Source organism: Dendrobates tinctorius, unplaced genomic scaffold (genome assembly GCF_039654945.1).
Source record: "Dendrobates tinctorius isolate UK_male_01 unplaced genomic scaffold, ASM3965494v1 ptg000113l, whole genome shotgun sequence".
Classification (NCBI taxonomy): Eukaryota; Metazoa; Chordata; class Amphibia; order Anura; family Dendrobatidae; genus Dendrobates; species Dendrobates tinctorius.
In genome coordinates this window covers 16,524,070-16,668,248 of record NW_027361781.1, presented here as the reverse complement: position 1 = coordinate 16,668,248, position 144,179 = coordinate 16,524,070, and the positions used below count along the sequence as shown (strand labels likewise).

Genomic DNA, 144,179 nt, shown 5'->3' with positions numbered 1-144,179 from the left:
GGGTGAGCCCGATGAAAGGCACGCACCAATCTTTTGGCATGAATATCAGAGGCAGAGACCCAGGAATTATCCTCCTGACCATAACCCTTCCACTTAACCAAATACTGGAGTCTCCAGTATTTTCTCTACCTCATATTCCATGTTACCTTCAACCAATACAGGGTCCGGAGGTGCCACCCCAGGAACAACTGGTTCAACAAAACAAAACTCTTCAACAAGGACTTATGGAACACATTATGGATTTTAAATGTGACAGGAAGAGCCAAACGGAAAGAGACCGGATTAATAATCTCCAAAATCTTGTAAGGTCCAATAAATTTAGGCTTAAACTTAGGAGAAGCCACCTTCATAGCAATATTTTTTGATGATAACCACACCATATCACCAATCTTAAACTGGGGACCAATGGTCCTATGTCGATTGGAAAACCGCTGGGCCTTTTCCTGGGAGAGAGATAACTTATCCACCACTTGGTCCCAGATCTGGTGCATTCTCTCCACCACAGTGTCAACACCTGGGCAGGCAGAAGGCTCCACCTGCCCTGAAGAAAATCGAGGATGAAACCCAAAGTTACAAAAAAAAGGTGACATCAAAGTGGCAGAACTAGCTCTATTATTTAAAGCAAATTCGGCCAAGGGCAAAAATGAAACCCAATCATCCTGATCAGCGGAAATAAAACATTTCAAATACGACTCCAAGGTCTGGTTTGTTCTCTTTGTCTGCCCATGGGTCTGAGGGTGAAAAGCAGAGGAGAAGGACAACTGAATTCCCAGCTTGGAACAGAAAGTCCTCCAAAATCTAGACACAAACTGAACTCCTCTGTCAGATACAATGTTCTCAGGAATCCCGTGTAAGCGAACCACCTGTTGCAAAAACAGGGGCACCAACTCAGAGAAAGATGGCAACTTAGGGAGTGGTACAAGATGAACCATCTTAGAGAACCTATCACAAATCACCCAAATAACAGTCATTCTTTGAGAGACCGGCATATCAGAGATGAAATCCATTGAAATATGGGTCCATGGCCTCCTGGGGACAGGCAAAGGCATCAACAACCCACTAGAACGAGAACAAGATTTAGTCCGGGAGCAAGTCCCACAGGACTGCACAAAATTCCTGACATCATGAGACAAGGTGGGCCACCAAAAAGAACGACTCACCAGATCTCTAGTACCAAAAATACCTGGATGACCAGCCAATGCAGAGCAATGAACTTCAGACATCACTCTCTTCTTCCACTGGTCAGGAACATACAACTTTCCACTGGGACAACGCTCAGGTTTGTCCTCCTGGAACTCTTGCAGAGCAAGTCTCAAATCGGGCGAGATGGCAGAAAGAACTACCCCTTCGCCTAAGATGGTAGCAGGCTTAGTCACCACAGGAGAATCAGCAAAGAAACTCCTAGAGAGGGCGTCTGCCTTGACATTCTTAGTTCCAGGAAGAAAAGAGACTACAAAATCAAAACGTGTAAAAAACAAGGCCCACCTAGCTTGTCTAGGGTTCAAGCGTTTAGCCGACTCTAGATAAATCAAATTCTTGTGGTCAGTGAGGACCACAACTTGATGTTTAGCTCCCTCCAACCAATGTCTCCACTCCTCAAATGCCCATTTCATGGCCAACAGTTCCCGATTCCCCACATCATAGTTACGTTCAGATGGAGAGAACTTTCGGGAAAAGAAAGCACAGGGATTCATTTTAGCTGTTACAGGATCCTTTTGGGACAAAACAGCTCCTGCACCAATCTCAGAAGCATCCACCTCTACCTGGAACGGGAGTGAGACATCAGGTTGCAGCAAAACCGGGGCGGAGGTAAATCTTCGCTTCAGCTCCTGAAAGGAAGCAACAGCCTCCGGAGACCAGTTCAACACATCAGCACCCTTCTTAGTCAGATCAGTCAATGGCTTGGCAATACTAGAAAATTTTGCTATAAATTTCCGATAAAAATTAGCAAAACCCAAAAACTTCTGGAGGGCCTTCAAAGAAGTGGGCTGAACCCAATCATAAATGGCCTGTACCTTGGCCGGGTCCATTTCAATAGTTGACGGAGACAAAATAAATCCCAAAAATGAAATCCTCTGTACTCCAAAAAGGCATTTCGATCCTTTGACATACAGGGAATTCTCCCTCAAGATCCGGAACACAGTCCGAATATGTTCCACATGAGAATCCCAATCCTTGGAGAAGATCAAAATATCATCCAGATAGATAATCAAAAATTTATCGACAAAGTCTCGGAAAATATCGTTCATGAAGCACTGGAAGACAGAAGGGGCATTAGTGAGCCCAAAAGGCATCACCAGGTACTCAAAATGTCCCTCCGGAGTATTAAACGCCATCTTCCATTCATCCCCCTGCTTAATGCGGATAAGATTATACGCCCCCCTGAGGTCATGCTTGGTAAACCAGCAAGCACCTCTAACTCTAGAGAATAGATCCGAAATCAGGGGTAACGGATACTGATATTTAATAGTAATTTTATTGAGGGCACGATAATCAATACAAGGCCTTAAAGAACCATCCTTTTTGGCCACAAAAAAAAAAACCGGCACCTAAGGGTGAAGAGGATGGTCTAATATGACCCTTCTCCAATGCCTCCTTAATATAGGACCGCATAGCCTCGTGCTCGGGTACAGATAAATTGAAGAGCCGACCCTTGGGAAATTTACACCCCGGGCTTAGTTCAATTGCACAGTCATAACTCCTATGAGGAGGCAAGGACGCAGACTCATTCTCACTAAATACATCAAGTCCGCCAAATAGTCAGGAACATCATGCGACTGAGGAGAGGTGGAAAAAACCGGAGCCTCACTAAAGGTACACCGACAACCCCAACTCACCACAGACACAGATTTCCAATCCAAAACTGGATTATGAATTTGCAACCAGGGAAACCCCAGAACAACGGCATCATGCAGACCATGCAACACCAAAAATCTGCAATTTTCTTGATGGTCTGGGGCGACCCGCATGACCACCTGGGTTCAAAACTGAGGTTTATTTTTAGCCAAAGGAGTAGCATCAATCCCCCTCAAAGGGATAGGTGTCTGCAGAGGTGTCATCGGAAATCCACAACGTTTAGCAAAATCCAAGTCCATTAGGTTTAGCGCTGCTCCCGAATCCACAAAAGCCTTGGCGGAAAATGTGGACAGGGAGCAGATCAGAGTAATTGCCAGAAGAAACTTAGGTTGAACACCACCAACAGAAAACGTGTGTGCAAAGCGTTTCTCTCGTTTAGGACAAACAGAAATAATATGTGAGGCATCTCCACAGAAAAAACACAGCTTATTACGCCTTCTGAACTCCTGACGTTGCGCCTTAGGCAAAACTCTATCACATTGCATAGGTTCAGACGTCTGTTCAACCGGCGGCAACACCTCTCGTGCAATCCTGCGTTCACGTAAACGCCGATCAACCTGAATGGCTAATGACATAGAATCGTCCAGACCAGAGGGAACAGGAAATCCCACCATAGTATCTTTTACGGCTTCTGACAAACCCTTCCGAAAGAGAGCAGCCAAGGCATTATCATTCCAGGTAGTAAGGACCGCCCACTTTCGGAACTTTTGACAGTACAACTCTGCAGAATCTCGACCCTGGTTCAATGCCAACTGGGTCTTTTCAGCCTGATCAATAGCATTAGGTTCGTCATACAACAACCCCAAAGCTTGAAAGAATGCGTTCACATTAGTCAGAATAGGATCATCTGGTTTCAAAGAAAACGCCCAATCCTGGGGATCGCCACGCAGCAAAGAGATGACAATTTTAACCTGCTGCGCGGAGCTCCCTGACGAGTTAGGCTTCAAGGCAAAAAATAATTTACAATTATTTTTGAAACTCAAAAATTTAGATCGATCCCCAAAAAATACATCAGGTGTAGGGATCTTTGGTTCAACAGCATGCGAACGAGCAAGGTAGGCGGAAATCCCCCGCACTTCCGCAGCGAGCTGCTCCACACGATCAGACAATTGCTTTATCTCCATTGAGAGAAAAAAAAAAATTCCCCCTACGGCCTCAGAGATATAGAGGAAAGAATATATACACACCTTTTTTTTTTTTTTTTTCTAAACACAATTCCTCCTGCTATTGAGTACCCTAGGATCTGCGGTATGGCGGGTGATTCTGTTATGATTGAGTCACCGTAGGAGGCAAAAACAGAAATGCTAGCTAAGTCCAGAAAACCAGAGAAGTTGGCAGCTATCGGATTGCAGACCCCTGAACCTATCAACACAACTAGCAGTAGCCGTGGGGGGTTCCTACGATGCCCTAGACCCCTCAATCACAGCCGGAGAAATAGCTAGGCCTAAAGAAAGAATGGGGAAAACTAAACTGCCCCAGAGCAGACCCCAAAGCAATAGGCAGCCCCCAACATATAATGACGGTGAAGCAAGATGAAAACACTAACACAGGCAGAAAGATAGACTGAGCTAAGACGGGGCCCAATCTAGCTAGATAGAAAAGGACAGGAAGACTGCTGTCTGCAATCCGTGAAAAAACCCTATGAAAATAAGAGCCAACAGACTGACAGTAAAAAAGGACCTGAAGACGCTAGGCTTCAAAAAAGCTATGTCAGTACTCAGGAATATTCTGAAGACAGAGCTACAGGCAAAAGGAGATTCAGCTCACCCCAGCAGGGAATGGCAGAATCCAGAAAAGCAAGGAAAACAAAAACAAAACACTAATGCAAACAGGCAAAGCAGAAAAACTTAGCTTAGAGGAGCAGGAATCAGACTGGTGTCCTAGAAGTCCACAGAGAAATCACCCGCAGGGCAGAAGGGCATCGGCAGCCTTATATCCAGTCCGTGACTCCACTCAGCCAGTCATCCTCATCAGGTTCAGGTGCCTGATAATCAGGCTCATTACCTTCCTTCACCAGAATAGGGAGTTCACCAGACCTCAGTGACGAAGGGGAAAATGAACTCACAACAGATTAGCACGGAACGAGAGGAGAATAAGAGAACAAGGACCAGGGTTAGAGGAGAACCCTTTTCAAGTTCTAAGCGCAAGACCGGGGTCCGATCCCCGAGGTTGTACGGATACTAATGGTCCTGCAGCAGACACTGGAGGAATAGAAGTAGTGACCACTTTATTCCCACTCAAGACTTGGGGGCACAACAGCAACATATTAGTGAGCCACAACTTAGTAGCAAGGAGTCCCCGAAGCAGGCTACATCTGTCTGCCGTACAAGTAGAGTTCATAGGAACATCTGACAGGAGGAACTCCAGTGTAACTCAGTACTAGGAGTACTTCATTCAAAGGCGCTATAAGAGGAGACGTTCAGAAAAGGCACATATGTTGGCGGAGTGTTGGAAAGGAGTACTTCATCTTGCCTGGAAGTTGGCTGAGCTCCTGACCCGGAGGACACGGCACGGATGCGGGCACCTGTACCTGCAACAGACTGTGAGTAAAGCTTTGGAACTACATGCCCTGGTGTCCTCCATTCCTTCCTGCGTCCGTCCGACTGGCTTATTCCTGCGCCAACCTGCCCAGAACTGCTACATCCCTTGCGCCTGACACTACACCATCTACGTGTCACTTCACCTACACTGCCCTGGGACTACAGTCCTGCCTGTGGAGGGCTATAACATCACTGCTGCACCACACCATCAGTCCCAGAGGATCTGTCTACAGCGTCAGCTTACATCTCTATTGCCGAACACCACAGGTGGCGTCACGAATCACTTATAAACTTTCACCACCATAAGCACACTGAAACAATCCCCCTTTTTTGTAATGGAGCCCCAGGGCCACGGACCGGGTCACTGCTGCCGTGACAACCCCCGTTGAGAAGATCAACCGGCCCGGTACCAAGTACCCCACGGCCCTGATGAGAGAGGGCACTCCAAAAACTTAGGCAGAGACACAGAGTCAGATCAGAGCGAGAACAGAGCTAGCAGCGGAGTGTAGGCCGAAGCCCAGAGCCGGACCAAGGCAGAGCCTTGGAACTAGTCAGGGAGTGTGCTAGAGAGCACCAGAGGACAGAGTCTAGCAGCGGAGCGGAGGCCAAAGCCCAGAGCCGGGTCAAGGGAGCACCTTGAGACTAGACATGGAAATGTGCAAGAGAGTACCATAGGGCAGAGTACGGAAAACCAGGCAGAGACAAGAAACATGAGAAGTACTACAAGACTCAGAGTAGCAAAGGCCAGACATGGCGAAACTAGCTAAGGCAGAGAACAGCGGAAGTACTACAAGGCAAAGCAAGGCAAGGACAAACATGGCACGAGAGACAACACAAGACATGGCACAAGACAGGAGGCAGAGTACAAGCACAGAGCATGTGCAGAGAGGCACGACAGGGCAGAGTGCAGGGGTACAGAATACAGGGAGCGACCGAGCAGACCAAGCAGCCATGCAGGGAAGCAACACGATACTCAGGCCCTGACCATAGAGAGGGGCAGTCTGATATAGCACCATAGCACCAGTACTTCCGGGTCAGGACCAGGGAGGGACTTTGGGTTCAGATCCTCCAGGATCATAGAGAGCATCGCTAGAACAGCCTGAGTAGAACCATAGAGGAGGTCACATGATCAGGGGTTTCCAGGAATACAGCGGATTGCAGAATCAGAGCAGGGCTGGAACATAGGAAAGGTCACATGATCAGGGGTTTCCAGGAATACAGCGGATTGCAGAATCAGAGTAGAACTGGAGCATAGGAAGGGTCACATGATCAGGGGTTTCCAGGAATACAGCGGATTGCAGAGTCAGACAGAGACGGATGGTTACCCAGCAACAGCGTGCAGCCATGAGGTAAGGCGCGCGTGCACACTGCTCCAGACATCTTGCGGCAGACAGACATGGTGGACATGACAGACATGTCGGACATGACACTCACCGTCAGCCAACGCCCTGCACGGGTCCAAATGAGCTTAGGAAAACATCAGAACAAAAAAGGAAGGATCCAGCGATGTCAGGTGATGGTTAAAAAAATAATATTTATTTTCAAAATGGCATTAAAATATTCTCAGGCACATAATGTCTGGCAATACTGCATGGGAACACAGATTTATGCATTTCGACGCACGGTCTTTCTCAAGATCTGGACAGATCTTGACAGTAAAGGAAACTCCACTTTGTTGTGTCCTCTAATTATTCCTGCATCAACTATCCAGCTCTGCTATATCTATCATCATCAAATACAACATCTTTTCTATCACCACTGCCCTGGGACAAAGCTCTGCCTGTGGAGAGCTGTACCAACTCTGTTGCATTACCATCAGTCCCAGAGGATCTGCCCTGCAGCGCTGGTCACCTCTGACCAGAAACCACAGGCGGCGTCACAAACACTTTATCACAAACTTCATTATAAACTTTATTGGGTCGCCCTCCCAGGGCTGTGGGGTACTCGGTACTGGGCCGGTGTCAGTGAGATGTGTCACAGCGGCGGTGACCCGGTCCGTGGCCCTGGGCGCCCAAGTAATCAAAGGGAGTTTATAATGTAGTTTAAGTGGAATGGAATATTTCGTGACGCCACCTGTGGTGCTCGGCAAGGGATCTGTTAAGCCGACGCTGCAGACAGATCCTCTGGAACAGATGGTATGATGCAGCAGTGATGGTATAGCCCTCCACAGGCAGGGCTGATGTCCCAGGGCAGTGTAGTTGTAATGTTTGTGGAAAGTCGCAGGCAGTGTATAGGATGGTACCCAGATGTAGCGGTGCAGAGCGGGTTGGCGCAAGAAAGAATGGAGGACACTGAGGCTTGCAGTTCCAAAGCTTAACTCACAGTCTGCGGTACACAAGGGTGCCTGCCTCCAGGTCAGAGACTCAGCCAACCTCCAGGCCAGATGGAAAGCTCTTCTCCAACACTCCGCCAACATGTACCTTTCCTGAATGACTCCTCTATTGCACCTTAAAGTGTGAAGAGCTCCAGTACCATGGTACTCTGGAGTTCCTCTTGTCAGATGTTCCCAAGAACTCTACTCGTATGGCAGACAGCTGTAGCCTCCTTCGGGGACTCCCTTCTTCCTGAGTCCTGGCTCTCTAATCAGTTGCTGTTGTGCCCCAAGTCTTAGATGGGAGTAGTGCATTTACAGCCTACTACTCCACCGGTGTCTGCTGCAGAACCATAAGTGTCCATACAACCTCGAGGACCGGGCCCTGGCCTTGCGCTGAGAACGTATAGGCAGGGTTCCTATTCCAACCCACGTCCTCTATGTTCTCCTTACTCCTTTGTTCTGTACTGATCTTTCTCTCTCTTATGGAAGCTTAGGTTGCAGTTCTACGTCTTTCTCCTTCTTTGCCTTTCCCGTGCCAGCTGGCTCAGATCACTGAGGCAGCTGCAGCACTCCTTCCTCCATCCCTTCTTCCAGGGATCCTCACTCCTGTCTGAGTGACTTCTTACCCGCCTGACCTTCTGCCAGACTGAACCTATAATCCTATACTTTCCCACTCTTTTATGTATCTGAACTCCACCCACCTCCCCGCACATCCAGTGTTCCAAGCAGGGAACCACCAGAGGTGCTCTGCTACTCTCTAAGCACTGAGCCACAATGTGGTTGTGCAGAACTACCCTGTTGTGTGGGGTGTGAGTGTTGGAGTGTGGAAAGGAGTTCCCACCTTACCTGGATGATGGGGAACTACACCTTAGGAGAAGGTGCAGTTCCTCTGTGGCGACTGAGCCTCAGGGGTGCCTCATAATCATCCCTTGTAAATATTCCCCTTTTATTGGACACTCAGGGCCATGGACCAGGTCACTGCTGCCGTGACACATCCCATTTAAGACCCGACCCAGTACCGAGTACCCCACGGCCCTAGCGGGCGATCGAACTTGGCGTCACGAACAGGATCCGTACCCCAATTTTGCCGGGTACTGTGTGCCATAGACTGTGTTGAACTGTGTGATCACCGCCATTACAGTGCCACACGGCGCACGGGAAGCAGAAGGGGTGTGCCGTCATGGGTGGAGCAAGAGAGAGAGCGCAAAAAGAGAAGTAATGCGCGTGGAGACAGCAGCTGGCAGAGAAAAGGGAGCTGAGGCCTGGAATCCCAGCGCGCACAGTTCAGCCCGCCTTGTGCCTTACCACAATTCTGTCTCTGAGGTCCTTGGCCAGTTCCTTTGTAGATTGTAAGCTCTCACGAGCAGGGTCATTTTATTTTGCTTTAATTATTGTATTGTTAATATTGTTACTTATGACTTATGTTTGGAACTGTTAAACTGTAAAGCGCTGCGGAATATGTTGGCGCTATATAAATAAAGATTATTATTATTATTATTATTCCTTTGACCTCATGATTCTCATTTGGTCTAACAAGCACTGTGAGCTGTGAGGCCTTATATAGACAGGTGTGTACCTTTACAAATCAAGTCCTATCAGTTTAGTTAAACATAGCTGGACTCCAATGAAGGAATAGAACCATCTCAGGTAGGATCACAAGGAAATGGACAGCATGTGACTTAAATATTGTTACCGCCGCGGCTGTCCGCTCTGCTGCCGCTCCCCGGGTCTCCCATGCTGGTGATGTGGGGTTGCGTCGGGTGTCTCCAGGCTTATGTATCTCCCGGGGTGTCTGCGGTCCGCGCCTGCGCCGAGTGCCTCCTTAGGTTGCGGGCTCACACTTTCCTAGTTCCTTTGTTTAGTTTCCAGGTGACCCACCCGGAAGTGCTCTCCTCCTCTGTGTCTGGCGTCAGTATTTTTGGCGCGCTCTCTCTCTCACATCGGCGCCTGGTGATTCACTCGGGTGCATACCCTGTACTGACGTGTCTCAGGTCCCAGCGCTCTCCCCAGGGTGCATTCTTTGCTTTCTCTCATATCTCGTGTACTGTACCCTGTGCACGCTCTGCTCTGTCCTGGTCTCCCGTACGTTACTCGGAACACGCTCAGCTCTGCCCTGATCTCCGTCACATTTCCCTGTGCGCAACCTGCGCCACCGTGGTCTCTGTCTCCTACGAGCCGGTCCCTGGTACTAGCCATTGCGGTGTGCCTACCCCCCGGGCCTGCTCCTAACGCTCCCTGTATAGGGGGCGGTTCCACCTGGTCAGCTCGCCCGGGACCGGTCGATCCTGTGATCCAGTGGGTCCACTCTAGGAACCGTGACAGAATCACCATGGCCATGGATCCCACTAGAGCCTCTGTGGCTGCTCAAAAAGAGTTGCTAATTTTGCGGTAGAATCAGAGTCGAATCATGTCCTTATTAAAGTCCTTGGAATCTCAGTTGTCTACCTTACAAGCTACTGACCCAAGTAATGCTACCCAGCTTGCAGGCATTCAGCAGAAGCTTGTTCTGCAGTGTGATACTCAGACCCACATATTGGGTTATATGGCCTCGGCCTCGTTGGATGTGTGGTGCCCGTGAGGCTCAGTTGCCACAGAGGTACTGCACCTTCTCCTAAGGTGTGGTGCCCCACCATCCAGGTAAGTTGGAGGCTCCTGACCACGCTGCAACACTCGCACCCCACACAATAGAGTAGTTCAGCAAAACCACATTGCGGCTCCTTGCTTAGAGAGAAGCAGAGCACCTTTGGTGGTTCCCTGCTTGGAACACTAAACGTGCTGGGAGGTGGGTGGAGTTGAGAATACACATAAAAGAGCGGGGAGGTTTTAGGATTGAGGTCAGTCGGTCAGTCAGTCAGACGGGGAGTCTGAGAGAGGAAGCCACTCGGAGAGGAGTGGGGATCCCTGGAAGAGGGATGGAGGAAGGAGTGCTGCAGCTGCCTCAGTGATCTGAGCCAGCTGGCACGGGAAAGGAAAGAAGGAGAAAGACACTGAACAGAAGCCTGAGCTTCCATAGGAGGGAAAGACAAGTACGGAACGTAGGAGTGAAAGGGAACACAGAGGACGTGGGTTAGAGGAAGAACCCTGCCTAGAAGTTCTAAGCGCAAGGCCGGGGCCCGGTCCCCGAGGTTGTATGGACACTAATGGTTCTGAAGCAGACACCGGTGGAGTAGTGGGCTGTAAATGCACTTCTCCCATCTAAGACTTGAGGGCACAACAGCAACACAGATAGAGAGCCGGGACGCAGGAGTAGAGAGTCCCCGAAGCAGGCTACAGCTGTCTGCCGTACAAGTAGAGTTCTTGGGAACATCTGTCAGGAGGAACTCCAGTGTAACTCAGTACTAGGAGATCTTCACACTTAAAGGCGCTATAGAGGAGACGTTCAGAAAAGGCACATAAGTTGGCGGAGTGTTGGAAGGGAGCATTCCATCTTGCCTGGAGGTTGACTGAGTCCCTGACCTGGAGGACACGGCACAGAAGCGGGCACTACAGACTGAGAGTAAAGCTTTGGAACTACATGCCCTGGTGTCCTCCATTCCTTCCTGCGTCCGTCCGCCTGGCACTGCTACATCCCCTGCGCCAAACACTACACCATCTAAGTGTCTCCACATCTACACTGCCCTGGGACAACAGCCCTGCCTGTGGAGGGCTATAACATCATTGCTGCACCATGCCATCTGTCCCAGAGGATCTGTCTGCAGCGTCGGCTTAACACCACCCTTGCCAAACACCACAGGTGGCATCACGAACTATTCATCTAACTACATTCCACCATTCACATCTTCCTATTACTTGGGCGCCCAAGGCCACGGTACGGGTCACCGCTGCTGTGACACATCCCACCAATACCGGCCCGGTACCAAGTACCCCACAGCCCTGGGTGGGCGACCCAACTTGGCATCACGAACAGGATGACGAGACCCGATGCCATCGGGTTCTGTGTTCCTAAGATTTGTTGGACTTGGAACTTTTGAGAATGTGCAGAAGACCCAATTTAATAGACTGTAAAATTAACATTAAAAATGGCCGTTGGCGTGGAGAAGAAGGGCGTGACGAGATGGGAGGTCCTAGGAAAAGACCGCGAACAGTCTTGGGCCTCCCCTGCCTGAATTACTATGTTACAGCAACATGGCCCACCCCCCGAGGGGTTCATATACTGGCTTGGTATGGAGGCGCTGGAAGAAGACACCGCCCCAAGAAGGAGGGGCAGAAGCCAGTGGTGGGAAAGGGGCCGAGAGAGGAGGGAGAAGAACGCCAGAGCGCCATCTTGGAGAGAGATGGGAGGAGGCCTGCGGAGCGCGGGGAAGTGGATATCCAAGGCGCCATGGCTGAAGGTTCCAACCCAGTGTCCGACATGAATCGCCAGCAGCTGGAGGAAGAAATTGCCCAGCTGACGTGCTGCCTGCAACTGAGGCAGGAAGCGCTATGGACATTGAATCTGCAGTGCGCCCAGGAGGGGCCTACACCTGAGGTACCTGCGACACTGGTACCCACCGCTGCTGCACCTGACCTCTTCCAGGCAGACCCTGTGGAGCCTGAAACCGCTGCCATGCCACCGGCAGCGTACCTCGTTCCCTCCCTGCCGCTACTACCGGAGGAGTTGTACACAGCACAGGGAGCTGAAGCGGAGGGAGAGGAGCCCCCGTCCGGACCTGACACGGTCCGCGGGGGTCCCTACAGAGACCCCCAAGGACCCGGAGCCGCCGTTAGCTCCACCGCCGTCCCCGGTGTCCCACCGGGCAGCGCCCACTGCCACTACACCTGCACCGGAGCAGAGACCGCACCGCCGGGAGGCACCAGGTATACATCCCGGCCCTAATGGGTTGCCCCCCGAATTCACGTTGTCAGAGGCTGGCTTGTGGTAACTCGAATTGGGGCAGTTGGAAGAGTCAGCTGGGGGCACTAGACTGTCGGAAATGGGGAGGTTCAATATGTACAGACTATAGGAAAGAGAGAGCGCAATAGGGTCTTATCTGGGTAATTATTGGAAGAAATAAATGAAATCTACTCACCCTTTCCAGGAGAGATTAAGGCATATAGATCAATTGTCAGCTTGCTGCATGTCCAAAGGTCCACTCCGTGACCGCCCGTAAAAATCCTTAATGGAATAAAATTCTTGGACTTGTGTGCGCTGCTTAACAAAGTATCACATCCAGGTTGTATGAACAGTTTAACCATTTATTTTCCAATGCGTTTCGAAGTGCATTACACTTCTTCCTCAGGGGATGACATGAATCATGTCATCCCCTGAGGAAGAAGTGTAATGTACTTCGAAACGCGTTGGGATACTTTGTTAAGCAGCGCACACAAGTCCAAGAATTTTATTCCATTAAGGAAATGGGGAGATGGAAGAGGTCCCTACTGAGAAGGGTGCAGCTGAAACAGGCATGCACAATTCGGCATCTTCGGGGATTGGAGGAGTCTAGGTCGCTTTGGGATAGTGACCTCGGGAACCCTTGGCTGCCGAGTCCCCATGTAGTCGCCTATCAGCGCCAAAAAGCTGCGGCATCCCTCGGTGCTAGGCCACGCACCAGAGCACTGGAACTAGCAAGCAACCAGCAACAGGATGAAGACACCCAAAGCATCACATCTGGTAGCAGTTCCCAGTCATCAGCTTCCAGAACCCCAGGAGGAGACCATCACTAGTAACCTGCAGTAAACTAACTCTCGTTACCCAGGAGGGTATTTGCACAGTTGTGCTTTGTTTTTCCATTATGTTTTAGTTTTGTTTTTCCAGTGTTGCCCTGTTTTGTTGGCAGCCTTTTCCATTTGAACTAAGGAGATCATGAACGCTGAATGGTCCAGAACTGCAATTGTAAATAGTTTGCACCTCTTTAGGTGCCTTCTCTCGGTTTTACATAGGACACTTTGCGAAGATAACGTCTACCTCATTTGGAGCGTGACTCCAATCAAAGGACACTGCAAGAGACCCCGGCTGGGAGCGGTGTCCAGCACTTACAAGAATTATTGAAAAGTTTAATGTGAAGTATTTGATAATGATGTGTCTTATGAGAGTAAATGGCTTTTATATACTTTATAGAATGTTTAAATAAAGAGACAAGAGATTTGGATAGAGAATAATAAAGAACTGAAAAAGTAGATGATGAACCAGGCACCACAGTTGTCACTCAGAGTTAAGAGAAAAGAAATGTGTTGATGAAGAATACTGAAGTGGTAGTGAGTAACAGACAATAGCACTTTGAATTAAGTATTGTACAGAAAATTACACTTTTTACTTAGGATTTTAGATAGTTAATTAAGAATTGTTTGCAACGTTCAAGAATGAGTGCCTCTCACATTGGGAAGTTTAGTATAAGAAATGTTTATTCAGCATTACAAAAATTTGTAAGTTCCTGTATTGTCAACTTTGTTTACCTTGCAGCCCGCGGACGTGCTGTGTTTAACGGGGGGTATGTGGTGCCCCTGAGGCTCAGTCGCCACAGAGGTACTGCACCTTCTCCTAAGGTGTGGTGCCCCACCATCCAGGTAAGTTGGAGGCTCCTGACCACGCTCCAAAACTCGCACCCCACACAAAAGAGTAGTTCAGCAAAACCACATTGCGGCTCCTTGCTTAGAGAGAAGCAGAGCACCTTTGGTGGTTCCCTGATTGGAACACTAAACATGCTGGGAGGTGGGTGGAGTTGAGAATACACATAAAAGAGTGGTGAGGTTTTAGGATTGAGGTCAGTCGGTCAGTCAGTCAGACAGGGAGTCTGAGAGAGGAAGCCACTCGGAGAGGAGTGGGGATCCCTGGAAGAGGGATGGAGGAAGGAGTGCTGCAGCTGCCTCAGTGATCTGAGCCAGCTGGCACGGGAGAGGAAAGAAGGAGAAAGACATTGAACCGAAGCCTGAGCTTCCATACGAGGGAAAGACAAGTACGGAACGTAGGAGTGAAAGGGAACACAGAGGACATGGGTTAGAGGAAGAACCATGCCTAGACGTTCTAAGCGCAAGGCCGGGGCCCGGTCCCCGAGGTTGTATGGACACTAATGGTTCTGCAGCAGACACCGGTGGAGTAGTGGGCTGTAAATGCACTACTCCCATCTAAGACTTGAGGGCACAACAGCAACACAGATAGAGAGCCAGGACGCAGGAGTAGAGGCAAAGCAGAAAAACTTAGCTTAGAGGAGCAGGAATCAGACTGGTGTCCTAGAAGTCCACAGTCCGCAGCCTTATATCCAGTCCGTGACTCCACTCAGCCAGTCATCCTCATCAGGTTCAGGTGCCTGATAATCAGGCTCATTACCTTCCTTCACCAGAATAGGGAGTTCACCAGACCTCAGTGACGAAGGGGAAAATGAACTCACAACAGATTAGCACGGAACGAGAGGAGAATAAGAGAACAAGGACCAGGGTTAGAGGAGAACCCTTTTCAAGTTCTAAGCGCAAGACCGGGGTCCGATCCCCGAGGTTGTACGGATACTAATGGTCCTGCAGCAGACACTGGAGGAATAGAAGTAGTGACCACTTTATTCCCACTCAAGACTTGGGGGCACAACAGCAACATATTAGTGAGCCAGAACTTAGTAGCAAGGAGTCCCCGAAGCAGGCTACAGCTGTCTGCCGTACAGTAGAGTTCTTGGGAACATCTGTCAGGAGGAACTCCAGTGTAACTCAGTACTAGGAGATCTTCACACTTAAATTCGCTATAGAGGAGACGTTCAGAAAAGGCACATAAGTTGGCGGAGTGTTGGAAGGGAGCATTCCATCTTGCCTGGAGGTTGACTGAGTCCCTGACCCGGAGGACATGGCACAGAAGCGGGCACTACAGACTGAGAGTAAAGCTTTGGAACTACATGCCCTGGTGTCCTCCATTCCTTCCTGCGTCCGTCCGCCTGGCACTGCTACATCCCCTGCACCAAACACTACACCATCTAAGTGTCTCCACATCTACACTGCCCTGGGACAACAGCCCTGCCTGTGGAGGGCTATAACATCATTGCTGCACCATGCCATCTGTCCCGGAGGATCTGTCTGCAGCGTCGGCTTAACACCTCCCTTGCCGAACACCACAGGTGGTGTCACGAACTATTCATCTAACTACATTCCACCATTCACATCTTCCTATTACTTGGGCGCTCAGGCCCACGGTCCGGGACACCGCTGCTGTGACACATCCCACCGATACCGGCCCGGTACTGAGTACCCCACAGCCCTGAGAGGGCGACCCAACTGACCATCTGCTCTCCCTGCAGTCTACCGCCACGGCTTCTGTGCAGGTTCTGTCCTGTGACTCAGGAGCTTCTCATCCTCCTCCTCGTCTGGGTAAACCACCTCGGTATAGTGGTGACCCCAAGCTATGTCGGGGATTTTTGAACCAGTGCTGTCTTCACTTTGAATTATTACCCCAGCAGTATCCTTCTGATTGGTCTAAGCTGGCATTTGTGGTATCACATTTAGAGGGAGAAGCTTTGGCTTGAGTAAATCTTGCCATGAAGTAGGTTCGAGGGAGAACTTTCTTTCTAATTGATTGGAAGTGTTTTGGTCCTGAGGAGAGGTCTTGGGAGCCCAAAAAGAACATTCATGCTCCGCGTATCCTCGGAAAGTTCCTCACCGGTTTTAAGGAGCAGGGGCGTAAGGGAGGGTGTACTGTTACCACCGTGGCCGGCCACCCTGCCGCCGCTCTCTTGGTCTCCCGTGCTGGTGATGTGGGGTCACATCGGGTGCCTCTGGGCTTGTGGACCTCCAGGTATGTCTGCAGTCCACCCTGCGCCATGTGCTTCCTTAGGCTGCGGGCGTGCGCTTGCCTAGTTCCTTTGTTTAGTTTCCAGGTGACCCGACCCGGAAGTGCTCTCCTCCTCTGTGTCTGGCGTCAGTATTTCTGGCGCTCTCTCCCACAACGGCGCCTGGTGATTCACTGGGGTGCATACCCTGTATTGGTTTTTCTCAGGTCTCAGCGCTCTCCCCAGGGTGCATGCTTTGCTTTCTCTCATATCTTCTGTACTTTACCCAGTGCACGCTCTGCTCTGTCCAGGTCACACATACATTACCCGGTACGCGCTCTGCTCTGTCCTGGTCTCCTGCACTTTATCCTGTATGCACTCTGCTCTGTCCTGGTCTCCTGTACTTTACCCTTTGCGCGCTCTGCTCTGTCCTGGTCTCCCGTACGTTACCCGGAACGCACTCAGCTCTGCCCTGATCTTCGTCACATTTCCCTGTGCGCAACCTGCGCCGCCGTGGTCTCTGTCTCCTACGAGCCAGTCCCTGGTACTAGCCATTGCGGTGTGCCTACACTCCGGGCCTGCTCCTAACGTTCTCTGTATAGGGGGTGGTTCCACCTGGTCAGCTTGCCCAGAAATGGTCGGACCCGTGATCCAGTGGGTCCACTCTAGGAATCGTGACAAATATGAGTGTCTGAGCAAAGGGTCTGAATACTTATGACCATGTGATATTTCAGTTTTCTTTTTTAATAAATTTGCAAAAACTTCTACATTTCAGGGTTTTTTTCAGTCAAGATGGGGTGCAGAGTGTACATTAATGAGAAAAAAAGAATGTTTTTTTAATTTACCAAATGGCTGCAGTAAAACAAAGAGTGAAAAATTTAAAGGGGTCTGAATACTTTCCGTACCCTCTGTATGTTGGCCAAATTGCCAATGTTTTGTGCTATTTAGACCTTTATGAAGGCCTGTGTCTTGTTTAACTTGTATGGAGACATCTGCATGACACAGATCTTGCTAATGGTCCAGGTAGACCGAAACATTGACCGACATAAACTTTTTGAATTGTCCCAATAAAAAATGAAATCTTAATAGGGTTTGGAGTGGCGTGGTTTATTACTTCTCATTGCACGGATTTAAGTCCTACCACTGAGCACCGGAATTATTTCACATGTGTCAAACATTCATTTACCAAATGCATAATCAATATAACACAGAGCCTCCATACTGCCCCCCATGAGTTGTTGCTGATATTTACAGATGACATGTTGGCGGCATCTAACATATACAGGAACTTTTACAGCAAATTCATCCGAGCCAGCGTTAGAAAACAGTTGTGTCATTTCTAATGTGCCGCGTTCCATAATTACTAATGGCAGGCAATGACATCCAGCAGCAGCTCTATGAGAAAGCTGTCATGTATAATTCAGCGGGCTCCCAGGCTGCGCTTTCCTGGCAGAGAAGGTAAATGTCCCTTATGAAATATTTATCCGGCAGCGTTTGTCAGCAGTTTATTGTGACCAATAATTAGGATATGGAGTCATTGGTCACTGATCGTTCTCCTGCTTCATTTCGCCCTGACTACAAAGGTTCAGGTTTATAGAATCTAGACCATATCACAAAATAGTCACATTTCAATTTGTCGATCATTCTGAGTTCGTGATCACTCATCCCCCACCATTGCCAATGTAACAGAGATGCCAAGTGATACGGCTCTGGAGTACAGACCGGTGTTGTTGGTCTACTATACGGTTACCTATGAAAATGTAACATAGTCTAGGGCAATGTGCTCATTTTTCACACCAGCATGCGACATGAAGATTGGGGTCTATTCCATTTGCACAACAGCATGTGAAATTGATTGTCAATCAGTGTGGCTTCCTAAGTGGACAGTTTGATTTCACAGAAGTTTGATTTACTTGGAGTTATATCCTGTTGTTTAAGTGTTTTTGAGCAGTGTATATAAGAAAAAGTTTAGTCCAAGCAAAAAAAAAACAGAAAGTATCAAAAACAAAGTAGCTTTATTTAAAGAATGACACACCAGCAAGAGACAAAAATGCACACAAAAACACAATGAAAAAAGCACAAGTAATCTAATTTAAATAATAGGTGCAGAAATGGTGCAGAAATTCTGCAACATCAAAAACGCACCAAAAGGTCTTCTCCAAGATCCTATCCCAATATTTAGTAGGTATAATAATAACAATAATAATAATAATAATAATGATACCTTCAATTAGAAATATAGTATAGTTATTCTGAATTGCTATGTCTCTTTCATCGTGTGCAGATGTAATGCGGGTGTCTGGATGCAACCCACAGAGGCAGGAGGAGGAAACAGTCAGGGATGATTATAGTTCTATTTATATACAGTGGGTATGGAAAGTATTCAGACCCCTTTAAATATCTCACTCTTTGTTTCATTGCAGCCATTTGGTAAATTCAAAAAAGTTAATTTTTTTTTCTCGTTAATGTACACTGCACCCCATCTTGACTGAAAAAAAACACATCTTTGCAAATTTATTAAAAAAGAAAAACTGAAATATCACATGGTCATAAGTATTCAGACCCTTTGCTCGGTATTGAGCAGAAGCACCTTTTTGAGCTAATACAGCCATGATTCTTCTTGGGAATGATGCAACAAGTTTTTCACACCTGGATTTGGGGATCCTCTGCCATTCGTCCTTGCAGATCTTCTCGAGTTCCGTCAGGCTGGATGGTGAACATTGGTGGACAGCCATTTTCAGGTCTCTCCAGAGATGCTCAGTTGGGTTTAGGTCAGGGCTCTGGCTGGGCCAGTCAAGAATGGTCACAGAGTTGTTCTGAAGCCACCCCTTTGTTATTTTAGCTGTGTGCTTAGGTTCATTGTCTTGTTGGAAGGTGAACCTTCGGCCAAGTCTAAAGTCCAGACCACTCTGGAAGAGGTTTTCATTCAGGATATCTCTGTACTTGGCCTCATTCATATTTCCTTCAATGGCAACCAGTCGTCCTGTCCCTGCAGCTGAAAAACACCCCCATAGCATGATGCTGCCACCACCATGTTTCACTGTTGGGATTGTATTGGGCAGGTGATGAGCAGTGCCTGATTTTCTCCACACATACCGCTTAGAATTATCACCAAAAAGTTCTATCTACGTCTCATGAGACCAGAGAATCTTATTTCTCATAGGCTGGGAGTCCTTCATGTGTTTTTTAGCAAACTCAATGCTGGCTTTTATATGTCTTGCACTGAGGAGAGGATTCCGTTGGGCCACTCTGCCATAATGGCCCGACTGTTGGAGGGCTGCAGTAATAGTTGACTTTGTGGAACTTTCTCCCATCTCCCTACTGCATCTGTGGAGCTCAGCCACAGTGATCTTGGGGTTCTGCTTATCTTTCTCACCAAGGCTCTTCTCCCACAATTGCTCACTTTGGCTGGACGGCCAGGTCTAGGAAAACTTCTGGTGGTCACAAACTTCTTCCATTTGAGGATTATGGCGGCCACCGTGCTCTTAGGAACCTTCAGTACTGCAGAAATTCTTTTGTTACCTTGGCCAAATGTGTGCCTTGCCACAATTCTGTCTCTGAGCTCCTTGGCCAGTTCCTTTGACCTCATGATTCTCATTTGGTCTGACATGCAGTGTGAGCTGTAAGGTCCTATATAGACAGTTGTGTGCCTTTACAAATCAAGTCTTATCAGTTTAAGACTGTGGCGACCTAAAGGCTAAACCCCCTGGTGCATTTCCCACCCACCAAGTTTAACAAAACAGACTCGGATACCAAATTGATGGGTGAAGGTCAGTCACAGCTTTTATTAAATGTTTTGTTATATTAACAACCATTTGAATGGCACTTAACTTTCTTAAAACGCGCTCGCCGCCTAATGCCCTGCTACATATTCACAGGCAAGTCAGCCAGCGAGCCGTAACCTTGTGCCTTTCATCCTTTCACCGCCACGGAGGATCCTGTTCTCAAACAGGACTCCGACCCCCACCCATCAACAGTAATGCTTGCTCAACCCCATCTTGAAGCCCAGATAAGAAGATATCGAGCCCGATATTCAAATGCACCCCATCTGGCCTTAATAGAGCACTGTTCTCCCCTTCCAATTGCCTGTGTCTGATGACAACTCCAAATCTCTCCCGCATGAACTTGGAAATGCGAGTATTAATTGTCCTCCTAGTGCGTTCGACGGCCATCCCGTCTCTGGCTCCTTGCCACACTGCCCTCGGCACGATTTCGGACCAGACTAAAACCAATTCCGGAAAAAACTATGGAAACGTTCAATATCCGCCAGCATCATGGTTATGAGCTCCGCCACCTTGTATGAACACAGGTCATTTCCCCCCGCATGTAGGACCAATATTACCAGCCCCCGGGCTCCTCTTGCGATGGTCACCACCTCTGGTAAGACTTGCGGCCATTGCAACCCCTGATGCCCCGCCACATCAAGGTCACATCGCGAAAGCCCAGGTGCCTCCCACCTGGACGGCACTCGGCACGTTGCGCTGCCCAAAACATATACGAGTGTCCAAGCAACCAGACAGTCGGTCTTACAGCATCTGTGGGTAAAATAAAACGTTAGTATAACAAATACGGACGAATATATCGAGCAAAGCACGCTGAACGCCACCTCCCTATCCTCTGTACTTCAGCATCAGGCAAACCTGCCTTAGCAGCCTCGTTGGCAGCTCCAATGCGGAATGAATGAGTACCATAGTCACCAGCCGGAACTCCCACACCCGCTAAGCATTTGTTAAATAAGGCCTGAAACTGGTACCTAGTTAAAGGTGAAAAATCTGCATGAGTTAAGAAAAAACTGCCCCCTTGCCTAATAGCCACATATGCCGTAAGTAACGAAACCGGACACGTCGGGGGGTTCGAAGCATGCAACAAGACCCATGTACCCCGACCCAATGGGTCAGTCTTCGATTTTCAATTCCGAACACGAACCGCTGCATCCAGAAAAACCACATCCTCAAGTAACAAACCACACCCCAAGCTAAACTTCGACTGCGGAACCAACTCACTAATTCTTAAAGCCCTGAAAAATGCCAAACCAAAAGCCGTGGATATGAGGGTCGACTCAAAAGAACTACACACATTTTCCGTACAAGCTGTGATGCGCCCAATTAAAACCAGAGAAAAAGGGCGCCTGCACTCATTGCTTGGCTGAGTCCTCCTCCATCCTCTAACAGCTTGCCTAATAATGAAGGATTTAGTAACATCAGCCCAACCTACCAGCTGAAAATGAAAAGCCAAACTCGACAAACGTTCCTTATTGTGCAGTTAACATAGATATTCAATCGTAACTTGTAACCGTGAATGTTCGCAAAGCTGAACCAGTCTGTGACCCGCCAATAAACACAATTCTTCCCAAGCCTTACCGTAAGCTTGCCAAGTTGATGAAGACACTGAAGAACGGACGAGTGACATCAGCTGCTCGCAACCACATCCCACAGGAGCGACGGGCAAAGGAACCCCACTGGGGGGGCATTGGGCAAAATCTCTGCGAAAACCTGTGAATCAGAATCCAGGAAGGAATTAAGCAACGAGACATCGCGCTCCTGAACCAAATGGGCCCGAAGCCAAATAATAAACTTCAGACATAGCAATGTCAGTCTCCGAAGCAGGCTCAACATCGGTAAAGATTTAGACGACATGTGGTTGATATAACGCGACACACCCAAGTTATCCGTCTGCAAGTGAATTTCACGGTTGCACAACAATTCACCACACAATTCAAATGAGATGACAATAGGGAAAATCTCACACAGGATCATATCGTGACACCAACCCGATCGACGCCAAGACTCCGGCCAAGAATCCCGGCACACGCGATTTCCAAGAACTGCAAGAAAACCAGCGACCGGATCCCCTGCCGTAAACAATCCCAAATCCTTTGCCGTACGATGCGGCAACATGAAACAAGTGTGACCATTAAACGATCGCAAAAAGGACAACCATACCTCCAAATCCGCCTTGATGTCCCTTGTAATCTGCACCCTGTGGTGTGAACTAGACATGCCTTTGGTAGCCAACGACAACCGCCGAGAAAAAACCCTGCCCGCCGGCTTGACCCTACTCGCAAAAACCAACAGGCCCAACAAAGATTGCATCTGTAAAAGCGTAACCTTCCGAACCGACATGAACCCTTCAATCAATTACACTAACTTCTGCATCTTATCACTGGGTAATCGATAAACCATTTCTACTGTACGATCTCAATGCCTAAAAACGACAAATTCTGCTCCGGCCTGATGGTCTTCTCCGGTGACAAGGTATGCCAAATTCCTGTGCTATTGATGTGAACGTTGTAAGCAATCTGAAACATAAATCTGAATTCTGAGGACCAAGAAACAGGAAGTCGTCTAGGTAATGGGTAATGGATAAGCTACCAGATTCCCATCTCACTACCCACTCTAAGAAAGAGCTGAAAAGTTCAAAATAATGACAGGAGATAGAACAACCCATAGGGAGGCACATATCGTAGAAGGTTTCACCCTCCACCTGACAGCCTAAAAGATGAAAGCAATCTGGATGCACCTGCAACAATCGAAAAGCAGAATCAATGTCTGATTTCGCCAACCAGGCCCCTTCACCCGCCTCTCTGACCAATGCAACCGCCCTATCAAAAGATGCATAGGACACTGACGCATCCTCAGATGAAATCCCATCATTGACCGAACACCCCTTAGGATGCGATAAATGGTGAATACGGCGAAACGAACCCTGATCTTTTTTTTGGAACGACGCCCAAAGGTGACACTCTGAAATTCTGGAATGGCGGAATTAAAAAGGGGCCGGCCATCCTGCCAAGAGCTGCTTCCTTTTGAATTTTACCAACGACGACCTCAGGGTGCTCGCGAGCAGATTTTAAATTAACCAGAAAACTAGGGGAGCTTTGTAATGTAAACGGGAGGAAAAACCCATCTGAAAACCCAAAACGCAATTGACCAGCTGCCTCCTTGTTAGGATACAGGTCTAGCCATGGTCCCATCGTGTCCATGTTCACCGGTGTCCTTGCGTTCAGTTTGCTGCGGATTACTTGGCAGCTTTCCAACTGGACGGGGACACTATGCTGCTGGGTGAGAACCTCCGCATGCGGAACATTCATGTTTGAATTTGCAGAGGCCGTAAAATCAACAATGTCCCTCATTAAACAACCAACAGGCGCCGGGTCTACGTGCGACCACTGAATTCGGGCCTGTCGAGCTTTGTCCAGTAGTCGCAGCTGGAAAGGGGTATTGTTTTTGAGTCAACATAAGGCACAGCCAAACCTCAGTTGCTTTCACACCCCAACCTATTTCCAGGTGCAAAGCCAACCGTCTCCTGAATTCTTCGTCGTACTGCCACCAAGCGGACCCCCCGTGCGCCTTGTATGAATTGTAAATCATATCCTGGTATATAAACAATACCGAACAACGGTTTGGATGCCTCTGCCCCATAATGCAACCCAAAACAGCAAATGCCTGTAGCCAGTTATTCATGGTTTTTGCCACTTTTTGGCGTACCCAGTCCGAAAACCATTCAGCCGGTCTCCTTTCCTTATCAACCGTGTGTTGATCCACTGAAATCAAAGCCCAAATATCAATATAATCATTGTTCCAAATTTTATTTTTCGTCTCGTCATCTACGTGTGACCCAAGAGCACTCAACCCGCAAAACATGGTGTCCTTATGTACTCCCGCTAGCGAGGAATCAGCTCTAGTACTTTCCTTCCCTGAACCGATTTGAATAGGCAACTGCCCGACTAACGCCCTCAGCGTCGAAACAATAGCACCATCCACATTTTGCAAACCAGACAAGGAACGCTCACCCCAATCTGCTGCCGGAGGAGGGACTCCCAATGATGGAGGAACTCCAGCTCCCGGATAAGCCGCCTGGAAATTGCCATGGCTTGTAGCCTCAGGAGGTGCGCTTGGCTCGACCCGACTGAAAGTCCTTGAGTGAGCCCTCAACTCCCTGCGTTCAGGAGGAGGATGATAAAGACGCTCGGGCTCTCAGACGCGCTGGACACCTCCAACACTGAAGATGGAGAGCCACACCTCGAGGACCGAGATTGGTCACGTCTATGTGATGAGGCCCTATGGCCAGAGTGTTTTGACCTCTTATGACACCAATCTGGCGCATGATGACCGCGGCGAGACTGAGGGGATGAAGAGTAGGAGGAAGAGGAGGATCTCTGGTGTCTACGCCTGTCCCGTCCCCTCCCGTGGGAATGAACACTCAGGGCAGGAGTCACTCATGCTTCCCTGCTCGTGGCCGCCCCGCAGTAGCAGGAGCCAAGTAAAGGTCAGCGCGCCCGTGTGCCTGTGCCGTGCTACCTACATGCGGTGATGGGGCAATCCCCGCACTATGCGGAGCAACACCCTCAGCAGAGGGCAGTGGAGGCTGGTTGACACCAGCAGGAGTTATCTGCACCGGTATAGAGGGAACAGCACCCTGAACCCCCCTTGCGCCACACCTGGCTGTGGGGTGCCCGACTACTCCACTGACCCAGCCGAAGGTGAGCTCTGCCTACCCCCCATGGTGATCCCCCCGAGACGCTAGGCTCGTTTAAAAGCAAAGGCGGGTGGTCGTGGGTAACCACGTGGGTGCTGGGCACTAGCGGTGGCTGACTGTGTGTCCTGGGGAGCTGAAGCGGGGCTGCAACTGACCAGAGCGAACTGCTCCTCTGTGCAGCTGCCGCCTCATGCGTCCGACCGCGAGACCGGAAGTTAGGGGGCGGGGACTTTGTCCTCGCCGAGCGCCGACAAGCGACTCTGACGGCTGACGGCGAAGCCTCGCGGAGCCGCGTAGGAGGGCGGGATCACCGCGCGGACCGCCTGCCTCCTTGCTGACCCACCACCGCCGGCTGGACCTGATGCAGCGACGCGACGGGCAGCTCAACCAATGAATGACACGCGACGGAGCCGGGCAGGATCAGGGAGAACAGCTGACTGGGAAATGGTAAGGTGAACGCTAAGCCCCTTAACTAACGCATGCAACCATGGCTCGCCTTCCTGCTCCACCCGCAAACGCAGGGCCTCCATGAGAGGGTCTGCCATCTCTACCTCCAGACAGCGCTTGGCACAAGCACCTCCAGGACCCTAGATATCCGGGGGAAGAGGAAGGGGCTAGCAGAGTACGTGTATTTTATACCCACAGGAAGGGGATGTGCTATCCCCTTCCTGATCCTATTGGCCGCCCAACCATAAAATTCACACCCCCACTACTCCCAAAAAGAGTGGGCAGGCAGCAGCACGCCATAACCATGGGGGAAAAGGGGAAGGGGCGGTGCTGCAGTCAGAGGCACCCTCCTTAACTAGTGCAGTGCCTGCCATTAAACACAGCTGGACTCCAATGAAGGAGTAGAACCATCTCAAGGAGGCTCACAAGGAAATGGACAGCATGTAACTTAAATATGAGTGTCTGAGTAAAGGGTCGGAATACTTATGACCATGTGATATTTAGATTTTTCTTTTTTAATAAATTTGCAAAAATTTCTACATTTCTTTTTTTCTGTCAATATGGGGTGCAGAGTGTACATTAATGAGAAAAAAAATTAACTTTTTTGAATTTACCAAATGGCTACAATGAAACAAAGAGTGAAAAATTTAAATGGGTCTGAATACTTTCCGTACGCACTGTACAGTGATTTAATGTAACTCTGAACAGTTAGGGTATGTGCACACATAGTAAATTCTCCTGCGGATTTGGATTTGCAAAAACCGCACCTCTTGCCAGAAACTGCAGGTGCTGTTTTGCTGTGGAATTGCATGACTCAATGGAAGTCAATGGGTGCAGAAACGCAGCAGAACCGCACATAGAATTGACATGCTGCGGATTGTAAACCGCAGCAAAACCGCGCGGAAAAATCCGCAGCATGTGCACAGCTTTTTTTTCCCATAGGAAATAAAGGTACTGTACAACGCAGCAGAATCTGCTGCGAACCCGCAGAGCCAAAACCGCTGCGGATCCACAACAGAATCCGCAACGCGTGCACATACCCTTAGCGTTTTTAACTTGACAGATTACCATTCAAACGGACATAACAACAAACTTAGAAAAGCAAAGGAAGTCTTTCTCTATCTAATGTCAATGTTCTGTTCACAACAGTGGTGTGCCCAGTCATGGGAGCCACCACGTAAGTTCTCTCGCTGCAATTCCGGTCCTAGTGGGGGTCACTGGGTTTTCCCGCTAGGCTGCAAGTCTCTCTCTGACCTAGTATATCAAAGCCCTTTGAGCCTCCCCTGTACCAACTGGCCCCCTCCCAACCTGAGACCCTAGTCCTAGCCGACCCCAGTACCGTAGGGGATAGCTAGAAGTGACGGCCATGCTCACACGCACTGTCCTCCTGCGTGTCCCGCTTGTTGCAGTCTCCTCACGGATCTTCTTGGCTTGACCGTCAACAGAAGTCTTTTAGGTTTCGACCAGGCCTCGGCTCTTGACGGGCGATGTCTGGTCTCTTGAATTTCACTGACATGGGGCACGGATCCTAGTCCCGACTAGTGCAGGCGGAACTTGGACTCCTCCTGTGTGGTATCCTGACTTTGTCAGGAGAAGGGCGACACCTTGATGGCGCAGACTTTCCGCTGAGGCCTGTTACACTGGTCTCAGCGACACTCTCTTCTCTGGCGCCAAATCTGCCTGCGGTTTGGCACGCAGGGCTTTTATATCAAGGAAGTCCTTCCTGTGGGTCACCTGATCAAGTTCTGGACACAAAGATGCCCACCCCCAACAAATATTCCAGCACAATTTGGGGCTGCTTAATGGCAGTCTCTCCTCATTATTGACACATCCTGCAAGGGCTCTTTAGGGACTTCGCTGCTTCTTATAACACAGGAATTGCAGGACCTTTGGCATCCATGTTATGACCACAGAGGTAGTGAGAGATAGATAGTTGTTAATGGTCGTAACCATGGATAGCTAAAGTCCTGCAATGCCTGCACATGAGGAAAGAGACCTAGCGAATCACAAAAACTATACTACATTTCTAATTGGAGGTATTTGCTAATATTATTATTATTATACCTACTACATATTGGGATAGGATCTTGGAAATGGGAATACCACTTTAAGGGTACGTGCATACAGCAGGAAACACTCAGCATTATGAACACAGGCTTTTTAATGTATTTTGACCGCTTCAGGTTTCTAAAAATGGCTAAAAGAAGTGTCGTCCATTCTTCTTGTGTTTTCTTCCATTCTGAAGACACTCTGTACTTCACCAAATAAGTCAATGGATAAACTCAAAAGACGCCCAGAAGTTGCCCAGACGTTTTTTGGAGTGCTTTGCCATTGTTTTTGCTGCAAAAAATAAGTAAAAAAACAACAGCAATTTTTTCATTTTTCAATAGAGTAAAAAAAAAAAAAAAAAAAAAGATGTCACAATGATTGTGGGAAAACCTTCCAAAAAAAACCCTCTTGAAAAAACAACCAAAAAAGCAACACAAAAAAATGCTTCAGGGGAAAAAAATGCCAGAACTTTCTGAAGCGTCTTCTGCTTGAAAAACTCATAGCTTTATTTTGTGTTTGTGCATTTTTAGCTATTTTTGATTTTTTTTTCCCACACTCAGCATGCTCAAAGTTTGACATTTTGTTTATGTGGTATCCAATATGTTTCATTACAGGAAAAAAATGCATGTGGGAAGAAAAATAAATTAAAAAAAAAACTCAAAAACTGAAAAAAAAAATTTTTTTTTGCAAAGTAAAATTACAGGGTGAAAAACAACTCTATAATAAAAGAACAAGCGTGAGTGCTCGGTGTTGGATGAGATCAGCAGCTAACCTATGGCTGGAGAGCACCGCGTCCTACTCTGTCCTGAGATAACTGGAGAATTAACCGTTTCCATGTTTGTATTACTTGGAGTGAGACCAATATTTATCTCCTTGGAGAGAGACAAAGTTAAAACAATTTTCTGTGTTGCAGAACTTCGGGGAGAGCTGGTTTATATCTGAGCTGTTATGTTCCTGGATGGAAATATATAAACTGCACCGTATCCTGCAGAGAAAATACATTTATATTTCTGAAACTCTGGAGGTTACACAACTGGTACAAAGTCTGCAATTTACAGCAACATCCTGCTGACGCTGAGAGGTAACCACCAAGCTGGGAGACTCCAGTCATAGTTAAAGGGAACCTGTCATCTAAACAAAATGCTGTTTCGCTGCAGTGTTTGTGTGCAGAGCGAGCTGTCAGTGTGCCGGGGAGTGATTATAGCTGGGTAGTGATCGGTGCTTGTAACTGCACCCTGCATGGTCCCCATGGCTGCAAGCGAATGGCTACAGGGAGGATATACGGTAAGTTCATTTTCTCCCTGTAGCCACTATTTCAGTTATCTAGCAGAACATGTTTAAAATGCAATTTACATGTTTATTACCATATTATTTTTATCTGGCACATTCCCGTCAATAGTGCAATGTTGGCGAACGTACGGATGTGATTTTCATTGGCCAGCAGGCAGATTCCCAGGGACCACAGTGCTTCCGTCGCCCATCCCATCTGGCTGGCCACCAGCCCTTTCATTCCGCTCTACACTGCGACCACTTGAATGCAGGATTTACTACTGAACGCTGACACATATGCAAAGAATCCTTTGCGTGTGAAGTTAGAATACCCTGCGCTCCCAACCCTCTGATGGTGAAGCCAGCAGCTGCAGGGTCTCCTTTGTGATGCATGCACCAGTCCTACTGTCTCCAGGGGAAGAGGCTTGAGGAGATCATCTGCATATTCCCAGTGCCTTCTGGGATAAGTGAAGAGTCTCCGCGAGCTCAACGATCACTGGGTTTTGGCTGTTGCAGCTGAAAAGAGGAAATCGGAAAGCCGCGCGCCGAATTTTGGCTCATCTTTCATCGTTTTTAAGAAATCTCAATATGGAAGAGGCCAGGAGCCATTTGGTGAGCTGCATTTCTTGCTACATGTTCACAGACTTACCAGTGGAAAAGCCAAACTTCACATGCCACAAATGCAAGCTTGTGTCCCTGTTGGAGGAAAAGTTGCAAAGTCTCGAAGAGAGGTTAGCTACGTTGAAGATCATTAAGGAAGGCGAAGAGTTCTTGGACAGAGCAGAATTATCTCTTCATGTTACAGAAAGAGAAGAAATTCGAAGTGCACCTGAAGAAACAGAGGAATGGAGACATGTGACCCAGAGAAGCAGAAGGATCAGGAGGCAGTCAGCACCCATACTCCTCAGGAACCAGTACCAGGCTCTCACGCAGGAAAACGATGAAGAAATACATCAGGATAAGACTTTGCTCACAAACAGCAACCTTGTACGCCTTCAGAGTCCTCCTGGATGGAGAAAGAAAAATGTTGTGAAGAAGAAACGGAGAGTGGTGGTCATGGGGGATTCCCTGCTGAGAGGAACAGAGGCCGCTATCTGCAGACCGGATATAACTTCAAGAGAAATGTGCTGTCTTCCAGGTGCAAAAATTAAAGATGTGTCTGACAGGATATCAGGACTCTTCAGATCTACAGATGACTACCCATTCCTGCTACTACATGTGGGGACAAATGACACCGCAAGAAACGACCTGGAAACCATCTGCAGAGACTTTGAAGACTTAGGCAAGAAAGTGAAAGAACTGGGAGCGCAGGTGGTCTTCTCTTCCATCCTCCCAGTGGATGGCCATGGAACAAGGAGGTGGAATAAGATTCTGCAGGTGAACAACTGGCTACGTCGATGGTGCCGTCAGCAACGATTTGGATTTCTGGATCACGGAGTGAGGTACCTTTACGATGGACTACTTGCTAGAGATGGGGTGCACCTTACGAAGACTGGAAAGCATGTATTTGGAAGTCGTCTTGCTACACTTGTAAGGAGAGCTTTAAACTAGAACAACATGGGAAGGGAAGCAAAAGACCAGAAAAAGCCATACAACTGACAAATGCTATTGAGAACTCTGCTATTAGAAGTGGAAAGGAAGAACAGGAAGAACAAAGACAAAAGAATCTAATTAATAAAAATATTGGAGATAGAGAAACCAATCACAAACTAAAATGTTTCTATACTAATGCACAAAGCATGGGCAACAAACAAGGAGAATTGGAACTACTAACGCAGGAAAAGAAATATGATGTCATTGGAATCACTGAAACTTGGTGGGACAATACACATGATTGGAATACAAGACTAGAAGGATACAACTTATTTGCAAGAAACAGACTTGATAAACGAGGAGGAGGTGTCGCATTGTATGTTAGAAACGCGTATATCTGCACAGAGATTGAAGCTTCAGAGACTGGGAGTTCTGTGGAAACTGTTTGGGTAAGAATACAAGGACAGAACAATGGAAAGGACACCATTGTAGGCATTTACTACAGGCCACCTGTGCAAGCTGAAGATATGGATGAACTCTTTATGCATCAAATGGCCAAGTTCTCCCAAAAATATGACATAGTTGTCATGGGAGATTTCAACTATCCAGACATTTGTTGGGAATCTCTCTCAGGCAAAACTAACAGGTCAAGGAAATTCTTATCCTCTCTTGCTGACAACTTTATCTTCCAAAAGGTAGGGGAGAAAACAAGGGGAACTGACACCTTGGATCTAATCCTTATAAACAGGGAGGAAATGGTTGAGGAGGTAAAAGTGGCTGGGACCCTAGGAGGTAGCGACCATGCTATTTTAGAATTTTGGATAACTAGAGGAGGAAGACCTGTGAAGACTCAGACGTCAAGGTTAGATTTCAGAAAGGCAGATTTTAAGGGATTCAGAAAGAGAATTGGAGGGATCCAATGGCTGGATATCCTTAAAGACAAAAATGTCCAGGAAGGATGGGAAATCTTGAAAAATGAAATTCTCAAAGCACAATTGTTAACAATTCCGAAAAGAGGGAAGAATAGGAAGCATTTAAGGAAGCCAGGATGGATGAACACAGAACTTAAGCACATGCTAAAAAGGAAGAAAAAAATGTTTATAAAATGGAAAGAGGGAGGCATATCTAAAGAAGAATATAATGCTGTCTGTAGAACCTGCAGGGCACAAATCAGATTATCTAAAGCTGACAATGAATTGAGGCTTGCAAGAGATGTCAAAAGCAATAATAAAGGATTTTGGGGATATGTCAAAAGTAAAAGAAAAGTCAAAGATGCTATAGGATTTTTACAGGATGAAAATGATGAAATGGTAAGACAGGATGTTGAGAAGGCCGAACTTTTAAATTCCTATTTTGCATCTGTTTTCTCTCAGAAAGGAAATGTGACATCAACTGTTCTTCACTGTCCTATTAAGGGTATAGAAGAATCCAGGATATCTATAAACAGAAAGATAGTGAGGAAACACTTAGCTAACCTAAATGAATTCAAGTCTCCAGGTCCAGATGAATTACACCCCAGAGTACTGAAGGAGATAGCAGAAGAAATTTTTGAACCCCCTCTCCATAATATTTGAAAATTCTTGGAGAACAGGAGAAGTCCCAGAAGACTGGAGAAGAGCAAATGTTGTTCCTATCTTCAAAAAGGGGAAGAAGGTGGACCCAGGCAACTATAGGCCGGTGAGTCTGACTTCTATACCAGGAAAGATCTTTGAACAAATTATTAAACAACATGTATGTCAGTACCTGGATAAGAATGAAGTGATTAAACAGAGTCAGCATGGGTTTGTAACTAATAAGTCATGTCAGACTAACTTAATTTCCTTCTATGACGGAATCACTGATTGGGTGGATCAAGGAAATGCTGTAGATATAGTATATCTTGACTTCAGCAAAGCATTTGACAAAGTATCTCATACAATCCTTATTGAAAAAATGACTAAGTATGGAATGGACAAGGCAACTGTTAGGTGGATTCATAACTGGTTTAGTGATCGGACCCAAAGAGTGGTCGTAAATGGCTGCACATCCAGTTGGAAGAATGTCTCAAGTGGGGTACCACAGGGCTCTGTCCTGGGCCCTGTATTGTTCAACATCTTTATCAACGATTTAGATGAAGGAATTGAGGGTAAACTGATTAAATTCGCTGATGACATAAAGCTAGGAGGGATAGCTAATACTAGAGAAGAGAGAGAGGATTCAAAAAGATATAAATAAACTGGAGAACTGGGCAGCAACTAACAGAATGGTTTTTAACAGGGACAAATGCAAAGTACTACATCTGGGCAATAAAAATGAAAAAAGCATATACAGAATGGGAGGAATAGGCCTAAGCAACAGCACATGTGAAAAAGACTTGGGTATACTAATAGATCACAAACTGAATATGAGTCAACAGTGTGATGCAGCAGCAAAAAAAGCAAATGCAATTCTAGGATGTATTAACAGAAGCATACAGTCTAGATCACGTGAAGTCATTATTTCCCTCTACTCCTCTTTGGTCAGACCTCATCTGGAATATTGTGTCCAGTTTTGGGCACCACATTTTAAAAAAGACATCAACAAACTGGAGCAAGTTCAGAAAAGAGCAACCAGAATGGTGACCGGTCTGCAAACCCTGTCTTATGAGGAAAGGTTGCAGGATTTGGGATTGTTTAGTTTGCAAAAGAGAAGACTGAGAGGAGACTTAATAGCTGTCTACAAATATCTCAAGGGCTGTCACATTGTAGAAGGATCATCTTTATTCTCATTTGCACAAGGAAAGACTAGAAGCAATGGGATGAAACTGAATGGGAGGAGACACAGATTAGATATTAGAAAAACTTTTTGACAGTTAGAGTGATCAATGAGTGGAACAAGCTGCCACGAGAAGTGGTGAGTTCTCCTTCAATGGATGTCTTCAAACAGAGGCTGGACAGACATCTGACTGGGATGATTTAGCGAATCCTGCTTTGAGCAGGGGGTTGGACCAGATGGCCCAGGAGGTCCCTTCCAACTCTACGATTCTATGATTCTATGATTCTATGATTCTATGTGATGCATACACCAGCTCCATTGTCTCCTATGTGATACATGCACCAGCACCATTGTCTCCCATGTAATGTATATACACCAGCTGCACTGTCTCCTATGTGACATAAACAGTGGGGAAAATAAGTATTTGATATTCTGTTGATTTTGCAAGTTGGTGGGGGAAACATCATACTTTGGAGGTGCTTTTCGGCAAAGGGCACAGGCCGACTGCACAGTATTGAAGGGTGGGGTGAGGGGATGGATGGGGTCATGTATCGCAAGATCTTGGCTAAAAACCTCCTTCCCTCAGTAAGAGCGTTGAAGTTGGGTTGTGGCTGGATATTCCAACATGACAATGGCACGAAACACACAGCCAGAGCAACTAAGAAGTGGCTACTTAAGAAGCATTTCAGGGTCCTGGAGAGGCCTAGCCAGTCTCCAGCCCTGAACCCAATAGGAAATCTTTGGAGGGAGCTGAAACTCAATGTTGCCCAGCGACAGCCCCGAAACTGAAAGATCTGGAGAAGATCTGTATGGAGGAGTGGGCCAAAATCCCTGCTGCAGTGTGTGCAAACTTGGTCAAGAACTGCAGGAAACGTCTGACCTCTAATTGCAAACAAAGGTTTCTGCAAATATTAAGTTCTGTTTTTCTGTTGTATCAAATACTGATTTCATGCAATAAAATGCAAATTAATTATGTAAAAATCATACATTGTGATTGGATGTTATTTTTAGATTCTGTCTCTCACAGTTGAAGTGTACATAATTTTACCTCTATATAAGTCACTAGTGCGACCGCACTTAGAATACTGCGCACAGTTCTGGTCTCCGGTGTATAAGAAAGACATAGCTGAACTGGAGCGGGTGCAGAGAAGAGCGACCAAGGTTATTAGGGAACTAGGGGGTCTGCAATACCAAGACAGGTTATTACACTTGGGGTTATTTAGTTTGGAGAATCGAAGGCTTAGGGGTGATCTTATTACAATGTATAAATATATGCGGGGACAGTACCAAGACCTTTCTAATGATCTTTTTACTCTTAGACCTGTGACGGGGACAAGGGGGCATCCTCTACGTCTGGAGGAAAGAAGGTTTAAGCATACTCACAAACGCGGATTCTTTACTGTAAGAGCAGTGAGACTATGGAACTCTCTGCCATATGATGTTGTAATGTGTGATTCCCTACTAAAATTTAAGAGGGGACTGGATGCCTTTCTTGAAAAGTATAATATTACAGGGTATATACACTAGTTTCCTTAATATTGCGTTGATCCAGGGAGCTAGTCTGATTGCCGTATGTGGAGTCGGGAAGGAATTTTTTTCCCCAATGTGAAGCTTACTGTTGCCACATGGGATTTTTTGCCTTCCTCTGGATCAACATGTTAGGGCAAGTTAGGATAGGATATGGGTTGAACTAGATGGACTTAAAGTCTTCATTCAACCTTAATAACTATGTTACTATGTTACCTACGATAAAAATTACAGACCTCTCCATTTTTTGTAAGTGGGAAAACTTGCAAAATCGGCAGTGTATCAAATACTTATATTCCTCACTATATATACACCAGCCCTACTGTCTCCTATGTGATGTATGCATCAGCCCCACTGTCTGCTATATAACGTATACACCATCCGCACTACTTTCTGTTTGATGTATATATAACAGTCCTACAATCTCTTACAGTTGTGGCCAAAAGTATTGACACCCCTGCAATTCTGTCAGATAATACTCAGTTTCTTCCTGAAAATGATTGCAAACACAAATTCTTTGGTATTATCTTCATTTAATTTGTCTTAAATGAAAAAACACAAAAGAGAATGAAGCAAAACTTTGATCATTTTACACAAAACTCCAAAAATTGGCCAGACAAAAGTATTGGCACCGTCAGCCTAATACTTGGTTGCACAACCTTTAGCCAAAATAACTGCGACCAACCGCTTCCGGTCAATGAGTTTCTTACAATGCTCTGCTGGAATTTTAGACCATTCTTCTTTGGCAAACTACTCCAGGTCCCTGATATTTGAAGGGTGCCTTCTCCAAACTGCCATTTTTAGATCTCTCCACAGGTGTTCTATGGGATTCAGGTCTGGACTCATTGCTGGCCACCTTAGAAGTCTCCAGTGCTTTCTCTCAAACCATTTTCTAGTGCTTTTTGAAGTGTGTTTTGGGTCATTGTCCTGCTGGAAGACCCATGACCTCTGAGGGAGACCCAACTTTCTCACACTGGGCCCTACATTATGCTGCAAAATTTGTTGGTAGTCTTCAGACTTCATAATGCCATGCACACGGTCAAGCAGTCTAGTGCCAGAGGCAGCAAAGCAACCCCAAAACATCAGGGAACCTTCGCCATGTTTGACTGTAGGGACCGTGTTCTTTTCTTTGAATGCCTCTTTTTTTCTCCTGTAAACTCTATGTTGATGCCTTTGCCCAAAAACCTCTACTTTTGTCTCATCTGACCAGAGAACATTCTTCCAAAACGTTTTAGGCTTTCTCAGGTAAGTTTTGGCAAACTCCAGCCTGGCTTTTTTATGTCTCGGGGTAAGAAGTGGGGTCTTCCTGGGTCTCCTACCATACAGTCCCTTTTCATTCAGACGCTGACGGATAGTACGGGTTGACACTGTTGTACCCTCGGACTGCAGGGCAGCTTGAACTTGTTTGGATGTTAGTCGAGGTTCTTTATCCAACATCCGCACAATCTTGTGTTGAAATCTCTTGTCAATTTTTTTTTTCCGTCCATATCTAGGGAAGTTAGCCACAGTGCCATGGGCTTTAAACTTCTTGATGACACTGCGCACGGTAGACACAGGAACATTCAGGTCTTTTGAGATGGACTTGTAGCCTTGAGATTGCTCATGCTTCCTCACAATTTGGTTTCTCAAGTCCTCAGACAGTTCTTTGGTCTTCTTTCTTTTCTCCATGCTCAATGTGGTACACACAAGGACACAGGACAGAGGTTGAGTCAACTTTAATCCATGTCAACTGGCTGAAAGTGTGATTTAGTTATTGCCAACACCTGTTAGGTGCCACAGGTAAGTTACAGGTGCTGTTAATTACACAAATTAGAGAAGCATCACAGGATTTTTCGAACAGTGCCAATACTTTTGTCCACCCTCTTTTTTATGTTTGGTGTGGAATTATATCCAATTTGGCTTTAGGACAATTCTTTTTGTGTTTTTTTCATTTAAGACAAATTAAATGAAGATAATAATACCAAAGAATTTGTGTTTGCAATCATTTTCAGGAAGAAACTGAGTATTATCTGACAGAATTGCAGAGGTGTCAATACTTTTGGCCACAACTGTATGTAATGCATACACAAGTTTTAGTGTCCTTCATGTGTTGTATATACAGCAGTGCCAATGTCTACTATGCTATGAAAATACACCACCTACTATGTAAATATATATGTAGCAGTTTCGGTGTCTTCTATGTGACGTGCATACAGCAGTCTCGGTGTTTCCTGCGTGATGTACATACAATAGTCTTGGTGTCTCATATATGATGTATACAGCAGTCTCGGCGTCTTCTATGTGATGTACGTACAGCAGACTCAATGTCTCCTATGTTATGTATACAGCAGTCTTGGTGTGTCCTATGGAGGGCCAGCTTTAGGCAAAGTGGGGAACTGTACAAAAAATTAAAGTGGGGCCCAAACTGCTAACACATTGCACCATTACACAGCAAAATTGACATGCACTGATGTTGTGAGTTCATTTTCCCCTTCACTACTGAGGCCCGAGGAACTCCCTCTTCCGGTAAAGAAAGGTAGTGAGCCTGATTATCAAACACCTGAGGCTGATGATGATGACTGGCTGAGTGGAGTTACTGACTGGACATAAGGCTGCCGACGCCCTTCTGCCCTGCGGGTGATTTCTCTGTGGGATCCTTGGAGACCAGTCTGAATTCCTGCTCCTCTAAAGCTAAGTTTGCTGCTCGGCTTTTTGTATTGGTGCTTTGACTTTGTTTTGCTTTGTTTTTCTGGATTTCTGCCATTCCCTGCTGGGGTGTGCTGAAATCCTTTAGCTCTGTCTTCTGAAAATACCTGAGTGCTGATTTAGTTTTTGAAGCCTAGCTGCTTCAGGGCCTTTTTCATATCAGCTTGTTGGCTTTTGTCTTTGATTGGGTTTTGGCAGATTGCAGACAGCAGCCTTCCTGTCCTTTCCTACCTAGGTAGTTTTGGGCCCCATCTTTGCTCAGTCTATCTTTCTGTCTGTGTTAGTGTTTTCATCTTGCTTCACCGTCATTATATGTTGGGGGCTGCCTATTGTTTTGGGGTCTGCTCTGGGGCAGTTTAGATTTCCCCTTTCTTTCTTTAGGCCTATGTAATTCTCCGGCTGTGATCGAGGGGTCTAGGGCATCGTAGGAACCCCCCACGGCTACTGCTAGTTGTGTTGATAGGTTCAGGGGTCTGCAATCTGATAGTTGCCAACTTCTCTGGTTTTCTGGACTTAGCTTGTATTTCTGCTTTTGCCTCCTACGGTGACTCATTCATAACAGAATCACCCGCCATACCGCAGATCCTAGGGTACTCAATAGCAGGAAAGAATTGTAAAAAAAAAAAAAAAAAAAGTGTGTATTTTTTCCTCTATATCTCTGAGGCCGTAGGGGGAATTTTTTTTTTTCTCTCAATGGAGATAAAGCAATTGTCTGATCGTGTGGAGCAGCTCGCTGCGGAAGTGTGGGGAATTTCCGCCTACCTTGCTCATTCACATGCTGCTGAACCAAAGATTCCCACACCTGATGTATTTTTTGGGGATCGGTCTAAATTTTTGAATTTCAAAAATAATTGTAAATTATTTTTTGCCTTGAAGCCTAACTCGTCAGGGAGCTCCGCGCAGCAGGTTAAAATTGTCATCTCTTTGCTGCGTGGCGATCCCCAGGATTGGGCGTTTTCTTTGAAACCAGATGATCCTATTCTGACTAATGTGAACGCATTTTTTCAGGCCTTGTGGTTGTTGTATGACGAACCTAATGCCTTTGATCAGGCTGAAAAGACCCTGCTGGCATTGAACCAGGGTCGTGATTCTGCAGAATTGTACTGTCAAAAATTCCAAAAGTGGGCAGTACTTACTACCTGGAATGATAATGCCTTGGCTGCTCTCTTTCGGAAGGGGTTGTCAGAAGCCGTAAAAGATACTATGGTGGGATTTCCTGTTCCCTCTGGTCTTGACGATTCTATGTCATTAGCCATTCAGGTTGATCGGCGTTTGCGCGAACGCAAAGCTGCACGAGAGATGTTGCCACCTGTTGAACAAATGTCTGAACCTATGCAATGTGATAGAGTTTTTTCCAGAGAGCAGCGTCAGGAGTTCAGAAGGTGTAATAAGTTGTGTTTTTTCTGTGGAGATGCCTCGCATATTATTTCTGTCTGTCCTAAACGAGAGAAACGCTTTGCACACACGTTTTCTGTTGGGGGTGTTCAACCTAAGTTTCTTCTGGCTATTACTCTGATCTGCTCCCTGTCCACATTTTCCGCCAAGGCTTTTGTGGATTCTGGAGCAGCCCTAAACCTAATGGACTTGGATTTTGCTAAACGTTGTGGATTTCCGATGACACCTCTGCAGGGGGATTGATGCTACTCCTTTGGCTAAAAATAAACCTCAGTTTTGGACCCAGGTGGTAATGCGGGTCGCCCCAGACCATCAAGAAAATTGCAGATTTTTGGTGTTGCATAATCTGCATGATACTATTGTTCTGGGGTTTCCCTGGTTACAAATTCATAATCCAGTTTTGGATTGGAAATCTGTGTCTGTGGTGAGTTGGGGTTGTCGGTGTGCCTTTAGTGAGGCTCTGGTGTTTTCCACCTCTCCTCAGTCGCATGATGTTCCTGATTATTTGGCGGACTTTTATGATGTATTTAGTGAGAATGAGTCTGCGTCTCTGCCTCCTCATAGGAGTTATGACTGTGCAATTGAACTGAGCCTGGGGTGTAAATTTCCCAAGGGTCGGCTCTTCAATCTATCTGTACCCGAGCACGAGGCTATGCGATCCTATATTAAGGAGTCATTGGAGAAGGGTCATATTAGACCATCCTCGTCACCCTTAGGTGCCGGGTTTTTTTTTGTAGCCAAAAAGGATGGATCATTAAGACCTTGTATTGATTATCGTGCCCTCAACAAAATTACTGTTAAATATCAGTATCCGTTACCCCTGATTTCTGATCTATTCTCCAGAGTTAAAGGTGCTTGCTGGTTTACCAAGCTTGACCTCAGGGGGGCGTATAATCTTATTCGCATTAAGCATGGGGATGAATGGAAGACGGCGTTTAATACTCCGGAGGGACATTTTGAGTACCTGGTGATGCCTTTTGGGCTCACTAATGCCCCTTCTGTCTTCCAGTGCTTCATGAACGATATTTTCCGAGATTTTGTCGATAAATTTTTGATTATCTATCTGGATGATATTTTGATCTTCTCCAAGGATTGGGATTCTGATGTGGAACATATTCGGACTGTGTTCCGGATCTTGACGGAGAATTCCCTGTATGTCAAAGGATCTAAATGCCTTTTTGGAGTACAGAGGATTTCTTTTTTGGGATTTATTTTGTCCCCGTCAACTATTGAAATGGACCCGGCCAAGGTACAGGCCATTTACGATTGGGTTCAGCCCACTTCTTTGAAGGCCCTCCAGAAGTTTTTGGGTTTTGCTAATTTTTATCGGAAATTTATAGCAAAATTTTCTAGTATTGCCAAGACTGATTTGACTAAGAAGGGTGCTGATGTGTTAAATTGGTCTCCGGAGGCTGTTTCTTCCTTTCAGGAGCTGAAGCGAAGATTCACCTCCGCCCCGGTTTTGCGGCAACCTGATGTCTCACTTCCATTCCAGGTAGAGGTGGATGCTTCTGAGATTGGTGCAGGAGCTGTTTTGTCCCAAAAGGATCCTGTAACATCTAAAATGAATCCCTGTGCTTTCTTTTCCCGAAAGTTCTCTCCATCTGAACGTAACTATGATGTGGGGAATAGGGAACTGTTGGCCATGAAATGGGCATTTGAGGAGTGGAGACATTGGTTGGAGGGAGCTAAGCATCAAGTCGTGGTCCTCACTGACCACAAGAATTTGATTTACCTAGAGTCGGCTAGGCGCTTGAACCCTAGACAGGCTAGGTGGGCCTTGTTTTTTACACGTTTTGATTTTGTGGTTTCTTTTCTTCCTGGAACGAAGAATGTCAAGGCAGACGCCCTCTCTAGGAGCTTCTTTGCTGATTCTCCTGTGGTGACCAAGCCTGCTACCATCTTAGGCGAAGGGGTAGTTCTTTCTGCCATCTCGCCCGATTTGAGACGTGCTCTGGAAGAGTTCCAGGAGGACAAACCTGAGCGTTGTCCCAGTGGAAAGTAGTATGTTCCTGACCAGTGGAAGAAGAGAGTGATGTCTGAAGTTCATTGCTCTGCTTTGGCTGGTCATCCAGGTATTTTTGGTTCTAGAGATCTGGTGAGTCGGTTTTTTTGGTGGCCCTCCTTGTCTCGTGATGTCAGGAATTTTGTGCAGTCCTGTGGGACGTGCTCCCGGTCTAAATCGTGTTCTCGCTCTAGTGGGTTGTTGATGCCTTTGCCTGTCCCCAAGAGGCCATGGACCCATATTTCAATGGATTTCATCTCTGATATGCCTGTCTCTCAAAGGATGACTGTTATTTGGGTGATTTGTGATAGGTTCTCTAAGATGGTTCATCTTGTACCACTCCCTAAGTTGCCGTCTTCCTCTGAGTTGGTGCCCCTGTTTTTACAACAGGTGGTTCGTTTGCACGGGATTCCTGAGAACATTGTGTCTGACAGAGGAGTCCAGTTTGTGTCTAGATTTTGGAGAACTTTCTGTTCCAGGCTGGGAATTCAGTTGTCCTTCTCCTCTGCTTTTTACCTCAGACCAATGGGCAGACAGAGAGAACAAACCAGACCTTGGAGTCATATTTGAGATGTTTTATTTCTGCTGATCAGGATGATTGGGTTTCATTTTTGCCCTTGGCCGAATTTGCTTTAAATAATAGAGCTAGTTCTGCCACTTTGATGTCACCTTTTTTTTGTAACTTTGGGTTTCATCCTCGATTTTCTTCAGGGCAGGTGGAGCCCTCTGCCTGCCCAGGTGTTGACACTGTGGTGGAGAGAATGCACCAGATCTGGGACCAAGTGGTGGATAAGTTATCTCTCTCCCAGGAAAAGGCCCAGCGATTTTCCAACCGACATAGGACCATTGGTCCCCAGTTTAAGGTTGGTGATATGGTGTGGTTATCATCAAAAAATATTGCTATGAAGGTGGCTTCTCCTATGTTTAAGCCTAGATTTATTGGACCTTACAAGATTGTGGAGATTACTAATCCGGTCTCTTTTCGTTTGGCTCTTCCTGTCACATTTAAAATCCATAATGTGTTCCATAAATCTTTGTTGAAGAGGTTTGTTGAACCTGTTGTTCCGGGGGTGGCACCTCCAGACCCTGTATTGGTTGAAGGTAACTTGGAATATGAGGTAGAGAAAGTACTGGATTCCCGTCTGGCTAGACGGAGACTCCAGTATTTGGTTAAGTGGAAGGGTTATGGTCAGGAGGATAATTCCTGGGTCCCTGCCTCTGATATTCATGCCAAAAGATTGGTGCATGCCTTTCATCGGGCTCACCCTGATCGCCCTGGTGGCGTAGTTGAGGGTTCGGTGACCCTTCCTCAAGGGGGAGGTACTGTTGTGAGTTCATTTTCCCTTTCATTACTGAAGCCCGAGGAACTCCCTCTTCTGGTAAAGAAAGGTAGTGAGCCTGATTATCAATCACCTGAGGCTGATGATGATGAATGGCTGAGTGGAGTTACTGACTGGATATAAGGCTGCCGACGCCCTTCTGCCCTGCGGGTGATTTCTCTGTGGGATCCTTGGAGACCAGTCTGAATTCCTGCTCCTCTAAAGCTAAGTTTGCTGCTCGGCTTTTTGTATTGGTGCTTTGACTTTGTTTTGCTTTGTTTTTCTGGATTTCTGCCATTCCCTGCTGGGGGGTGCTGAAATCCTTTAGCTCTGTCTTCTGAAAATACCTGAGTGCTGATTTAGTTTTTGAAGCCTAGCTGCTTCAGGGCCTTTTTCACATCAGCTTGTTGGCTTATGTCTTTGATAGGGTTTTGGCAGATTGCAGACAGCAGCCTTCCTGTCCTTTCCTATCTAGGTAGTTTTGGGCCCCGTCTTTGCTCAGTCTATCTTTCTGTCTGTGTTAGTGTTTTCATCTTGCTTCACCGTCATTATATGTTGGGGGCTGCCTATTGCTTTGGGGTCTGCTCTGGGGCAGTTTAGATTTCCTCTTTCTTTCTTTAGGCCTATGTAATTCTCCGGCTGTGATCAAGGGGTCTAGGGCATCGTAGGAACCCCCCACGGCTACTGCTAGTTGTGTTGATAGGTTCAGGGGTCTGCAATCTGATAGTTGCCAACTTCTCTGGTTTTCTGGACTTAGCTTGTATTTCTGCTTTTGCCTCCTACGGTGACTCATTCATAACACACTGAGTTCAGGCCGTTAACCCCTTCAAGATACATGACGTACATATACGTAATATATTTTGTCTCCCCCTTTGATGCAAGCTCCGACTCTGAGCCTGGATCTTTTACAGCACATGACAGCTGATTTAATCAGCTGTCACATTATTATGGAGCGCCGATGAGCTGGCATGACAACCCGGGGTCGTCAGGAGACCCCTGTGGTTGTCATTGCCGATCTGGTATGAGCGTCGTTTCGTGGCCAGTGTTCATAGCAGATCATCAATTCTGCTACGCATAGCAGGGCTGAAGCCATTGTAAAATAGGAATTAAAGAGAATGAGTCATCAGAAAATGACCTGTTGAATAATTTAGGTGTTAGTGTTAATTTATTATTTATTTTTAATTTTTGGCAATAGTTTCTTTTTTTATGTCACAATTTGTGTATAAAACATAAATCTTGCAGTATTCACACTGGCCACTGCAGCCTTTTTAGACCTATTTGTTTAAGGAAACAACATATGTACACAGCCACAATGGTTGTATCCTGACCCTGAACCTATCTTTTGAATTGAAGCATCTAATGAGAGGTCATTGTGAAGCCTCACTGGCCAGTTTGAGAGATGCAAGAATAGGAATTTTTTCTTTTTTTTGTAATAAAGATCGTGATATGAGAAAAAAAAAATGATTTGCCTCTGAGCAAAAAAAAAGAAAAAATTGCCTAAGTAAACCCGGTTTAAGACCCAGTAACTTTACGTTATTGAGGGGATTAGAAGAAAAATGTTGTTCTCAGATGAATTGGAGTCTATGTCCTCAATAGAAAACATAACAAAAATTCATGTGAAATCTCAAGCAACAAGGGGGCATTTCCCAGCCCCAGTGAGACACTGGATTATTGGATGCTGTGCCCGGCACTGACCCATCGCAGGGGTCAAGTAAATATTTATATATCTACTTGTGAAGAGTAGAGGTGTCAAACCTGCAGAGGTTCAATAATTAACAGAGGAGATAGTAACGAAGTGTCATGTGTCCTACCCGTGATAACGCCAGTCACAACACTAAACCCAGGGACCTGAGTCATCATTGCTTTTGCATTTTTTTCCCGTAAAAGTAGTTATTGTGCCGGTTGCACAAGTCTGTATTTTGGAACCTCTTCTATCCATTAGATCATGGGTCCATGATGTATCTGGATAGATCATGGACCCATTCCCATTACAAATAATGTTATTTTTCGCCTTTCCTATAATTTTTTTTTTTCATTTGAAAATCGATTGTCAGCGAAAAAAAAAAATCAAAGAAACCGCACCCGACGCGCGTTTCGCATCAAGCTATGTCAGGGGGTGTGAAACTGATGTGTGAAATCGGTCATAGACTGATTATTTTATTTGCGTTTTATTCAGTATTATTATTTATTTATATAGCACCATTGATTCCATGGTGCTGTACATGAGAAGGGGTTACATATAAATTACAGATATCACTTACAGTAAACAAATTAACAATGACAGACTGATACAGAGGAGAGAGAGGACCCTGCCCTTTCGGGCTTACATGCTACAGGATGGTGGGGAAGGAGACAGTAGGTTGGTGGGTTGCAGCAGTTCCGGTGTTGGTTGAGGTGATATCACCGGTAGTGGTGAGAGAGAAGGAGGTAGCGGGGTCATTGCAGGCTGTAGGCTTTCTTGAAGAGGTGAGTTTTCAGGTTCCGTCTGAAGGATCCAAATGTGGTTGATAGTCGGACTTGTTGGGGCAAAGAATTCCAGAGAATAGGGGCTATTTGGGAGAAGTCTTGGAGGCGGTTGGGTGAGGAGCGAATAAGTGTGGAGGAGAGAAGGAGGTCTTGGGAGGACCGGAGATTACGTGAGGGAAGGTATCGGGAGATTAGATCAGAGACATATGGGGGAGACAAGTTATAGATGGCCTTGTAGGTCAGTATTAGTAATTTGAACTGGATACGCTGAAGGAATGGGAGCCTGCAGAGGGGAGAAGCGGAGGAGTAGCGAGGAGAGAGATTAATTAGTCGGGCGGCAGAGTTAAGGATGGACTGGAGAGGTGCGAGGGTGTTAGCAGGGAGACCACAGAAAAGGATGTTGCAGTAGTCGAGGCGGGAGATGATGAGGGCATGCACAAGCATTTTAGTAGATTGAGGGTTGAGGAAAGGATGGATTCTGGAAATATTTTTGAGCTGGAGGCGACAGGAGGTAGAAAGAGCTTGGATGTGCAGTTTGAAGGACAGGGCAGAGTCAAAGGTTACTCCGAGGCAGAGGACTTCTGGTACTGGGGAAAGTGTGATGTCATTAATTGTTATAGCTAGGTCGGGTAAGGAAGATCTGTGAGATGGAGGAAAGATGATGAGTCTGGAGGATATGGCTGATAGACACTGGGATTCTGGACAGCAGAGAGGTGACGTCTCGGCCAGAGAGGTAGATCGGAGTGTCATCAGCATAAAGGCGGTAGTGGAATCTGTGGGACTTTATGAGTTGCCCCAGACCAAGTGTATAGATTGAGAAGAGTAGGGGTCCTAAAACAGAGCCTTGGGGGACTCCAACAGAGAGAGGGTGGGATGAGGAGGTGGTGCGGAAGTGGGAGGCACTGAATGTGCGGTTGGAAAGGTATGAGGAGATCCAGGATAGGGCAAGGCCTTTGATGCCGAAGGAGGAGAGGATCTGTAGTAGGAGGCAGTGGTCAACTGTGTCAAATGCAGAGGACAGGTCTAGAAGCAGGAGTATAGAGTATTGTCCATTTGATTTGGCTGTAAGTAGGTCGTTTATAATTTTGTTCAGGGCTGTCTGTCAGTGATGGGGGCGGAAACCAGATTGAGCCCTGAGCATAACCAATCAAATCAGGAGCAGGACCTGAGCACCTGACTCCTGAACTCCAATGAGAGCTAGTCCCATGAGCATGCTCAGAAGCAGGGAAAAAGGACAGCCTCTGGAGACAAATGTAAGAATCTGGGTTGCTGCATATGCATAGAATGACCAAGGCTCCTAACATTACCCCCCTCCTAGGGCCCCCTCGTCCCTGAACCCTCCGATCCACCAGCCTGTGCCCGACAGCAGCACAGGTCTCAGACTCGTCAAAAGGCGAGCCTGATCTCTCGGTAGGTGAAACCGAAAACCGGGAGATGCGGACGGTATCGGGGGAGACCAGATCACCAGGTCTCAGGAGGGACACCCGGGAAACAATGGGAGTTTTAGGAGAAGGCCGCCGTGTATCGGTGGGCGTAGCCGCTCTCCGTTCGGGAAGGCTATCCTGAGCACATAGGGTGCATGCCCGAATTAATTTCTTTACATCCCGAGCCCTGTGCGGCCACCAATACGAACTGGCCAGTGACTTCGTGGTCTGCATATAGCCACGATGGCCATCCGCATTGGGCGCGTGTGCCCACGCGAGAACTTTAGGTCGCTGGTGAGGAGGGACAAAAGTCTCGCCAACTGATTCGCAATCAGACCATTGCAGGGCGCTGTCTTCCTGGGAAGCAGCAGGCAGATGGTGACAACCGCACATGGTCTCTTGCGCCGGACATGTCTCCGAAATGGTGCGAGACACCTCCATGGGCTCGGGGGGTAGAACCTCTGGCTCGGGCAGATCCAAAGGCTCAAAAAATTTGGGAGCCGGAGTACCTCTACGTTTGGTGTGAGCACGCTCCAAACCACGCTCCGATAAACGGAGGTAAATACGGGAGGAGATGGAGATTAGCTCCTCCAGAGTGATAGGGATCTCTTTAGTAGAGAAAGCATCCTTCACGTGCTCGGCAAGTCCTCTACAAAAAACTGGGATGAGAGCCTTGTCAGACCACTCTAACTCAGATGCCAGTGTCCGAAAACGGACGGCGTATTGGCTTACTGAGAGTGATCCTTGAGACAAGGCAAGCAATTGGAGAGAGGTATCGTGGGTAACCCGTGGACCAAGAAACACCTGCTTGATAGCGGTAAGCAGATTAGCCGCGGTCCGAACATCCGGGTCACCACGCTCCCATAGTGGCGTTGCCCATTCCAGCGCCTTGCCCGACAGTAGGGAGATAATAAAGGCCACCTTGGCCCGTTCTGTAGGGAATTGCGCAGCCAGCAGCTCCAGATGGATCGAGCACTGGATGATAAAACCCCTGCAGGAGGCGCCATCCCCAGAATATTTCTCAGGTAACGGGAGGTGGGTTATTGTCGGCGCAAGGGCGGACATGGACATTCGTCCCACTGCGTCCGTAAGTGCCTGGACAGCAGCATCCGTTGCCTGCGAAGCTGCGAGGGCCCTCTCAAGGGTGGTCAAGCGAGCCTCGAGCTGTCACATGCATTGCAACAGTTGCTGCTGATCTGCCATTTTTAGCCAGACCCTGGCGCTAGTATTATGTTACGGCGGCGGAACACGCTTAAAAAAATATAAATAAAGCGTGTTCGCCACCCGGGGTCCACCATGCGGCAGATGTAATAACCGCTGCTGAAAAGGCAGAGCACCAGGACGGTAATGTGCACAGGGAAGGACTGCACCTGATGCACAAAAGCAAGCTCTGTTGGAACTCACAGAGCTGCACACAAGAACACAAACACAAAATCGCTGAGTGTGTATATACTGCACAGATAATCAGAGGCACACGTGCGGTAGCCAGAGAAAGGGGTAGTTAGAGATGTCACTACCACCAAACGGACTTACCGTGACTGGACGTGTGCACGGCGTCGCAACTGCGGACGCCCAAAACGGCTGCAAGCGCAATTAGCAGGCGCAATGCAAGACGCTGGCTGCTGTAAAAGGTGGAGCTTGAGCGTGCTGGCGCTAGCGCGCACACTGGCTGTATCCCAATCACTCACACATTCGTATTATCAGAGGGAAGGGGTTTCTTAAGTCATTCACCAGGCCAAGCATCCATCACCAAACACACAGCAGCAAGTATGGAAAATACTATCGCATGGCATAGCGGCCATGCGCACTTTTAATAGCGTACGGGACCTGCCGGAAATCTCCAGAGCCCCGAGCATAACCAATCAAATCAGGAGCAGGACCTGAGCACCTGACTCCTGAACTCCAATGAGAGCTAGTCCAGTGAGCATGCTCAGAAGCAGGGAAAAAGGACAGCCTCTCTGGAGACAAATGTGAGAATCTGGGTTGCTGCATATGCATAGAATGACCCAGATTCCTAACAGTCGGAAGCACTCTTACTTCTTCTATTCCAAGACCTTTTCACCGGCGGAGCGGAACTATCCCATCGGGGACAGGCAGTTGCTAGCAATGAAATTGGCCTTCTCTGAGTGGAGACACCTCCTGGAAGGGGCTCGGTTCCCTTTCCAGGTGTTCACAGACCATAAGAACTTGGTATACCTACAGACAGCCCAGCGGCTGAATTCTTCCCACGCCAGATGGTCCCTTTTCTTCTCCTGGTTCCACTTCACCCTTCATTTCCATTCCGGTGAGAAGAAAGTCCAGGCTGATGCCCTCTCTCGCTCCGTGGTGTCAGCGGAGGAGGAGAATGAGGAGCCTCGGCTAATTGTCCCTTCTGAGAGTCTGAGGACTGGCTCCAGTTGCCCTTGAGTCGGTGTCTCCGGGCAACACATTTGTCCCTGCCCGTTTGCGACCAGAGGTCCTCTCTTGGACTCACGCATCCAGGGTGGGTGGACACTTTGGGACACCTCTGAGCTACTGGCAAGGACATATTGGTGGCCGCATATGCCCCGGGATGTTGGAGACTACATTCGGGCATGCGTCTCCTGTGCCCAGAACAGGTCTTCTCAGCAAAGGCCCGCTGGGTTACTTTACTCCCTGCCGGTGGCAAACAGGCCCTGGGAAATGATCTGCCTGGACTTCGTGGTGGGTCTGCCCAAGTCCAGTGGCAGCACGGTTATCTGGGTTGTCACCGACCATTTCTCCAAGATGGTGAACCTGGTGCCACTCTCGCGACTACCTTCTGCACGGGGCCTGGCGGCATTGTTCGTTAAGCATGTCTTTCGCTTGCATGGCATGCCAGACAAGATAGTCAGTGACCGGGGTCCCCAGTTTGCGTCTCGGTACTGGAGAGAGCTTTGTAATTTGCTCAGTGTAGAGCTAAATCTCTCCACGGCCTATCATCCCGAGACGAACGGGTTGGTATAGAGGGTCAACCAGACCCTGGTCACATACCTACGACATTTTGCCTCGGACAGGCAGGATGACTGGGCATCCTTGCTACCGTGGGCGGAGTTTGTTTTGAACAACGCTGTGGCCGATTCCACCGTTCAGACCCCAATCCTCCTTAATTACGGCCAACATCCGTGCGTCCCTGTCCCTATGCCTGTGTCATCCACAGATTCCAGGGTGGCAGACTGGGTGGTGGAGGCACGTGACATTTGGGATCGCACTCATGATGCCATCCGGGCCTCCAAGGAGAGAATGAGATGACACGCACTGGCGCCCCGGTCTGACCTTTGCTCCTGGCGACTTAGTGTGGCTCTCCGCCCGTAACATCAGGCTGCGGGTCAAGTTCACCAAAGTCGCACCTCGCTACATTGGCCCCTTCAAGGTCCTTGAGCAGATCAACCCTGTGGTCTACTGTCTGGCCCTTCCACCACACTTGGCTATCACTGACACCTTCCACGTATCCCTCCTTAAGCCTGTCCACATGTCCCGATTCTCCGAGTCATCTGCTGGGACATCAGACCAGTCCTTGGAAGAGTTTCAAGTTAATGTCATTGTGTGATGCAGGCTGGTACGTGGAAAAAATTTTTATTTGGTGGACTGGAAGGGTCATGGTCCAGAGGCACAGACCTGGGAGCCAGTGGAGAACATCCGTGCTCTGCTTTTTGTTGCGGCATTTGAGCGTAGCGAGGCTCAGAGAGGAGGGGGCCCTATGAGGGGGGGTAATGTTAGGTGTTGGGTTCCTATCGCTGCACAGCAGGAATCCCGAGCCTTGCCTTCGGTGGTCTCCCATTCCTCTCCGGCCGCAGAGGAGGCTGCGCGGCAGACTCGTCGATCTCAGCACTCTGCTCAGACTAGCACTGTGGGTTTGGTTGCTGCTGCCACCTCTGGTCCAGCTATAGCAACGCATGCTGGTCAGCAGTGAGCTACTCCAGGGACTAAGTCCTCCTTTCGGTCCACTAAGCATGCCCGTGGGACGATCTCTCATTGGAGATCAGAGGTCACATGCTCAGGTCCTTCTCCAGCTCGGATTGGACCATCAGGAAGGTCCTATAAAAGGTTCCAAGCGGCCATGCGCTAGTATAGACTCTTGTGGCTTATGGTGTGTATGATGACGGATGCTTGATACTGCGACTGACTCATTATGATCCCCTCCCTCTGGTTGTGCTTGGGTTTAGGGAATAGGAGTTAGAGCCTGCGCCCACCATTGCATTCGCCACCGTGCTCCCAGTCATTAGCACATGCTAGCGTCCGATGGTACCAATCTGTCCAGGGCACTATCGTACCGCATAGAGTGTTAGCAAACATTGCGCTTTCCAGCCATAAGGTTAGGCTGGTTAGTGGCGTCTGCCAGTGCGGCGCTGTATGCACCTAGTGTGCTTTATCTTTAATTTGTGTATGTCCAGGCACCGCAGTTGCGGCGCTGAACACTAGTGGGTCTAGAGGGACTCTAACCCCGTGTCCTTGGAGCAGGGTCCTGTGACCACAACACCTGCGCTCACTCAGCGGTATCGCGGTCCTGTGAAGCAACAGAGTCCGCTTCATATTAACCGGTGAAGTTAACCCGTGTGTACTAGTTATACTGCCAGATATTGTCCGCCATTACCGAGCAGCAGTTGTCATCTCTGCAAGGTGGACCCCAGGCTGCGAACGCACCGCTTACCATCTCTTTATTATTTGGTGCGTTCCGCCAGCCCTAACACACACGTCGGCAGACTTCAGACAGCATTCGCGCTGTGAATCAGAAGAGGGGAAAGGCCGCGTCAAATTCCCTTTAGGGTATGTGCACACGTTGCGGATTAGTCTGTGCATTTTTCTGCAGAGACTCCGCAGCTCTTGGCAGGTAAAACGCATGCTGTTTTCCAGTGGAATTGATGCGGATTACTTGCGGTTTTCCTGCGGATTTGATGCGGATTCTAGTGCGTTTTGTCTGTGCTTTGTCCCTTGTGACTCTGGGAGAGAGAGAATTTGTATGTGCCAAAATGGAAACCGCAGCAGCTGCGGATCCGCAAAAACAACTGACGTGCTGCGGAAAATAAAACGCAGGAAATCTGAGTGGAATTTTCCGCAGCATGTGCACAGCGGATTTGGTTTTCCATAGGTTTACATGGTACTGTAAATCGCATGGAAAGCTGCTGCGAATCCGCAGCCAAATCCGCAACGTGTGCACATACCCTTATATGCATACTGATCACAAACTATTTTCTCAGTCCATGAACCAGTAACGGATACAGGGTTAGTATCATCACAGCGGTATGAGTTTTTTTTTGTAAGATGAATTTACGGACATATAAATGTCACCTAAAGAACTTTTCTATGGGAACCATTTTCCGTCCATACAGATTGTGTTACATTTATTCTATAAGTCAGTGTTACTATGGCAACGCTCAATATGTCTAGTTCTTAACCCCGTCCCGCTGCTGACGATTTTTGTTTTCGTGCTTTGATTTTTTTTCCTCTTTCAAGGGCATAACTTTTAATCCCCTTCCCAACACGGCTGTATGAAGACTTGAGTTGTAGTTTTGAACCCCACCATTCATTTTACCCTATAATGTACTGGAATACTGGAAAAAAAATCCAAGTGCGGAGAGATGGTGAAAAAACAAACAAAAAAAAACGCAATTCCTACATTTTTTTTGTATTTTATTTTACGACGTTTTGTTCTGCGGTAAGAGTGACTGGCAATGTGACTCTCTGGGACCATACAATCGCGGCCATATTAAATCTGCATTCTTTTTTAATATATTTTAGTGCTTAAAAATTATCAGAATTTTATTAAAAAAAAATTGGTTTGTGTTGACACTTTCTCAGTTAAATAGCTTTTTATTATTTTTCTGTCAATGAAACTGAGTGAAGGCATCAGCACTGAAAATATTTTTATTATTTATATTTTTTTGTGGGGAAAAAAGGGATAGGATTCAGATTTTTATTTTTTTTGTATATATATTTTTAAAACCTTTTTTTTTACTTTATTTTTTCAGATTCCTCACAAGATGTAAACCTGCAATTCTTTATGATACTAAAGCATTGCAGTATATAAAGAATTTAATAATCTCCTATGAAGCCCAGGCAGGGAGTGTTGTCATGGGAACACCTCAAAACTGATATACATATATTTTTATCATGTTTTTGACAACGTGGGCCACTACATTACAGCTCCTGGAAGGGTTTTTCACCCCCAAGTCCTGTGAGGAAACTTTTTAATTCTACGGTGTAATTCTGCACCCACTTATTGCAGGCTCCAGTAGGAAATATATAATATTCATGTAAATCATGGCTTTTCTTCTCCATCCACTACTACAAACTATGGGCAAAATTTCCCGTAATAGTCATGGCCGCTCTATAGTAGCTGTGTACGTAACTTCCCGAGCGCCTGAGCGGGACGTCCTAAGTGCGACGAAAGTCTTATCCAATGAGAAGCTTCGATGGGCGTGGTCTGAGAATCGGTGACCCACGTGTTCTGGCGGAGAGGAGATGAAGGGGAAACGGAGCAAAGTGCCGGTAAAATGCTTTATTTGGAGGCGTGTCAGCACATGAGTATTCATGTTGTGGCCTCTTGGATGTTATTATATATTCTGTGCAGGGCTGTGATACAGGGATGTGTGTGTTTCCCCATGTAATGGCTGTACTCGGGCACAGTGCATTGCCTGTGGTGCTGCCATAGTCACCACTAGTGCCCCTATAATGGCCCCAGCACCTTGCATTTCCAATTTCACCCCCCATCTTGGGCCACACAGAGATTTTGCCCCCTTTTTGGGCACTTCCTAGTGCACTTGGCTTCCCGGGCACAAAGCTCGTCAGCCCCGTCCTCCGGCCAGACCTCCACTTACCCCCCCCGTCCTCCAGCCAGACCTCCACTTACCCCCCCGTCCTCCAGCCAGACCTCCACTTACCCCCCCGTCCTCCGGCCAGACCTCCACTTACCCCCCCCGTCCTCCAGCCAGACCTCCACTTACCCCCCCGTCCTCCAGCCAGACCTCCGCTTACCCCCCCCGTCCTCCAGCCAGACCTCCGCTTACCCCCCCGTCCTCCAACCAGACCTCCACTTACCCCCCCCGTCCTCCAGCCAGACCTCCACTTACCCCCCCGTCCTCCAGCCAGACCTCCGCTTACCCCCCCGTCCTCCAGCCAGACCTCCACTTACCCCCCCCGTCCTCCAGCCAGACCTCCACTTACCCCCCCGTCCTCCAGCCAGACCTCCGCTTACCCCCCCGTCCTCCAGCCAGACCTCCGCTTACCCCCCCGTCCTCCAGCCAGACCTCCGCTTACCCCCCCGTCCTCCAGCCAGACCTCCACTTACCCCCCCGTCCTTCAGCCAGACCTCCGCTTACCCCCCCGTCCTCCAGCCAGACCTCCGCTTACCCCCCCGTCCTCCAGCCAGACCTCCGCTTACCCCCCCGTCCTTCAGCCAGACCTCCGCTTACCCCCCCGTCCTTCAGCCAGACCTCCGCTTACCCCCCCGTCCTCCAGCCAGACCTCCGCTTACCCCCCCGTCCTCCAGCCAGACCTCCGCTTACCCCCCCGTCCTCCAGCCAGACCTCCGCTTACCCCCCCGTCCTCCAGCCAGACCTCCGCTTACCCCCCCGTCCTTCAGCCAGACCTCCGCTTACCCCCCCGTCCTTCAGCCAGACCTCCGCTTACCCCCCCGTCCTCCAGCCAGACCTCCGCTTACCCCCCCGTCCTCCAGCCAGACCTCCGCTTACCCCCCCGTCCTCCAGCCAGACCTCCGCTTACCCCCCCGTCCTCCAGCCAGACCTCCGCTTACCCCCCCGTCCTCCAGCCAGACCTCCGCTTACCCCCCCGTCCTCCAGCCAGACCTCCGCTTACCCCCCCGTCCTCCAGCCAGACCTCCGCTTACCCCCCCGTCCTCCAGCCAGACCTCCGCTTACCCCCCCGTCCTCCAGCCAGACCTCCGCTTACCCCCCCGTCCTCCAGCCAGACCTCCGCTTACCCCCCGTCCTCCGGCCAGACCTCCACTTACCCCTCCGGCCAGACCTCCTCTTACCCCCCCGTCCTCCGGCCAGACCTCCACTTACCCCCCCCGTCCTCCGGCCAGACCTCCTCTTACCCCCCCGTCCTCCGGCCAGACCTCCTCTTACCCCCCCGTCCTCCGGCCAGACCTCCTCTTACCCCCCGTCCTCCGGCCAGACCTCCACTTACCCCCCGTCCTCCGGCCAGACCTCCGCTTACCTCCTGCCGTCCTCCGGCCAGACTCCGCTTACCCCCCCGTCCTCCAGCCAGACCTCCGCTTACCCCCTGCCGTCCTCAGGCCAGACCTCCATTTACCACCCGCCGTCCTCCGGCCAGACCCCCACTTAACCCCGCCGTCCTCCGGCCAGACCCCCGCTTACCCGCCGTCCTTCTGCCTGGTCTCCGCTTACCCGCCATCCTTCAGCCATGTCTCCGCTTACCTGCCGTCCTCCGGCCAGACCTCCACTTACCCCCTGCCGTCCGCCGGCCAGACCTCCACTTGAGACCTGTAACATTTTTTATTTTCCCATCTCCAGTGCTGTGTGAGATCTTGTGTTTCTGCGCGCTGAGCTGACTTGTTTTAACGATAAAGTTTTTAGGTGCATGCGATCCCTTGATCGCTTTTTGTTGCGTTTTTGGGGATGTGCCCCACCAAAATACTGCACTTTTGGCGTTTCCCTTTTTTTTTTTCAGCATTGAATATATTTTCAATAATTTTATAGTTTGATTGGACTTTTTATTATTATTATTATTATTATTATTATTATTATTATTATTGCTGCGCCATTTATTCCATGGCGCTTTACATGTTTTTGAGACAATACTTTATTTTTTTTTTATCCCTTTAGGAGATTTGAGCGATCAGATGCAGATGATCATAGGTTCATGTACCACATGTTTTGTGTCTGCAGCTCTTATGCAAAACTATCTGCCTGTGTGGTGACCGCTCATAGAACGCCATTACGTATAAATGGCACCCCCCTTCATGGACTTTTTGTAGCTGGTCCCGCCGTACGATCCTCTTTCCCCCCATTGTTTTCGCAAGAGTCTGGCAACAGTTGGGTCACAACCCCCCCCCCGTGGCCCTGTGTAAAAAAAAAAAAAAAGGTTAGCCCTACTGGGGAGACCATGTGAAGGGTGGTAGTATATCATGGTCTTGATATGGTGGCGGGTGCTGGTTGAGCTCAACATTAGAGATGAGCGAATAGCGCTTACCGAAGAAGCTGCAGCGAGAACCCGGATTCCTGGAGCTCTCCAATAATCAGATATCCAGCGCCGCAGCTGCATGTGCTGCGGCTGTGTGATATTCACAGGACATGCATGGAGAGCCTGTTTGTTTGTGACTGTCACACAGCCGCTACACATGCAGCTACGGCGCCGGACACCCGATTATCGGGAGTGCACCAGGTATCCGGGATCTCGCTGCAGCTTCTTTGGTAAGCACTATAGCTTGCCGAATAAGGAGGGAGCCCGAGATATTTGCTCATCTCCACTCAACCTCTGTGGCTTTATGCATTCATCCCATTGTTGTGGATTACAGGATGGCGACCATGGTAAGGACGGTGTCCCATCAGAGGCTGTCGAGCAGTCCGCTGACCCTCCGGCTACCAAGAAGAAAGCTAAAAAAGCGGTAAAAAGACCTTTAAAGTCTAAACCCCCAAAACCTTCAAAGAAAAAGAAGTCTGATGAGAGCAAACCCCTGAGCACTGAGGAGCTGATCCAACTGAAAGAGACGGAGCAGCTGTACCACACTAACCTACTGCACATGCAGGTACCTCCCTCCGTCCGTCCATCCGTTACTAGCACTGCTACCTGGAAGGGATGCAATGATTAAAGGGGCTCTCTCCAGTTATTATGACATTACAGATTCGCATTAATTAAATAATTTCTATTAATTATTTTGGGGTCCATCTACAGATTGAAGAGCTGCTCAAAGAAGTTAAACTGAAGGATAAGAGGAGGAAAAGCATTGATGAATTCTTGCAGAAAATCAGTGACCTCATTGAGAAAATCCCACAGACTCCGCGGACAGATGTAAGGCCTGGTGACTACCCCTCTGTTCTCCTGCATCATTTAATGTGTCCTATGATTTATGATGCTCGCTTCTCCACAGATCACAGACCAGTCCTGGCTCCCCAAATCTGTGAAGGTTCCCTTCCTGCAGATTCCTTTCCAAGTCAAAGGCTCGTTTCATTTCCTGACCCCGTCCTCCATCAAGGTGGTGGGGAGTTACCTGCTGGGAACGTGTATTAAGCCTGAGATCAATGTGGACGTCGCAGTCACCATGCCACAGGTAGGGGTCCATGGTGCATCTACTGCTCTGGTCTGAGTTAAAGGGGTTGCCTTGACAGGTCATAAAAGCATCATTCTGCCATACTGTAAGGGTTTTCTCACCAAGACAGGGGAAGAATCGTCTGTGTGTGGGTCCTGCGATCACTACAAACGTCTCTAACCCCCGATGATCAGTCTTTAAAGCTGGAGGAAGCTAAGCCTTTCCTCTGTAGGGAAAATGTAGCACTGTTTCATATAATGGGGTCTATGCAATGTATTAGACAAAGCCTGCTAGACCAGAACTGTGTTGCTCTATTCTGGCTCATAAAGGAGGTTGGTTGGCCCCAGGTGGGCACTTGGACAGGGGTAGCTGTCATTGCCCCTGTCCACATTGTGAGTCACTTTGAGAAAGGCTGAATATGGCCGGCATGAAGCTACATTATTGTAATCTGTTATCTGACAGGTTGTGAGACTTTTTATAACTTTGGATGCGTTTAGTAATAGTTATTCATGTCTGGCAGGAAATCCTGGAAGCAAAAGATCACCTGAACCAGCGGTACCTGAGGAAGAGGGCCCTGTACCTCGCATACATTGCTGCTCGGCTGGCACCCAACAAAATCTTCAGCAGCGTCAAGTTTGCATATATGAACAGTAATCACTTGAAGCCGATGCTGCTTCTGAGGCCGGAGGGTGAGTATTACACCTGGCTCTTCAGTTGATAGACCCTCACCCCTACCTAATACCATTTCTCATTATGTGTAACTTTTATGCATCATTCCCATCATCCATACTAACGGCATGTTGCTGGGGATTGTGTGATTGGTGGTCAGATCACTGATTTTGAGGGTGCAAAGTCCTAAATGGTGGTTTAGCACTGTGGCCCCTTCACTGTCCTCAGCAACGCACCACCCTGGTCACCTGCTGTGCAGGAAGCTGCAGCACTGCCTCCTTGAAGTCAGCGGGGTGGGCTGCTGGTCCCTGCAGAACCAGGCAGTCAGGAGCAACTTTGTGCAAGGAAAACTTAAGAGACCCGACCGATGCCGAGTCTAAAGTTACATGACGACTGTGGCGTTGAGAAAACGAGGTAGCAGCATTGTACAGTCCCCCGTGACTGCTGTGCTCTGCGGATGCTCCATGCTCTGCATCAGTGATGGGAAAATCACTTTATAGGATTGAAATAAGCCTTTAAGAGGCAAAACAATACTTCTTACGTTCCCTGATAGCAAGCAGAGATCTTGTGGTGACAAAATCAAAAACTATGGAAAGCTGCAGAACGTACTTCCTACAACTCATGAATGACGCCTTTTTAAGGGATTTTACTGTAGTTGTGCCGGTTTTTTTTGTAAGGGTGCTTTCACATTCAGTACACACTTGGTGGACCCGGCAGGGTATATGTTTGAACCCCTCCTCCTCCACCCCCGTGTAATACGGGATTCAGGGGTATGCTCCGACGGGGCCACGGACTATAATGGTGCCGGCAGAGCGAACGTGCCCTCTGACATGTATTATTTTCTGGCGTTTACGGCTACTGGAGACGGACACTGGTGATGTAGTAGATTGCGTCCGGCTGTACGCCTGCAGTAGCCATAGACTACAGAAAATGATGCACCGCAAAGCGCACGTTCGCTCTGACGGGGCCAGTGAGCGTGTGCTGAACGCAATGTGAAATCGCCCGACATGTTTAATCCTCTTGTCTTGACAGGTGAGGATGAAAAGAAGGTGACCGTCCGCATTCACGTTTGTCTGCCTCCTGGGATGTTTAAGTGCAGCCGATTCTTCCCCGGCATGAACAACGTGCGGACTACCTGGTACCTGGGAGATAAAAATGTCCCCGAAGGTAAGAATCACACGCTGATGTATGAAGGAGATGATAACTTGCATAGCAGTGATGGAGGCTGGGGGGAGTTATAGTTTTGAGTTATTTGCAGTCTACAGATACTGTCACACGTCTCAGGTTGTGTTCCTCATTCTTCCAGCAGAGGGAGCCAGTTTACCACCCACCCCGCACTATAACAATGCCGTCCTGTCTGACCTGGCAATGGAGCAGCATTTTCATCACCTGTCGAGCTGCGTGTCCGACTTCCCTGGCATGAAAGATGGTATCTCTATTCTGAAAGTCTGGTTACGCCAGCGGAAGCTTGACAAGGTGATGGATGGGTTACAGTCTGTGATTCCTAGAGACTGTCATCCCAGATTTTTTATTGCATGAATAATTTATTTTTTTTAATTTCTTCAGGGTTACGGAAGCTTTAATGGCTTTGTGGTTTCCATGCTTGTGGCTTATCTGCTCTCCAGGAAAAAAATCAACAAAGTCATGAATGGACATCAGGTTCTGAGGAACACTCTGCAGTTCTTGGGTATGACGGACTCTATGCGATGCTCTGCCGACAATGTGATTGCATGTCGTACTTAAAGGGGCTATTTGGGACTATTTTATTATTATTTGCCAAGAACTAACAGGCAGGTACTTACTACCTATCTATCCCGCCCGCCACCGATTTCTGCTGGCACTGAGTGGTCACAGACTGCAATTCTGCAGCTTCCGCTGACGTCACATCGACAGAGCAGCTTCTCTTCCATTCTGCTTTGTTGACTGGTCGTATCTGCTGATTGACTGCTGGCTCCCGGCCGCCTAACTGCGGGAAGCTATTAGCATGACGTCGGCTGTCACGTCTCATCGACAGAGCAGCCGGGAAGAAGAGCAGCTGCTCTATTGGCGTGAAGCAGCAGAATCAGGTCAGGGTTCTGTGACTGATGGACGGCAGCCCCGAGAAATCGCCTCCAACCTGCCAGCACTCGCTGCTGCTCTTTTTAATAAGGAGCCTGGCACGACGATGTGTCTGCATCACGTCAGAGTGAAGAGGTGGCACCAGACTAGCTTATTGAAAGAGGAGACGGATGCTGTCAAATAGGAGGTTTGCAGGGCCCCCATACTTACTGACCCGGCCACTGGACCAGACAAGACCTCTGCTCTTCCCTACTTAGAAGACGTGCATACTGACCACTGTGCTCCTTAGTGGCATCCTTGTGCTCACAAACACTCATACTTGCACTCATTCACACTTACCTCTGCACTCATCCATCGTGACATACATTCATGTCTCAATTAAAGCATAAATGATTGTATCACACTTTGTTGTGGAAATTGTATTAATTTCCGTGGTATAATCTACACGTTCATGCAGATTTTGCTACAGATTTGCAGTACATTTTACTCTCCGCACCATGCAGACTGATATCCGTTTTAAAAATTCAAAGTATAACTTGGAATGCTGCATATTTTAGGGTAAATGCAGATACAAAGGATTTGCCGCAGCAATTCTGCTTTAAATTACAATCTAAAATCCACGTCGGTCTATGAGTGCACAGAGTTTTTTAGGCAGAATCTGAGCTATGACTTCTTTTTCAGGCGATTTCCACCCCTAAAAACCTTTAAAAAAACTTTCAAAAGAATGAACATATACTTGTCTAAGGAAAATGACTTTTCTCTGCATGTGTTCAGTCTTTTGTTACTTCTTTTAAAATGAATCTGTCAGTAGGATTCACCCTCCTAAGCCGTCTATATGGGCATGCAGGTCATAAGAAGCGGAGTAATGTGATGCCTTAGAATCATAGAATCGTAGAGTTGGAAGGGACCTCCTGGGCCATCTGGTCCAACCCCCTGCTCAAAGCAGGATTCCCTAAATCATCCCAGACAGATGTCTGTCCAGCCTCTGTTTGAAGACTTCTATTGTAGGAGAACTCACCACTTCTCGTGGCAGCCTGTTCCACTCATTGATCACTCTAACTGTCAAAAAGTTTACTCTTATATCTAATCTGTATCTTCTCTCTTTCAGTTTCATCCCATTGCTTCTAGTCTTTCCTTGTGCAAATGAGAATAAAGTTGATCATTCTGCAATGTGACAGCCCTTTAGATATTTGTAGACAGCTATTAAGTCTCCTCTCAGTCTTCTCTTTTGCAAACTAAACATTCCCAAATCCTGCAACCTTTCCTCATAAGACAGGGTTTGCAGACCGGTCACCATTCTGGTCGCTCTTTTCTGAACTTGCTCCAGTTTGTTGATGTCTTTTTTAAAATGTGGCGCCCAAAACTGGATACAGTATTCCAGATGAGGTCTGACCAAAGAGGAGTAGAGGGAAATAATGACTTCACGTGATCTAGACTGTATGCTTCTGTTAATACATCCCAGAACGGCATTTGCCTTTTTTGCTGCTGCATCACACTGTTGACTCATATTCAGTCTGTGATCTATTAGTATACCCAAGTCTTTTTCACATGTGCTGTGGCTTAGCCCTGTACCTCCCATTCTGTATATGCTTTTTTCATTTTTATTGCCCAGATGTAGTACTTTGCATTTTTCCCTGTTAAAAACCATTCTGTTAGTTGCTGCCCACTGCTCCAGTTTATTTATATCTTTTTGAATCCTCTCTCTCTTCTCTAGTATTAGCTATCCCTCCTAGCTTTGTGTCATCAGCAAATTTAATCAGTTTACCCTCAATTCCTTCATCTAAATCATTGGTAAAGATGTTGAACAATACAGGGCCCAGGACAGAGCCCTGTGGTACCCCACTTGAGACATTCTACCAACTGGATGTGCAGCCATTTACGACCACTCTTTGGGTCCGATCACTAAGCCAGTTATGAATCCACCTAACAGTTGCCTTGTCCATTCCATACTTAGTCATTTTTTCTATAAGGATTGTATGAGAGACTTTGTCAAATGCTTTGCTGAAGTCAAGATATACTATATCTACAGCATTTCCCTGATCCACCCGATCAGTGATTCCGTCATAGAAGGAAATTAAATTAGTCTGACATGACTTATTAGTTACAAACCCATGCTGACTCTGTTTAATCACTTCATTCTTATCCAGGTACTGACATACATGTTGTTTAATAATCTGTTAATAATCTTATCCACATGAAACGTGGAGTTTCTGCACTGAAGACTCTCCAGTAAAGCTCCGTGTACAATCACTACGGATGCGTCTGGGAGCCGAGTGTAAAACTAAAAAAATAACTTTTAATCAATATTTCTAAAAATCACATACCACAAATGTTATTAAAAAACGGCGTCTGTACAGGGTCTTATATTGATAATCTCATATAAATTATACACTGGGTTGAAAAAATAATGATTAATGAATAAGTAAGTAACACAATAGGAAGAGTCTAGGGAAGATAGATTGTGCCCCACCCTACATACACCCCTTCCTGGCAGCGGAGGTTGGCACCCAGGGTAACGAATCGGCGCCCCCGCTCCATGTCGACTGACCCTTACCAGGAATCCTTAACAAAGCCACCACCAAAATAAAGTGCTTAGTAGTGGGAAAACGGTCGGGTCCTTGGGGCCTGGTCTGTGCAGAGCCGTGCAAGGAATAAGGCTCAATATTTTACAGCAGTGATAGTGCTCATACAGGTATGTCATTCATAAACCTCTTTACATACTTATGTCTCAGTGTAATGAAAGAAAGGGGCTGGCCAGAATCTTATCCCAAATCACAGGGAATTTTTTTTGTCCAATAGAGACCTCTCAAAAGAGACCCAAGTTTGTCTTTCCCTCTCCTGTTGGGGGAGAGTCGGAGACCCCCGTGCACATTAGACTGTCGGCCGATATTGACTTCAGTTTGTGTGGGGGCCGTAACGCGCCATCTCCGGTCACGTGCACGTCTACACTTTGCGGTTGGTGTGTTTGGGGTTACAGAATACTGAAAAGGAGCATTCTTTCTCTCTGAGTAGCCATTGGTATATGCAGGAATTCTTTACTGCATCCTTTCTATTGCCCCTAATTTTTCTGAAACCTTTTTTGTCTGTTTCCGCAGCAAGCACCGATCTGACAGCCGACGGAATTACAATGTCCTCGTCCGCGGACTCGGCCTCGGTAGGTGTCGCTGGTTGTCTGGCACCATTTACATGAAACTTTTTTTTTTTTTTTCTTTTCCATTTGCTGGTTTTTAGCCATTTCATGTATTGGTAAGAACTGGTAACTAACATTGGATCAAGTTGTGGGTGGCAATGGAGCAGAAATTGATATTTTTATTTCCCGCTGATTTTGGTACCGACAGTCTTTGTACTGCGCGGCGGTGAATGGCAGCACTACATGTGCAACTGGAAGTATGTTACGGTATGTGATTCCTATAGAAAGCCTTTACAACAGTGACATCTAGTGGAGGAAAACATAGATTGCAATGACTTTCCCGAATTCTTGCTGTGAGATTTTAAGCCATTACAACAGTGACATCAAGTGGAGAAAAGCAGACATTGCAATGAATTTTACAAATCGTGGCTCTGACATTTCAGGGGCTAAAACGAAGCGAGCATAACTTTGTAATTACATTGTAATCCTTATCTTTGATTTTAAATTACAGTCTGTTATGTTGCAGAGCAGCAGGTACATTTCTGTTGGTTCTTACTGGAAATGATTAACTGGTCAATGAAGGGTTATTCTGTAAGTAAGTTATCTCCAATCCTGTCCGCCCCCAGTGATTTTGAGAACAAGGCTCCTGAACCCTGTAAATCTGCCTATGCAGCACTGTCTTTAGTGAAGCTGAGGTGCACATGCTCGTCCTCTTCATTCATTGTCTATGGGACTGCTGAAAGTAGTGGAGTGATGTTATCTGCTTCCTCTGGCAGTACCATAAGCAGTGAATAGAGCAAAGGCCGCACATGTGCATCTCCGCTCCATTCTCAGGATCACTGGGGATACAGTGGGTTGCACCCCGAGGGATCAGCAAGTTATTTTGAGAATAAATCCTTAAAAACTTCTGTATCTGAGCACTTACAGGCTATGGTTTTTTTCTTACATTTCTGAAGGGATTGTTTTTTTAAGCACAAACTCTCCAAAATCATCCTTTAAAAAAAACTCTTGGAAACTCATTCCAATTAATTTCTATGGCAAATCCACTTAAAGCTGATTCTGAATGAAATTTCTCTAAACTAGGCATTTTCCAATCTAAAAGATAGAAAAAAAAACCTTCAGGGGAAAAAAAACTCTTCTGGAAGGCTTCAAAACAACTTCAGAAGAAGAGAAATGCTTCCAAAACCTCTCCGAGAAAAGGAGAATTTCCTGAAGAGGTTTCGGTTTGAAAACTCATGTTTTTTTTGAACACTTGAAAAAAAAATATTAAAATCCGCAGTGTGAACATTGCCCAAGGGTGTTTGCAGATGGAGTCATTGTGCTGAGTTTTTGGAGCTGATGTTGAGCGGACATTGTTTGTTTTTGGATGGTTTAGGCTTAAAAAAGATGACAGTTTCCAGTGCAAGCTTTGTGCAGACACTGATCAAGCAGGGAATACTGTGAGGTGTCAGCTAGATGACGTGTTCTGCCCCATCCTGGATTCTGCATATACAAGGCGTGTGTATTTGATGGCTCCTGTCTTGTCCCGTTTGCAGCCCTCCGTAGCGGATTTCCATCAGGCATTTGAAGTGGTGTTTGTGGACCCCCTGGGACTTGTGAATCTCTGCGCTGAGATGACGGCTGCCAAATACAAACAGGTGAGAGATGATGAAACTGCTTGATAGTCTTAGTCCTATATGCCAACCCTGTGCCATTTCTTCCAGCCTTAGAAGTTCCCTCTCGATCCTTTTTTCTGGCTCAGGCCACTTGCTCCATCTGTTCTGTTTTTCCTCTCTGTCTATAAGATGGAGGGATCCGTATAGAAAAACGTGAAGTTTTGCTCAGACTTGCAGTTACATGACAGCCAAGGGGGACTGTAATGATGATAAAATGTCTAATTAGCCACTTTTCCATCCATATAGATCCAGTTTGAGGCCAAGGAGTCTCTCAGGGTCCTAGATGACGCCAACACCACTGGCTTTCTTCAGGTCCTCATGGTGCCCAAGCCTTTTGTGAGAAGCTTTGATCATGTTTTCCAGTAAGTATAGCCGGGACCTTGTTTTATGGTGGTAACAGTGCAGCGCCCCCTAGGGATGAAGACGTGGCTCTCGCACATCTCCTGGTGCGTGTCCTCTCTGACTGTCCCTCTGCCTTGTTTCAGCATCACACAAGTGGCCCATCTGCAGAAAACGTGCCAGAGGATGAAGCTGTTGACTGAGCTCGTAGACCGAGGCGGCGACTACGTGGCAGCCACTCTCCCCTTCATCTTGTCTGTGCTCGAGAAAGGTCTGGACCAGCGTGTGGTCCTCGTGTCGCATGCACCGATGCAGAAGCCCGAGGTAAGCCCACCGGAAGTAATGACCATGGGGGATGCGGAGGGCCAAGCACTTTTACAGATCTGGTTGACGACTTTGCAAAACGGCGGCTTTGATTGTGTTAAGACAAGTGATCTTTGACATTTTAAAAGGGTTTTCCCAGTGTAATGTAAATAAAGGTTAGGGTACTATAATTGATGGCCGATCCTAAACATGTCTGTCCCCTCTGTGCAGTGGGATATAAGAGAGGAACCAGCGCAGCACAAGGACATCGGCGCCCTGACCGTGGGACTAATGCTCACTGCAGATTTTTTTTCCAGCGTTTTGGAGAAGGGACCGGCTGCAGATAACCCAGAGGTGGGTATAATAATAATAGATCTTTTACAAAGAGCACTATAACAGAGAATCCATTAAAAGCTTATCCAAATAGCAAGGCAAAACTGCTTCTTTTAATGCACATAGCAGTCTTCCTCCATCTCATACTTTGCCACTTGCACTCCACTCTCCATCAGCATTCTGCCAGCACTAAATGTGCTAGAACTTCATTTTCTCCACTGAAACATGCTATTGTCCTGCCCCAAATCTATTTGACAGATAGCAGAGAGACAAAAACCTGACCCACGTTCTGTAATGTGCTTCATGTTTCCTGTAGCTACACTTGACTACAAGCAACGGACAGTTAGATAGAAGGGAAACCCGTAGCCGTCGATATATACTACATTTATCCTCCTGAATTTGTTGCGAAGGATTATGCACAGTTTTCTTCATCACAAAAGCATTTATAAAGTCACATTATCTGCAGATTTTTTCAGGGAAAAAAAAACCAAATTCATAAAGCCATAAATAATATTTCTCCGCTCATGCATAACTCTGTCTGTCGTTACCAGGCTGCAGAATTCAAAAGTTTCTGGGGAGAAAAGTCCGAGCTGCGCCGGTTTCAGGATGCGTCTATATGTGAGGCTGTTGTGTGGCCGGCGAGTAGCGTGGAAGAGAAGCGCAGCATTCCTGAACTTCTCATTAGACACCTTCTCCAGCTGTGAGTGCGGCCGTGATGTTTCTCTATGGAATAAGTGGGAGAATATAATAATGGGGTATGCCTGCTCCGTCACTGCCACTATGGGACAGGTGACATCTACAGATACCTGCAGGAACACGATGACTTGATGTTGACTGCTCGCTCACCTCCTGATGGGGAAGTGAATGGAGCGGGAGTAACTCCCTGAGATGGCCACATAATCTTGGGTCACCAAGCAGCGTGTCCGTTTGGGACCCCAGTAAACAGGCTGAGCCCCAGGACTTGGCTCCATTACGACGCCTCGGGTTGTGATGTAACACTAACCCTTGCCCATGACTCCTGGCTTAGAGAAAAATCACTGTCCAAAATGTTGACAATGTTTTTTATTTTTTGCTATGTCTTAGACATGCTGATCTTCCTGGATCCGCCATCCGCTATGCCGGCAACCTCCTGGACTGTGTCCTTACGCAAAAGAAGGTGACCACACACAACTTCACTGTCTCTTCTGTATCTTAATGCTATCGGCTTACGTGTAGCTCTGCTGTTCCTAAGCAGTATAGATTAGAAGAACAAGGCTGCTATTGTTCTGTAGTCAGCGCCATACCTGTCCACGGATTGATTGTGGAGCAGAAAGCAGCCAGGTTTTTCTATTTCTATACACCCCCTTTAAGACTAAGGTTGTCATTAGGAATCATCTTGCATGTTTCAGGCTGGTACGGGAGAGGAGCAGATGGTCAGCATCATCCAGTCTTATGATGATCTGAGCAGGAAGCTGTGGAGCCTGAATGATTTGCCGCTCGCTGTCACCGCAGTCCAGGGAACGCACCCGGCCCTGCGCTACACAGACGTAAGTTCTCGCTACGTCTCGTCATGGTTATGTGTCTCATATTGTCCCTTGGGTCTGCATCTTCACCTAGATTTTTTTTTTTCTTTACACTTTAAATCCAAGGATGCCACCGCACGGGATCTTGCAACATTCTGGCAGGACCAGTCTGGTGTGATGTCCTCATTATTGATGAGCGAGTATACTCGTTGCTCGGGTTTTCCAGAGCATGCTCGGGTGTCCTCCGAGTATTTGGCCATGCTCGGGGATTTATTTTCTGTCGATGCAGCTGCATGATTTGTGGCTGCTGGACAGCCTGAATACATGTGAGGAATGCCTGTTTGTTAGGGAATCCCCACATGTATTCAGGCTGTCCAGCAGCCGCAAATCATGCAGCTGAGGCGACAAACTAATCTCCAAGCACGCCAAAATACTCGGAGGACACCTGAGCAACGAGTATACTCGCTCATCACTAGTCCTCATCTTTCCCACCTCTGTACGGGATTCGCCTTCAGCATGGTCAGCTGGGGTCTGAGTCCTTCACATTCAGGACTTTTCATGGGCCTGACATGGATTCTTTTTTGGGCTACATGTGTAGTTTATTTCTGCACCCTTAGGCTTATTCTTTTAATCTGTTCATCGCCGACTTTTTTTTTTTCGGTCCATTCGCACTGTGTCCTGCCGTCTTCCAAAGCTTAATTGCCCCCTTATCTCAAAGACATATTCAGGTGTCTTATCCCTGGTCCTTTCATGGTCCCCGATGAGGCTGTCTTGGTGCCAGGGTCTGACTCTCTTGCGGTCAGTGATCAAGCTTTCTTTTCACATTGGAAATATGACCTACAAATCCCACCAGTCCAGCCCGCCAGCGCTTCTTAAGACTTCCCTTTGGTAGGATGACTGCTCCTCAGATAGTCATGCTGGTTCTTGCCATGGTCCTGGTAGGTTTACCATATCTCAGTGACATCCGGGTGAAGGACCTTTCTCAATCTAAAAATGTGAAACTTTCTTTATATAACTCTAGCTCCTTCCCCACCGTGGCCACAGGTATTCCCAGAGGCGTTCCTCCCTACTCGGTGTACCCCTCACCATCTTCCTGGCAGTGTTCTACTGCGTAGAAGGACTTTGGTTCCTGCACGACATCGTCCTCAGTGTTCTTCTCTCTGGTGAGAAGGGAGCAGAGGTTCAGGGCAGGCTGGTCCCTGGCGCCCCCTTGGCTGCTGGATGACAGACGCTCACCAGTGCTTTGTCCTGCTTGCATTCCGTCAGCACCAGCGTTGTGCTGGGGTTAACGCTCTTCTCCTTTCTCTGGAGATCGGGGGATAACGTTTTGCTATCAAAAAGTAAGGGAAAAACAGTAAATAAAATATTAGAATGCAGAATCTGGTATAAATCAGGGCACTAAGCTAAGACAGATGCGATCAGTCTATCAGAGCGGCACAGCCTGTGTATGAGGAGGTAACACTTTATTCTTCATGTCCGCGTGCTTGTGGCAGCAGCTTATACCCATGTAAAGGAGAACTGTGTATTGCGATTGTGGTGAGTCACATGGAGCATTCACTTCTAGATGATTTCTTCTAGGTGTTCCCTCCTGTCCCGGTGAACCCAGAGTGGAGTTATTATAATAAAACTTCCGACAAGAAGTTTCTCATCCCTTCACTGGATAAGCCTTGTCCAGCCTATATATCCCCTATGAAAGGTAAGCCGTCTGCTGCACAATACACTACTCGTCCCGTTTTGCCAGGCACCAGAGAGCCAGTTAGTGACATAAGATCTAACGTGACCGCAGGGACTCGTACGTCATTGACTTGGCTTAGGATAAGTTGATAAGTCTGATGACATAGCAGAAACACTCGCTCCTGTGATAAAACAAATAGGCAGGGAAATATGTACCTCTCAGAAATGTGATGTTATGTCATGTGAGCCCTGCAGCCAATCAGTGGCCACTAATGGTCTGCTTCCATCCATGTTTGTGTCTCTTCTGCTAGATGTTTATTACATGTGATAACAGGCAGCGCACAGCGAGGTTTACAGAAGGGAGAGACCTAGTGTCTGGCACCTTCCGGGGTTCAAGATCATTTTTAAGTAAAGTGATTTTCTGATTGTCCATTTTTTTACATTATTTATAAAATGAAATAAAGTTACGGAAAGAGCAGATACACTTAGTCAAAGTCTCGTCAGATGTACATTAATGCACGATATCAGCATTTTCTCACTTTTTTTTTTCTCTGCAGTGATTTGTCACATGGAAGGAAGTGGGAAATGGCCTCAAGATAAAGAGGCCATAAAGCGCGTGAAGGCCGCCTTCCAGATCCGGCTGGCAGAACTCTTAAACAGCCAGCATAAATTACTGTGCAGGCCTTCAACCACGTACACTGACGTCTACAAGGTCCGTCCCATCCTCCTTGATTCTCCGCAGCCCCTTTCTTTGTCGCTGTTTGTATCTTTTTTTTATATGGCTTAATTTGCGACCCTTTTATTTTTATTTCTCCAGGATGGCTACGTTTTTCGCCTTCAGGTGGCATATCACAGGGAGCCGCAGTTCATGAAGGAGTTTGTTACTCCAGAGGGAATGGTGAAGTCGCGCGACACGGAGGAATCACTTCAACTCGAGCTGGAAACCATTCACCTGCCACATCTAACGAGCACTCTACACGGGTGAGTGCGGGGCGATCCGTCCAGGCACCACATACACTGGGGCAGGTTCCCGTACACAAGCAGGAGACTACCGACCTGCTACTTACAGAACATTTTCTATAAATACGTTGCTTTGTTACTGTCTTAGTCCCTTTCCTCTTGGGCAAATTTTCATTTTTGTGCATTCGATTTTTCATACCTGTTTTTCCAAGTTTTTTTTTTTTTTTTTTCTGTGCACAGTTATATTTTTTTCTTTTGTTGGGCTCATTGTCATTTTTAGTGACAACTTTCACTTTACCATTCAGTGTGCAGAAAAACAGGGGAAAAAATTCTACGTGTGGCAAAATGGTAAAAATGCCCCACTATTTTTGCTGTGAAAAGTGACTAGGCAGCTCGACTCTTCTGCTCTGTACCATTACAGTATTACTATCTATCTATCTATATATCTATATATATATATATACATATATATATATTCTTGATTGAATGGAACCTGTCACCTGATACATGCTGCGAATGGCTTGTTATTGGGTGCTGGCCGTACGATCGCAGCAATGTATGTTTGTCTCTGCAAGGCTGCAGCTAGTCTGGGACCTTGGGGCTTCTCCCTGACCGCTGACAGTGACTGCTGTCGTATCAGTAGAGGCTTGTCAGTCAGTGTCAGCAGACGGAGAGAAGCCGCCGGGGACCAGACTGTAGGACTAGTCATCCGCCACCTTGAGGGCTATTAAAAGTATGTTTTTCTCTGAAACACTGCAGCATTTCATTCATACCCGGCGGGGATACTGCAGCCAGCGCTTCGTACGTGCTGCATGCTTGGTACTTGTTTGGGTAGCAAGGATTACTTGACAGGTTTCTTATAGAATAAAAATCAAAACTTTTTCGTTAAAGGAAAAAATGGTTTGTGCTATCATTTTCCAAGAGCTGTAACTTTTTTTCCCCCTATTTTTTGTTATTGGTGGATCTGGGTAAGGGTTTTTATTGTCTCAATGTTGAGATATGTACTAAGTTTTCATCACCTTTTATTGTACTTTTGGAGGGAGGTGCAGTGTTCGAAAACCATAGATCGGACCTTTTATGGACCTGGCATATAGGAGGTTAAACAGCAGTGAACGGAGCTAGCTCTGATCGCTGCTGTTCGAGGCAGATCTTGGCTGTATAACAAAGATGACACCGACCTTTTATGTTCCGGGATCAGCTCTCACACTCAAAAAAATGTTTTCTAATTTCTTTATAATGAAGTTATTGTTTTACTGATACATTGTAACGAGCCCTCAGCACTGTATTGAGATTTATGCTTCCAATTGTAGACCGAATACAATTGTTACGAACCCTCAGCTGTTAGGGGCTTTTTTCAACAGTTTTTCCTCCCTCTGTCAGCTAGCGGAGATCCTAGGAAAATTACAATGACTGCCTTATAGTGCAGCTTCAGACAAAAAAAACCCTTTAATTGCACTTGGCAAAAGTGTTGTGCCTTTTAAAGTTAGTAAAACAATTGAATTTCACCATCAGATTCATAGCGAAATAAAACTCGCTACAAATCCATCAGTGTGAAGATACCAGGTTACCTAACTTTTTGGAAACTTTTTTTTTTTTTTTTTAGCTTAGTTTAGTTTTTTGGGACTAAAAATGTTTTAGATCGTCATAGCGAGTTCACTGATGGATTCTCAGTTAACTCGTTCTGCAGCAAGCAATAAAGACGGCACAGCATAGAGGCTATAGAAAGCAAGAGATGCAACATTTTTAATAAAACCCAATGGCAAAGACGATCCTGATTTGGCTCAATGGGAAGATGACTCCTAATTTGATTATTTGTCTCCTCAGCCTCCACCAGCAGCTTCCGGCTTTCGGGAGCACGTCGCGTCTCGCCAAGCGCTGGATCAGTGCTCAGCTCCTTGCTGACAGCGTCTCGGAGGAGTGTGTGGATCTCCTTGTGGCTTATCTCTTCCTGCATCCTGTGCCCTTCACTGCTCCAAGGTATCATCCTCAGCGAACATAAGTCTGCTATGTGTAATTTGTTGGAAATCCCGTCAGACTGTGCAATCATCTCTTAGCATTGCGGCAACCAATCATCAGGTGCTCAATAACCCAAAAGCCAATTGAGTTCTCACCAAAATCCTTGCTATATTCTTGTGCTATACTCTGGTGAGAGGGGCAATGTAGAGCGGGGTCGCTGCTCTGATTGATGTCATCTTTCTTCTTTTAGTTCTCCCCAGGTGGGCTTCCTTCGATTCCTCATCCTCTTGGCCTCCTATGACTGGAAGAGCAGCCCCCTCATTGTAAATCTCAATGACGATCTGACCGGTGAGTGTTAAATGCCACGGAATCTGTATATTCCTAACGTAAAGCTCAGCTCATCCTTTGTGGATTAATTGCTCAATATTGTCATCTTGAGTAACTTTTCAGAATAAGCCATCATGTTTGGGTACATACTGAATAACACTATTTCTGTAGGTTTTTTTTATCTGTGTCCTGCCTTTTTCACCAGTTTTCCCCTTGGTAGGCTCTACCTATAAGTTTTAGTTTTTTCTTAACTAGCGGATGGAGGCTAGCTGCTATCCTGTCTCACATACACAGCATACACTCACACACACTGGATTCCTGTCTCTAAGTAACACATGTTCAGAAGCATCAGCAGCATGGAGGACATTTTTCAGCATTACTGAGCTTTGTGACTGTGAATCCAGCTCTAAGAAAAGCTAAAACATTCAATATCTGCATGTCTTGTCTCCCTCTGCTTGTTTTCTCATTCTGCTCCTTAATAAGAGGTGTAACTTGACAACTCACTGTGCTAGGAGTCTGTCTTGCCATGAGCAAGACAGATTTGAACTATTTTTCAGAGAGGATGATTACATTTTTCAGCATTACTGAGCTTTGTGGCTGTGAATCCAGCTCTAGGATAAGCTAAACCATTCATTTTATTCATGTCATGTCTCCCTCTGCTAGGTTTCTCATTTTGCTCCTTAACACGAGTGTGTATCCTGACACCTCACTGTGCTTGGGAGTCTGTCTTGCCTTGAGCAAGTCAGATTTGAGCTGTTTTTCAGAGAGGATGATAAGTTTAGGAGGTGGACAGAGAAGATATATTACAAAGTTTCTTATATTCTCTTGTACTACTAATTTATGCAAAGTTTTCTTTGTAATGAACATGAACATTCAAATAGATCTTGGAGGTTTACATAACTTACATGAAAAATATCCTAGGCGGCTTCTGAGTCCAACTGCGGCAAGGTCCAATTTGAAAATTCCTTGTTTGCAAATTGCTGGTGGCTTAAGAGAGCTCTGATATATTGTGTACAGTATTGGAAATGCATGTGACTGGAATCAAATAATGGAGTCATTTTATTAATATATTCCTGTAGTGATCCTGTATTATACTTCAGAGCTGCATTTACTGTTCTTCTGGTTGTCTTCGGAATAGAATGGATGTTCCTTCATCATCAGATAACTGTACAGTGCCTGGTGGAAGGCTTTTTGCAAACACTTAGATATAATGGATGACTTTCAGCTTTGAAGCCAGCAGAATTGTGAATACAGCTCTTAAGTATAATCCAGGCAGTAAATTAAGAGCTATAATAGAGCTGTATAAGTGATTATATTAATATATAATTTAGTTTCAAAGTCGCTTGATTTATCATGTAAAATTATTTTCCAAGCAGATTTAGAATGGTTTTGGAAAGTCATATACTTTTTTATGATAGTTGAGTGGTTTATATAAATTTGTTTTTTTATTCCTTTTTTTTAATTTATTTTTTGTTGCCTTTCTTAGATGCTGATCTCACTGAAATTCAGAATGACTTCACTGCGGCTCGTGATAAACTCCCAGTAATGTTTATCGCCACTCCAAAGGACAGGAAAATGTCAGTATGGACCAAGAAAAAGCCAACTGCTCAGGTAAGAGAATTAACTGAGAATAGGTTCTTAAAGGGGTTTTCTGAGAATGAGATAAAAATGGCCACCTTAACATATTTCAAGCTGCAACCCATCCTAGTCCCATGTCAAAATGGGTTGCAGCATGAAGAAACGACACTTGAGTTGTGCCTCGACTGTCAGAGGAGCAGGATTGTGAACAAACATAACTAGCCTGCTCACTCAGCTGCAGAGCCTGGGCTGTGACATGAAAAAACAAAACTTCTCAATTGACTGAGCAGGTTTTATTCCCTCCTGCTTCAGTCCTGCTCTGTGTTCATTTGCAAACCCATTCTTCTGAGCCAGTCTGACAGTTTTAGAGTAGAGCATGAGGTCTGAAGTTGGAGGAAAAAAAAACTGTTCAGTAAGCCAAGACAAGTTTTTTTTTTCTCTCCTGTTACAGCCCTGCTCCGCAGCTGAGTTAGCAGATCAATTGTGTGCTCACAATGCTGCTCCTCTGATAGATGCGCCATGTTTTGAGTGGAGTTTTTTCATGTTGTCATTTGTCCCAATACGTAACTAGGATGGGTTGCTGTTTGAAATATGTGATGTCAGCCATTTCTATCACATACTCTGGGAACCCCATGAAAGGGAACCTCCATCTCCAAATGGAGTCTTCTCTGTGCTTTGACTTACATGCAGTTTATTTCCCTTATAAGCTTGGGAGTTGGTGACGTCAGTTTCCATTTTCCTGAATAGGAAAAAGCTGTCTGAAATGCACTACTTTCAGTCAAGTGCAGTTGTTTCTTCTGTCACTTGGTCATCCGTAGACTCCCCCCTGTTTTTTTTCTTTTTGCAATGAGTGACGTAATTATCTCACTGTGTCTAATCCTGAAGTGAGATGGATGTGACTTCATATTTATTTCATGTAAGGTCTTAAGAATACCAGAAAGTGTCATTCAGTGCGGATGCAGCTAGATGCTCCTGTTACATGGGTTTAACATAAATCATTAGCTCCATTAGCGAGTCCTTGCATTTGCTATTGCCTTGTCAACCATTAATGGCAATAGCAAATTAACCAGCAGAATAGTGAATGCAGCTCTGGAGTGTATAATGTAGGAACATGACAACATCACCAATACAATGTAATGGTCAAAATGACTGCAGGAAAATTGTCTTGCCTGATAACGTCAGACATGTAATGTTTCTGTATAGGGCACCTTCAATCTAACTCTTAGGGTGAGAGGCCCTTTTTCAACTTTGCTGATGTAAGGGCCCGCATGTACAAACCCATTACAATAGTAACTTGCCTTATTTGCTGACTTTATAAGGCTTATGACAAATAAGAGGTGGTAGCCGTCAATAAAGCCTTGTGTGTCTTTCCCCCAGATCTTGCAGCGTCTCATCATCCTCGCCTCTGAGTCTCTGACAACCGTGGAGAAGCAGTTAATGCAGCCGTCAGATAGCAGTGACATCAAGGTGGGTGCGACAGTCAGACATCACCCGAGAGCAGATTTTCTTGCATCGCGGTGAGATGTGTAACCCGTTTGGATACACTAAAAGGGTTTTTCGGTGCCGCTCACTTCTGCCTTGGTAGGGCACCTGCAAGAGGAAGATTGCTGGCCATTCTGCACACAGTCATCAGAAACGCTCTCCTGCTTGATGTGGAAGAAAGTGGCATCGGAAAACCGTTTTAAGATTGTGTGAGAATAGTATTTTTTTTTTAAATTGTTTTTATTTTCTTAAATTTTTTTTATTTATTTTTTGCGCATGATCAAGGGGTGGCCATCTTTCCTGAGCTATCTTTAAAGAGAACCTGTCACCAGTTTTGGCCGATATTAGATACGGCCATCACCTTTCAGGGCTGATATACTGCATTCTATAATGCTTTATATAAGCCCCCAACCCGACCTGCAAGGGAAGAAAAACAACTTTTATTATACTCACCTGCTGGGCAGTCCGGTCAGAGGGGTCTAGGTCCAGTGCCTCCCATCTTCTTATGATTGCCTCCCTCCTGCTTGCTTCATGTGGATGACGCGTCGCTGCATCATCCATGCCGTCTCCTCGGCACCGCGCCCCTGCGCAGGCGTACTTATCTACCTTTTTGAGGGCAGAGCAAAGTACTGCAGTGCGCAGGCGCTGGGCCTCTCTGACCTTTTCCAGCACCTACGCACTGCAGTACTTTGCTCCGCCCTCAACAGGGCAGATAAGTACGCCTGCGCAGGGGCGCGATGCCGAGGAGACTGTGTGGATGACTCAGCGACGCATCATTCACACAAAGCATGAAGGAGGGCTGCATCGAAAGAAGATGGGAGACGCTGGACCAAGAAGAGCGACATCCCTCGGACCGCCCCACAGGTGTGTATAATAAAACTTATTTTTCTTCTCTTATAGGTTGGGTTGGGGGCAGATATATAGCATTATAGAATGCTGTATATCAGCCCTGAAAGGTGGTGGCCGTATCTAATATTGGCCAAAACTGCAAGCAGGTTCACTTTAATAGCAGCCACTTGGACGTAGGAAATAATATGCAGGATCAGACACATTGGCTTCTATGGGAGAGAGTTAAGGGCATGCTCAACAAAGCTGCCATTACTTCTACTCCATTGTTGTTTTCTACAGACTTACTAGTTAGAAATAATGCTGACTGACAACCCATTGTGGTAAGCGATTCACCGTGTGCTGGTTGTCACTAAGCTTTCCTGAGAAAATTAACCCTAAGGGGTCCATAACCCCCCTCTAATTCAGCATCAAAAAACTATTGTCCAAGTGGTAATTTTTTTTTTTTTTCGGAGAAATTCAATAAAAAATTGAACGGAGGTACTAATGGAGCATAAGTGACCCGGGTAAGTATGGAAATTAATTTACAATACACGTGGGCTTGTATAACTGATGATCTGCCCTATATTACAGCAATACAGATACTACAACCTCCAGCATTGTGAAAGTTGGTGCTTTGAAAAAAATCAATCATGACCTTAAAGAGAGCGATTGGTTTGTGATGTTTGTGCATCGACTCCCATCTTTTGTTGGCCAATACTCATTTTTTTTTTCCAGCAGGGGGCGCTACAGCTTTACAGTTTACTGTGACAATACAGCTGGGTTATGGCTGCTGAGATCTTGTCACTTTTAATGCAGGGGCCGCCCTGTTTGCCAGTGCAATTTTGGGATTTGTGATAAGTCATCAATGAAATTATGAAATGAATGATGCATAAGGGGAAAACCATTCAGACACTTACAACAGTGCTACTGAGCAAAATCCATATCAATAGTGAGTTTTCCATTTTTTTCAAGTTGATATGGATTAAGTAAGTATTAAAGCAGTTGTCTGGGTCACATCATATTGATTACCTATTGATACAACAGGTCAATTATATTAGATTTGTGTTGTCCGATAACCAGCACTCCCACCGATCAGCTGTTATTTGCCCGGTGGCTTCCAGATGTAAACTTATGGCACGGAGCTGCAAATCTCCCCTCCTTTCAATGTGTAGTGGTCACTGCAAAATAACAGGAGCTGTTCTGCATGAATCGGCAGCTCTGCTCTGTGTGCTTACAGCAAGCAACAAGCAGCTTACAGCAATCAACAAGCAGCTTACAGCAATCAACTGCCTTGGTGTCCAACCCCTTCTGATCTCATTTTGACGTCCAATCCAATATGATGTGACCGGACAACCCCATTAGCCTGACCAGACACCCAACTGTCTGCTTTAGCTGATGTGAGACGTTGTCTTCCTTCTGGAGAGGAGCTAATCTGCATATGATTTCCGCACGGTGTACATAGATCTCCATGCATCGGCTGGATCAGGGCTGCGGCTTTACCTGACCCTGTCTATTATTATTGTGTCAGATTTAGAGTTAACAGCCAGATGACTTTTGCATCCTGCCAAGTCTTCTTGGAAAATTAAGGGATTGGCAGCGATTTTATGCGAGAGCCTTACAAAATTCATCCTCGCCCATAATTACTTCTCATTTGGTGACAGCATATATTTACAGCAGACCGGAGCTGCAATGGGAATCTGCAATTCTTTCCATGCCCTAATCGACCTGATTTAGTGCCCCATCACGTTACATTGATAATGTGGTATGTGGTCCCTGCACTTTCAGACAACTTGGTCTCATTTGAAAGGTATCTGGATAAATAGACAATATGCAAATCACTTCATTTAAAAATTATATAGTCTTACCCCCCCTCCCCCCCCAAAAAAAAAATATCACTTCGAAAATGCCTGCTCCCAGGTGTCACTCTCCTGTATAAATAGCTGCTTGTTGTCAAATTTAACCCGTGTCAATGTACAGAGACCCCAGAAGGGTTACAGGAAACGAGAGCGGATCTTTGACTCTCTACAAGAGTAGGGCTATATCTCCCTATCAGAAGTTTGGGAAGGGCTGGGGGGTTGTCTGTGTTCCTGCTCTCTTGTCTACAAAGGAATAATTGAGAGGTGGGCTTTCTGTTCAGGGCAGGGAATCACGTAGTAAAAAGGAATGCATGCTGGAGAGTGAAAGTTCCAGCACTTATAGTGCTGGCAGAATGCTTATGAAGAACAATCAGAGTAGATGGCAACATGCAAAGTATGAGAAAAGAGACAGTTTAAGGACATGTTACCAAAAACAGTTTTACCTTGTGGGGGATCAGGTGTAGCAAGACCATTCTGTTACTCCGTTTCTGGGTGAATTGGCCTTTAATGTAATCTGCCCTGAGCAACCGCTAAAAACATTCCATGAGCATTTAAGTTGGTTTCCTCCCACAATGAACACTGAACTACTCCTGCATATTAGTTTCGTCGGTATAAGGGATAAAGGGCCACTGTCTTTTTTTTTTTATTTTTTATTGCATGTAAATCATGCTTGCTGAATTCCCGGTGAAAGAGCCGTCTTACTCTGATTTTGTGCTGCTTCTTAATCCTACAACAAATTCCATGATCAATTTGACCTTTTTGGGTGATTCCTACTGTATGCTGTGAAATAATTTTCCCTCTTTAAAAATTAATATACTTCAATATGTCATAAGGAGAAACTTTTTAAAAAATCTGGGCAGTGATGTCAAAAGAGAGAGCATTCCAGAGAGTTGGTGCAGCACTGGAAAAGAGTAGAAAGGACATTGTAATGATAATCCATATTTTTTGCCATAGGAAAGAAGGTTACTACTGTTTTTTTTAAGGATTCCAGACTAGGCATGTATTTTCCTTTCTCAATGACCAGATTTCTACATTTTGTCTGGCGGAGTAATGTATCTGCCAGAATTATATCATTAGTCTTATATCACAGTGGCGAGGGCTTGAGAGAGTGCCAGATCAATTAAGGTAGAAGATGTAGACCTAGTAATACCTTTTGAAAGAAGACTGTAAGAGGTTGGTTGAGAGAAGGATATGGTGGTTTGGCACTGCCATGTGTATGGAGTAATCCCATGGTTCTTATGTTTGCTATTATAGCATTAGCTTCAGTTACCCACGAAAACCTGAAGAACACTGAGATTCTGGCTTTTCTCCTTCGACTCATTGGGGGACACAGAGACTGTGGGTGTGTGCTTCTGCCGTCAGGAGGCTGACACTAAGTATACAAAAAAAGAGTTAGCTCCTCCTCCGCCGCATACACCCTCGCCCCCAGACCGGGCGTAACTCAGTTTTTTGCTTAGTGTCTGATGGAGGCACACGCAGTCTGGAGCTCCAGACTAGTTTTTTTTTTTTTTTCCTTTCTATGAAGATAAAATAGGGGCGACGGATCCTATAAGAGAGGGTCCGATCTCCCCAAAACATCAACGGGCGACCACGTGTGAGTAGCCCTCCACGTGTTTCCTCTCCCGCACCGAGGGACACATCTGGGACTTTTCCCCAGACAACCATTTTTCTTTGTTATTTTTTAAAGAGGCGGCAACGCATCCTGATAAGAGGATTCGGTTTCCCCATGAACCCCAACGGGCGAGCACGTGTGAGTGATCCTCCACGTTGTTCCTCTCCTGCAACGTGGGAATTCATTAATGCCCCTACCACCCCTAGGTAGTGAGACCAGGGGTGGAGTTGGAGGCGCAGGTGAGCCAAGGGATCGAAGCGTCCCGGTGCAGTAGCCTCCCCCTCCCTGCCCAGGGACGGGGTTGAGAGCACCACAAGAGAGCCCCCACGGCGGCCCGGCTCACCTTTGTTAATGGGCGCGGAGTGCGGCCAGAGCCCCGTCGGCGGCCGCGGCCCCCGCTGTATGGGGAGGTCCGAGGTTCCGCGTGCCCGCCCGCCGACTTCCGGGGGTAGCCGGAAGCCCCGCCCACTAACTTCCAGGGGCGGAGAGCGGCGGGCGCGCACAGTTACCGGGGAGCTCCCGCCCCCCTCCCTCGAACGCCGCACGTGGAGTGCGGCCAGAAGCCCCGTCGGCGGCCGCGGCCCCCGCTGTATGGGGAGGTCCGGAGTTCCGCGCGCACAGTTACCGGGGAGCTCCCGCCCCCCTCCCCCTCCTCGCGTTTCCTCGCCGAAGTGCGGCCGGAAGCCGCCGCCTATCTCCCGGAGTGCGCTGCAAGTGCCCCGACGAGTAACGCCGCACGCCCCGTGGAAGAGACGCAAGGTGGGACATTACCGGTGGGTGAGTGCAACCCCGTTTCGAGTACCGCACTAGTAGTCAAGGAAGGGGTTATCCTCCTCCTCCTACCCTACCTTGCAATATGTCTGGCAAAGGGAAAGCTCACTCTTTCCTATACGCTGTTTGCGTTTCCTGTGGGGTCAGGCTGCCTAAGGCGCAGCCGGGTAAATTTTGTGAAGCCTGCGAGTCGGAGCGAGCCCAGGAGCCCCCCATTGTTGCAGAGCCCAGAGGTCAGGACCCCCCAGAATGGGCGGTGTCTTTATCACACTCTATGATGTCCCTTACAAGGGCAATTGAGTCTCTTCGAGGCCCGGGCAGGGACAAGGATGGTGGTCTGCCAGCGGAAGACAGCTCGTCCACGTCTCAGGACCCTCCGACCGTTAGAGGCCGCTCCAGCACCAGACAAGCTCATGGCAAGAGAGCTCGTTCCCCGTCGGCCGGGCCCTCCGGGGCTTCGGCGGCGGGTATTAGGGCATCTCGTTCCCCGTCGCCGAGCTCAGGAAGCGAGCAGGATGAGGGCGAGGAGGAGGAGGCCTGGAATCCAGAAAGCCTAGGATACCAAGACTCGGTGGACAGCCTCATTGAGGCAGTCAACCAGACATTAGAGATCGAGGACGATGTGTCCACGGCCTCAGGTCACAAGGTCTCCTTCAAGAAGACCAGGCGACCGCATAGAAGGTTTGCCACGCATCCAGAGTTCGAGCAGCTAGTCCAGAAACATAGGGAACACCCGGTTAAGCGTTTTGCAATGCAAAAAGTGCTGCAAGCAAAGTATCCGTTTCCTCCTGAACTCCATAAAGGATGGGTGGAGTCGCCAGTAGTGGACCCACCGATATCACGTTTAGCATCAAGATCGCTATTGTCGATACCCAGCGGTTCTTCTATCAAGGACCCAACTGATCGCCTTATAGAGGGGCTTGCCCGCTCGGTGTATGAGGCAGCGGGGTCGGCCCTGGCCCCCTCCTTTGCGGCTACTTGGGTGGCTAAGGCCATGGTTTCATGGGCGGACGCTCTGCATAAGGCCCTCCAAGACAGAGATCTGCCTGCGGAGGTCTTGGAGGTGACAAATCAGATTTCAGGGGCAAGTGATTTTCTCGTCAGCGCCTCTCTGGACGCGGCCGAGTGTTCTGCTGTGGCAGCAGCAAATGCGATCGCCGTTAGGCGAGCATTATGGCTGAGATTGTGGAAAGCGGATTCTATCTCTAAAAAATCCTTGACCTCATTGCCTTTTCAGGGCAATCGGTTGTTCGGTGAGAAGCTTGATAAGCTTATCTCAGAAGCCACAGGGGGGAGGAGTAGTTTCCTCCCGCAGCAGAGGACTTGGCCAGCATTCAGGCAGACACAGAGGCGTTTTCGGCCCTTTCGTAACCCCTGGAGGGGGACTTCGGCCAGAGCATCCACCTCCGCAAATGATGGTCAGATTAGGGAAAGGCAAACCTCTTACAGAGCCAATCCGCTGGGTAGAGGCCGAGGCCGTTTGCCCAGAACGAGGGGGGGCCAGATCCCAAAAGCCTCCAGCTAAATGACTCGAGGCGCTTCGTACCTACGGACGACAGAGTGGGCGGACGCCTACTAAGGTTCAGCCACGTTTGGGTCGCAGTGGCACGCGACGCTTGGGTGCCAGAATTGATATCGTCCGGGTACAAGATAGAGTTTGTCGGACTCCCGCCACGGCGATTCTTCTGTTCCCGGCTTTCCGGAACAGAATCGCAGGCGAAGGGTTTGTTACAGGCCATAATGACGCTACAGCGCAACGGGGTCATTGTCCCAGTGCCGAAAAGCGAAGAGACACAAGGTTTTTACTCCAACCTGTTTTCGGTCCCCAAAAAAGACGGGACAGTAAGGCCAGTACTGGATCTAAAAATCCTGAACAAATTCATCAGAGTCAGGCGGTTCCAGATGGAATCCCTCCGTTCGGTCATTGCAGCCATGGATCCAGGGGAGTTCCTGGCCTCGATCGATGTGCAGGATGCATATCTGCACATTCCGATTTTTCCTCCACACCAGAGGTTCCTGCGTTTTGCGATCGGAGGGCGACATTTTCAATTTGTTGCCCTGCCCTTCGGTCTGGCCACTGCCCCCAGAGTCTTTACGAAGATAATGGCGGTGGTTATGGCCATCCTGCATGCTCGGGGCATAACGGTACTACCTTACCTGGACGACCTTTTGGTAAAGGGGCCGTCGTTTCAGGCGTGCCAGGAGAATGTCAGTATCACGCTGGATACCCTGGCCCGTCTAGGCTGGTTGATCAATCGGAACAAGTCGTCCTTGGTTCCAGCCCAGAGAATCGTGTTCCTAGGCATGGTTTTCAACACCTCCCGGGGGCTGGTGATCCTCCCTCAGGACAAGGCGCGAAGGATCAAACAGGGGGTACGGAACCTTCTACAGCCGGGCTCCAGATCCATCCGGTACGGCATGAGTGTGTTGGGCAGAATGGTGGCGGCGATGGAGGCAATCCCGTTTGCCCAGTTCCATCTCCGTCCGCTTCAGCATGCGCTCTTGTCAGCATGGGACCGAAGGCTGCTATCCCTCAGTCATCGGTGCAATTTGTCTCCGCTGGTCCGACGATCACTCCGATGGTGGACTCGCGACTCGTCTCTGGTCCAGGGGAAACCCTTTCCCCCGGAACAGTGGTTGGTGGTGACGACCGATGCAAGCCTGCAGGGTTGGGGAGCAGTTTTCCAGAGTCACACAGCCCAGGGGCGGTGGTCCATTCAGGAGGTAATTCTCCCGATCAACATTCTGGAGATACGGGCAATACGATTGGCCCTGCAACAGTTTCAGTGTTTGCTGAGACACCGGCCGGTGCGCATTCAGTCGGACAATGCTACAGCAGTGGCGTATGTAAACCATCAAGGGGGCACGCGCAGCCAAGCAGCCATGCGCGAGGTTGGGCTGGTACTGCGTTGGGCCGAGAAGAACCACGTGGTAATTTCAGCGGTGCACATTCTGGGAGTCGAAAACTGGGCGGCAGATTTTCTCAGCCGACAGGGGGTCGCGGCAGGGGAATGGTCCCTGCACCCCGAGGTTTTTCAACAGATCTGCCAACGGTGGGGGACACCAGACGTGGACCTTATGGCATCCAGAGAGAACGCCAAAGTACAAAGGTTCGTCCCTCGATCCGCAGGCAATCGTAGCAGACGCTCTGGTGCTTCCGTGGAGCCAGTTTCGTCTCCCGTACTTGTTCCCCCCGCTACCTCTGCTTCCAAGAGTCATCAGAAAGTTAAGGAGAGAGAAGGTTCCAGCAATTCTGCTGGCCCCAGACTGGCCTCGGCGGGCCTGGTATGCAGATCTGGTTCAGCTAGTGGTGGACGTACCCTGGCGTCTCCCAGATCGGCCGGACTTGCTCTGCCAGGGGCCGATCTACCATCCGAACTTAGGGGCCCTGTGTTTGACGGCGTGGCCATTGAATCTTGGCTGTTAACACAGTCAGGATTCAGGCGCGATGTGGTGGCCACGATGGTGAGTGCCCGAAAGCCTTCCTCGGCGAGAGTATATCATCGGACTTGGGAAGTTTTTTTTTTTCCGTTGGTGTAGGGATCGCGGAGTGGCTCCTCTGTTTTTTTCGATCCCCAACGTACTGGCTTTTCTGCAGGCAGGGCTGGACGCAGGATTGGCTCCGAGTTCGCTCAGAACGCAAATCTCGGCCCTGTCGGTGCTTTTCCAACGAAAGGTCGCTTCGGTCTGGCAGGTTAGGACGTTTATGCAGGGGGTCGCACATTTAGTACCCCCCTATAAGGCGCCGACGGAATCATGGGACCTGAACTTGGTGCTCAGGGCCCTTCAGGAGGCTCCTTTCGAACCATTGCAAGAAGTCTCCTTACCTTACCTGTCCAGGAAGGTCATTTTTCTGGTAGCTATTACGTCTATTAGGCGGGTTTCGGAATTGGCGGCTTTATCTTGTAAGCCGCCGTTCCTGACTTTTTATAAGGATAAGGTAGTTTTAAGGCCAGCTCCTCCTTTCTTGCCGAAGGTTGTCTCTGCATTCCATATCAACGAAGACATTGTTTTACCCTCGTTTTGCCCGGCACCGGTGCACAGGGTAGAAAAGGCATTGCACACCTTGGATCTGGTAAGAGCTCTTAGGAGGTATGTGACAAGGACAGCACCTTTCCGCCAGACACTCTCTATTCGTGATCCCAGAAGGGCGGCGGAAGGGGCTCGCTGCGTCCAAAGCGACTTTGGCCAGATGGGTTCGCCTGACGATCCAAGAATCTTATGAAATCAGTGGCACGCCGGTTCCGGCAGGGATCAAGGCACACTCGGCTCGAGCAGTGGGTGCCTCATGGGCACTGCGACACCAAGCTTCAGCGGAACAGGTGTGCAAAGCAGCTACCTGGTCCAGCTTGCATACGTTTGTCAAACATTATAACGTACATACCCAGGCATCCTCGGATGCAAGCCTGGGAAGAAAGATTCTCCAGGCAGCAGTTGCGCACCTCTAATCAGGGGCGCAAAATAGCATGGATTGGGTGAGCTAAGATCCCGCCCAGGGACTGCTTTAGAACGTCCCACAGTCTCTGTGTCCCCCAATGAGTCGAAGGAGAAACATGGATTTTTGTGAGTACTCACCGTAAAATCCTTTTCTCCGAGACGCTCATTGGGGGACACAGCACCCACCCTACTAGCCAGTTGGCTTTTGCTTATTTTTAGTTATACAAATCCTTATGTAAGGATCAGGGTGGTCCCTTTTCCAGACGTATAATTTCTTGCCTGAATTTAAGGCGCGTTCTCCTACTGCTTATGCACTAAACTGAGTTACGCCCGGTCTGGGGGCGAGGGTGTATGCGGCGGAGGAGGAGCTAACTCTTTTTTTGTATACTTAGTGTCAGCCTCCAGACGGCAGAAGCACACACCCACAGTCTCTGTGTCCCCCAATGAGCGTCTCGGAGAAAAGGATTTTACGGTGAGTACTCACAAAAATCCATGTTTATCTGTTATGGGTGTGGAAGGTGATGGGGAAGTCTATGGAGGATTTTGGGGTACCACGTGTATATACCCCAGTACTATGATTTGCAGTCACAGTATAGAACTTATTACAGAGCTGCTCATGCGCGGCTACCTCTACTGCCCATGGCGAGCAACAGGTGGATGCAAAGTGTGACAATGTTTTGTTTGGGCTGATGGTGCTATGCTACCTGCCATTGTGTACTGCCAGGTAAATGCGTCAGTTGTCATATTTGTTCAGATTTTTAATGAAGCAAAACTAATCAAAAGGCTTTTGGCCTGGTACACTAGGACCTTAATGAAAAGACAGCTAGGTGGGGTGAGCACATGCTGTCTGCAGGCTTCTACCCTGTTCCTGTTATGTTCCACTAGATTGCATTACACACATGGCATTGATTTACAGTCTCCAGACTCGTCACATGGGGTAGACATGACGTTTGTGTGATTCGGTATGTAGGCTTTTTAGATGTCAGCAGGTAGCACATACATAAAATGAAAAGTGTTGGCTGAGATTGAAAAAAAATGAACTTAAATGAGTCCAATCTTATTGAGAATAGATTGTGGTCTACTCATACTTGTCTGCTGTCCTAATACATTCTGTGCTGACATTTATTCTGCAGGGAAGTTGTGGGCACTAGCTTCCTATGTATTTTGGGGGGAACCTCGACTCTCTGTTGGGAAAAGGGTGCACTGCCACTCTTCCTGATGTTGGGATTGGGGGCACTGCCACTCTCCCTGATGTTGGGATTGGGGGCACTGCCACTCTCCCTGATGTTGGGAGTGGGGGCACTGCGACTCTCACTGTTGTAGGTATGGCCAGTTCCTGTCTAAACATGACGCGCTGCGTCTGTTTGGGAAACCCAGGAAGTGGGGCAAGCTACCTGAACAGATGCCGGCGTTATGCGCAAACCGGAAGTACTATACGGGGCAACCGGAAATGGCAGTAAGCCGCGGTATGCCGCGACTTATAAAAGGCAGCTGTCTTACAGCGGGTGTGCTATGCGCCAGAATAAGATACCCCTGATGAGTCAGGCAATGACGAAACGCGTTGGGTGACAAGCGCGGAGATCGGGTCATGATTTTGGGCTTTCTAGACGGACCCTACCCGGTCATCTGTTTTTTACAGAAGCGTTAAAGATAAGTACAGCGGTCTCAGTATCATTAGTGGTATTATGAAACGGTTACACTATGCTTATATGAGGTGTTAGTTATCCTGATGCATTTAACCGACGCTGTATATATGTTGAGCTAATGTATATGGGCCGGATGTATATGTCTATAAAAGCAACAATATTATTTACGACATAAAGGCCTGTTCTATACATAATTACAATTACTTAGGGGTCATATGGTCTTAGATTCTAGGTATGAGGGGACACCTGGACATTTAACAATACGGCATTGTCCTGGGCCATATGATACCTGGAAAGTACAACACGGTTTGTTTTTAACAGAGCACTGCACTATTGCACTTTGGCACTTGGTTATATTTGTTTTGTATCTCTGTGTCTAATATATGTTTTTAAAGGAATCAATTAAAGGTTATATTTTATATTTTAAATATTATACCAATTTGCTACATCTATTGATTTGATATTGGTTAGAGATACCCCCGCTATATAGTGGGCACTGCCACTCTCCCTGATGTTGGGAGTGGGGGCACTGCGACTCTCACTGTTGTTGGGAGTGGGGGCACTGCGACTCTCACTGTTGTTGGGAGTGGGGGCACTGCGACTCTCACTGTTATTGGGAGTGGGGGGCACTGCCACTCTCACTACTGTTGGGAGTGGGGGCACTGCCACTCTCACTACTGTTGGGAGTGGGGGCACTGCCACTCTCACTACTGTTGGGAGTGGGGGCACTGCCACTCTCACTGTTGTTGGGAGTGGAGGCACTGCCACTCTCACTGTTGTTTGGAGTTGGGGCACTGCCGCTCTCACTATTGTTGAGAGTGGGGGCACTGCCACTCACTATTGTTGTTGAGAGTGGGGGCACTGCCACTCACTTGTTGAGAGTGGGGGCACTGCCACTCTCACTTTTATTGTTGGGAGTGGGGGCACTTCCACTTTCACTATTGTTGTTGAGAGTGGGGGCACTGCTACTTTCACTAGCGTTGAGAGTGGGGGCACTGCCACTCTCACTATTGTTGTTGGGAGTGGGGGCACTGCCACTCTCACTATTGTTGTTGGGAGTGGGGGCAATGCCACTCTCACTATTGTTGTTGGGAGTGGGGGCACTGCGACTCTCACTGTTATTGGGAGTGGGTGGCACTGCCACTCTCACTACTGTTGGGAGTGGGGGCACTGCCACTCTCACTACTGTTGGGAGTGGGGGCACTGCCACTCTCACTGTTGTTGGGAGTGGGGGCACTGCCACTCTCACTGTTGTTGGGAGTGGAGGCACTGCCACTCTCACTGTTGTTTGGAGTTGGGGCACTGCTGCTCTCACTATTGTTGTTGAGAGTGGGGGCACTGCCACTCACTATTGTTGTTGAGAGTGGGGGCACTGCCACTCACTATTGTTGTTGAGAGTGGGGGCACTGCCACTCACTATTGTTGTTGAGAGTGGGGGCACTGCCACTCACTATTGTTGTTGAGAGTGGGGGCACTGCCACTCTCACTTTTATTGTTTGGAGTGGGGGCACTTCCACTTTCACTATTGTTGTTGAGAGTGGGGGCACTGCCACTCTCACTATTGTTGTTGGGAGTGGGGGCACTGCCACTCACTATTGTTGTTGGGAGTGGCTGCAATGCCACTCTCACTATTGTTGTTGGGAGTGGGGGCACTACCACTCTCAGACCCTGGCATTCCTAATCTTTCTTTCCAAAGTAATTTATAAGGAAAACTTAGGAGTGAAGAGGACGATATGTACAATTCCTTTTTTTTGTTGTTGTTATAACTGTATCAGCCTGCGACTTTCCACTTTTTCTGAAACTAAAAGCTCCATAATTATGCATTATTTTTTTTTCTGCATCCGATATCCAGTCTACGGTGGGTTTAAGCTAGAGAGTCATGTGCTACTATTGAATCTTGTTTTTAGCATTTTATACAATGTTGGGGACATTCCAGAACTGATGACGCAAGATCTGCAGAGTGAGACTTTGTTTCATGGAGGACGTGTATTTGGGGAAGGTTTCTGTTTGCTCGGTTTGTTCTCATTACTAGATTGTATCGTCCTCCTAATCCTTTTCTTGGCTTCATTTCATTCTGAAAAGAATTGGTGTAAAAATCTGCATCCTGCTGCGATGATGGATCTACATGTTGGATGTGTACTGTGTGGCTCCTAGAGATTCCTGAAATTGTCATGGGGTGTCTGAGCACATCTGCACATCTGGACACATCTACATCTAGTTGGAGAATCACAGTAGCCTTTGTAGTAGTCAGGTGTGCCCCCCACTTATTCCTGCCATGCATATGGTGGGCCCCTGCTTGTCAACCTCATACCTGCAGTACAGGCGCGGATTGCACAACCTCCGGATCTGTCTGTACTGGATAGTCTCAATGAGGAATACAGTGTCGTGTTGTCACGCCTGAGCTTGCACAATGAACGTTATACAATACTGGCTGAATGCATATGTTTGTGTCCTGAGCAGGGGGACGAAAGCTAACCCTGCGCCATTCTCTTGCGGTGCGGGGGTCTTGCAGTATCTGTGATCGTGTTGTATAATGTCTGTTTCAGGTGAAGACCTACCTCCAGATGTCAGTTTCATGAATATGAGGGGCAGGATAAAGATGCAGGCAGGCAATAATACATATCAGATACCTTTTAACGCCTTAATAATGCAGCCAGTTTCATTCTTACGCTTTAGTTTATTCCTCGCCAACTTCCAAGAACCATAACGTTTTTATTTCTCGTTTGTCTTATTGGGCCGAACAGAACCATGGGATAGTCGGCTGACTATTATTGCATTTAAATAAAATTTGGCTATACCTCGCCTGCTGGAGCCAGTCCTCCTCTGTTTAGTGTCAGTTGTAGGCGAGATCTGTCACAGACCTGTCTTAGATTAGGCACTAACCATGGAGAGTTTACAAAGGTGTTACTGAAAGCATGGGAACACCCAGACTTCAGACGCTTAGCCGTATGAAGGTGTTATATCCCTTCCCAGCCGAGCTGGTGGCCTCTTGGTCTACTTCTTCGGTGGTAGATACTCCAGTGTCTCGCCTCTCCAAAGTGACCACTCTATCTCTAGCCGAGATTGCAACACTTGCTTTTTTCCAGTCTTTTCTGCCACTTGGGTTTCCAAGGCGGTAACTGCATGGGCTAGACATTTGTGACAAAATTTGTTGGATGGTTCCCAGGATCTAGGAGTAGCCGACATTGCTGATCAGCTTGCACAGGTATGGAAGCACTGTATCTCTGTTCTGCATCCTTGGATGCAGCGGTGTGCTCCACCCAGGTGGCAAGTAATTGCCTCACAATTAGCCGCATTCGATGGCTCAAAGTATGGAAGGTGGACTTAACTCAAAGAAATCTTCGAAGCTTGGTCCATTTTAAGGGTCTCCCTTATTTGGGACCAGGTTAGATAAAATCATGTCGGAAGCAACAGGCGGTAGAAGCACCCCGTTTCCTCAGTGCAGGGCCTGCTGTCCCTTCCAGAGACATGGGGCATTGCAGGTCCATCTCTTTCTCCAGTTCCCTTCATCGGCAGGTTAGACCGAACGTCTCCCAGGAGAACTACCGCAACAACCACTGGAGTGCCCTCTGGATCAGGGGCTAGTCATTCTGGGTCCAGAGGTGGTAGGAGGGTCAAGGCTTGATGGGCAGCCCCTACTCGGGGTTTTTTTCCGGCTGGGTGGCTGCCGCCTCCTTTTTCAGGAGGCAAGGCTGGGGGCAGTCAGCGATCTTTGGGTCACGAAGGTCATATTTTCAGGTAACAGAATAGAGTTCACCGCTCTACCTCACAATCGTTTCTTTTACTCTCGCCCTCCTTGGTTTCCCAGCATAAGAGCTAATTTTGTTCAGGCGATCGCTTACCTGCTTCGAGCATTGATGATTGTTAATTGTTCCCACTTCAGAGTTCTTCAAGGGGTTTTATTCAAACCTGTTTGTTATCCCCAAAAACAGCTTGGTGTGGCCTATTTTAGGTTTAAGGCACCTGAACAGATGGAATCGACTTCGTCACTTCAAGATGGAGTCACTCTATCCAGTGGCAGCATCCATGGAAACCGTGGAATTTCTTTTTCAGTAGATATTTGAGATGCTTATTTGCATGTGCCAATTTTTCCAACCCATCAGTGATTTCTTCACGCCCATTTGGGCTTGCAACAGCACCCAAGGGTATTTGCTAAGATCTTGGCCCCAGTTATGGCATTACTACAGTCCAGGGGAATAATTGTTTTCCCCTGTCTGGATGACATTCTTGTCAAAGAGCCTTCCTTTGCACAAAATCTAGCGAGCATGCAGATCGTTGTTCACACTCTAAAGTGATTTGATTGGATTGTCAACAGGATAAAATCTGTTATGGTTCCAACAAAGTGGCTGCGGTTTCTGGGAACGGTGTTTGTCAGTGGTGGGGTACGTCAGATGTAAATCTATTAGCATCCAGACTAAATCACAAGGTGCTGAAATTTGTGACAAGGTCCCCAGAGCCCCAAACGATTGTAGTTGCTGTCCCGTGGGCTCGTCTGGACCATTCCAGACCTTCTGTCCCATGGTGTTTTCTTCCATCCAGATTTACAGGCTCTCAATTTGACAGCGTGGCTGTTGAAACTACGCTTTTGAGGACAGCAGGTCTGGCTGAAGCGGTCATCCAGACTGATTAGTGCTCGGAAGCCATCCTTATTGGGGAGTCTACCATCCCACTTGGAGGGCTTATTTTCAGTGGTTTGAGACTACCTATGCTTTGCCAATATCTTTTTCCTTGCCAGTGCTGCACTCCTTCTTACAGTCCAGATTGGAAAGAGGGCTGGTGCTTAACTCCCTCAAGGGTCTGATGGCATCTAAACCTCAGGTGAAGACTTTTCTACAGGGGATGGCACGTTAGGCCACTTGATCAGACTCCTCTAGACTCTTCGGATCTGAATTTTGTTTTGTAGGCTCTTCAGTCCTCCGCCTTTTCATTCGATCAGAGAGATCTCTGCGCTTTTTGTTTCTTATAAGGTAGCATTTTATAGGCTACCGCCTCATTTAGGTGTTCTGATTCCTTGTTTATTATACCACAAGATCCTCATAAGGAACAGTCCGCATCTAAAGCAACCATTGCTTGCTGGATCAAGAGCACTCTTATCCAGGTCTATAAAGCAAAGGCCATGGTCGCCCTATTTTGGATTAGGGTGCACTCTATGCGGGCGGTGGGGGCTTCCTGGGTGGTCCGCCATCAAGCATCGGTATTGCAGCTCTGTAAGGCAGCAACATGGGCATCAGTGCATATTTTTTTTAAGCTTTACAGTGTGCACATTTTTGCCTCGGCAGATGCAAGCCTTGCTAGGAAGATGCGGCAGTAGCCAAGACTTACGCTTAAGTTACTGCCAGGTGGTACCGGGTATGAGATTTAATACTTTCCCTTTCATTGGGGGACACTGCTCCCTCCCTTGGTTACCCAGTTGGGCGTACAGTTTTGTTTTCGTGCCTTAATTCTTCTAATTTCTTCTCCTACTGCTTTTTCACAAAACTGATGAAGCCTGGCTCCAGCAGGCGGGGTATAGTCTGCTGGGGAAGAGCCAGTTTTATTTAAAGGCAATAATAGTGTCAGCCTCTACGTGGCAGCAGGCTATCCCATGTTTTTGTGTCTCGCAATGAAGACTATGAAAAAACAGATTTTACGGTAAATAAAAAAAATCTATTTTTTACGATCATAGCTGTATGAGGACTTGTGTTTTTTTTTTTTTTTTGCAGGACAAGTTGTGATTTTGCATAACACCATTAATTTTGCCATGTAGTCTACTGTAAAACAGGTGAAAAATCCAATTGGGGTCAAATGATGGGGGAAAAATGCAATTCTCCCATTCTCTTTTGGGCAATGAAAACGTGAATTTTATGTTTTACTTTAATTAATTCAGCGACTCAAAAAATGTTTGAACTTTGTCAAAAAAACAATTTGTTTTGTTCTGCAATTTTCCATGACCCATAGCTTTTTTTTTTTTAAGTTGATGTAGCGATGTTAAGGTAATTTTTATTGGTACCATTTTGGGGTACATGTGACATTTTGATTGCTTTCTATTGCATTTTTGGGATGGGGCGGTAAGTGACAATAGCAAATCTGGAATTTCCTTTTTTTCCTTTATTGCTTATAGGTTAAAAAAGTTGATATTTTAATAGGTCAATGTTCTATGGTCTCGTCGATATCAAATTATTTTGTTCTTTTTGCTGCTGTCAGATGCAGGCTGTTTCGTTCAGCCTGCACCTGCTCTGTATGGAGGCGTGGACAAGCCCTTTAGACAGGAATGCTGTATAAAGTCATTTGAGTCTTTGCATTCCCTCAGGATTGTAACACATTGTTTTTGTCTTTTGCACAGATGATTTTCCGCCCTCCCCTAGACCTCTACGACGTTCTCATCCACTTGAACCCGAAGCACATTCCCCGGCACAGAGAAGCTGTGGATCAGCCGACCAAATCTTTTGTCCGTGGGCTACGGCAAGCGGATACATCGTGCATCAATTCCCGCTTTCCCGTTGTGGACTATGATCCTCCCCAGTTATATCTGAATGAACTAAAGGTGATGAAGCGCTTACAATCCACGAATTCCCAACTGCATAAGAAAGAGTCACCTAGCTATATACTCCATTACATGAGAGTTTGAACCCTTCAGAATTTTCCATATTTATCCTAAGTCATGTGACAAGACTCATTAAAGGGCTGATAATGACTTGTAGGATTGCTACTTTCAATAGGAGGCACTAGAGTTCTAGTCCTCTTCCTCTCTGAAGAGGCAGTTTACATATTTAATTTCTCGGAGGAGCATTTTGCAAGGCTTAAAAATCTGCTCACCTTGGCATGTCAAGCTAGACATGTCACTCTCGACAAGGAGAAATGTTACCCCTTGGATCCCGGTCAGACGCCTCTCACACAGCCAAACCAGATATCACTCTTTGCACTGATGAAGGGCAGTATCCCAAAACACAGTGTCTCCAGATTGAGATTCCGGTTTTGGCTTTTATCCTAAGTCATGTTTCAAGGCCTGTTAAATGGTTGATAATGACTTGTTGGATTGCTGTAGGTGACAGTAGAGTTGTAGTCGTCTTCCTCTCTGACGAGACAATTTACTTTCCATATTTTTGAATAAATTTGGCCTAAATTACATCAGATTTTAACACAAAGCCTAAAAGTAGATAATGAGGATCAAATCAAACAAAGGAGTCAAAAATATATTAGACTGTCATTGATTTTTTTTTTTATTGAAGAAAATAATTCAAAAACTCCATTTGTAGACACGTTTCGGGTTGTTTCTCATGTCCCTTGCAGCGTCTTTCCTTGCACCTCTCTCTCACACACATGAATAAGAATCCAAGCTTTCCATTCTGCTCCCTAACTGTAAATAAGTATCGCACCCCAGGATTTACCCATAAGGGTTATTTGAAGGGTTAAATTCTGAGTTTTTAAATCCTAATATCTAAGCCTTAGTCCCAATACTCCGAATGGATGACATATTGGTAGGGGATAGAGGCCATACTTCTGGGCTTCAAAACCATTCTAGAAATTACAGAGATTTTCCATCTTTTCAGTATTTTAAAATTTTGAGAAAATGTAGCATAGCCCTGCATTTGTTGAAGCTGTATTTTTAGCAGATGTTGTGCATCCTAAACGTCTGATTTTTATTTATTTTTTCTTTTCAAAAGTTACGCTTTAATACAAAATTGCAAGAACTTGTATATAAGTGGTAAGCAGCACATTATCAAGTTGAGACAGATTTTCACTTGCAGAAAATATGTGCCTGTTCATTTTCTGGAACAATTTCAAGGGTGCCAGCACTTTCGGCCGTGTGTGTGTGTGTGTTTTTTTTTTTCTGATTTTTCCGTTCGGGTATTTCTTGTATGTCGAATTTAAAATGTTTACTACTTAAAAGAAAAAAAAATATTTGGGTCATCCCGGTGCTTAAATAAATCTGCCATTTTTGGATTTCTGAGGTGCAGCCAGAATAACCGTCATCTCTGCTCCTGGCACAGTTTTTCCAAACTCCTGAAAGCCACGATTTGCTGGTAGCAGTTTGTTGTCACACAGGATATAAAGGAATCATTACTAAGTAGACTTGTTTGGTGTAGGACTTGCTGATGTTTGTGGTTCTTTCCTCTGTAGCATGAGCTCATCACTGTCTTTCCTGTGTCTTATTCTAGGAGTCTTTTGGGGAATTTGCATTGTTCTTCTATGACGCTCACGGAGGACAAGTCATCGGCGTCATCTGGAACCCATCTAGCTTTGCACCAAAGCCCTTTAGGGTGAGTACTGTCCCCGGTCCGTCTGGGAACAATCGCGTGGTTCATACTATAGAACAGAGCCCTTCTCTATCGATCACATGCAGCTCAGAAGCAGAGCAGGAGGCCTCTTCTCCTAGGGCTGCTGCGCATGTGAGATGCTCTGATACAGACCAACCGTCGGAGGGTGAGCGCATTGACGAACGGGGGTCTGTATTTGGGGGAAATTATACTGTTAAACCTGCAGATATATCTCCGGCGATGACTCTTGTATTAGGAAAGTGCTCCATCCTGTATAATCCGAGCGCTCCGCATTACATAATCGCCGGCAGGGTGGAGCAGGCTGTACATACGGCTCATTAGCCGCGCCGTGAATGCCCTCGTGGGCTGTGCACGGTCATTCATTATAACCTGCCTGATATGATCATATGTGTCATATGTCATTAATTATACAGGATGAATGGGAGAGCGCACACATGCAGAACAATACGTTCGTGCGGTGTGTGTATACACCATACAATTCCCATAATCCAAACCATCAGAAACTCTGGACTTTTGAAAGCTTTTTTTTATTTTTCAAGTATTACATCTGCAGACTATCTACTTGCTGTTATCAGCCATTTCTCTGGAGAAATTGTAATGTCTTGTATTTGTAGCGTCTTTTAAGGAGACAAGTGACGAGAAAAAATAAATGAATATAGGCCAGTTATTATGCTAAGCTTTAGCATTTTGATAAGTTTAGAGGTGAGGGATTAGTTTCGTCTTTTAGCGTTTAACCTATAGCAAATCTGCAGTGGATCAGCAGATATTCAGCTTGGTCTGAATACTGTGCATACTTATTTTGCCAGATTTTGTACCAGAAATCCTCATTGGATGTGCCGACTGGTCTGAACGTGGCTGTACTGGCCCTTTTAAGACTTCTTTGTGGATAATCTATGTTAAATGCAGTTTCCTTAAAGGGGATATCCACTATTCGGACAACATCTTCTCAGTCCCTATGTTTCCCCTTTGTAAAATGATGCCTATACTTACCTCCGTTCCTTCGGACACATCGTGTACATCCAGAGAAAGTGAGAGATGTTGTTCTCTCACTTCCTTCAGATGTATGTGATTTATTTGAAGGCGGGGACATTGAAGCCACTGGGATTGTGTGACATAACAGTGTCATGCAATACCCGGGAGAACCAGGACCGACATCACTGCAATGGTGTCGGCATCGAAGGTGAGTATAGCCGATAATGGGGAACAGTGAGAGACATTTAATTATTGTATCAGCTCCAAAATTAATATGCAGGTTTTATGGTCATAAATGCCTAATCCAAATTTATCAGTGTTTTACTCCATTTTTATTTTATTTTTTTTACCACCTATGTCAAAATGTAAAAATTATGTGAAAAGGAGGGTTCTCATGAAGTACAGCATATTTATGCATTCATTTCTATATAAATGTTGCAAAAACGTTGCGTTTTGTAGGCAGTTCATAGCATTTATGTTTTTGATTTCTTTATAGCGTGTGCATTTTTATTTTCTTGCAGATGACTAGAGTGAATGGAAGAGTAATGGAAAAGAAAGGTAACAGCATGCTAATGATCCCCAACGTGGAGGCCATATTAGAGGATTTTAAGATTTTAGGGGAGGGACTGGTCAAAAGCATCGAGTGTCGATCTGAGAAGTGGAGCATCTAAACGGAGGACACCTAGGACAGGACCAGGAGATACCGGGCGTCAATAAACTTGCTCGGTTAGGAAGTGACGGACTCCATGGACTGATGGGACACGGTTATGAACTGTTCATTTAAATAATATTTTTTTATTATGTATGGAGCCCGCCGTGAACTCATTGATCATGTCATTTCAGCTATATCTAAATATTGTACATTGAAGGGCGACGTTAGAGGAGTTTTTATTTTTTACATTTATTCTGACCCCTGTTGTCAGACTCTAGAATGCAGTATTTTTGGGCGAGGAAATAAAAGGATCTGCATTTGTGTATAAATAAATGTAAAGTTTCTCCTTTGCTTTGCTCGTGTTTTACGTGTATTATTTGAGTTGTGTCTGATTTATTTGGAAAATCCCAGTATTAAACAACCAATCTACTAAATGAGTTCGTACTTTACGCCTTATTCATTCATCAGATATCCAACATTGTATTTTGGTGTATTCAGAGGTTAGAACCTTCACCTCTATTAACAATTATCATATTTTTCGGAATATAAGACGCACTTTTTGCCGCGGGTGGGGGGGGTGCGGCAGTGGTGTAGCAGTGGAACCGGTGGTGGCAGAGGTGTGGTGATGCTGCTGTGGTGGGCGATACAGAATGCACCTGAACAGGACCACTTCCTCAGGATGGCAGGAGGCGTCAGAAAGGTGGCGACGCTGCGGCACAGTGTCCACGGCGAGCAGAACCGAGTGCATCTCCGTTTTTCCTGCAGTCAACTTCCAGAAGCCGTGGGCCGCCGGAGGCTTCAGGAAAATGGCCGTGCATGTGCAGATTGAGATCTCGGCAGCCATTTTCCTGAAGCCGAGTGCCGTCGATATCTCAATCTGCGCACTCGCAGCCTCAGAAAGATGGTCGCCGAGAAACCGGTGATGCACTCGGCTCTGCTCGGCGTGGACACATTTCTGCCGCCGGCATCCTGAGGAAGGGACCCTGCTCCATGCTCTGCCTCACACTGGACCCGCAGGATCGCACCCCGGGACTGCAGCATTGCCCCACTTCTGCCGCCGCCGGCTTCCTGAGGAAGGGACCATGCCTTCTGTGACCCTGCTGTACCACCACCAGCCCTCAGGTAAGATACCTTAAATTCGGACAATAAGACGGACCCCCATCTCATAAAAATCTTTATCTCTGCTATTTTCCACCTGTGTCATGGTCTGGTGCGTCTTATAGTCCAGAAAATACGGTACTTATAAACACGCGGCATGTTGGGAGTCATATTTTCACAACTGCTCGAGCTCCGAAGGCTTCAGATCCCTTCTGTGTGGGGCTAAGGCACTGAAATGAATGTTAGCCACAGGTAAAGGAAAGCCTTTTCATGGTTGTATGGTGGCTCAGTGGTTAGCACGCTGGCTTAGTGGTTAGCAGTGTAGCTTTTCAGCACTGGGGTCCTGGGTTCAAATCCCATCAAGGACAACATCTGCAAGGAGTTTGTATGTTCTCCCCGTGTTTGTGTGGGTTTACTCCAAGTTCTCCAGTTTCCTCCCACATTCCAAAGACACACAGATAGGGAATCTCGATTGTGAGCCCCAATGGGGACAGTGATGTCTGTAAAGCGCTGTGTGATATAATAGCAATCAACAATCCATTAATAATAATGCTCATGCCTTCTCTGCCACAAGAAGTTTAAGAGGTATTCCAGTCTATGTAAATGTGATAATCATTACATTGGCGAATGTCAAACTACTGGGTCCCCCATCAATTAACAGATAAGTCTCCCATTCTCTGGATGCAAGATTGTGGCCAGGCGTAGCTGAATGGGCTGGCTGGTCATTCATGAACCCAGATGCAATATTCTAATTCTTTGGCACTAAAAATTTATAATTTTCATCAGTTAGGTGAGAAATTAGGTAGACTGGAATAACAGGATTTTTAGGATCGTTCTCTGAACCTTCATTGGGGGACACAGGAAACCATGGGTGTATGCTGCTGCCACTTGGAGGCTGACACTATGCAGAAAAAAAGTTAGCTCCTCCTCCACAGTGTACACCCCTCCGACAGGAAGTAGGATGTTCAGTTAGTGAGAAAGCAGTAGGAGAAGCAATCTTTAAATGAGATAAAAACCACAGAAAACACAAATCCACACTGTAACAATATTATACAGTAAACAGAGCTGTTCAACTTGGGAGGGTGCTGTGTCCCCCAATGAAGGCTCAGAGAAACAGATTTTACGGTAAGCAACTAAAAATCCTGTTTTCTCTATCGCTTCATTGGGGGGGACAGGAAACCTTGGGACGTCCCAAAGCAGTCCCCAAGGGGAGGGAACAGCAAACAACACCAATCAGGACGAGGAAGTCACCCTTGACGCCTGCAAGGTCACCTGCAAGGTCTTTTTACCCCGACTGGCACTTGCCGAAGCTAGGCATGGGCTCTGAAAAACCTCATGGACCTGTGGAGGACCCATCAGCGCACTGCAGAGGTGCCAGATGAAGGCCCAAAGAGTACCGCCAGGAGGACACAATGCCCGGGCAGAGTGCGTCGTACTCAAAAGAACGCAGTCCTTCCTGAGCCGGCAACCCCACTAATGCCGACCAGATTCCGCGAGCGGACGCTGACCTGGAGGCCAGAGGACCTCTACACTTCAAGCCCGAGCTTGATAAGTACCGATGCTGTGTAGCCTGATGAGAGAGCGTCACGAAGGAAAAGTCTGAGGCGGACGAAAGAAAGGGAATTCAGAATGATGGAGAGTGGACCGTTGATCCACAGGAAGTGCACCATCGCTGCTATAGACTCTTGAGACCCCAGGAGTGGTTGAGAGTCTGAAAGGGAAAGCTACCAACTGAAAGGGAAAATGAACCCATCCGTTGCAAAGCAGATATCTCCAAAGCCCTGAAGAAATCAGGACCTGGATAAGAGCTTCATGGAACAAGGGAAAAATTGTGTGATTCACAGGAGGCAAATGCTGAACGAAGAAAATTTCATCCTGAGAAAAACAAGGATGGACAGTTAGGATGGTCAAATCTTCCGACCGGTCTCCAGAAAGAATGCTCTGATGAGCAAGCTAGGCCACACGTCTATAGAACTATGCAACATGGGTGGAGACTAAGGCAGGACACGATATAGCAGCGGGTGGTTTCAAGGTTGACCTTGCCAACTACTGTGTGAATTCGCCGTTGATATCCCTGAGGGATGCACTTATGGGAGATGAAGGACTGTAGTGCTGGAAAACTTGGAACTGGAGGGTTCTTAGTCGCAGAAGTAGTCTAATTTGCGAAGCGCTCGGCAGAAAAGAGATATACCAAGGAGCCCCCTTGTTTGGAAACGGCTGAAGTCCGTTCTGTGAGAAAATGACAAGACCAGAGAGCAGGCCACTGAGAACCTGCTAAAGAGCCGAACACTGAAAACATACTGAATGGAACCTGGGGATAACCTGGATCTCATCGCCGCGATGTAGGCTCAGGATGGCTATGAAGAGACCACTGAACGCTCAACTAAGCAGGTAGAACGAAGACTACTGGATGGCTTTGCAGACAGATCAAAAAGGAAGACATACAGGGAAGAGGGTGGATATGGAAAAAATAGTCCAGCTGGACTTAGAAAAGTGATTAGTTGAGCAAGGAAAGTCCATGCAAAACATGGAGTATGTGAACTGTAAGGAAAGTTGGCTCTTGGTAGATCAAATAGACAACTAGGCTGAAGAAAGGCAGGTCAATCCGTATGACGATGTAAACGACCGAATCCATTCTGGACCCTCTGGAGCAGGGAGGGGATTGCGATGTGTAGACCAGCTAGCCTAAGTCTAAGACAACATGCGCCCGAGGATAACAGTGAAAAGATACAATTCTAGCTGAAGGAAGAAACACGTTATCACCAGACTCATCCTTGGATCCAAGACTGGAGCAGCTTTCTACCCTGGTCGATGCTTGCACGGATTCAGATCCCACTCCTGTCTGAGGTGGGGTACATTTTCCAGTCACGGTCAGAAGTCACATGGCTGAGCTGCTGGAGACTTTACCTGGGTTTGTAAGAAAGAATAGGTAAGTTCCGACAGATAAGGAGCTTAGGAATTGTGGTAGCTCGAAGGCCCTTAGGACAGACTAGAACTTATAAACTACTATTGGCCAAACATTAAAGATTAGATGTAACTGTTGTGAGTTCATTTTCCCCTTCACCATTGAGGTCTGATGAACTCCCTCTTCTGGTGAAGGAAGGTAGTGAGGCTGATTACAAAGCACCTGAGCAGAATGATGATGACTGGGTGACTGGGATTGCTGACTGGATATAAGGCAGTGGACGCCCTTCTGCCTTGCGGGTGATTACTCTGAGGGATTCGTGGAGACAAGTCTGATTCCTGCTCCTCAAAAGCTAAGTTTTCTGCTCTACTTTTTGCATTTGTGTTTTGGTTTTGTTTTGCCTTGTTTTTCTGGATTTCTGCCTTTCCCTGCTGGGTGAGCTGAATTCCTTTTTGCTCTGTCTTCAGATAATACCTGAGTACTGATATAGTCTTTTTGAAGCCTAGCGTCTTCAGGGCTTTTTTCCCTATCAGTCTGTTGGCTCTTGTTTTTGAGAGGGTTTTGGCGGATTGCAGACAGCAGCTTTTCTATTCTGTCCTATTTAGTTAGCTTGGGCCCCATCATTTGCTCAGCCTATCTTTCTATCTGTGTGAGTGTTTTTTCATCTTGCTTCACCGTCATTATATGTTGGGGGCTGCCTATTGCTTTGGGTTCTGCTCTGGGGCAGTTTAGATTTCCCTTTCTGTCTTCAGGCTATGCAGTTCTCCGGCTGTGATTGAGGGGTCTAGGGCACCGTAGGAACCCCCCACGGCTACTGCTAGTTGTTAGGTTCAGGGGTCTGCAATCCGATAGCTGCCAACTTCTCTGGTTTTCTGGACTTAGCTAGTATTTCTGTTTTTGCCTCCTACGGTGACTCATTCATAACAGAAATTTTGTGGAGATGCCTCGCATATTATTGCTGTCTGTCCTAAACGAGAGAAACGTTTTGCACACACGTTTTCTGTGGGTGGTGTTCAACCTAGTTTCTTCTGGCAATTACTCTGATCTGCTCCCTGTCCACATTTTCTGCCAAGGCTTTTGTGGATTCGGGAGCAGCCCTGAATCTAATGGACTTGCATTTTGCTAAACGTTGTGGATTTCCGATGACACCTCTGTGGACGCTTATCCCTTTGAGGGGGATTGATGCTACTCTTTTGGCGAAAAATAAACCTCAGTTTTGGACCCAGGTGGTAATGCGGGTCGTCCCAGACCATAAAGAAAATTGCAGATTTTTGGTGTTGCATAATTTGCATGATACCATTGTTCTGGGGTTTCCCTGGTTGCAAATTCATAATCCAGTTTTGGATTGGAAATCTGTGTCTGTGGTGAGTTGGGGTTGTCGGTGTGCCCTTAGTGAGGCTCCGGTGTTTTCCACCTCCCTCAGTCGCATGATGTTCCTGACTATTTGGCGGACTTTTATGATGTATTTAGTGAGAATGAGTCTGCGTCTTTGCCTCCTCATAGGAGTTATGACTGTGCAATTGAACTGAGCCCAGGGTGTAAATTTCCTAAGGGTCGGCTCTTCAATTTATCTGTACCCGAGCACGAGGCTATGCGATCCTATATTAAGGAGGCGTTGGAGAAGGGTCATATTAGACCATCCTCTTCACCCTTAGGTGCCGGTTTTTTTTTTGTGGCCAAAAAGGATGGTTCATTAAGGCCTTGTATTGATTATCGTGCCCTCAACAAAATTACTATTAAATATCAGTATCCGTTACCCCTGATTTCGGATCTATTCTCCAGAGTTAAAGGTGCTTGCTGGTTTACCAAGCTTGACCTCAGGGGGGCGTATAATCTTATCCGCATTAAGCATGGGGATGAATGGAAGACAGCGTTTAATACTCCGGAGGGACATTTTGAGTACCTGGTGATGCCTTTTGGGCTCACTAATGCCCCTTCTGTCTTCCAGTGCTTCATGAACGACATTTTCCGAGACTTTGTGGATAAATTTTTGATTATCTATCTAGATGATATTTTGATCTTCTCCAAGGATTGGGATTCTCATGTGGAACATGTTCGGACAGTGTTCCGGATCTTGAGGGAGAATTCCCTGTATGTCAAAGGATCAAAATGCCTTTTTGGGGTACAGAGGATTTCATTTTTGGGATTTATTTTGTCTCCCGTCAACTATTGAAATGGACCCGGCCAAGGTACAGGCCATTTATGATTGGGTTCAGCCCACTTCTTTGAAGGCCCTCCAGAAGTTTTTGGGTTTTGCTAATTTTTATCTGAAATTTATAGCAAAATTTTCTAGTATTGCCAAGCCATTGACTGATCTGACTAAAAAGGGTGCTGATGTGTTGAATTGGTCTCCGGAGGCTGTTTCTTCCTTTCAGGAGCTGAAGCGAAGATTCACTTCTGCCCCGGTTTTGCGGCAACCAGATGTCTCACTCCCGTTCCAGGTAGAGGTGGACGCTTCTGAGATTGGTGCAGGAGCTGTTTTGTCCCAAAAGGATCCTGTAACATCTAAAATGAATCCTTGTGCTTTCTTTTCCCAAAAGTTCTCTCCATCTGAACGTAACTATGATGTGGGGAATCGGGAACTGTTAGCCATGAAATGGGCATTTGAGGCGTGTAGACATTGGTTGGAGGGAGCTAAACACCAAGTCGTGGTCCTCACTGACCACAAGAATTTGATTTACCTGGAGTCGGCCAAACGCTTGAACCCTAGACAGGCTAGGTGGGCCTTGTTTTTTACATGTTTTGATTTTGTGGTCTCTTTTCTTCCTGGCACTAAGAATGTCAAGGCAGACGCCCTCTCTAGGAGCTTCTTTGCTGATTCTCTTGTGGTGACCAAGCCTGCTACCATCTTTGGCGAACGGGTAGTTCTTCCTGCCATCTCGCCCGATTTGAGACGTGCTCTGGAAGAGTTCCAGGAGGACAAACCTGAGCGTTGTCCCAGTGGAAAGTTGTATGTTCCTGACCAGTGGAAGAAGAGAGTGATGTCTGAAGTTCATTGCTCTGCATTGGCTGGTCATCCAGGTATTTTTTGGTACTAGAGATCTGGTGAGTCGGTCTTTTTGGTGGCCCGCCTTGTCTCGTGATGTCAGGAATTTTGTGCAGTCCTGTGGGACTTGCTCCCGGTCTAAACCTTGTTCTCGCTCTAGTGGGTTGTTGATGCCTTTGCCGGTCCCCAGGAGGCCATGGACCCATATTTCAATGGTTTTCATCTCTGATATGCATGTCTCTCAGAGAATGACTGTTATTTGGGTGATTTGTGATAGGTTCTCTAAGATGGTTCATTTTGTACCACTCCCTAAGTTGCCATCTTCCTCTGAGTTGGTGCCCCTGTTTTTGCAACAGGTGGTTCGCTTGCACGGGATTCCTGAGTACATTGTATCTGACAGAGGAGTTCAATTTGTGTCTAGATTTTGGAGGGCTTTCTGTTCCAAGCTGGGAATTCAGTTGTCCTTCTCCTCTGCTTTTCACCCTCAGACCAATGGGCAGACGGAGAGAACAAACCAGACCTTGGAGTTGTATTTGAGATGTTTTATTTCTGCTGATCAGGATGATTGGGTTTCATTTTTGCCCTTGGCTGAATTTGCTTTAAATAATAGAGCTAGTTCTGCCACTTTGATGATGTCACCTTTTTTTTTGTAACTTTGGGTTTCATCCTTGATTTTCTTCAGGGCAGGTGGAGCCTTCTGCCTGCCCAGGTGTTGACACTGTGGTGGAGAGAATGCACCAGATCTGGGACCAAGTGGTGGATAAGTTATCTCTCTCCCAGGAAAAGGCCCAGCGGTTTTCCAACCAACATAGGACCATTGGTCCCCAGTTTAAAGGTTGGTGATATGGTTTGGTTATCATCAAAAAATATCGCTATGAAGGTGGCTTCTCCTAAGTTTAAGCCTAGATTTATTGGACCTTACAAGATTTTGGAGATTATTAATCCGGTCTCTTTTCGTTTGGCTCTTCCTGTCACATTTAAAATTCATAATGTGTTTCATAAGTCCTTGTTGAAGAGGTTTGTTGAACCAGTTGTTCCTGGGGTGGCACCTCCGGACCCTGTATTAGTTAAAGGTAACATGGAATATGAGGTAGAGAAGATACTGGATTCCCGTCTGGCTAGACGGAGACTCTAGTATTTGGTTAAGTGGAAGGGTTATGGTCAGGAGGATAATTCCTTGGTCTCTGCCTCTGATATTCATGCCAAAAGATTGGTGCGTGCCTTTCATCGGGCTCGCCCTGGTGGCACGGATGAGGGTTCGGTGACCCCTCCTCAAGGGGGAGGTACTGTTGTGAGTTCATTTTCCCCTTCACCATTGAGGTCTGATGAACTCCCTCTTCTGGTGAAGGAAGGTAGTTGAGGCTGATTACAAAGCACCTGAGCAGAATGATGATGACTGGGTGACTGGGATTGCTGACTGGATATAAGGCAGTTGACGCATTCTGCCTTGCGGGTGATTACTCTGAGGGATTCTTGGAGACATGTCTGATTCCTGCATCTCAAAAGCTAAGTTTTCTGCTCTACTTTTTGCACTTGTGTTTTGGTTTTGTTTTGCCTTGTTTTTCTGGATTTCTGCCTTTCCCTGCTGGGTGAGCTGAATTCCTTTTTGCTCTGTCTTCAGATAATACCTGAGTACTGATATAGTCTTTTTGAAGCCTAGCGTCTTCAGGGCTTTTTTCCCTATCAGTCTGGTCTGTTGGCTCTTGTTTTTGAGAGGGTTTTGGCGGATTGCAGACAGCAGCTTTTCTATTCTGTCCTATTTAGTTAGCTTGGGCCCCATCATTTGCTCAGCCTATCTTTCTATCTGTGTGAGTGTTTTTTCATCTTGCTTCACCGTCATTATATGTTGGGGGCTGCCTATTGCTTTGGGGTCTGCTCTGGGGCAGTTTAGATTTCCCTTTCTGTCTTTAGGCTGTGTAGTTCTCCGGCTGTGATCGAGGGGTCTAGGGCACCGTAGGAACCCCCCACGGCTACTGCTAGTTGTTGTTGTTGTTAGGTTCAGGGGTCTGCATTCCAATAGCTGCTAACTTCTCTGGTTTTCTGGACTTAGCTAGTATTTCTGTTTTTGCCTCCTACGGTGACTCATTCATAACACGTAACACCGGCAGTAAAGATAGCCTGCGGACAGTACTGTAAACTGACCAGAAGGTGCGGCAAAAAACTGCTGTGGAGCAACACACACTTAGGGTCCAGAGCATGCTGCAGTAAAACCGCGACCATCCGTACCTGACACGAGAGTGTCTGACCCACCTGAAGGTGGAGTATGCAGTTATATTGCTACCGAGATCTGCTCTGTGGTACAGAGATCCGCTCTGTTTGGACATGGTAGTGCTTACATTTAACTGTTAACAAACCACAAATGTTATTGACAATGAAATATGCAGCTGAAAGGTGTCTTGACTCACCTGAAAGCAGCTTGAAACTGCAGCTGCAGCCTGCCAGGAGCAATAAATGCCGGCACCTCACCTCAAGTGGTGATTAGATGGGAGCTCAGGCAAAAGCTGCAAATGACCCTGAGGAATGTGAGAGAGGACGCTCTTGACTCACTTGAAAATGGGGTAGTAGAGCCGGACCGGAGCAGTTGATGGACCTCGGGTACGTTTGAGTTGCCGGAAAGACGGCATGTATTGACTAAACATGTCTGGTAGAGGACTATTCAAGTGCTCGATAAGGGATAGAATACTGCTGCAATAGAACGCGAGGAACCTGAAGGAAAGAGCGTCTGACTCACCTGAATACGGTACAGAACACCAGTACCACTGAAGCAGTCAACCCCAGACACGTCTCCACAGTATTATGGCTGTTTGAACTACTGTACCTGGTAGGTGGTGCCTCTGAAGCCTGGATAGCAGATATAGCACAGCTGCAATTGTCTCTAAGTATCCTGTGATCACATCAGCGTGGAGAGAACCCGGAGAAGGGTATAAGAGACAGCCATTTCTGTGTTGCGGTGCGGTCTAGGCCTGGATAACTGACGACATTAGGCAGAATAACGGCTTCTGTGTTGCGGTCTAGGTCTGGGTACCTGATGGTATTAGGCAGAATAACTGCTTCTGTGTTGCGGTCTAAGTCTGAATACCTGACGGCATTAGGCAGAATAACGGCTTCTGTGTTGCGGTCTAGGTCTAGATACCTGACGACATCTGGTAGAATAACGGCTTCACGTGTAGTAAGCCGTGCCACGAAGTCTGAAGTAAAGTAGATTCTGACCAGTCAATTTTTCTTATGGTAGAACAGTAGGCCTGGGATCAGAAAGAGACTAAACTCTACTCTCTGTTGTGCGCCAGGGTTCCAACTTCTGGGTCTGTGAGTTGTGGTCAGCTTCTTTATCCACTGAGCCACAGCAGACAATTGCCAGGTAACACGGACTTCTATGCAGCTGGAAGGCCGGCCCAAACACTGTAGACGTGAAGAGATAGAAGCAGCTTATTATTCTGCTTAGAGCAGTATGAAGCCAGCGTCCGGAGGGGGCTGCAGAAAAAGGGAAGGGCAGTGCCTGTGAGCAGTAGATATGGGAGCAGTTGCTATGCCAGGGCTCCAGCATCTTTATGTGTGGAGCAATGGTTGAGTCTTGCTGTGCTGAAAATCAAGGCACATCTCCGAAAACACAACAGCCGTGTGACAAAATCAGATCTCCGAGGAAAAAACGTGTGAGTGAAATTTCCTACCAGGCCAACGCCATGCGGCAAATACAGAAGACAGCAGCGTGGCTCTACAAGGCTCTGTGTGCTATGACATCAGACATACTGATGCACTAGAGACTGCGCGGCAGAAGATTACAATTACGCCAGTGAATTACACGACTCCAGAGTACTATTACGTCAGTGACTGTACAGCTCTAGAGAATAATTACTTCAGAGACTGTACGGCTCCAGCAAACCATTACGTTAGTGACTGTACGGCTCCAGAGAGTGTACGACTATAACGCATTTCACATGAGACACAATAGCTAAGATGGATTCTCTGCTCCGTCACTGAACTTGCGGAAAGTGTGGCCCTGCTTAACTTTACTATGAGGGGCTTATACACCGCATCGTACCTGATTCGGCTGAGCGGCGATAGGCAGGAAAGAGGAGACGTCCCACGCTGGGAGAATGCGACCGCGGTGGATGCCAAGGAAGACCCTTCTCGCCGCAATAGAATGGGCGCGCTGTGAAGAACACCGCTCTGCACAGCCCGAAAGGGGGCAGAGCTAATCGTCAGCTCTGTGTGCAGAAATATGGCGGTGATGCTACTTTGTCTGCGCCGCAAGAGAGGCCGGGTGCAGTGGGCGGAACTTGGAGGGGAGATGGGCGGGAAAAAAGCCCTCCCGAAGACAGAGGACAGGGGGCGGAGCTACTGAGGACTAGGCCGCAATTGAAGCCGGGGCCTAGATTTGTCCCTGGAGACCGCCGACGGAGAGGGGGCGGCGCGGAGGCCCGGAACGCTGGTGCTATCACCCGGATCCTACCAGAAAGGTAGCCGGGTGCGGGCGGAAGCGGTGGGGTGGGAACACCGCCCTGAGGAAAGCATGCTGCCCACCGTCGCCTATTCCTAATTGGGGGAAGCCTAAAGCACACAGCACCCGGAGAGAGGTGGGAGAATTATCCGCCGACACTGGGCCGGGAAGTGAGCTCCCCACAGGAGAGCGGCCAGGGTAAAGGGAGGACTAGGCCCGAATATAAGCCGGGACTTAGATTACAAGGTGACCGTGGTAGGCTGCTCCGGACCCTACACTGACAAGGGGGGGTCACCTATAACCATTCTTCTTTACCTAACTTCTTATGATGAAGTCGTCCTGCTGGGGCCTAGGGAAAAAAAAGGTACCTCTTTTCCCGTTGATGCCAGACATCCGGAAAAAACTTGTTGCAGGAAGTCATGTCTCGTCCAACTAACAGGCTCTGGTGGGCGAGAAGGTGCGAGACGGTGGGCCAGGACCGGGTCTGGGGCACCTGAGCATGCTTCTGTGCTAGGGGATGGGGTCCTGCCTTCCATACATATGAGGATACGGGGTGGCAGTACACGCCGTACTCGTAGTCTCTGTGTGGGAGTACAGTAGTAACCGTTCACACTGTATCCCTCCGGAAAACCTGAAAGGAAACGACGCACATTGAGGTAGATAAGGGTCTAGTGAAAGCCCATGTCCACCTCCTACTGACACTAAGCTAAACTGAACATCCTACTTCCTGTCGGCGGGGTGTACGCTGCGGAGGAGGAGCTAACTTTTTTCTGCATAGTGTCAGCCTCCTAGTGGCAGCAGTATACACCCATGACACCTGCCCCCTGAGGAAGGATCTAAGGATCCGAAACGTGCGTTGGGGTGGGTGCCTGACTTATATTCCTGTGGCTCCTTGCCGATTTGGAGGTAATATAAATGTCTGTTTATAGTTCTTATTATGCTGGCTGCCCCAGGAGTACATACATTAATGGGTGTTAGTATGTGATACATGCCTATTGTCATTTTAGTTATATTGGGGAATTGCCATTATATTCACATAATTCTAATTTTTCCATTGACCCACATTAAAATATGCTTATACCTGCCCACTGATGCTAATGCATGCTAATGCATGACATATTGTACCATTGTACTTTGGTTGGCTCTATTTCTTTTGTTCCTCCTCGGCTTATTCCTTTGATTTTGAAAGTACATTTTACCATATGTGAGACATAGGTATTATTAGTCTTTGCAGCTTTCTTTACATCTCATGTGATGTGGATTTATTGCACTTTCTGCTCACTACCCTCCTGTCTCTGTACATTTGTCTGTCTATTTAATAAAATCTATTTTTATAGTGATTTGTGGACTGTTTGGTCGTGTTTTTGAGGTTTCCTCACAATCTTTGTCTTGTTTTGCGACTGTCCTATTATCATGGCGTATGCGGTCAGCTGATTATTTCCATTATGAGGGTCATTGGTGGTTCTACTATTGTGCTGATTTTGCTCATTGGCTGTTTAACCTATTTTTTGGTATAGAATCTGCGGCCACCGCCATCAGGGGCTTATCTACAGCATTCTGTAATGCTGAAGATAATCCCCCGATGTAAACTGAAAAAGAAGAAAAACTAGTTATACTCACCCAGGGGCGGTTCGGTCAGATGGGTGTCGCGGTCCAGCGCCTCCCATCTTCTAGTGATGACGCCCTCTTCTTTGCTTCCCGTCGCGGCTCCTGCGCAGGGCAGAGCAGAATACTGCAGGCGCCGGATCTCTCTGACCTTTCCCGGCACCTGCGCACTGCAGTACTCTGCTCTGCCCTCAACAGGGCAGATCAGTGAGCCTGTGCCGGAGCCGCGACGGGAAGCAAAGAAGAGGGCATCATCGCTAGAAGATGGGAGGCACCGGACCGCGACACCCATCGGACCCGGACCGCCCCTGGGTGAGTATAATATAACTTGTTTTTCTTCTCTTTCAGGTTACATCAGGGCCTTATCTCCAGCATTACAGAATGCTGTAGATAAGCCCCTGATGTCGGTGACGGCAGCTGATGGTCGAAAAAATAGGTGACAGATTCCCTTTAAATTGCAACCTTGCATCTTCTCACTAATCTGACTAGTAGAGTGGCTTTCTGGATGAAGAAAAGAATGAGACTGTCGTGCTGAAACCGGTGCATTGGAGACATTGCTAGAACTAGGTGTTTACTAAAGGACCTAAAAAATTTTTTAAAAAAGTGCAGCGTGCCATCACAAAAGTACATAAGGATGCATGGATTAGGAGTTCTCCAAAAACAGGCATCGGTCCCCGTTATCCTCTGTGCAACTGATGGAAGCGATCGATTGCCTCAGTTTGGTGTTATACATAGTAATCCCACACTTCTGCTCATATGCACTTATTTGCCAGAAACAGTGGGCCGCCATTCTGCGAGTCACAGCATAGAGATCCCCGATGGGGGTGCAGCATTTTATGCAGAGGCCAGACGCTTAGATATATACCGTTGTGGCCAAAAGTATTGACACCCCTGCAATTCTGTCAGATAATACTCAGTTTCTTCCTGAAAATGATTGCAAACACAAATTCTTTGGTATTATTGTCGGGGGAGCTATTTAGGGAGGGCTAAATTAACCCTTCACGGTTGAGCCAGTGATGTCCAAATTATTCCAGTGTTGCTAGCAACTCAAATGACCACACGGAGACGGGGGTTTCTGTACAGGAGGATCGAGGCAGATGACTGAGCCCCTTTACTGAATCTCACATTACATAGCATTCTGCTTAATTATGCAAAGTATACAGCTACCAATAGAATCGTAATACATTTAAGCCAATAGTATTGCAAGAAAATCGGAATATGTCCCCAGCTGCGTGACGTAGAATATAGAACAATAGCACATTCTTTTAGGGTCTCATCTCATATCTCATATCTTGTACAAGCTGGAGCAGTCTGGTTTCATAACAGCCGTGAACTTTCATCTAGTTAAGTTACAAAATTTAACTCGTAAACAACAAAATAGCGTCGCAAGCACAAAAATGGATCCCGGAGAACAAGATGTCCTGTACTGTACTTCACAATTCCCCCCTAGATAAATTTTGTTAACACATATGCAGCATCAGAGGTGCTATCCCAAGCTAACAGCTTGAGGGGTACTGGTTTTCACATGACTGATGCCGTGTTATCAGTCATGGCTGTCGCGGCGCACCCATCCCCCCTGTATACTGTAATTCACGAATAACAACTTTTGATGACGGTGGTGGAGATCTTTTGTAAGTAGCCATGTGCTTGGCTTCAACATCTTCATCAAGTAGCCTTTTAAGATCGGTGCAGAGAAGAGCAGGTGCAACGACACCTTTGGTATCATCATTAGCTGGCTTAGTGTAGAATTTCCTAATACATACAGAAATACACCAAAGAACAAGTTTTAGTATCACATATGCAACAAGGATACAGGCAGCAATGTGTAACAAGCTTTGTAAGATCCCAGCTATCCAGCCCCCAATTCCCTTAAATCAATTGGCTGGATTGAGAAAGGAAAAGGTGTCTGACCACCAACTGTCCTTATTACGATCATTGTCTTTATTGTATTGATCTCTGAGTCACTGAATATCTTCTAACTTTAACTTTTAACTTCTAATAATATGAAAAATGCGGAAAACCAAAACATTATGCCCCTTTATTTGCTATTGGCTAGTTGGGTGATGAGGAGAACTTGATAGGGACTGTCATACAAGGGTTCTAGTCCATGCTTCCTGACATGCCTTTTCACGACTACCAAATCACCAGGCTTCAAGTTATAACAGGTGTCAGTTTCTGCTGAATCTGGAAAAGAAGAGGAAACTAGAACTAACTAGTGTTAGCAAGATGTTTACTAAGCTGAATAACATATTGAACAGCACGGTCAGTTTCTTCTGATAACTGCTGAGGCTGGAAGTTTGCAACTGGGGGTGTTGTGAGTTCATTTTCCCCTTCACCATTGAGGTCTGATGAACTCCCTCTTCTGGTGAAGGAAGGTAGTGAGGCTGATTACCAAGCACCTGAGTTGGATGATGATGACTGGGTGACTGGAATTGGTGACTGGATATAAGGCAGCCGACGCCCTTTTGCCTTGCTGGTGATTTCCCTGAGGGATTCTAGGAGACCAGTCTGATTCCTGCTCCTCAAAAGCTAAGTTTTCTGCTCTGCTTTTTGCATTTGTGTTTTAGTTTTGTTTTGCCTTGTTTTTCTGGATTTCTGCCATTCCCTTCTGGGGTGAGCTGAATTCCTTTTTGCTCTGTCTTCAGAAAATACCTGAGTACTGATATAGTCTTTTTGAAGCCTAGCGTCTTCAGGGCTTTTTTCCCTATCAGTCTGTTGGCTCTTGTTATGATAGGGTTTTGGCGGATTGCAGACAGCAGCTTTTCTATCCTGTCCTATTTAGTTAGCTTTGGCCCCATCATTTGCTCAGCCTATCTTTCTATCTATGTTAGTGTTTTCATCTTGCTTCACCGTCATTATATGTTGGGGGCTGCCTATTGCTTTGGGGTCTGCTCTGGGGCAGTTTAGATTTCCCTTTCTGTCTTTAGGCTATTTAGTTCTCCGGCTGTGATCGAGGGGTCTAGGGCACCGTAGGAACCCCCCATGGGTACTGCTAGTTGTTGTTGTTAGGTTCAGGGGTCTGCAATCCGATAGCTGCCAACTTCTCTGGTTTTCTGGACTTAGCTAGTATTTCTGTTTTTGCCTCCTACGGTGACTCATTCATAACATGAGGGCCTAGCACCAAACAATATCTCATATGGGGACAGGCCATATTTTGCAATAGGGGTAGTACGGATGTGGTATAGTACAATGGGTAGGAGCTCTGGCCATAGAGCCGTAGTCTCCTGCATCATTTTGGTCAATTGTCCCTTCAATGTGCCATTCAGCCTCTCAACTTTCCCACTGGATTGTGGGTGGTACGGAGTATGGAGGGCTACAGTGGATCCAAGTATTGTCAGAACTTTTTGGTACACATGAGAAGAAAAGGCCGGACCTTGATCACTTTCAACAACTTCTGGAACCCCATATCTGCATATAACTTCCATCACCAGTTTCTTCACTGTGGTCTTCGCAGTCATGTTGGTAACAGGGAATGCTTCCGGCCAACTGGAGAAAATGTCAACAACAACCAAACAGTATTCATACCTTCCAGACTTAGGCAACGTGATATGGTCCACCTGGAACCTTTGGAAAGGATAGTCGGGCTTAGCAAGATGCTTCGGGGGCACACGTTGAAGTTGACCGGGATTGCAAGTCTGACAGATATTACAGGCACGGTTGAGCGCTGACAAAACTGTGGAAATTCCCGGGGCCCAGTAGAATTTTTGCACCAGTGTGAGGGCCTGATTCTTTCCTCGATGTGTAGGTCCATGTGCCCATGTGGCAATTGCAAGGTACATCCGCTTAGGGAGACACACAAGTTGGTCTTTTTTCCAGAGACCATTATCCATACGTGCCCCATCAGTCTTCCATTGCTTCACATGTTCCTTTGGAGACATTCTCTGCATCGTCATTAAGCGGTTTCGCGGGGTCCGACAGAAAACTTCAGTCTGTTGTAGATCATCAGGTTCTTGTAGGGTCAGTGCTTCTTCTAACTGTTTACGCTGAGAGCGTGTGGTCACCATAGTTGGTATGGTTGGTTCAACGGGTAAGAGAGCGGCGGCTTTTGCTTGCATATCCGCAAATGCGTTGCCAACAGTCTGTGGACTGTTCCTAGGACCGTGCGCCTTAACTTTGATAATGGCCACCTGAGTAGGTAATTTGATCGAGTCCATGAGGGTTTTAACAGCTTCAGCATTTTTCACTGGGGTTTCGGCAGTAGTAATAAACCCTCGATTGGCCCAAAGAGCCCCAAAATCGTGAGCAATACCTAATGCATACCGTGAATCCGTGTATATATTAGCCCGTCTGTTCTTGGCCAAAGTACATGCAGTAGACAGAGCCTGGAGTTCTGCTTCTTGTGCTGACTGTGAGGGCAGGAGCGCAGCTGCGTGCACTACAGTGTCCTCTGTGGTAACAGCGTATCCCGTGTGGAATCTACCAAACTCGTCAGCATATCTTGAACCATCCGTGTATAACACCAGATCAGGATTTGGGAGTGAATACTCACTGGCATTTGGTGGAGTAGCTGTTTCTTCAGTCAAAAGTTGTGAACAATCATATTGGAGGTAATCCTCATCACTGCCATCTTTCCTTATAGTTCATTATACCGTCTTTCAAGGCGTTGTAAAGGGGTTGCATTATGCGAGATGCATCCGGTATCCACTGACAAAAATAAGTGCACAGGAAAACGCTGGAGTTCAGTTTCATCTTTTGGTAAAGGAAGGGAGCTGACAGCTATTTTTCTTTCTTCTGCGAGGTGTCTGGCACCATGAAGCAGACAGTAACCCAAGAATATCACTTGACCAAGGCAGAACTGAAGTCTCGGGGCCGAAACCCGACAGTTTAGTGCTGCCAGATACTTAAGGAGGCTAACAATGGCAACAATGGCAAAAGACACCTGCTCATATTTTTTTGCAAACTGGTTGGGACTGTTTTGGGCCCCTTGTGGCATAACTGTCCATATTAACTGTCGGTCCTGCTAAGTGAATGCAAATAGAAACTGGCAGTCTGGGTGCAAGGGAATGCTAAACAAGGCATTGGTAAAATCAATAACTGTAAACCAAGCAGCATCCAGGGGTATTTGGGACAAAAGAGTATGAGGATTAGGCACCAGGTTTGAGAAACACTTTTACTGGTTCTACAGGCATTTTCCCTATATCATTTGGCCCTTTTGAAAAGAGGTTAGATGGTATCTCTGAGAGGTATGGGGTGAGTCATTGATCCTCAGGCAATATTGGGGGTGGATCTGAGCCTATCAGGGCCATCATAACTGTAGGAAGGGCATGCAAAATACAGATTTCCTCACTGTCTTCATCTACATAGGGATTATATAACGTAAGAGCCATCTGACCATCATCTTGGAATTGTATTCCGGAGCGGAACTGTGATAATAAATCTGCCCCTAGTAAATTTACTGGACATATGGGAGAGATTACGAACTGAACAGTAACCTTGGGAAAAGGTCCCACAGAAGTAGGGTTTATAAAATAAATTATTTGGGTCTGCCATCTACCCCGATTAAAACAGCAGGAGTATAACAATTTCTCTGAAAGTGTCCGAGTCTGGCACAGCACCAGCATTAGCAGGGAGGGGCTGAGGAGCAAGGTTCCCAGTAGCTGAAGTCTGAGGAGGGGCCAGAGGTTACTGTGTGGGCTGAAGGGCACACTGATACTGATAAGGGACTGTGTACTCGCAGCCTGCTGGGCACAATGGTGGGGGCTAGAGCAGCTGCTGGCTGCTAGCTTGCTTTTTTTTCTCTCTCTCTCTGCTGAACAGAGCGGGTTAAAGTCTTCTGAAAACTTTTTTTTTTTCTGGATCGGGTGAACGGGGATTGAGGCTAGCGGCGGATGATAATAGGTGCCGTCAGGAAAGGTGGGGGCTGTGACTCTCATTCTCCTTGTACAATTGTCATCTAGCAGGGAGACCTCTTCTTTCAAATCATCACTTTTAACTATTCGTCTGCCTAACACATTAGTATCAATCTTAGTTCCTTCTTAATCAATCACTTGCTCACACCACAGTCACTTTCTTGAACCACAATACATCCCGTCCCTGTCATAATAATAGACAATCTTTCCTTCTTCAACATAGCAGTAACAGAAACAATCAGAATTCACTTCCTCTGTTCTTCCTAACACCTTCGTCACACAATTCATGTGCCAAGCCACAAAATTCTTTTCCTTCCACGGATTCTCTCATTTAGAGCTAAATATCCTTCAGTTGTGCACAATACTGGAGTGGCCGTCTCAGTTTGTTCCACTGGGTCAACCCCCGTCTGGGAAGCCCAAAATTCGCGGTACTCAGTGAAAGGAGGAGGGCGTCTCAGACTATCCCTCCGAACACCTCTGGTTATATATATATATATATATCTATATATACCTGAGTTACGTATCCTACCCAGTCTTCGATCACATGACCACGCCTGATTACTAACAATGATCAGGAATTCAGGATATTTTGACTATAAAGAGAGTCACAATCACTGGTCAATCCGGGGTGTCCATCCCTTATGAGGTACGGTTCGAGCACTGGGCCCCCAACGGGACTGCACCTCTATATGATTCCACCCATGAATCACCCCACCACGGGGACAAACCTCAGATCCTCTTTGCATCAACAAGCACAGGAAAACCACACCAACGGTCAGTCTGAACAGTATAACTGCCAACTTACCGTGGTTGTCGTGGGGGGTGATCAGTCCCAATTTTCCAGCACCCGTGTCTGCTCTGAGGGTCCTTTGTCTTGTTGTCCTCCGGGGGCAGAGGTGTCCCTGTTTGGGGGCCCCACGTTGCGCGCCAAGCTGTCGGGGAAGCTATTTACGGAGGGCTAAATTAACCCTTCACGGTTGAGCCAGTGATGTCCTAATTATTCCAGTGTTGCTAGCAACTCAAATGACCACATGGAGACGGGGGTCTCTGTACGGGAGGATCGAGGCAGATCACTGAGCCCCTTTACTGAATCTCACATTACATAGCATTCTGCTTAATTATGCAAAGTATACAGCTACCAATAGAATCGTAATACATTTAAGCCAATAGTATTGCAAGAAAATCAGAATATGTCCCTAGCTGCGTGACGTAGAATATAGAACAATAGCACATTCTTTTAGGGTCTCATCTCATATCTCATATCTTGTACAAGCTGGAGCAGTCTGGTTTCATAACAGCCGTGAACTTTCATCTAGTTAAGTTACAAAATTTAACTCGTAAACAACAAAATGGCGTCGCAAGCACAAAAAAGGATCCCGGAGAACAAGATGTCCCGTACATCTGAATACTGTACTTCACATTATTATCTTCATTTAATTTGTCTTAAATGAAAAAACACAAAAAGAATTGTCCTAAAGCCAAATTCCACACCAAACATAAAAAAGAGGGTGGACAAAAGTATTGGTACTGTTCGAAAAATCATGTGATGCTTCTCTAATTTGTGTAATTAACAGCACCTGTAACTTACCTGTGGCACCTAACAGGTGTTGGCAATAACTAAATCACACTTGCAGCCAGTTGACATGGATTAAAGTTGACTCAACCTCTGTCCTGTGTCCTTGTGTGTACCACATTGAGCACGGAGAAAAGAAAAAAGACCAAAGAACTGTCTGAGGACTTAAGAAACCAAATTGTGAGGAAGCATGAGCAATCTCAAGGCTACAAGTCCATCTCCAAAGACCTGAATGTTCCTGTGTCTACTGTGCGCAGTGTCATCAAGAAGCCCATGGAACTGTGGCTAACCTCCCTAGATGTGGACGGAAAAGAAAAATTGACAAGAGATTTCAACGCAAGATTGTGCGGATGTTGGATAAAGAACCTCGACTAACATCCAAACAAGTTGAAGCTGCCCTGCAGTCCGAGGGTACAACAGTGTCAACCCGTACTATCCGTCGGCGTCTGAATGAAAAGGGACTGTATGGTTGGAGACCCAGGAAGACCCCACTTCTTACCCCGAGACATAAAAAAGCCAGGCTGGAGTTTGCCAAAACTTACTTGAAAAAGCCTAAAACGTTTTGGAAGAATGTTCTCTGGTCAGATGAGACAAAGGTAGAGCTTTTTGGGCAAAGGCATCAACATAGAGTTTACAGGAGAAAAAAAGAGGCATTCAAAGAAAAGAACACGGTCCCTACAGTCAAACATGGCGGAGGTTCCCTGATGTTTTGGGGTTGCTTTGCTGCCTCTGGCACTGGACTGCTTGACCGTGTGCATAGCATTATGAAGTCAGAAGACTACCAACAAATGTTACAGCATAATGTAGGGCCCAGTGTGAGAAAGCTGGGTCTCCATAAGAGGTCATGGGTCTTCCAGCAGGACAATGACCCAAAACACACTTCAAAAAGCACTAGAAAATGGTTTGAGAGAAAGCACTGGAGACTTCTAAGGTGGCCAGCAATGAGTCCAGACCTGAATCCCATAGAACACCTGTGGAGAGATCTAAAAATGGCAGTTTGGAGAAGGCACCCTTCAAATATCAGGGACCTGGAGCACTTTGCCAAAGAAGAATGGTCTAAAATTCCAGCAGAGCATTGCAAGAAACTCATTGATGGTTACCGGAAGCGGTTGGTCGCAGTTATTTTGGCTAAAGGTTGTGCAACCAAGTATTAGGCTGAGGGTGCCAATACTTTTGTCTGGCCCATTTTTGGAGTTTTGCGTGAAATGATCAATGTTTTGCTTTTTGCTTCATTTTCTTTTGTGTTTTTTCATTTAAGACAAATTAAATGAAGATAATAATACCAGAGAATTTGTGTTTGCAATCATTTTCAGGAAGAAACTGAGTATTATCTGACAGAATTGCAGGGGTGTCAATACTTTTGGCCACAACTGTAGGTTTTGCACCTAAAAGCAATATTTTGGGACGTGGCATCATGTGCTTGCACTTGCCATAAGCAGCCCTTTACCTGACGTGCCTATAATAGACCAATAAAAAGATAAAAGCAGCGCTGCTAAAATTGCCACAAGCAGTTTCGTAAATTGTGCAGCCTTCTAAGGTAAGAATAAGACTATAGGATCGCCCCTGCCCCCATAGCGATAAATTTACTGTTGCATCTGGACAGGTTGTGACTCCTATCAGCCCCAGAGCAAACTTTCCAGTGGAAGCAAATAACCCAGGTGACGCCTTGAGACTAAAATTTTGCATTTGATGTGGGATTGGCGCCAGAAATTGGCATCTTGGGTGCGGCAGCCAAGGGAATGTGTCTGTGCCAGCTCCTGTAATAATGATTACATGCTGCCATTAAGAAGACCCATTCCCGCTCCTCGCGTCGTACCACTCCTTTATCTGTGTCTTCTTTTCTTCCGATTATTATTGCTTTGAATTTAGAGAATTTTCATTACGACATTTTCTGTATCTGAGATTGAGAGATGCAATAACAGAAGGCAAATCATACAAAGCCCTGCGTGTAATGTAACCTACATGGGCTGTCCCATCTCAGACATGTAGTCCTTAAATACAGAATCTGCCATAACTATTCGATAGAGGCTGGTCTCACCTGTTATGAATGGGTCACCGAGGAGGAAAAAAGCAAAACACGCTAAGTCTCAGAAAACCAGAGAGGTTGGTAACTATGCAGACTGCAGAGCCCTGATCTTAACACACAACTAGAAGCAGTCGTGGAGCGTGCCTACGGTGGTCCTGGATGCCTCGTCACAACCGGAGAGCTAAATAAGCCTAAAGTAAGAAAAGAGGAAAACTAACTCCCCAGAGCAGACCCCAAAGGAAAGACAGCCCCCCACATGTATTGATGGTGAAGCAAGATGAAAACACAAACAAAGGCAGAAAAATAGGCTGAGCAAACGATGGGGCCAAACTAACTTGAAAGGACAGGAAAGGAAAGACACTGTCTGCAATCTGCCAAAAAACCCTACCAAAAATAATGTCCAACGCTTCTGATAACAAAATTAACCCTGAAGTCACTAGACTTCTCTCACTATATCAGCACTCTGGAATATTCTGAGACAGAGCAAAAAGAGGCCAATCTAATAAAGGACAAAAAGGCAAATTGGCAAATACAGATAAATAAGAGTGGAAATTCAGCACAGCCCAGCCGGGCTGGCTGACCACACAAAAACTGAGTTGACCAACAAGAACAAGTGTGAACATTAGCAAAAACAAACTTAACATGAGATGACTGGAGCAGAGCTGAAGTCCAAGACCTGAGAAGCAGACTGAATCACCAGCAACAGGATAGGGCATTAGCTGTCTTATATCCAGTCTGATACTCCAGAGATCCAATCACTATCCTCCTCGTCAGGTGGCAGACCATTACCAATTAAACTAACCTCACTACCTCCTGTCACTACCAGAGGGAGAACAGAAGGAGAACTCCAAGCTGGTGGAGCAGAAAATGAGCTCATAACAGTACCCCCCCCACGAAAAGCATGAACCAATCTATTGGCATGAATATCCGAGGCAGAGACCCAAGAATTATCCTCCTGGCCATAACCCTTCCATTTGACCAAATACTGGAGTCCCCGTCTAACCAAGCGAGAATCCAATATTTTCTCTACCTCATATTCCACATTGCCTTTAACCAAAACAGGGTCAGGAGGAGCTGCCACAGGAACTACTGGCTCAACAAACCTCTTCAACAGTGATTTGTGAAATACGTTATGGATTTTGAACGTAACTGGAAGAGCCAACCGAAAAGAAACAGGATTAAGAATCTCCAAAATCATATAAGGTCCAATAAATCTTGGCTTAAATTTTGGAGATGCAACTTTCATAGGAATATTCTTAGACGACAACCAAATCATATCACCCACTTTAAACCGGGGACCAATGGTCCTATCCCGGTTGGAAATATGCTGGGCCTTTTCCTGAGAGAGTGACAACTTATCCACCACTTGGTCCCATATCTGCTGCATTCTCACAACCACAGTTTCCACACCTGGGCAGGACGAAGATTCCACTTGTCCTGAAGAGAATCGAGGATGAAACCCAAAATTACAGAAAAAGGGTGACATCAAAGTGGCAGAACTAGCTCTATTGTTCAGCGCAAATTCGGCCAAGGGCAAAAATGAGACCCAATCATCTTGATCAGCAGATATAAAACATCTTAAATAAGACTCCAAGGTGTGGTTTGTTCTCTCAGTCTTCCCATTGGTCTGGGGATGAAACGCGGAGGAGAAGGATAACTGAATTCCCAGATTGGAACAAAAGGCTTTCCAAAATCTGGAAACAAACTGGACCCCTCTATCGGACACAATGTTCTCAGGAATCCCGTGTAACCGAACCACCTGTTGTAAAAACAAGGGTACCAACTCAGCGGAAGATGGCAACTTTGGGAGTGGTACAAGATGGACCATCTTTGAAAATCTATCACAAATCACCCAGATAACAGTCATTCACTGAGAGACAGGAAGATCAGAAACAAAAAACCATTGAGATATGGGTCCATGGCCTCCTGGGCACCAGGAGGGGCATCAGCAACCCACTAGAAAGAGAACAGGGTTTAGACCGAGAACAATTCCCACAGGACTGTGCGAAATTCCTGACATCACGAGACAAGGCATGCCACCAAAACGACCGACTCACCTAATCTCTGGTACCAAAATTAACTGGATGACCAGCCAATGCAGAGCAATGGACTTCAGACATTACTCTTTTTCTCCACTGGTCAGGAACATACAATCTTCCCATAGGGCAACGCTCAGGTTTGTACTCCTGAAATTCCTCCAGGGCGCGTCTCAAATCGGGCGAAATGGCAGAAAGAACTACCCCCTCACCTAGGATAGTAATAGTCTCAGTCACATTAAGAGAATCAGCAAAGAAACTCCTAGAAAGGGCACCTGCCTTAACATTCTTAGTGCCCGGAAGAAAAGAGACCACAAAATTAAAACGCGTGAAAAACAAGGCCCATCTAGCCTGTCTAGGATTCAAGCGTTTAGCCGACTCCAGATACATCAGATTCTTGTGATCGGTGAGGACCACAAATTGATGTCTAGCTCCCTCCAACCAATGTCTCCACTCCTCAAATGCCCATTTCATGGCCAACAATTCCCGATTCCCCACGTCATAGTTGCGTTCAGATGGGGAGAACTTTTGAGAAAAGAAGGCACAGGGATTCATCTTAGAAGTCACGGGATCTTTTTGGGACAAAACAGCTCCTGCACCAATCTCAGAAGTGTCTACCTCCACTTGAAATGGAAGTGATACATCAGGTTGCCGTAGAACTGGAGCTGAAGTAAATCTCTGCTTAAGCTCCTGAAATGCTGAGACAGCCTCAGGAGACCAATTCAGCACATCAGCTCCCTTCTTGGTCAGATCAGTCAGTGGTTTGACAATACTAGAAAAATTACCTATAAATTTACGATAGAAATTAGCAAAACCCAAAAACTTCTGGAGAGCCTTCAAAGAAGTAGGCTGAACCCAATCATAAATGGCCTGTACCTTGGTCGGGTCCATTTCAATAGTCGATGGAGACAAGATAAATCCCAAAAATGAAATCCTCTGTATACCAAAGAGGCATTTCGATCCCTTAACAAACAGGGAATTCTCCCTCAAAATCCGGAACACAGTCCGGACATGTTCCACATGGGAATCCCAATCACTAGAAAAGATCAAAATATCATCCAGATAGATGATCAAAAACTTATGTACAAAGTCTCAAAAAATATTCATAAAGGACTGGAAGACAGAAGGGGAATTGGAGAGCCCAAAGGGCATCACCAGGTACTCAAAATGTCCCTCCGGAGTATTAAACGCCGTCTTCCATTCATCCCCGTGCTTGATGCGAATAAGATTATACGCCCCCCTGAGGTCAAGCTTAGTAAACCAGCAGGCACTCTTAACTCTGGAGAATAAATCAGACATCAGAGGTAATGGGTACTGATATTTAACCGTCATCTTGTTAAGGGAACGATAATCAATACACGGTCTTAATGAACCATCTTTCTTGGCCACAAAGAAAAAACCAGCGCCCAAAGGCGACGAGGATGGTCTAATATGACCCTTCTCCAACGACTCCTTAATATAGGATCGCATAGCATCATGTTCGGATACAGATAAGTTGAAAATTTACACCCAGGCATCAACTCAATTGCACAGTCATAACGTCTATGAGGAGGCAAAGACGCACACTTACTCTCACTAAATACATCAGAGAAATCAGCCAGATAATCAGGAATATCATGAGACTGAGGAGAGGTGGAGAAAACAGGAGCGTCCCTAAAAACACACTGACAACCCCAACTCACCACAGAGACAGATTTCCAATCCAAAACTGGGTTATGAGTTTGCAACCAGGGGAAACCCAGAACAATAGTATCATGTAAATTATGCAGAACCAAAAATTTACAATTTTCTTGGTGGTCTGGGGCAACTCGCATTATCACCTGGGTCCAAAACTGAGGTTTATTCTCTGCCAAAGGAGTAGCATCAATACCCCTCAAAGGAATAGGCGTCTGCAGAGGCGTTATGGACAAGCCACAACGTTTAGCAAAGTCCAAATCCATCAGATTCAGAGCTGCTCCTGAATCCACAAAAACCTTAGTGGAAAATGTGGACAAGGAGCAGATCCGAGAAATTGCCAAAAGAAACTTAGGTTGTATACTGCCCACAGCAAATGTGTGTGCAAAATGTTTCTCTCATTTAGGGCAGACAGAAATAGTATGAGAGGCGTCTCCACAGAAAAAACACAGCTTATTACGCCTTCTAAACTCCCGACGTTGCGTCCTAGACAACACCCCATCACATTGCATAGGTTCAGACATTTGTTCAGAAAGTGGCAGCGCCTCCCGTGTAGTCTTACGTTCATGTAAACGCCGATCAACTTGAATGGCTAATGACATAGAGCCATCCAGACCAGAGGGAACAGGAAATCCCACCATAACATCCTTTACGGTCTCTGATAAACCTTTCCGAAAGAGAGCTGCCAGTGCACTATCATTCCATGTGGCAAGGACCGCCCACTTTCGGAATCTTTGACAGTATAACTCTGCAGGATCCTGACCCTGGCTTAATGCCAACAGGGTTCTCTCAGCTTGATCAACGGCATTAGGTTCATCATACAACAACCCCAAAGCCTGAAAAAATGAATCCACATTAGTCAGAATAGGATTTTCAGGTGTCAGAGAAAACGCCCAATCCTGGGGATCGCCGCGCAGCAAGGAGATGACAATTTTAACCTGCTGCACAGAGCTCCCAGATGAGTTAGGCTTCAAGGCAAGAAATAATTTACAATTATTCTTAAAATTCAGAAATTTAGACCGATCCCCAGAAAACACATCAGGAGTAGGGATTTTTGGTTCAACAGCATGTGATTGAGCGAGATAGGCAGAAATTCCCCGCACTTCAGCAGCGAGCTGCTCCACACGATCAGACAGTTGCTTAATCTCCATTAGGAGAGAAAAAAAAAATCCTCCTACGGCCCTAGAGAAAAAAAGGAAAATATATATACTGTATATAAAAAAAAAAAATTCTGACACTTTTTTTTCCCTTTTTTTTTTCTTAAACAATTCCTTCCTGCTTTTGAGTACCCTAGAATCTGCGGTATGGCTGGTGATTCTGTTATGAATGGGTCACTGAGAAGGAAAAAAGCAAAACACGCTAAGTCTCAGAAAACCAGAGAGGTTGGTAACTATGCAGACTGCAGAGCCCTGATCTTAACACACAACTAGAAGCAGTCGTGGAGCGTGCCTACGGTGGTCCTGGACGCCTCATCACAACCGGAGAGCTAAATAAGCCTAAAGTAAGAAAAGAGGAAAACTAACTCCCAAGAGCAGACCCCAAAGGAAAGACAGCCCCCCACATGTATTGACGGTGAAGCAAGATGAAAACACAAACAAAGGCAGAAAAATAGGCTGAGCAAACGATGGGGCCAAACTAACTTGAAAGGACAGGAAAGGAAAGATACTGTCTGCAATCTGCCAAAAAACCCTACCAAAAATAATGTCCAACGCTTCTGATAACAAAATTAACCCTGAAATCACTAGACTTCTCCCACTATATCAGCACTCTGGAATATTCTGAGACAGAGCAAAAAGAGGCCAATCTAATAAAGGACAAAAAGGCAAATTGGCAAATACAGATAAATAAGTGTGGAAATTCAGCACAGCCCAGCCAGGCTGGCTGACCACACAAAAACTGAGTTGACCAACAAGAGCAAGTGTGAACATTAGCAAAAAACAAACTTAACATGAGATGACTGGAGCAGAGCTGAAGTCCAAGACCTGAGAAACAGACTGAATCACCAGCAACAGGATAGGGCGTTGGCTGTCTTATATCCAGTCTGATACTCCAGAGATTCAATCACTATCCTCCTCGTCAGGTGGCAGACCATTACCAATTAACCCCTTCCTGACATGAGACGTACTATCCCGTCCACGGTACCCGGGCCCGTATGACCGGGGACGGGATAGTACGTCTACCGCGATCAGCGGCGCCCACGTGGTGAGCGCCGCTGATCGCGGCCGGGTGTCAGCTGATTATCACAGCTGACACCCGGCACAATGTGTCAGGGGCGGTCACGGACCGCCCCCGACACATTAACCCCTTGCACACCGCGATCAAACGCGATCGCGGTGTACCGGGAGTTAAAGGGAAGCATCGGCAGGGAGGGGGCTCCCTCCGTGCTTCCCTGAGCGCCCCACGGCAGCGCAATGTGCAGCGCTGCTGCGGGGGGCTCCTATCCTCCAGGCCCCCGAATCCAAGATGGCGACGGGGGCCTTCGGGGGCCTGGGGAAGCTGGCTTCCTCAGTGCCTGCAAAGCGCAGGCATGAGGAAGCCTTGTGCACTGCCTGTGACAGATTGCTGATCTGTCACAGTGATCTGTGATGTGACAGATCAGCGATCTGTCACAGGACAGTGATGTCCCACCTGGGACTATGTAATAAAGTTAAAAAAAATTAAAAAAAAAGTGTAAAAATAAATTAAAAAAAATCGCCAAATAAATTAGTAAAAAAAAAAAAAATATTCCCCAATAAATTCATTTTTTTAAAATAATAAAAAAAAAACAATAAATGTACACATATTAGGTATCGCCGCGTCCGTAACGACCTGCCCTATAAAACTGTCCCATTAGTTAACCCCTTTAGCGAACCCCTTAAAAAATAAAAATAAAAAACGAAGCAAAAAATAATGATTTATTATCATACCGCCAAACAAAAAGTGCAATAACGCGAGATCAAAAAGACGCATATAAATATCCATGGTACCGCTGAAAACGTCATCTTGTCCCGCAAAAAACAAGCCGCCACACAGCATCATCAGCAAAAAAATAAAAAAGTTATAACTCGCAGAATAAAGCGATGCAAAAATAATTATTTTTTATATAAAATAGTTTTCATTGCATAAAACCGACAAAAACATAAAAAAACGACCTAAATGAGGTATCGCTGTAACCGTACTGACCCGAAGAATAAAAGCGCTTTATCAATTTTACCGCACGCGGAACGGTGTAAACGCACCCCCCCAAAAGAAATTCATGAAACGCTGGTTTTTGTTCATTCTGCGTCCCAAAAATCGGAATAAAAAGCGATCAAAAAATTTCACGTGCCCGAAAATGGTACCAATAAAAACGTCAACTCGTCCCGCAAAAAATAAGACCTCACATGACTCGGTGGGTCAAAATACGGAAAAATTATAGCTCTCAATATGTGGTGATGCAAAAACTATTTTTACAATAAAAAGCATCTTTTAGCGTGCGACAGCCGCCAAACATAAAAACCGCCATAAATAGTAAATCAAACCCCCCGTTATCACCCCTTTAGTTAGGGAAAAATAATAAAATAAAAAAAATGTATTTATTTCCATTTTTCCATTAGGGTTAGGGCTAGGGGTGTGTTGGGGTAGGGTTAGGTTAGGGTTAGGGTTAGGGTTAGGGTTAGGGTTAGGGCTAGGGTTAGGGTTAGGGCTAGGGTTAGGGTTAGGGCTAGGGTTAGGGTTAGGGCTAGGGCTAGGGTTAGGGGCGTGTTGGGGTTCGGGTTGGAGTTAGAATTGGGGGTTTCCACTGTTTGGGCACATCAGGGGCTCTCCAAATGCAACATGGCGTCTGATCTCAATTCCAGCCAATTCTGAGTTGAAAAAGTCAAATGGTGCTCCTTCCCTTCCAAGCTCTGCTATGCGCCCAAACAGTGTTTTACCCCCTCATGTAGGGTATCAGCCTACTCAGGACAAATTGCAAAACAATTTTTGGGGTCCAATTTCTCCTGTTACCCTTAGGAAAATAAAAAATTGGGGGCAAAAATATCATTTTTGTGGAAAAAAAATGATTTTTTTATTTTCACGTCCGAGTGTTATAAACTTCTGTGAAGCACTTGGGGGTTCAAAGTGCTCACCACACATCTAGATAAGTTCCGTGGGGGGTCTAGTGTCCAAAATGGGGTCACTTGTGGGGAGTTTCAATAGTTTAGGTACATCAGGGGCTCTCCAAACGCACATGACACCCGCAGACCATTCCATCAAAGTCTGCGTTCCAAAACGTCACTGCTTCCCTTCCGAGCCCCGACGTGTGTCCATACAGTAGTTTTCTCCCACATATGGGGTGTCAGCGTACTCAGGACAAATTGGACAACAACTTTTGGGGTCCAATTTCTCCTGGTACCCTTGGGAAAATAAAAAAAATGGTGACTAAAAGATCATGTTTGTGGAAAAAATACGAATTTTTTATTTTCACGCCCGGGCGTTGTAAACTTCTGTGAAGCACTGGGGGGGTCAAAGTGCTCACCACACATCTAGATAAGTTCCTTGGGGGGTCTAGTTTACAAAATGGTGTCATTTGTGGGGGGTTTCCACTGTTTAGGTACATTAGGGGCTCTCCAAAGGCAACATGACACCCGCAGACCATTCCATCAAAGTCTGCATTCCAAAACGTCACTACTTCCCTTCCGAGCCCTGACGTGTGCCCATACAGTAGTTTTCTCCCACATATGGGGTAGCAGCGTACTCAGGACAAATTGGACAACAACTTTTGGGGTCCAATTTCTCCTGGTACCCTTGGGAAAATAAAAAAAATGGTGACTAAAAGATCATGTTTGTGGAAAAAATACGAATTTTTTATTTTCACGCCCGGGCGTTGTAAACTTCTGTGAAGCACTGGGGGGGTCAAAGTGCTCACCACACATCTAGATAAGTTCCTTGGGGGGTCTAGTTTACAAAATGGTGTCATTTGTGGGGGGTTTCCACTGTTTAGGTACATTAGGGGCTCTCCAAAGGCAACATGACACCCGCAGACCATTCCATCAAAGTCTGCATTCCAAAACGTCACTACTTCCCTTCCGAGCCCTGACGTGTGCCCATACAGTAGTTTTCTCCCACATATGGGGTAGCAGCGTACTCAGGACAAATTGGAAAACAACTTTTGGGGTCCAATTTCTCCTGGTACCCTTGGGAAAATAAAAAAATGGTGACTAAAAGATCATGTTTGTGGAAAAAATACGAATTTTTTATTTTCACGCCCGGGCGTTGTAAACTTCTGTGAAGCACTGGGGGGGTCAAAGTGCTCACCACACATCTAGATAAGTTCCTTGGGGGGTCTAGTTTACAAAATGGTGTCATTTGTGGGGGGTTTCCACTGTTTAGGTACATTAGGGGCTCTCCAAAGGCAATATCACACCCGCAGACCATTCCATCAAAGTCTGCATTCCAAAACGTCACTACTTCCCTTCCGAGCCCCGACGTGTGCCCATACAGTAGTTTTCTCCCACATATGGGGTATCAGCATACTCAGGACAAATTGGACAACAACTTTTGGGGTCCAATTTCTCCTGGTACCCTTGGGAAAATAAAAAAATGGTGACTAAAAGATCATGTTTGTGGAAAAAATACGAATTTTTTATTTTCACGCCCGGGCGTTGTAAACTTCTGTGAAGCACTGGGGGGGTCAAAGTGCTCACCACACATCTAGATAAGTTCCTTAGGGGGTCTAGTTTCCAAAATGGTGTCATTTGTGGGGGGTTCCACTGTTTTGGTACATCAGGAGTTTTCCAAACGCGACATGGTGTCCGATCTCAATTCCAGCCAAAAACGTCAAATGGCGCTGCTTCCCTTCCGAGCTCTGCCATGCCCCCAAATAGTGGTTTACCCCCACATGTGGGGTATCAGCGTACTCAGGACAAATTGCACAATAACTTTTAGGGTCCTGTTACCCTTGGAAAAATAAGAATTGAGGGTGAAAAGATCATTTTTGTGGAAAAAATATGATTTTTTAATTGTATGGCTTTATGTTATAAACTTCTGTGAAGCCCATGGGGGTTCAAAGTTCTCACCACACATCTAGATAAGTTCCTTAGGGTGTCTAGTTTCCAAAATGGTGTCATTTGTGGGGGGTTTCCACTGTTTTGGTACATCAGGGGTTTTCCAAACGCGACATGGTGTCCGATCTCAATTCCAGCCAAAAACGTCAAATGGCGCTGCTTCCCTTCCGAGCTCTGCCATGCGCCCAAATAGTGGTTTACCCCCACATGTGGGGTATCAGCGTACTCAGGACAAATTGCACAATAACTTTTAGGGTCCTGTTACCCTTGGGAAAATAAAAATTGGGGTGAAAAGATCATTTTTGTGGAAAAAATATGATTTTTTAATTGTACCGCTGTACGTTATAAACTTCTGTAAAGCCCTTGTGGGTTCAAAGTTCTCACCACATATCTAGATAAGTTCCTTGGGGGGTCTAGTTTCCAAAATGGGGTCACTTGTAGGGGGTTTCCACTGTTTAGGTACATCAGGGACTCTCCAAACGTGACATGGCGTCCAATCTGAATTCCAGCCAATTTTGCATTGAAAAAGTCAAACGGCGCTCCTTCCATTCTGAGCTCTGCCATGCGCCGAAACAGTCGTTCCCCCCCACATATCAGGTATCTGCGTACTCAGGACAAATTGCACAATAACTTTTGCAGTTCAATTTCTCCTGTTACCCTTGGTAAAATAAAAAAAATTGAACCTGAAGTATTTTTTTTATGAAAAAAAGTTAGATGTTCATTTTTTTTTAAATATTCAAAAAAATTCCTGTGACGCACCTAAAGGGTTAATAAACTTCTTGAATGTGGTTTTGAGCACCTTAAGGGGTGCAGTTTTTAGAATGGTGTCACTTTTGGGTATTTTCTATCATATAGACCCCTCAAAGTGGCTTCAAATGTGATGTGGTCCTAAAAATAAAATGGTGTTGTAAAAATGAGAAATCGCTGGTCAACTTTTAACCCTTATAACTTCCTAACAAAAAAAACTTTTGGTTCCAAAATTGTGCTGATGTAAAGTAAACATGTGGGAAATGTTAGTTATCAAGTTTTTTGTGTGCCTTATCTCTGTGATTTAAGGGCATAAAAATTCAAAGTTGGAAAATTGCGAAATTTTCAAAATTTTCGCCAAATTTCCGTTTTTCTCACAAATAAACGCAAGTTATTTGAATGAAATTTTACCACTAACATGAAGTACAATATGTCACGAGAAAACAGTGTCAGAATCACCGGGATCCATGGAAGCGTTCGAGAGTTATGACCTCATAAAGGTACAGTGGTCAGAATTGTAAAAATTGGCCCGGTCATGAACGTGCAAACCACCCTTGGGGGTGAAGGGGTTAAACAAACCTCACTACCTCCTGTCACTACCAGAGGGAGAACGGAAGGAGAACTCCCAGCTGGTGGAGCAGAAAATGAGCTCATAACACTCACCACTGGGACCCGTGTTTATCTTGGGAATGAGAATAATAGTGCCTACGGCAGTTCCTGGGTGCCCGTGGATGGTATAGGTGCCCGCACATGTGCAACTCTATTCACTTCAATGGGAATTCGACAATGCATGTGAGTGGTGAGAAAATCAGGCCCCATTCCCGAAAGTGCAGCGTGACCCCCTTCCTGAGAACATGCCATAAACGTCAGAGATGGGTTATGTTCCAAGGGGTCAGACAACTTCCAATGAGTGGTAATACTAAGCAGCCCACCCTATGTGCCAGACTTGTTGACGTTGCTCTAGGATTATTTGCCCAGCACTTTCTCACTTTCTCCCTTCTAGGCAGTTTTACAATGCCAACAAGACAGCTTTCTAAACAGATTGCTCGGACATGGCCCTTACAGCAGACGTTGTCCTTTTCATTCTCTATATTGATTGAATCCCCGGACCAAACTAACATCTGTTTTCAGACCCAATGGGAGAATGATCTGGGTCTCTTGCTGTCAAAGGACCAGTGACAGCATATTTTTTATTCTAAAATACAAATCCTCTATCTGCTCCCGCTTCCATGAAGCCTGATATAAATTACTATCTCGATGGTATAGGGTCCCTACTCTATTACATTCTATCTTCCAAAAAGAAAGCCCCATGTGTTGGAGATGTGAGGAGGAGGACAGTGACCTGATACACTGTTGGAATAATTCATATTATTGTATATATTACATCAACTACTATCTATACTGTTGATAGTGCATGAGTTTCTGTCTCCAGCAATAGTGTTATATTGTCAGTAAAGCACTGACAATTAAAAAAAAAAAAAAAAAAAGAACGTTCATGTTCACTGTGTGTAGCTAGAGCACATTTTAATTTCACTTTGCATGCTGACAGACAACAGACTAAGATCCTAAGCTATAGGAAATCCCTGTTGTATGCTGTTATTTATGTTACTGAATAAATGTATATTCACTGTTAAACGACTGGACAGTACAGAGATTATTCTGCTGCCTAGAAACTCAGGGAACCATCCAGAGGAGGGAACAACAGTGTACTAAGAAGAAGCAAAGATGGCCGTCAGCAGCCACTCTGTGAAATTCACAGTGCAGAATCTGACTGACCAGAACTACTAATCCTGGAAATTCAAGGTAAAGATGCTGCTGATAAGAGATGGTACGTGGAAATACACACAGGAGTTTAGACCTGACCCATTACCACAAGACTCGGGTCGAGAAGTTTCAAAAAGCACAAAGCATCATCTCCTTTAGTATAGATGATGATCAGATCGTGTATATATGTAAATATGAAACTGCAAAAGAAATGTGGGAATAGCTGTGGAACGTGCATGAAAGGATAACTCTCAGCAATAAACTCTATTTAATGAAAAAATTGTATCAGTCTAAACTAAATAAGGGCCAAAATATGCAGGATTACATAAGAAATACTCTAGAAATTGTGGAGCACCTGTGGGCATTGGGGAAGTTCTACAGGATTTCCATGTTGCTGCACTACTACTAAGTGGTCTACCAGAAAGCTATGACACACTCGTAACTGCACTAGCTGCACACCCAGATAATGAGCTTACATTGGAGTATGTTAGAGAGGAATGCTTGATGAGTATAAGCGAAAGACAGAAAGTGTAAGCAGCAGTGGGTTATCGAAAGCGGAATCTGCTTTAAAAACTCAAGATCTACCCAAAAATAAGTCATTTGAAGGAAACGTAAGTTTTTTGCCTGCAAGAAATCAGGGCACCTACAAGATGACTGCAGAGTCTGGAAAGCTAGATTGAATTAACTGAAATGGCAAATTAATCATCAAAGGGTTAAAAGTGCCATTACTGAAGAATATGACACTTCAAGTACTGAAGCTGTGTTTACTATTAATGCAAGTACATCAAAGCATACATGGTGTATACACACTGGGGCAACTAGTCAAATGGCTAATGACAGAAGCTTTTTCTCTAACCTTGACCAAAGTAAGTCAGAGTAAGTGATCTTGGCTAATGGTCAGTATATGAATTCAGAGGGAATAAAAGATACATTAATTTTCAAGTCTCCCCAACACAAAGCAGAACGATCCCAGTAAAGGACATGCTTAGTCTTGAAAGCAATGTTATCTGTGAAGAAACTCACAAGACAAGGAAGTCAGATGACAGTTAAAGATGACAGCTCTATCATTTCAAAAGAAGATCACACACTAGCAGAAGGTAAAATCAAAGATGAGTTGTACCTGCTAAAATGCAAGAAGAGTGTGTAAACTGCTTAACATGAACAGTCAAGAATTATATCCATGTATGGCACAGTCGTCTTGCACTTAGAGACCCAGAAGCAATAAGAAAGTTAGTTAAAAAACAACTTCCTGATGCTATTACAGTTGATCTGTGTAATCAGATAATGAAATGTACTAGCTGCCTTAAAGGGAATCTGTCACCCATTTTTAGTGATATCATGTAAAGATATCACCCAATTGTGCGTCACATAAGGATTCTATTAGGACTTTTGATTCCCCCCCCCGATCCCGCACCTTTGATGCTGTACTGTGTACTGTGGCAGTATTTTCAGCGCGGTCTATGGCCTGGAAGTCTTCATATGCAGGACACACTTCCGGGGCATAGACCGCGCTGAAAAATACCGGCGCATGCACAGTACAGATTATATGCTTCGCCCACAGTGGACACCGCATCTGGAGGCACGTTTGCCCCTCTCCTATATACTGACAAGCTCATTACCTTAGAGAGATCATTCTCCTCAATGCCTAAAGCACCATCGTCCTTTCTGATAGATGACTATAAGCTCTACACAATCTATATACCACACGTAACTGAAGAAGGTCACATTGACCGAAACGTCTTTTTTCGTGTACTACAATAAACCGCCTTACAAATACCTTTAAGTTGAGTGCTAGGTTCATATTTGTTGCTTTAACGGTTTGGGAACCTAACCTTAGCACCATCTTGAGTTGTGCTCACGGTGTTCTTTCTATACGAGATTCCCTTTAAAGGGAAAATGTCAAGAAAATCCTTTCCTAAGAATAGTAGTACAAAATTAGAAGATCTACTGGAGTTAATAGACACAGATGTTTGTGGTCCAATGAATACTCAAACTCCTGGATAGAAGAGATATGTTCTCACATTTATTAATGATTATTCAAGATTTACAGATGTCTATCTACTTCACAGCAAAGATGAAGTTCCAGAATAGCTTGAAATATATCTCGCTGAAGTATATAACAAATTTAGGAGAATGACAAAAATCCTGCGTGCAGATAATGGAAATGAATATATAAGTAATGAGACACAAAGCGTATGGGTGTAGTGGAAAGAAGGAACAGGACACTTTAAGTGTAAGAAGTATGCTAACAACCTATAGGAGTGAAGCAATCATGGCAGCTTGCTATCTTCAAAACAGACTACCAGGTAAAGGTACTGAGAAAACTCCATTTGAGCAATGGAACAGCAAGAAGCCTGAACTGCAACACATAAGAATGTTCAGAAGTAAAGTGTTTGTACATATTCACAAGGAAAAATGTACCAAGTAGTAAACTTATGCAAAAGAGGGTATCCTGGTAGGCTACAGTGAAACACAAAAAGGATATACAGGTAGAATCCTGCACTCTGAAATGGACAAGGTCACAATAAGCAGAGATGTAATGATTGATGAGAACTATGTGTCTCTCAAGCTTCATGACATCATACCAGTAGTCCAGCTGAAGCAACAACAAATCTCTGTCACAATTTCAAAATAACAAGGAAAAGCATGTAGAAGTTTGGTTAGGTTCTTCAATTACTGAGGTAGCAACAGAAAAATGAGATGAACCCAAAGTCAGGAGATCATCAGGATCAAACGAGGGTATACCAGCTAAGCGTCTCTCCTATTTTGTCCAAAACGCTACCTTTCAGATCCACAGTCATGGGATGAAATGCAACAACTTCCTCTCCATGAAAAACTGAATTGGATTAATTCTGCTAATGAGTAAATGTAGTCCCTTCATCAACTTTGGAAACTCACCAAACTACCACAAGGCAAGGAAGCAATCAAATGTAAATGTGTTTTTAAGGCCAAGTATGGCTGTGAAGGTAAGGTTCACAGATTTAAAGCAACATTGGTCGCTACTGTACAAAACACGTTTGTCAGACATTTGGACATCATAACTACTTTTTTAAATGGTGACATTGAAGAGTACTTGTACATGACTCAATCTGAGGGTTATATCAAAGAGGTTGAAGAGAATCTTGTTTGCAAAATACAAAAATCTCTCTATGGTTTTAAGCAATCGGCAAGAGCATGGAACATCAAAGCGAACAAAATCTTATTGGTAGAAGGATTTAAAAGAGATCAGGCAGATCTGTGTTTATACACAAAATGTATAGAAGGAAAGTGGATGTATATTCTCTTATATGTGGACGATGTGATTATGGTTCAACAAAAGGAAAGAAATTGCAAAGATGACTAGAATTTTGAATCAGGCTGCGACAGGCTGCACTGACAGGATCCCCCGACATCTGCAGAGGGACCGCTGTGCTGAGAGAAGCCGTGCATCCAGCAGCAGCAACCAGGCAGAAGACTGCTCCATACTGGTGTAATAACGTGCAGGAGAGGTATATGTCACCACGGAGCAGGCAGACCAACAGTAAAAGGAGAGGTTTATTTACAGTGGATAATACTGGTAAAACATACAGTATAAAAGCTAATATGATGTGATAAGATTATATCAACAGCAGACAGACATATACGGGGTTCAAACAGTAGAAAAGTTATTCTCCTATGAGACAAACTTATCAGTCCTCAGGGGTCTTGATTGGAGGGATCACTCTTGTCCAACTTTGGCACCGAGGCACCAGCGGTGCTTGCTGTCCTCTGTCTCTGGGGTCCTTAATGTAGTCCAGCTGGAGTATGAGGGGTTAACGCGGGAGCCACAGGGGTATGAGGCTGACGTTATCCCCCTGTGCTCCAAGTCCTTCTCTCTGATACGACAGCGGTGTTCTCCCACCGAGGTCAGGGGCTCTGCCTTACACAGTCTCCCTTTACAGGTCACTGTCCCATCACTGAACGCCCCTTGGTCACAGGGGAGCATCTCAGCACATAACCCAGTCTCTCTGCGGGGGAGCATCTGGTCGAGATACGCAGTCTCTCTGTGGGGCAAAGTCTCATCAAGGAGTCAGCAGCCTTCCTGGCAGTGCAGTGACAGGCTTCTCATACTCACTTCCACCGCCTGTGTCTGCGGTCTCTCTGACTCCAGCGGCTGTACCCGTTTCCTCTCCCTTCCTGCGTCAGCATCCTCTCTCCTCTGGTCTCTGCGCTGCTATGAAGAAAGCGCGCGCAGTTTTCCCGCTCCCAGTCCTGCCCTCTTCCTGTTCCTGGTTACAGTCCAGTCCCCTAAAGGGTTCCCGGGGAACCTACCGCACTGCTCAATGGTTCCAGACACGGAGCTGGGAAGGCAACTCCCCCTCGGCTCCTTCAGTGCTTCACCCCCTTACATTCCCCCTCTCTGTGAGCTCGCCATTCCACAGGCGAGAGTTTCTGGAGTTCTTGCTGACAATCGTCCAGGCCTCGTACAATTTACTGCCAGATGAATTCATCCTGGTTGTAGCGTCTGGAGGGCACACCTGCCGTTGATCGTTCAGAACGTCTCAGGTCAGTGGAGGTTGTGGAATCAACCACCAGAAAAGTGGAAGTTGGAGTCTCCTCGGTTACTTCCGCAGTTTCAGGCATCAGCCTGTTTTCCGGGTTTCCCTGAAGGGGTAGAGAGTCTTCCTCTTCTTCAGCAATGAGCACAGGTTCAGCCACCGGGTGCGCCGGGTCAGATGGCACCACTGGAGGGTCTTGAGACAAACAGGGACGCAGCATATTCCGATGTAGTGTACGAGTGGGGAGTTCTTCAACCTGTTTCAGGTTGAACTTCATAGACGGATTCCCATCCACCGAGCCGTCGCTTCACCCTATACGGACGGACTCTTTTCCCACCGACACTCCAATTTGCTGTTAAGGCGCTTCTCCCTTACTAAGACTCGATCCCCTGGTCGTAGAGCTGTCCCCTTCTGGGGAGTTATCTGAGGGTGTTCTACACCAGCGTTGAATGGTCCATATCCGGCGATGATGTTCTCGAACCAAGGAGTACACCCTCGTCCGCGGGTAGTCCTTCTCGGGCTCTAACGCCAATTCAGTCGCTTCCAGTGAATAGGGCGTGAATCCTGTGGTACTGTGTTTACGGTTATTGTATGCCCACACTTATTCGGAGATGGACTCAGTCCAGCGCACTTTCTGATCTTCTTAAAGTGTCCTCAGCATCTGGATCAGGGTGCGGTTGAATCTCTCACAAGCTCCGTTCCCCTGTGGATGGTAAGGGGTGGTCCGAGACTTATCGATTTTGTATAACTGATGCAACTCTTCCATCACCTTCCCCAAGAAGCAGGCTCCTTGATCAGAATGGATTCACTTGGGACATCCGTACACTTGACTGAAATGTTTACAGATAGCATATGCTGCAGACTCGGCAGTCTGGTCCCGAGTAGGTGTGACCACACAAATTTGGAATAGTGGTCAATCATCACAAGGCAATGCTCATAGCCCTGATGTGCTGGGCCAATCGTCAAGTGGTCTATGGCCAGTAACTCCATCGGGGCAGAGGACCTCACTGTTTCTGTGGGGGCTCGCTGTTCCAGCGGCTTGACTAGTTCACAATTCTGGCACTGATGACATACTCTCTCCACGACGGTCCTCATGTGGGGGTGATAGAACAAGCGTTGCAGCCACTGACTGTTTTTCCATCCCGAAGTGTGCTCCCTTTTCGTGTGCTTCCTTAGCTACCTGTTCTCCAGGGACGAGGGGATGATCGTTTGCCAAACGAAACTCAGTTCAGATTGTAGGTACACTTTCCTGTACAAGATACCATCCCGTAACTGTAGCCACTCCCACTGGCGCAACATTTGTAACAGCTCAGGGGACATGGCTGCCCTCTCACTCTGGCCGGGCACCTGTTCGGCTATGAGCCATCATCTCAGCTGAGCTATCTCTCGATCTTCCTGTTGTATTCGAACCCAGTCATCACGGGGTTGTTCCAACAAATTCTCGGGTGTACTTTCTTGAACTGTTTCCCGCATAGCTGCCACCGTCCTGCCAGTACCTCCAAACTCTGGTACCTCTATAGCCTCCAACTCTTCATCCCAACTGGGCGCCCACGGGTGGTAATTAACTCGGGAAAGGGCATCCGCATGAGTATTCTCCACTGCTCTCCTGTAGGAGATCCTGTACTGGAATTTTGCCATTTGTGCTGCCCAGCGTTGTTCTAAGGCCCCCAGCTTAGCTGTTTTGAGGTGAGCCAACGGATTGTTATCCGTACGCACGTGGACTTCTGAGCCGGCCAAATACTCTGCAAACTTCTCAGTCATTGCCCACACCAGCACCAACAACTCCAGCTTGAATGAGCTGTAATTATCCGGACTTCTTTCTGAGTCATGTAAGGAGCGGCTGGTGTATGCTGTTGTGAATTCTCTTTCTGGTCTGCCTCTGGTTGCTGGTGAGGGTGGTGGAGCTGGTTGTATTGACAGAGGAGTCGTGAGTTCTCTTTCGGGCTCCCTCTGGTGGTTGCAGGAGGTAATGAAGCTGACCTAATTAACAGAGACCTGCCACCTGATATTGAGGACGACGATTGGACATCTGGGGTCTCTGACTGGATTTAAGACAGCCGACTTCCTCTAGCCCCTGCTGGTGATTTTTCATGCCTCCTGAGGTCTTAGTTTCCAGTTCAATCCCTGCCTTCTCAAGCTAAGTGTTCTTTGCTATTGTTCACATTTGATTTGGTTTTGTCTTTTCAGTTTTGTGTGGTCAGCCAGCCCCGGCTGGGGCTGTGCTGAATTTCCATTCTTATGTTACTGTTTGTGCCAGTTTGCTTTTTTGTCCCTTATTAGATTGGCCTCTTTTTGCTCTGTTTTCAGAATATGCCAGAGTGCTGATATAGTGGGTGAAGTCTAGTGACTTCAGGGGTTTTTTGCTATCTGAAGTGTTGGAAATTTTTGCAGGGTTTTTTTGGCATGATTGCAGACAGTATCTTTCCTTTCCTGTCCTTTCTAGTTAGTGTGGCCCCATCGTTTGCTCAGCCTATTTTCCTATCTGTGTTTTCATCTTGTCTCACCAACAATACATGTTTGGGGGCTATCTATTCCTTTGGGGTCTGCTCTGGGGCAGTTTAGATTTCCCCTTTTCTTGCTTTAGGCTTATTTAGTCCTCCGGCTGTGTCGAGGCATCTAGAATAATCGTAGGTACGCTCCACGGTATGCGATGACACGCTCCTTCCCATCCTGCATCTATGAGAGTACTGCCCTGAGTCCTTGTAGACTTCCGTCAGTGTGCAAGATAAACGGCTGCATGAAGTCGGCATAGGCCAACACCGGGGCCTCAGTCAGGTTCTTCTTCAGGGCCTGGAATGCTTTCTCCTGTTTTTCTCCCCAGTGTATGTTCCTGTTCTTCACACATGGGGGTACTCCTTTCAGCAATTCCAGGAGGGGGTTTGCAATGCAGGTAAAATCCTTCACAAAGCGCCGGAAGTATCACGTGAGTCCCAGGAATGCTCGCACATCCATCACGGTTTTTGGGGTCGGCTACTCCTGCACCGCAGCGATCTTCTCCTGCGAGGGCTTCACTCCCTCAGCAGAGACCACATGCCCAAGATAATCGATTTGTGTTTGGAAGAGATGGCACTTCTGGGGTTTCACCTTCAACCCGTATTTTTGTAGCCGACTCAGAACTTGCTCAAGTCTCCGGAGATGTTCTTCAATGGTGGGAGCAAAGAAGATTATATCGTCTAAGTAAATCGGGGTGGCTTCGAAGTTCAAGTCTCCCAGACACCGCTTCATGAGATGCTGAAATGTTTCCGGGGCGTTGGCTAGCCCGAAGGGCATGCGGTCGAACTCAAATAGTCCCATCGGAAGAATGAAGGCTGTCTTGGCTCGGTCTTGTTCAGACATGGGTACTTGCCAGTACCTGCTGGCCAGGCCCAGTGTGGGAAAATACCGGGCATTTCCCAATGCCGACAGGGACTCCTCTATTCGTGGTAGTGGGTATGAATCTCGCAATGTGCAAGCGTTGAGCCGGCGGTAATCAACACAGAAACATAGACTTCCATCCTTTTTCCACACCAAGACGAGGGGGGGCAGCCCACGGGCTCTGGCTCTCATGGATCACTCCCTTCTTCAGCATCTGTGATAGCATTCCTTTTACTTCCTGATACATTTGTGGAGGTATCTGGCGATATCTCTCCCGTTTCGGTGCCGCATCCCCAGTGGGTATCTCATGGGTGATGGCTGTCGTACGCCCAAAATCATCCTCATCCTTTGCGAACACCTCCTGGTACTTCCCTTCCCTAGGGCATTTCTGAGAGTTCTGCCTGCATTTGCTCTAGAATCCGTCGGCCTTCTTGTAGCTCCCTGGGATCTGGGGTGACCTCCGCCTTTACAGTCACCAACCATGGGTCTTCTGCCTTGGCAGTCAGCTGCACTGTTTTGGAGGGCACCAGCTCGTCTGGTACACCTAGGATGTGGGCCAATTCTGCTCTGGGAGCCAGGGTCACATCAGTCTCTCCCAAGTTCACACAGCGCACAAGGACGGTGCCGTTCCGCACAGTGGCCAAGGTCCGTGCGACTAGTTTTTCTGACGGCAATTGATCAGGAGGGCTAGGCTCCACCTGTACCTCCGCTCCTTCTAGTGGGACTCCTGTTCTCACAGGCAGGGGAAGCACGGTCTGTCCAGGGGGTAACACTCGATTCAAAGAAGCAGGGACGATGATTTTACCTAGTTCTTTTCCGCTGCTGCATATTTCCCGGACCCGTGCTGCCCGAATCAGTTGTTGAAAGACCCTCTTCTGTGGAGTCTGGTCACTCCACTGTCGTAAGAATTGATCTGGGGTCTCGTTGAGCAGTATGCTTCCGAGGTCTTTAAGCACGTTCATGCCCAGGGTTATGGTATGATCCCGAGCGGCTTCTCCATCTACCAACACTACTCCTTTTCTCCCCACATCTTTTCCACAGACGTCTATGTTCAGCAACACGACCCCAGCGACCGGGATGGGTAGGTGATTGGCCACCATAAGTTTAATGATTGGGCCCCATTCAGGCCGCAGCGCCTCTGTGAAGTGTCTACAAAAAAATTTTTCGGGCATGGTGGTCACTTGCGAACCGGTGTCTACCAGGCATCGCACAGCTCTCCCGTTGATTTCGGCCCAGACCAGGGGGCACATGGAAACAAGGCTGGTGGGACTATTTTCACTGCTCCTCTGCTCTTCACGCTCCGGGCGGTGTCCCTCGTGCTCAGAGCCACCTAGTTTAACAGGAGCAGCGGGGATGGTTGGCTCCGCTGGGGACACCACCGAGTGATATGACCGGGCTCTCCACAAGTATAGAATGTGAGGGGACATCTTCTCGTGGTAGCTGCAGCTTCTCTTTGGGGAACAGCTCCAGTGGACCGGGCCTCTCTGCCTGGGTTCTCCTGGAAGTCGCCATTTCTTCGTGGAACTGACTGATCTCCATCCTCAGGTCTTCCACACATCGGGAGACTTTGTATTCAGTGGCGGTTACCTCACTGCTCCGCACCTTTCCCACGGAACCTGTCACATCCTGTTCTTGCTCGCGCGTGCACGCCTCACTACCTACTTCAGAGAAGGTCATGTCTGGCTTCACCCGCAGGCGTTCTCGCATAGCCTGCTTCATCATTCCGTCACGTAAACCCGTCACCATCTGATCCCTGAGCACCACGTCTACTGACCCTGCGCCTTTCTTTTAATAGCAGTGTGAAGTTCTTGTAGGGCGTTCATAAATTGGGTCACGGTCTCTCCCTCTCTTTGCACTCGATGGAACAGTCGCATACGGAGTTCCCCTACGTCAGTGGGGTCCCCATGTGTCTCCTCTAGAATACGCAGCACCTTATCCAAAGTATTTCTTTCCTGGGGAGGTCTATGCATGACAGAGTCCCGGGCCTCCCCCTCCAAGGCCATTAATGCTATTTCTGCCTCTAGTGCTGGTGCCAAGGGGTGCATCCGCTGTAACCCCTGAATCCTCTCAATCCAGTTCCATAACATCACATTGTTCCCCGTAAATCTCGGCAGATTATTCAACATGGCTCCAGGGAAATGCTAGTCTTGGGGCCTTCCCTGACTGCTTGGTCCGCTCCGTCCGCGCCTTCGTGTGACATCCTGCCGACTTCGCCAAATATAATAACGTGCAGGAGAGGTATATGTCCCCACGGAGCAGGCAGACCAACAGTAAAAGGGGAGGTTGATTTACAGGGGATACTACTGGTAAAACATACAGTATACAAGCTAATATGATGTGATAAGATTATATCAACATTAGAGAGACATATACGGGGTTCAAACAGTAGAAAAGTTATTCTCCTATGAGACAAACTTATCAGTCCACAGTCTTGATTGGAGGGATCACTCTTGTCCAACGTTGGCACCGAGGCACCAGCGGTGCTTGCTGTCCTCTGTCTCTGGGGTCCTTAATGTAGACCAGCTGGAGTATGAGGGGTTAATGCAGGAGCCAAAGGGGTATGAGGCCGATGATATCCCCCTGTGCTCCAAGTCCTTCTCTCTGATACGACAGCGGTGTTCTCCCACCGAGGTCAGGGACTCTGCCTTACACAGTCTCCCTTTACAGGTCACTGTCCCATCACTGAACGCCCCTTGGTCACAGGGGAGCATCTCAGCACATAACCCGGTCTCTCAGCGGGGGAGCGTCTGGTCGAGATGCGCAGTCTCTCTGTGGGGCAAAGTTTCATCAAGGAGGGGTGTCAGCAGCCTTCCTGGCAGTGCAGTGACAGGCTTCTCATACTCACTGCCCACCGCCTGTGTCCGCGGTCTCTCTGACTCCAGCGGCTGTACCCGTTTCCTCTCCCCTCCTGCGTCAGCGTCCTCTCTCCTCTGGTCTCTGCGCTGCTATGAAAAAAGCGTGCACAGTTTTCCCGCTCCCAGTCCTGCCCTCTTCCTGTTCCTGGTTACAGTCCAGTCCCCTAAAGGGTTCCCCGTGGAACCTACCGCCCTGCTCAATAGTTCTGGGCGCGGAGCTGGGAAGGAAACTCCCACTCAGCTCCTTCGGTGCTTCACCCCCTTACACTGGGAGCATCAGCAGCATGCAGGCCAGTGTTCGCTGTCTCCTGCCACCAACAGCGGGGACCAGAGAGAGAGAGAGAGGTGCAGTGTGCCCGGTGACTACAGAAAAAGGTGCAGTGTGCCATTGACTGCAGAGAACAAGGTGCCAACCTTAGAGGACGGTGATCCCGACCAAAGCGCTCACCAGACAGGTGCAGAAATGGGTATTGGGTGTGTGAAAGACTGGGACACCTGTCCAGAAGTTGCCCTACTCATGACAGCCGACGGCGAAGATCTGCTCACCCCTCCGAAGGTCCTGCTAGTTGGAAAGAACGCCGTCCCTGGAAGAAATGGTACGACGAGAAGAGAGGAGCCACACCCAGAGCCAGACAGACCTACGATGTCGAACACCGAGAAGTAAGGGAGATATCGACTGTCTATGGTGAGATGTCTGCGCTGCTCAGTCGCGTGGAGGCAAAACAGGTGGAATGTCAAATTGGGTCCAATGGTCCCATCTGGGAGGATCAACCCCAAGTGGAGGAAGGGACGTCTACCCAAATAGTCCACCGAAGTGTGTTGTGTCCCTGCCTGTTACAAGATCATGAAGATGTAGAGAAAGAGTCAAATGTCCCTGAAAAGCACACTCCCACGGTTCTCGATTGTGAAGAGGAAGAACCACTTGCTCCATTCTCTGAAGTGAATGGTTTGCCTCCCGACAGTCCAGGGGAAGTACATAGGCCTGGGAATCCAGAGATGGCTGCTCCATCGAATTCGGATGTACTCCCATCCCCTGCAACCCAACCTGACTCTACCACTCAACCTGAGGTTACGAGTACTCCTAATGAACAAATTCAAGAGGAGCTTCAAGGTACCCTGTGTGACTATGCTGGTGATTCACCCCTGTGGAATGCACAGGACAATTTCTTTTGGAAGAATGTGGTGCTAGAGAGGCAGGAATGGATGCGAAAATTGTGGGCATCGGTCCCATCTCCGAAGAACAAAAAGGAGCACAAAGAACTCTTGCCCATGGAATGGCAAGTTAAAGGAGAGGAGTGTAAGGGGTCGACAAGACCACAGGTACCTGCATGATGGGTCCAGAACTAGAAAGGCTGCATCCCCTGTTGCCTGGGGGAAGCTTGAGCGAGGCGGACATTCCTCCTGTCCGAGGGGGGTGGAGAGATAAAAGGGAAAAGCGTGCGCAGCTGAGGAGTTTGGCACGAACAGAAGGCAGCGTGCAGTCAGTTGAGGGAAGCCGTGCATCCAGCAGCAGGAACCAGACAGAGGACTGCTCCATACTGGGAGCATCAGCAGCGTGCAGGCCAGTGTTTGCCGTCTCCTGCCGCCAACAGCGGGGACCAGAGAGAGAGAGGTGCAGTGTGCCCGGTGACTACAGAGAAAGGTGCAGTGTGCCATTGACTACAAAGAACAAGGTGCCAAACGCTTTGGGTCCGTGAGTACAGCGCATATGCCACATTAGAGAGACCAAGTACAGGACCGACACTTGTGCACTGAGTTTTGTCAATTTATATTTTCTTAGCCATGTTGGACTCGTACAGGTTTGTGGTCCACACCCTTGTCAGCCACTGCAGCATATGGACTAGGCTCAGCGGAATGTACTGGAGACCGACCGCTGCTGCCAGAAGATGGGGCATTGATGCCCACAGGACCTTCTCGGAAAAGACACCGCGCCAGCCGTTGCCGGTGCTATTGAATACCCAGCAGGAGTTACAGTTTGAGAAACTCCTGACACAAGTGCTTCACAGGAACTGCCATTACCTGATCCTTTATTATTTACCTCAGAATATCCTTTGCTAATTTTACTGTTTATTCCCCTGTTTAACCCATTGTCTCCCTGCATGGAGTATTCCCATGTTATTAAACTTGTTAACCCTTGCTCTGCCTCCTGTCCATCACTGGATTCGGAAACCTGCTGACAATGACACACAGATCAACCTCTCTGGACCAGATATCACCTCCCTACTAACCAAAATCCCACAAACTCTGTCCTCTATTTCACCCTTCTTCTCCGCTAGATTTCTAAAACTTAACATGGACAAGACAGAATTTATCATCTTTCCCGCATCTCAATCAACTCTCTCAACGGACCTATGCATTAAAGTAAACGGTTGCCCACTCTCTCCAGTCCCACAAGCTCGCTGCCTCGGGGTAATCCTTGACTCTGATCTCTTCTTCAAACCACATATCCAAGCCCTTTCCACTTCCTGCCGACTTCAACTCAAAAATATCTCCTGGATCCGTACATTCCTCAACCTAGAATCTGCAAAAACTCTAGTGCATGAAGTGGAATCAAACCCATTGATGATATGATGTGTTAGTTCCTCTGTTCAAACTTGGAGAAAATTCAATTTCTTGGGCTAGCAGAAAACAGATATCCATAGCCTAGTCATCTACAGAAGCAGAGTGTTTGTCTTTAACCCACTCAAGTCAAAAGGTCATTTGGCTAAACCAATTGTTAGTTGACCTTGGTAAGCCATCAACTCAACTGATGTGGATTTATGAAGCTAAAAAGAATTCATTTAACTTGCATGCAGTGAGAAGATCAATGCGAGAACCAAACACATTGACATATCATCACCTGTGTGATTTGATGAAACGTGGTATAATTGATTTGGTTTATTGCGAGACTGACCAGACCAAAAGCCAAATTTGAATAATTCAAAACCACTATGGGACTAACTAGATAAGTAGTTGTTGAGTGGGGGAGTTGGAATAATGCTTATTATTGTATATATTGCATAACCTACTATTTGTTACTGTTTAATAGTACATGAGTTTCTGTCTCCCGCAATAGTGGCATATTGCCAGTAAAGCACTATTAACCTCCCACCCCAAAAAAAAAAAAACAGGATGTTCCTGTTCAATCACTATTAGTGTAGCTGGAGCACAGTGTTGTGTTCACTTTGCAAGCTGACTGACAAGATGCTGAGATCCTAAGTTGTAAGAAGTAACAGTTGTAAGCTGCATTATCTTTGTTCCTGAATAAATATATATTAATACACTGATAAACGACTGGACAATACAGAGATTAATTCACTGCCAACATACACATTTTTTAATCATGTAGGCTACTCTCACCTTTTTGGGTAAAAGTACAAGTGATACGTAAAATCACCTACCTCATTCTGATCTGAACCCTGCGCTCATCCTTCTCCATCATTGTGACATACTATTAAAAATATAAAGAAACTTAATGGTGACACACTTAATTGCAACTGCCAGAGTATGTATTCCTCTACTATGGAAAAAAGATACCACCCCGACAATCTCCCTCTGGTTTGCCAAGATGAATGAAGTAATGTATATGGAGGAACTCCCCTCTATGATCAAAATTTCCTATAACTGCTTCTACAGAACTTGGTTTTGGTGGCTGTAATTTAGATCCTCTGCAGAGTACCTGGCTCTAATTGGAGATAACTGATCTGCACAAACATTCTCCTTTCCGCTCTCCTACCTGACCTCTTACCATCCCGCTTTCTTTTCTCTTTGTAACTCTTTGCTTTTCTCTCTCTTTTCGCTTTCTCCTTCTCCTAAACTTACATGCTGCTGTTAGATGACTT

General features: G+C 46.7%; 1 protein-coding gene across 2 annotated transcripts; it reads left to right on the top strand.

Annotated features, from left to right (window-relative positions):
* Positions 1-52,030: 52,030 nt before the first annotated feature.
* On the top strand, positions 52,031-95,278 carry NOL6 (nucleolar protein 6). Of its 2 annotated transcripts, none has more exons than XM_073589808.1 (26): positions 52,031-52,186; positions 55,197-55,427; positions 55,574-55,690; positions 55,770-55,949; positions 56,449-56,617; positions 57,630-57,764; positions 57,907-58,073; positions 58,164-58,284; positions 61,751-61,809; positions 63,321-63,422; positions 63,687-63,802; positions 63,926-64,103; positions 64,314-64,436; positions 64,967-65,115; positions 65,499-65,571; positions 65,804-65,941; positions 67,496-67,613; positions 68,149-68,303; positions 68,409-68,572; positions 70,376-70,528; positions 70,758-70,855; positions 72,321-72,445; positions 73,790-73,879; positions 91,367-91,567; positions 93,183-93,284; positions 94,796-95,278. In XM_073589808.1, the coding sequence occupies exons 1-26, from the start codon at positions 52,160-52,162 to the stop codon at positions 94,943-94,945; spliced, it is 3,441 nt and encodes a 1,146-aa protein (XP_073445909.1). In that variant the 5' UTR covers positions 52,031-52,159; the 3' UTR covers positions 94,946-95,278. The 2 variants fall into 2 exon arrangements, with proteins under 2 accessions (XP_073445909.1, XP_073445908.1); XM_073589807.1 differs by having other exon boundaries at positions 57,904-58,073.
* The last annotated feature ends 48,901 nt before the right edge of the window (positions 95,279-144,179 follow it).

What these genes read in the sequence shown, in the direction of transcription:
- NOL6 (XM_073589807.1), top strand. Translation starts at nt 52,160, where the DNA reads ATGAAGGGGAAACGGAGCAAAGTGCCG. An exon ending in CACAGACTCCGCGGACAGAT is followed by an intron (nt 55,691 to 55,769) that starts GTAAGGCCTGGT and finishes GCTTCTCCACAG; the next exon opens with ATCACAGACCAGTCCTGGCT. An exon ending in GTGTCCTTACGCAAAAGAAG is followed by an intron (nt 65,572 to 65,803) that starts GTGACCACACAC and finishes TGCATGTTTCAG; the next exon opens with GCTGGTACGGGAGAGGAGCA.